The 144,179-nt window shown below is 39.8% G+C and overlaps 5 protein-coding genes across 5 annotated transcripts in view; all 5 read right to left on the reverse strand.

Annotated features, from left to right (window-relative positions):
• Nucleotides 1-5,932: 5,932 nt before the first annotated feature.
• Nucleotides 5,933-45,493, reverse strand: LOC118577694. The gene is made up of 6 exons (XM_036178240.1): nucleotides 45,273-45,493; nucleotides 16,807-16,858; nucleotides 16,391-16,534; nucleotides 14,430-14,483; nucleotides 10,551-10,670; nucleotides 5,933-6,061 (listed from the first exon to the last, which is right to left on the reverse strand). Exons 1-6 carry the CDS (start codon nucleotides 45,491-45,493, stop codon nucleotides 5,933-5,935), a joined length of 720 nt encoding a protein of 239 aa, XP_036034133.1.
• An 8,949-nt stretch (nucleotides 45,494-54,442) lies between these two features.
• On the reverse strand, nucleotides 54,443-68,274 carry LOC118577697 (membrane-spanning 4-domains subfamily A member 13-like). Its single transcript, XM_036178255.1, has 5 exons — nucleotides 68,221-68,274; nucleotides 66,590-66,739; nucleotides 65,826-65,882; nucleotides 58,597-58,713; nucleotides 54,443-54,553 (listed from the first exon to the last, which is right to left on the reverse strand). The coding sequence occupies exons 1-5, from the start codon at nucleotides 68,272-68,274 to the stop codon at nucleotides 54,443-54,445; spliced, it is 489 nt and encodes a 162-aa protein (XP_036034148.1).
• A 6,927-nt stretch (nucleotides 68,275-75,201) lies between these two features.
• Nucleotides 75,202-97,141, reverse strand: Ms4a13 (membrane spanning 4-domains A13). The gene is made up of 6 exons (XM_036178268.1): nucleotides 97,115-97,141; nucleotides 93,911-94,051; nucleotides 89,994-90,050; nucleotides 85,059-85,178; nucleotides 78,679-78,774; nucleotides 75,202-75,264 (listed from the first exon to the last, which is right to left on the reverse strand). The coding sequence occupies exons 2-6, from the start codon at nucleotides 94,037-94,039 to the stop codon at nucleotides 75,202-75,204; spliced, it is 465 nt and encodes a 154-aa protein (XP_036034161.1). The 5' UTR covers nucleotides 94,040-94,051; nucleotides 97,115-97,141.
• An 11,307-nt stretch (nucleotides 97,142-108,448) lies between these two features.
• On the reverse strand, nucleotides 108,449-120,428 carry Ms4a12 (membrane spanning 4-domains A12). The gene is made up of 6 exons (XM_036184122.1): nucleotides 120,156-120,428; nucleotides 112,997-113,128; nucleotides 112,144-112,200; nucleotides 109,541-109,657; nucleotides 108,734-108,844; nucleotides 108,449-108,556 (listed from the first exon to the last, which is right to left on the reverse strand). The coding sequence occupies exons 1-6, from the start codon at nucleotides 120,426-120,428 to the stop codon at nucleotides 108,449-108,451; spliced, it is 798 nt and encodes a 265-aa protein (XP_036040015.1).
• Nucleotides 120,429-141,049: 20,621 nt separating this feature from the next.
• The window catches only part of Ms4a1 (membrane spanning 4-domains A1), a 13,175-nt gene continuing 10,045 nt past the window's right edge, over nucleotides 141,050-144,179 (reverse strand). The window contains exons 5-7 of the mRNA XM_036180500.1: nucleotides 144,012-144,179; nucleotides 142,829-142,930; nucleotides 141,050-141,268 (exon numbers count right to left, since the gene is read on the reverse strand). The exon at nucleotides 144,012-144,179 is cut by the window's right edge and continues 69 nt beyond it. Of these exons, the coding sequence (XP_036036393.1) occupies nucleotides 141,050-141,268; nucleotides 142,829-142,930; nucleotides 144,012-144,179 (489 nt within the window). The remainder of the gene's footprint in view (nucleotides 141,269-142,828; nucleotides 142,931-144,011) is intronic.

The raw sequence follows: 144,179 nt of genomic DNA on the forward strand, positions 1-144,179 counted from the left end.
TGTAGGAGTTCTTTCAGTCTACCATGTGTGTCCCAAGGATCAAACTCAGGTTGTCAGACTTGGTATCAGGCACCTTGATCTGCTGAGCCATCTTGCTGGCCCCAGACTTTATTTCTAAGTAAGGTCATCTTCTGAGATTCCAGGTGCTAAAACTTCAACATTTTTTTTTTTTTTAATTGAGAACACAAACCTATCACAATCTCTTATAGAAAGCTTTCAGAGATGGACTCTGGTCAGCAGTATTGGGAAGAAGGAAACATTCCTTCTGACTTCCTGAATCACCATAGTTACAATAATGAGAGCTAATGAATGATAATGTCAGCCTGTTGATGGAGTGCTATGAGTTAGCCATGAGCTGTTCTAAGCTGTTTTAGTGACATCATGTAACTCCCCCTTCTACTCTATGGGATAGGAACCCCTCTGCTTTATTGGTGAGCTAGAAGTATTATATACAAACTAGAGTCTTACTATCTGCTACAGCAACTTTATGCCTCTTCCAAAACTAGAATTATCTTTTCTGCAATGAAAAGGTCTCTGCCTTCATAATGTTTTTCATCAACTGAGATAAAAATGAGAAATCACTTCCCTTCATGCTCCAATTTTATTATTATTTATTTTATTAAATTTTCTATTCATTTTACATATCAACCACAGATTCCCCTCTCTTCCCTCCTCCCGCCCCCAGCCTTCCCCTCCCCCAACCCATCTCCCATTCCCATCTTATCCAAGTCAAGGTCTCCTATGGGGAGTCAGCATAGCCTGGTACATTCAGTTGAGGCAGGTCAAAGCCTCTCCTCCCTGCACCAAGGCTGTGTAAGGTGTCCCATCATAGGCACTGGGCTCCAAAAAGCTGGCTCATCATGCTACAAATCTTAGGGGGTAGAAGAGGTTGGTAATCTACAGTGGGTGCACTGTTCTGAATAAGAATGGCCTCCATAGGTTCATATATTGAATGCTTAGGGAGTGCCATTATTTGAACAGATCAGAAAGTATAGTCTTGTTGGAGGAAGTGTGAGACTGGGGGTGGGCTTTGGGGTTTCAAAAGCCCAAGCCAGGCCCAGTGGATCTCTCTTCCTGCTGCCTGGGGATCTAGATGTAGAATTCTCAGCTCCTTCTCCAGTACCATGTCAGCCTGCATCCTGCCATGTTTCCCACCATGCTGATAATGGACTAAACCTCTAAAATCATAAGCCAGCCTCAGTTAAATGATTTCTTTTGTAAAAGTTGCTATGGTCATGGTGTCTCTTGACAGCAGTAGAACATTGACTAAGACAGTGAGGGAAAGAGCCAACTTGTGATCAAATTGCATCCTTTATTAGGGAACTAGGAAAAAAAAAACTGGCAAGGACGTCATTGGAGTGCATTTTCTGTGAGGTGTATTGTAAAACCAAATCACAGTGTTCTCACTTATTAATGTGTTATTCCTCCTTCCATTAACGTTGGATTGGAGCTTCCAGAGAGTTTTTCCATTTTATGTTAAGATGGGGATTCCGATATGGATTTTGAAGATGTGGAACCTAGGGAAAGTTAAGTGTCAGCAAATCAGTTTTAATATCATCTTGAAAATAAAAAGTTGTCCTGAGTTATTGAGTTAAAACTAGACTACACAACAACTCAAACATGAAAACCTGAAGCACGGAGAGCTGAAACTCTGGAAAGACAGCATTTACTGTGCCCCGAGGGAGGCGTCAGAGGCATGCCAGGCCCATGAACTTACAGCATATAAGGTACTATTTAATTACTTACTTGAGTAGTTTGCTTTTGGGTAGAATATCACTATGTAGCCCAAGTTGCCCTGGAATATATGCTCCTTCTGCCTTAGCCTCCTGAATGCTGGAGTACATATATATGCATCATGTTCACCTCACAGGTTTCTGTGAGTTGCAGCAACCCCAAAGCAGTACTCTTTTGAAAAGGTCTTTAACTTTCTGTTATATTATGGTGGCTCTATCAGCTTCAGAGGTCTTGGATGCCATATAGAGGGTATCCTACACTGGCTAGTCTTAATTGTTAACTTGACACAACCTAGTCTCACCTGGGAAGAGACTTTCAGCTAAGGAGTTATCTAGATAAGATTGGTTTGTGGGCATATCTGTGAGGATTGTATTGATTATTTATTGTGGTAGGAATACCACAATTAATATGTGGTGGCACCATGTCATGGGTCAGGCCTCGGTCTGGTTGAGATCAGCCAGCATACAAGGCTCCACATTTTATTCTCTCTCTGCCTTTGACTATGAATGTGGTGCTTGAGGTTCCTGTCTTGACTTTTCCACATTAGTGGACCGCATCCTGCAATTATGAACCAAGTAAACCCTTATCTCTCTTAAGTTTCTTTGAAGCAGGGAGTTTTATCAAAGCAACAGAAATTGAGACTAGAACACATCCTAAGGGAGATGGTATTATTATTGTTTTCCCTAACAAACATTTTGTTTTCTTTTTCTGTGTCCTTTAAATGCATTAAAGAATATTATGCTGAGTAAGGACACAAAAAAATCCCCCTAAAATGTGAATATTTAAGAAACCATCTCTTAATCTACTGGAATTAAGGTTAAGTATTCAAAGCTATGCTGAGCAATCTATAGTCCTGATTGTCTGAGAAAACTGATTATAAAGCTAGTATACATAATGTATATAAACCTTCTGTCTGTTAAACTTATATTCCTTTCTGTATTCTGCATTATTTAAGTTTAGATATGCAGCACTTGGCTGGTCTATTGGATCACTCTATTAATTATTTTTGTCTAATGCCTTGTTTTCTCTTTCTCATTTCCTTCTAGAATGACCTGGAAACTGGTGAGTTCCTTCAAAATCATCCTATGTGGAATGTCCTTCTGTACGCTGTGAATATGTATTGCTCTCATTGTTTGATAAGTAAAGCTGCTTTGCAGGTGGGGATCCAAGCAGAAACAGGAAAAGAAGGGTGCAGTCTTAGAAGGGTGGAGTCTGAGAGATGCCATCCAACTGCCCAAGGAGCAACATGCCAGTAGACCGGTAAAGCCACAGTCATGTGGCAATATATAGATTAATAGAAATGGGTTAATTTAAGATGTAAGAGCTAGCTAGTAATAAGCCTGAGCCATCAGCCAAACATTTATAATTAATATAAGCCTCTGAGTGGTTATTTGGGAATAGGCAGGTGGAAGAGATTTGTCTGGTTACATCACCCTACCACCATGATTTATCTAGCCCCTTTATGCCAATACCATTCTCTTTTCTATTATTTAGTTCAGAGATAGGCTGGAGGCAGTTGCATGAGAGAGAGAGAGAGAGAGAGAGAGAGAGAGAGAGAGAGAGAGAAGTTTCCTGTTCCTTCAGATGAAAAAGAGCCAGTCTGTGAGGGATGTGACCAGGAGTTATGTTGCCTGAGCCATCTTGGGATCAGTGAAATAGTCTTAGGATGAGGATGCAGATGGCAGAGTGCAAGAACAGAAGAAAGTCCTGTGCCAAGCGTGCCTAAAGTCTTTCTAACTTCCTTCTGCCCCAGGGTAGGATTTTAGGGTGATATAAGAATGCAGGTATTTTTGAGATTAATGATCTATTTTGAAAAAAATTAGGTAAGCTGAAAAGATATTAAAATTATCACCATTACAATCAGTGTACACAGTCCATCATTTTCAGTGATTTTTGTCTCTATTCTTTATCTAATAATGTAGTATGTTCTATTGATTAACTTTATAAGCTAATTAAATTTGAGTTCTTATGATGATATTTCTTACTTAGTCATGGTGTATAAACTTTTCAAAATGTTACTGGATTTGATTTGGTGACTGACAAATTAAAAAGAAAACCAATTAATCTTGATTTGCATGTATGTGTGTGTGCCTGCTTATCTGTATGTGCACCATGTGCATACACTGCCCACTGAGGCCAGAACAGGACATTGGATCCCTTGGATAGACTTATAGGTGGTTGTGAGCTGCTCTATGTGGTCTATAGGAACTGAACCTAGGTCTTCACAAATAACTGCTGAGCCATTTCTGCAGCCTCTGCTTTGGTAGATTGCTTTGATTTTGGTGGTGAGGGTTCATCAGATTGCTCTGCTGTTTTCTTTCCTTAGCCGATTAATTCATGCATTAAATTTTGTTTGTGCTTTTGATGTTGTATCCACTATACCATTACCTAACCCAGGTTACAAGGAATTATATCTATAGTTTGTTCTAAGAGTTTCACAGTGCTAACTCTTAAGCTGAGGTCTTTGTGCATTTTGAATGAACTCGTGTAGCTTGTGTAAGGTAGTGGTTTAGTTTCAATCCAGTTGTCCCAGGACCATGTGAAAAGATCACTTACTCACCAAATTGGTCAGTTTTTTTTTTTTTTTTTTTTAAATCACAGCAACAGAAGGCAGACTAGAACAAAAATTCTAAAATTGTTGCCATGTCGTTGTTCCCAATAGCCATTCCAGTGTCTTTTATTTCTTTACTATTGTTATCAATGTTCATTCATAATTTAGAACATTAAACTTGGTCTCTTTTTTCCTGTTGTCCATATAGCTAAAGTTTTTTTTATTTTTACTTTTAAACAATAAACAAATACACTTTCGGTTTGTTTTTCTGTTCTCTTTTTCTTACTTACATGTGTTTATTGTGTGGAGTTTTTGCATTCACTTTTACTGTAGGGTATTATTTTCACTATCTCACATTAAACTTAGTTTTTAAAGTCAGTATTTTAGTTTTTTTTTCAATAGTAGAAAGTTATTTTTTTTTAATTTGAGACTTTTAAAAATATATTCTTTACAGATACAAATGTTCTAACATTTCCTTAAAATTTCTTATGCTCCTTCCTCCTTTCCTTCCATCTCTCTTCTCCTTTTGTGACCCCTCATAATCACCTTTTGGCACTCCCAAAGGCGTTTCCCAAGTGTCTGATGCTCTGTTCATTTTTCTGCATTTGTTTTCGTCCTTTGCCACTGGTGATAATTGAAACTGACCTGCCTTCAAGTTGGTATTTTTTTCTTCTAGCTCAAATCTTCTGGTTGCATTAAAATTTTCAACTTTGCTGTTGTAATTTTCTACACTGAGAATCTGATATTTCTTAAAGAGTTTTGGTGTCTTTATTGTAGGTTAGATATTGCTATACTTTTAGATTTTTTTGAAGATTACTTTTGTTCTTTTTTTCAAAAATTGAAAATAGATTCTTCTCTCATACCACAATTTCCCCTCCCTCCACTCCTCCCAGCTCCCCTTCCCCCCAGATCAACTCTCCCCCCATTTCTCTTTAGAAAAGAGCACTTCTCCAAGATGTGATAACCTGTTAGAATGGCTAGCACATGACAACTCATGCTGGTGAGGATGCGGAGCAAGGGGGACACTCCTCCATTGCTGGTGAGAGTGCAAACTTGCACAGCTGCTATGGAAATCAATATGGTTGTTCCTCAGAAAATTGGGGATCAATCTACCTCAAGACCCAGGTATTTTTGTTCTTTTGATTGGTCAAATTTTAAAATAGCTGAGTAAAAAATTTTATGTTTAAGTCTAGGGTTTAGGCTTCCCTAGGAAAATAATCAGTTGACTTACTTATTTTTCTCCATTTGTGAAGAGTGTACTTTGCCATTTATTTACATATCTCAAGTGGCAAAGTTGGGTATAGATTTTCTTAATTACCCTGAGCTAATAAAATTCCTAGCCTTTGTTGAGGGCTTTTCTCTGTTTCTCTTCAGGCTTCTGTTGGGGCCAGAGGCTGATATTGGCATGCTGCTCTCCACCTTATTTGCCTGGTTATTCATCTTACACAGGTCCCTTCTCATGGAATTTGATACTTGATGTGTTTCAGCTTATGGCTAACTGTCTAGATCCCCTCCCTCCCAGGGAGGGTCACAGATGCCTACCACCACACCCACCTTTTCTTTCACATGCAAGTTGGGACTGGAATTCAGGTGGCTATGTTTGTATAATCAGGCACCTTACCCTCTGAGCCATCTCTCTGTTCTCCATTACTCACCTTCACCCCAGAGTTTCTCTTGATCAAACACTTTTCTGAACCAGTAGGCCACTATGATTGCAACGATCATCTCTGACATGGTACATAGGGCAGAGATCTGCAGAAGCATCATGCCAGCCATCTGAGGTAGAAAAGAAACATTCCTTGTGTGAATAAAGCCTCTGAGTACTGTGAGAAAAGCATTGCTGGGTCAGAATTCATAATTCACCCTCCCAGCTCCAAACAGCTATGGCCATTTCAAGTTAGTTGCTTCATTATCTATGCAGTGGCTCTCTTGCTAAGTGCTTTAATTCTGTTAACAGCTTCCCACTTTTTACTTCTGCTTTACACATGATAAGGCTGGAAAGTAGAGAAAGCAGAGTAGTACGTGGTTTGCAGAGTAATTTCCTTTTTCTCAGTCCCATTTGGTAGGGCTGATCATAGGATTTGTGTTTTATACTACTCTATTCAGTATATACTGTTTTCTTTATTACACCCTGCTCTAAATGTTACTGCATGAATTTGATAGAGCTATTCTCTCATGGGAAGAGTGAGAACTTACCCAGGGGAATGGGTCATTATGTTAGAAACAATCAGATTCTTTTGGGTTCCATCTTTTTTTTTTTTTCCAAGAATGAATTGTATTTAGAACATCCTATTCTCTTTACAATAACTGATTCTTGTCTGGCTTCCAATAGGGAAGCATTTGTTCTCTTGTATATTTTAAATAGGCAGATGGATTTAATCCATGAAGATAGGTGTGCTGGCTAGTTTATGTCAACTTGACATAAGCTAGAGTCCTTGGAGAGGAGGCAGCTTCAATTGAGAAAATACTTATACAAGATTGGGCTATAGGCAAGTCTGTTGTGGGAGGCCAGCTTCCATCTTTTACAGGGTTCCTATGAGGGGGAGAGAGGGATAAGAGATATTAGGTAGAAAGAGAGATGCAGTGATGAGAGGAAAGATGGAAACACAGGATAGCTTTGGGAGGACCCAATGGCCATGAACTTTATTCAAAAGGGCTTTTTACAACACTGCCAGGGGATAATGCAAAAGATCTATCCCTTGCTAGATACAGTCAAGTGTAGACCTTTCCAAATACCTGGCAAACATGCTCTTGGTCCAATCATGCCCACATGCAGCCCTGATGGGTAAAGCAAGCTCAGATCTCACTAGGAAACATCTGTGGGCTCCCACAGTCTGTATAACATTTTCTTTATTATTATTGATGTGGGAGGGCCCAGCCCATTGTGGGTGGGGCTATCTCTGGGCAGGTGGTCTTGGGTTCTATAAGAAAGCAGGCTGAATGAGCCATGGGGAGCAAGCCAGTAAGCAACACTCCTCCAGGGGCTCTATATCAGCTCCTGCCTTCAGGTTCCTGGCCTGTTTGAATTCCTGTCCTGACTTCCTTTAATGGTAAACAGTGATGTGGAAATGTAAGCCAAATAAACCCTTTCCTTTCCACGTTTCTTTGGTCTTGGTGTTTCATCACAATCATAGTAACCCTTACTAAAACCGTTAGTGTTAGCAAACTCATTGACAAGAATTTCAAAGGTAATAATCAACAGCTCTGTGTATATTCTTGTGTCTTAGCTCAGTTGTTTTAATGCTGTATTTTGTCTTAGTTGGAATAAAACACTGGAGAAGTAGACAGCAATCTACTGGCCTTCTGTGCTAGTTTCCCAGGTATGTTGTGATAAAGCACCATAACATGAATGGCTTCTACAACAGAAATTAACTGTCTCATAGTTCTGCAGGCTAAACCCTCCAAATCAATGTATTGGTGAGACCATGCTCCTTCTAGACACTCTGAAAGAGGGTACTTTCCTCTTCAGATTCTGCAAGCTCCTGGAGTTACAGTGGCATCACTTCAATGTGTCTTTATATTCACGTGGCCATTTTCCTCATGTACCAGCTTTTCTTTTCACAAGAGCATCAGTGATATGGTCTGCCCTTCTCTAGTGTGACCTCAGCTTAACTAATTATAACTATAATGACTCTAGTCACCAACAATGTCACAGTTGCACATACTTAAAAAAAAACCAATTCAACTTATAACTATTTGCCCCTAGTCCCTTCAAGTTCATGTCCTTTCCACGTGTAAAATGTATTCATCTCATCTCAACATCTCTCCAGATTTTCACTTATTACAGCACCAATTCTAAGTTCAAAATCTCTCTAAATATTTATCAAGTCAAGAAGTCCTAAATCTTTCTTGAAAAAAGTTATATGAAAGACTCATACTGTTGTTTGGTAGGGGATAAAATTTCTCTGTACTCATGAAACCAGAAAATAAGTCATTTGATGCTAAGACATAAGGGTGTGATGATATTTTATTTGTGAATGCCAATAAAGCTTATCTAAAGATCAGAAGAAAAAGCCAGCCACTATATTAAACATAAAAGTTAGGCAATGGTAGCACATGCACTAATCCTAGCATTCAGGAGGCAGAGATCCATTCAGATCTCTGTGAGTTCAAGGCCACACTGGGAACAGAGCCAGGTGTGGTGGCACATGTCTTTAATCCCAGCACTAACCATGGAGGTCTGGAGGTCTGTACAGACAGACAGGAAGTGATGTAGCTGGGCAGAGAGAGGAAGTAAGAGGACAGGGACAGAAAGGCATATATGCATGGATGTACAGGAAGTAGGTCTCCTTTTGGCTGAGGATTTCTATTGGTAAGGATGTGGCTGGTTTCTTTCTGCTTCCCTGATCTTTCAGTTTTTACCCCAATATTTGGCTCTGGGTTTCTTATTAATAAGACTGTTTAGCAATTTGTCTTACATCTGGCTCTGAATATTTTCTTTAATTTTGCCAAATACAAATAGAATAGATATTGTAACTGTAATTCTTGCTTGATAACTGTTCTATTATATTATATAATTTTACTATGTTAAAGTTAAAATCTTCCTTTTTGATTAGACAGAAAAGGAGAAATACTGTGGGATAATGCTCTTGTACACTGGTTTAATAAAACACTGATTGGCCAGTAACTAGGCAGGAAGTATAGGTGGGGTAAGCAGATGAGGAGAATTCTGGGAAGAGGAAGGCTGAGTCAGGAGACACCAGCCAGACACAGGGGAAGCAAAATGACAAGGTAGAACTGAGAAAAGGTACCAAGCCACATGGCTAAACATAGATGAAAAAAAAATAGGTTAATGCAAGTGTAAGAGCTAGTCAGTAATAAGCCTGAGATAATGGCCGAGCAGTTATAATTAATATAAGCTTCTGAGTGATTATTTTATTAGCGGCTGCAGGTTCACAGTGGGAGGGGGGCATGTAGGAAGGACCCAAGAAACCTTCTGACTACACAAGGGTTGAGCAGACAGGACACACTCCTAAAGTGGGAAATTAAAAGGGGGAAAAGCTCACAGGGCCTAGTCAAGTCTACAACCCAATGGGCCTTACACTTTGGTAGATTTAAAGGCCTGAGAATAATTCTCAGTAGACTTGTCCTCTGGTCCTCTGGGGACTGTCTTTGTTCACTGAGATAGTGGCCCCACTCTCTTAGCCCTCTGGAGCAGTGATCTCAATTTCCTAGCCCTCTGGGCAGTGACTTTACTTACTTAGCTATTGTTATCTCAGCCTATATTACATCAAAAATGAAATATTTACAGCTCAAAATGTGTAAGTTTCCTTCCCTCATTTTCTAATTTTCTTTCTTGTTCATATAGTTAACATATAACTTTTAATGGTGATTTTCATAATTTTACGCTTATGCATTTATCTTTGACTTACTTTTCTATATAGCAAGACCTTTGGCTACTTAAATTTTCTTTGAAATAGATATTCCATTGATTTGCTGCTATTTAAGTTTCATTTTTCCATGTTGACTGATATGACTTCATCCCATAAATATATATGCTGTAAAAGCCAAAGGACCAGAACTCTGTTGTGAGACAGTTTCTTCTGGACATGACAGGGAAGCTGTCCGCATGAAATCTCAACAATACAGTTGCCCCCAAAGAGCTGCAAAATGACAACATCAGTTGACATGCCAAGGGGGAGGGTGGAAATTTCACAAGTCCAACTCCAGACAGGCAACCATTGCTGTGGGGGAGGGGGAAATCAGTTTTCTCCAGGGACACACCATTGATAGGTTATCCAATGCCAAGTGGTCAGCTCTAAATACATGTACATATAAATGACACTAAATTGACTCAAAAGTTTATAAACAATAATGACTGCAGGAGAATAGGTCAGGAAGCCAAGAAGAAGGAGAGAAGAGAGAGACTGGAATAAGAGGTGGGGGTAGAAATGATGTAAATACAGTGTACTTATATATGAAATTCTCAAAAACGAATTGCTTTTTGAGATGGAAATCCTGATGTGTAGTTCAGGTTGTGTCCAGTATCAATTCTTTCTCCTGCTATCTGGTAAGTTTTTCTTTGTGTAAAGACTATATAATTTTATTCTAATATCATAATTAACAACTTTAATATCTATTTCAGCAAGTTCTCTGGCCTTTTCCAACTATTATGTGACTTCTAGACTTTCTTGGCAATTTCCAAACCATTGTTCTTCTATCCATATGTATTAGAACAATTAGAACAATTCCATTGTGCCATTTATAATATTTTTTCAGTTATATCTAACACTATTACTGAGTTATCATTAAAATTGGTACTTACATTTGACCAAACGTATTCAGTTCCTAATGATTCAAAAGCTGGAAACTCAATGCCCATTATAATTAAACCAATGATAGACACCAAACTACTTATGATGTTTGTTACAATTGCTAACATAACCTGCAATAGATGTAAAAAGAAAAAAAAAGGTCATGGATAGAAGAAACAGATTTAAAACATGGTTTAGTCTCTCTGTCTCTCTGTACACGTGGGGATTCTCTGTCTTCCATCTCACCCCAGACATAGTAGGATTGCAGGTGTGGTACTGTATCTGGCTTTATATTGGTTCTGGGGATTTGAATTCAGGTTTTCATGCTTGTACAATGAGCATTCAGTCCACACAGCCATCTCCTTATCTCTTTTATACTAAAAACAACTTGTAAATTCTTACTTTTTGCAAGCTTATTAAAAGAGGTTCCTATCAAGACTTCACCCCAAACCTGTCTAGAAGTTAGTAGCATAAAAGGTTTTTTATTTCACAAGAAGCACATGTGTGCTCATCAAGGTATCACTTGCAATGCCTGCAATATATTAAAGCATCAGAAGCTTACAATAGGGACTGGACAGGTGGTTCAGCAGTTAAGAGCATTGGTTGTTTTTCCAGAGGATCCAGGTTCAATTCCCAGCACCCACAGGGCAGCTCACCACTGTCTGTAACTCTAGTGCCAGGGGATCTGATGCCTTCTGAGGGCATTGTACACCCATTGTGCACAGACATGCATGCAGACAAAACACCCATATATGTAAAAAATAAAATGAAGAAAAAAGAGAGGCTTACAATAATGATAATGAGGAGAAAAAGTTATATTCTCTGATTGTTATGTAATGAAATTTAGTAAGTACCATGATATCGACACATTTCAAGTTTGGGATTTGTCAGGCTTATTCTTGACACTTCACTACTTAAATCCTTTCAGTGGTTCCTAACTTCCTTTTAAACAGCCACCAAAGTGCTTTAAGTGGCATTGTGGACACTGCATGAGCTATGAAGGAAGGTGAGCCTTTGAGAAGGAGCTGGAGTTGTATGTGTTTTGTATAAATGTGTGAGAGACATGCATGTTAGAGAGGAGGATGTGCTATGGCAGCAGGAAGAAGGTATGACTTAATGGCAGTCAACCAAAGCAAAGGATGGGACCTAGGAATGTCAAGTTGCTTAGCAGGAAGTCCTCCTTTTATTTTAAGGACTTTCTTCATTGGTTTACCTCTTCTCCCATTTTTGTGCTTGTATACACAAATGTGTGTGTGTGTGTGTGTGTGTGTGTGTGTGTATGTATACATGTGTATGAACATGTGAGTGGTTGCATGTGGAGGCCTGAGGCTGATGCTGGGTATCATTCATCCTCAATCACTCTTCCATCTTATCTTATTAATTGAGGCAGTGTCTCCCAGTCAAACTTGGAATTCACTGATATAGTTGGTGTTATTATCCAGCTTGCTTTGGAGATTCTCTACCATCTGGGGCTGTAATGGCAGGTGAGCCACCATGCCCACTTGGCATTTATATGAGTTCTGGATATCTGAACTCTGTTCTCATATTAGTTTAGCAAAGAGCTTTAACTAACCACTGAGTTATTTCCTTAGTGCCTTCTTCATTAATTTAATTTTAATGAAAGAAACTTTGTAAATTTCTGCTGTGGAAACCAGAAGGAGATCCCTCTCTGTTCAGTCTTTCAGTATCCTGGCCATGGCTTGCTCAATGAAATACTTTTGCTAAGTATTAAAAATCTAAATCCTACCAGGCATGATGGCACACATCTTTAATCTCAGCACTCAAGAGGCAGAGCCAGGCAGATCTCTGAGTTCAAGGCCAGCCTGGTTTACAAAGAGAGTTTCAGGATAGCTAAAGCTACACAGAGAGGCCCTGTCTTGAAAATCCAAACCAAACCAAACCACCCCTAAATTCTAAGAAGAGGCATCTGTTACACCTCCTCCTTCCCTCCACTGAGGAGATCATTTATAAAAAGTGCTAAACTTATCTGAATATAAAAATGTGGTGCTGAGGATGGATGCCAGCTGCTTCTAGAGAAGGAACCAGGCTGGCTTTGCATAGAAAAGAAACTTAAGCCTTTCTCCTTGAGGTAGTATGGAGGGGAAGGAGGCATCCAGAAATGTTTGGGTTTATAAAAGGCTGCAGACTATGGCTTGGAAATTACAGTCAGGCTCTGCATACCCCCATACGTCAGGAGAAAAAGCCAACATGTTTGGTGAGTTTTCTGAAAATCATCCAATAGGCCATATTTGCTTCTACCTGTTACCATGGTTGCTGCACAGCAAATTCAGACTTCATACAAAGGCAGAGACTGAGGATAAGCTGGCATTGAGTCAGGAACTTGCAAAATCTCAAAAGGGCTGCCAGGGCTTTGCGGTCAACTGTGCTATTGCTCTGGAAGAGCAACACCAGATGTTTAGCCCCATGCACACTGGCTTACAGATATTTTTGGGGTCACCAACTTAGAACAAGGACTATAAAGGAAGATGATGTTAACAGTAGCTGTCTAGGTTATGATAAAAGTTACAAAGGTAAGAAACCCAAACCCTGATTCCTCACAATCATAGTTGCCAAGCTCCTTCTCAGCAAACTGGCCTCTCATGCCACTGTTCTTTGGGGGAGGGGGTGGAAGATAGATCTTTAGCTGAAATGGCAAACAAAGTTTTTTTTTTTTTTTTAAGATTTATTTATTTATTTAGAAGAGGGCAACAGATCTCATTACAGATGGTTGTGAACCATCAAATGGGTGCTGGGAATTGAACTCAAGACCTCCGAAAGAGCAGCCAGTGTTCTTAACCTCTGAGCCATCTCTCCAGCCCAGGCAAACAACGTTTTTTAGTTTGCTAGTGTTATCCATGTTTGTTCAGATTAGTTGGGATGCACAGTGAAGCATTTTGTTTAGGGTCACACAGATAACGCTGGGGGCTTCAGAACCAGAATCCATGTGTGTGACCTTCCAGTGCTGTGACTAACCACAAAGGGCTAGCAGAGGTGGGAGGGAGGTTCTAAGTGAGCAGGGGACTGTTCCTTTTTGGAGGTGTCCTGGTGATAGTCCATAAACCTGGGTTTACAGAAGATCTCTCTCTTTCCATGTTATTTTTTTCTCACCCTCTTTCTTAACAGCCCCACCCCTTTATCAACTTGAACACAAGCTAGAGTTATCTGGGGTGGCATGTGGGATGGGGGGAGAACCTCAAGTGAAACAGTGCCTCCTTCAGATTTTTCTCTAGGCAAGTCTGTAGGGCATTTTCTTGATTAACGATTGATGTGGGAGGGACCAGCACATGACAGGATGGCTAGTGCCACCCCTGGGCAGGCAGTACTGAGTTATAGAAGGAAATGGGCTGAGAAAACCACAAGAAACAAGCCATTTAGTGGCGTTTCTCCACGGCCTCTGCTTCAGTTCCTGCCTCGAGGTTCCTGCCTTGAGTTTCTGCCCTGAGTTCTCTCAGTGATGGAGTGTGACCTAAGTGTTGGAAGATGAAATGAACCCTTTCCTACCCACATAGCTTTTGGTCATGGTGTTTTATCACAGCAATATAAACTTAATTAAGGCACTGACTAAATACCTTTAGACTTCCCTAACTTCTCCTTCTCTCCTTTGAGAGTTTTGTTTTATGACTGATACTACCTTTCGATGCCATGTAGGGATCCATTCCATGAAAACTCTCATAACTCTATCCTTTTTTGCTCATTAGGCATCCCCTTTGCCACACTACCATAAAAGACACATTGAGGTGCATTTTTTAAAAAAAAATAAGTGATATTTTTCATCTGAGCATTATAATGGAAGAGGTGCCCCTACCAATATTTCAGAATCATCAAAATCTCTTTCTATTTGTGCTATGTAACCCTTTGTCTTTGGGGTTGTATCCTGGTTTCCCACATACCTGACATGTTGTAGCATTACCATGGATTACACTGCTGGATCCTGAGTTGATGAACTGTGGGTAGAAATAAGTATTGAGACACCCATGCTCAGAATGGTCCCTCCCCTCAACAGATTCTATTCCTAACGCCAGTGTCATTCTGATGCTTAGAGTATCCCTGGATTTTAGGAAGAAAGTAGTATTAAAATGAAAAAGTTATTTTGGTTCTAAGGAATTCCCTAAAAAAAATTCTACTTTTTCTCTGTTAGAGAGATGAAAAGACATTCAAAAGTTGTTTATTGTTCATTAGATCAGCATGTAGGTGATGGCACTCAGGAATTTCTCAATAATTTTATGAGGGGAAAATAGTGGATCCTTGGCTTGCTTTGATAGTCAGTTAGCAAGTTAATGACCTGAAATATTAGAAAATAAGATGGCTAGTATGGCATCTCTCAGTTACAGGAATCCTCCTTTCCCTCATAATATTCTAGGGAAAAAACCCATCCCTGAAAAATGGTTTCAGGAAACACTTGATCAAATGGCTTTATTTTGCTTTATTTATTTATGGCTATTTTCCTCAAGCACTGTGATGTCTGAGACCTACTAGAACTAGATGAAAGTATGATTATTTGTGGATTATTCAGAATTAACTTTTTTCCTGTGGTATGCCTTCCATTTGCCTGCAGCACTTACAAAAGATGACTTAAATTTCTAAGAAAGATATTAAGAATCTTGCAGCCCAGGAGGATGCAACCTGTTAGGAAAGTGGAGGCACCTTACCTTGGTCTAAAGAAAACCCAGTCATTTTATTGTGGTGCACTCTGTCAGAGTTACTTAAACTCTGCAGAACTTGGCTTCCTGGTTTATAGAGTGGGATGTGAAGAGCTACTGCATTTGATCCTTGTGGCAATAGGTAAAATGAGGTTGAAGTGCTATTGGGAAATGCATGATGCAGTGAGAGACACACCATTGAATATTATTTGTGATTAATTTCTTCCATAAGCTTCCTGTTTATGTCTTGGGCTTAGGGTCCCTTCTAGACACTTTGGTATTGGAGACTCATACTATTCCAGCTTAAGTCATTGATCTTTACTGTACACACCTCTTTTTAGAAAGTTGTCAGTTTTGCAATGCCTTTAGAGGTGAGTCCTTGGAGGAAATGTCTGCCAATCAAAGAAGTGAATGTCAGACCCCTGCTGAGTGAAATGACTACTTGTATGTCTCAGAAGCCTTTCCACAAAGCTCAAGGACTGGGCTGCACTCAGACCTCTATTCTTTTAAGGCTCCATTTTGGTAGAGGAGAATAAGAAGGCGGGGAAGGATTTAGGAAATCTGTTCTCTGTGAAGAAGCTCATCCTTAGGTTAAGCTTTCTGCTTCTAGAGACTTGCTGTTACAGGGAAGTCAATTGTGGCACTAGGCCACATGACTTCTGCATAAATGATCCTTGATCAACAGATTTCTTCTGGATTGAGTGCATCTGTGAACTAAGATAGCTGGAGCAATCATAGCTTTGGGCTTTCCTCAGTATAATTACTTTTAATACAATAATCTGGGCATGCTCCAGGTGGACATCAATTTTAGGGATCTCTATTTAACTTCTTTCAACTCCTCTTGGGCCTCCAAGGCTCTTCTTTTCTTTACCCTTACGTAATTTTTCCAAAAATTGCCTCTAGTTCCTTAGACATTAAACTCATGCTTTTGGGTTTTCACCCTGAAAAGAACAACCTTATAGTTGTTATATAAATAGCCATCCCTTTGTGAGTCTTCTGAATAACAATCCTTTGAAATCTTTTTTACCTGTACATCCTAGCTTCTTGAGATACTTACCAAAACAGGAGACAAACACAAAAAACAATTCTTCTAGGCTCAAATGAGCACTGGAAATCAGTGATTGAGTCTAGTACACTGTTGACCACAGCATACTTTAACCGGTCAATTAGGACCAAATAAATAGAAATCAGTAATGCCACAGTTTACTCACAAATGATCCAGATGCCAACATGTAGGAGAAGATAACAATCATACCGACAGTACCAACACTGTAATCCTCTTCCTCTAGATAGTACAAAAAGAACCAGAGCATCCCCAGTGCACTATGAATTAGGCCAAACATTATTTGTGCAACCTGTGAGTAGAGAAAGCCAATGTAATTATTCAAGGTGAATGTACTAAGGATTGTTTCAGTCTGTGTGGCTCTGCATATTAGTATATTCGTCAAGGCTCTCCAGAGAAAAACAATCAATAAGATGCTGGTTCCAGTCTCTGCAGTATATTGAGGTAGTCATGGAGACCACAGACACCATTCCACTGTGATATCAAACCTTCTGCTTCAGGATGGTGAGTGTTCGAGTATCCACTATTTCTGAGTATTGAAAGAATTACATGTCAAGGAGGAACCCAGGTGGAGACTGTTGTGGCAGCCACTGTTGGAAGGTTTGGATCTTCTTCGCTTGAATGAGAAGGATTTTATTTAACAGCAGACTTCAAGGACAATTATTTTGATTTTGTAGGTGGTTCTAGTTAAGTGAGAAGCAGAGACTTATTGATCTGTCTTTCTCAGAAGGATGCCATGGCTAAAGGAGAACTACTGACCCTGGGGATCTGAAAGTCTCTTTCTGAGTACTGCTCTCCCTCCTAGACTGGATCTTTAGGCAGACTTTAGCAAGAAGATCTATCTCTCGTTCTTCACCCACAAAAACCAGCTATGGACATTTGGCCTCTTCTTACTTCTTTTTCTCTATTCTCCTCTTGTCTGGGTCTTGAAATTTGGTTTCCCTTGTCCTACCCATCCCCACATCCAGTGTTGACCTTTGTCACTGGAGACTAAGCCAGTCTAGGCCTTGTTTTAAAAAAATAGTATTCATGAAGTCCAAAAACCAGATAAAGACCCATGGAACAGTGATGAAATGGGGAAAGAAGTGGGTTGGTACTGTGCTAGTTAGTTTTTTTTTTTCTTTTTCCAACTTGAAACTGGAGTCCACTGAGAAGAGGTACCCTCAGGTTTCCCAAGACACTGGCCTGTAGGGTAGCATGTGGGGCATTTTCTTGACTTATGATTGATATGGAGAGACCACTTCTGATCAAGTATTCCTAGAGTAAGAAAGTGGGTTGAGCCAGGTGATGGCAGCACATGCTTTTAATCCTAGCACTCAGGAGACTGAGGCCAGTGGATCTCTGTGAGTACAAGGCCAGCCTGATCTACAAAACCAGTTACGGGGCTGTTACACAGAGAAGTCCTGTCTCAACAAAACAAAATAAAACAAAACAAAACAAAACAGAAAGCAGGTGGAGCAAACCATGAAGAACAAGCCACTAAGCAGCATTCCTCCATGGTCTCTGCTTTAGCTCCTGCCTTTAAGTTCCCTACACTGGCTTCTCCTGTTGATGGACTGTAACCTGCAAGCCAAACAAACCCTTTCCTCCTCAAGTTGCTTTTCATCATGTTGTCTACCGCAACCCGCAGCAACAGAAAGAAAGCAAACTGAGGCAGGTATCCACAGCACAAGTCCTCCTCTCCACTTGATTGCTAAAATCCTTCTCTACTGAGAATGCCCTTTGTGGAGGGCTGACGTGAGATGCAAATATCTTCAATTTTCTTTTGCTTATTTGGAGATTTATTTCAAATAATGCTTTCCTCGTGTCTTAGTTACTTTTTCTGTTGCCATGAAACAAACAAACAAACTCTGACAAAAGCAACTTAAGAGAGAAAATGTTTTTTTGTTTTTGTTTTTTTGTCTAACAGTTCCAAGGTGCAGTCCGTCATGGCAGGCAAGTCAAGGCCACAGGAACCTGAAGCAGCGGGTCATTTTACCCAGGGTCAGGAAGCAAAGAGAGAGGCATGCTTGCTTTGATCAGTCTTCTTTCTCCATTTACACTGTGCAGAATCCTGATCAGGGGATGCCGCCACTTACAGTGGCCGTGTCTTCCCTGCTCAACTGACATAATCTAGCTAGTCCTTGGCAGGCATGCTCAGGGGTCCCGTCCCTGATGCTTCTCTAGTCTGTCAAGTTGACAGCTAACATTATTGCACCTAGAATTGTTACCAGTTTGTCAGACTGGTTTCCTCCAAGTTTCTGACCATCTAGTTAAACCATCAAAGTCGTAGCTGTGGGTTAGTATCTGATCATACATCTTCCCATGTCTCCTATACAAAATAAGCAAGCAGGTGTAATGCTTGAAATGATACACCTTGGAAAGGTTTTCCTTTACATTTCTCCTTTAGGGGTTATCTCAGCCAGGGGCTGTAGTATTGCAGTTACCTACTTTTGGGAGGTTCTTGGATATCAGGCATAATCATTTGTAAACCAGGGCTCAATTACATTTTCCTGTTAAAATTGATTAATAGGGCCATCAGGCCTCAGGTAGAAGCTGGATGAGAAGAGTTAGTAAGAGCATTTGGGCTGTTTCTTCACATCTTGTTTGCTTGGATTTGACCATAAAACTATGTCCATTTGGTTATAAAGTTTTTTGCTGGGAATGCCCAACTTGCGGCTTGGTGGGTTAGGTAACACCTAACTCACAATGAGCAACTCATTGTGGTTACAGGTCAAGGCCAGTTCAGGCACCCTCTCCACTATTGCTAGGAGTCTTAGCTGGGGTCATCCTTGTGGATTCCTGATTTTTTCCATTTGCCTTCAAATTTAATGATTTCATTTTTTTTAAACCACTGAATAATACTCCATTGTGTAAATGTACCACATTTTCTTTATCTATTCTTTGGCTGAGGGTATCTAGTTTGTTTCCAGGTTCTGGCTATAATGCTAATAAATAATGCTGCTATGAACATATTTGAGCAAGTGTCCTTGAGGTATGATTGTGCATCTTTTGGATATATGCCAAAGAGTTTCTGGATTTTGAAGAAGATTGATTCCCAATTTTCTGAGAACCCACCATACTGATTTCCAAAGTGGCTGTACAAGTGTGCACTCCCACCAGTGGCTGTCATTAATGTTTTTGAATTTAGCCATTCTGACAGATGTAAGATGGTATCTCAAAGTTGTTTTGATTTGCATTTCTCTTATGGCTAAGGACATTGAGCAATTCCTGAAATGTTTTTTGGCCATTTGAGATTCTTCCTTTGAAAATTCTCTGTTTAGCACTGTAGCCCATTTTTTAATTGGATTGTCGTTATTTTGATGTCTAGTTTCTTGAGTTCTTTATATATTTTGGAGATCAACCTTCTGTCAGATGTGGGGTTGGTGAAGATCTTTTCTCATTCTGTAGGCTGCCATTTTGTCTAATTGACTGTGCTCTTTGCCTTACAGAAGATTCTCAGTTTCAGGAGGTCCCATTTATTAATTGTTGCTCTCAGTGTGTGTACTACTGGTATTATATTCAGGAAGTTATCTCCTGTGCCAATGTGTTCAAGGATAATTCCCACTTTCTCTTCTATCAGGTTAAGTGTAACTGGATTTATGCTGAGGTATTTGATCCACTTGGACTTGAGTTTTGTGCATGGTGATAGATATGAATCTATTTGCATTCTTCTCCTATATGCAGAGGACCTAGTCTGGTCCCATGCAGGTCCCACAGCTGTCAGTCTAAAGTTTATGAGTTCCTAAGAGCTTGGTTCAGTTGTCTCTGTAGATTTCCCCATCATGATCTTGACCCCCACCACCCTTGCTCATATAATCCCTCTTCTCTTTTTGATTGGACTCCCAGAACTCATCCTGGTGCTTAGCTGTGGATCTCTGCATCTTCTTCTATCAGTTACTGGGTAATGACAATGAGGGTATTCACTAATCTGATTACTGGCTTAGGCCTATCCAGGTACCATCTCTGCTATTGCTAGTAGTCTAATCTGGGGTCATCTTTGTGGATTCTTCGGAATTTCCCTAGTACCAGGTTTCAGCCTGACCCCATAATATTTCCCTCTATCAAGATATTGCTCTCCAACTCTCTTCCTCCCCCAGCTTGACCATCCCATTTCCTTATGTTCTCATCTCCCATCCCCTCCCCTTTATTCACCACCCCCATCTCTGTTTACTCATGAAGATCTCGTCTGTTTCCTTTTCCAAAGGTGATCCATGAGTCCCTCTTAGGGTCCTTCTTGTTCCCTAGCTTCTCTGGAGCTGTGGGTTGTAGTCTGATTATCCTTTGCTTTGCATATAGTATCCACTTAAGAGTGAGTACATACCACATTTGTCTTTGTGAGTCTGGGTTACCTCACTCAGGATGATGTTTTCTAGTTCCATCCATTTGCCTGCAAATTTCAGCATTCTTTTACATGCCAACATCTGGTTATGCCAGCACCATTTGTTGAAGCTTTCTTTTTTCCATTGTACAATTTTGGCTTCCTTGTCAAAAACCAGGTGTGTGGATTAATGTCAGTGTCTTCAATTCAATTCCATTGATCCATATGTCTGTTTTTGTGCCAATACCAAGCTGTTTTCATTACTATGGCTCCATAGTAGAGCTTAAAGTCAGACATGGTGGTGACTTACGCAGTTCCTTTATTTACAGTATTGTTTTGGCTATCTTGGGTTTTTTGTTTTTCCATATGAAATTGAGTATTGTTCTTTTGAGGTCTTTGAAGAATTGTGTTAGGATTTTGATGAGAATTGCATTGAGTCTGTAGAACACTTTTGGCAAGATTGCCTTTTTTACTGTGTTAATCCTACCTATCCAAAAGCATAGGAGATCTTTCCATTTTCTGATATCTTCTTCAATTTCTTTCTTCAAAGACTTGAAGTTCTTGTCATACAGGTCTTTCACTTGCTTGGTTTGAATTACTCCATGATATTTTATGTTATTTGTGACTACTATAAATGGTGATGTTTCTCTAACTTCTTTCTCAGCTGATTTATCATTTGTATATAGAAAGGCTACTGATTTTTTTTCTAAGTTGATCTTGTATCCTGCCACATCACTGAAGGTGTTAATCAGCTATAGGAGTTCCCTGGTAGAAATTTTGGAGTCACTTATATATGCTATTATGTCATCTGCAAATAGTGAAAGTTTGACATCTTCCTTTCCAATTTACATCCTCTTGATCTCCTTTTGTTGTCTTATTGCTCTAGGTAGAACTTCAAGTTGAATAGGTATGGAGAGAGTGGACAGCCTTGCCTTGTTCCTGATTTCAGTGGAATCACTTTGAGTTTCTCTCCATTTAGTTTCATGTTGGCTGTTGGCTTGCTGTATATTGCTTTTATTATGTTTAGATATGTTCCTTGTATTCTCCCCAAGACCTTTATCATGAAGAGGTGTTGGATTTTGTCAAAGGCTTTTCCAGCTTCTAATGAGATGATCATGTGTTTTTTTTTTTTCTTTCAGTTTGTTTATATGGTGGATTACATTGACAGATTTTTGTGAACCTTCCTGTATCTCTGGGATGAAGCCTACTTGATCATGATGAATGATTTTTTTAACATGTTCTTGGATTTGGTCTTGATTTAACTTAGGTATGTGGTACCTATCCAGAAAATTATCCATTTCTTTTAGATTTTCCAGTTTTGTGGAGTAGAGGTTTTTGAAGTATGACCTGATGATTCTCTGGATTTCCTCATTGTCTGTTGTTATGTCCCCCTTTTCATTTCTGATTTTGTTAATTTGGATGCTATCTCTCTGTCTTTTGGTTAGTTTGGATAAGGATTTGTCTATCTTGTTGATCTTCTCAAAGAACCAACTCTTTGTTTCATTAATCCTTTATATTGTTCTCTTTATTTCCATTTTATTGATTTTGGCTCTCAATTTGATAATTTCCTGGCGTCTGGGAGACTTTGCTTCTTCCTGTTCAAGGGCTTTCAGGTGTGCTGTCAAGTCACTAGCGTGAGATTTCTCCAGCTTCTTTATGTGGGCATTCAGTGTTATGAATTTCCCTCTTAGCACTGCTTTCATAGTATCCCATAAGTTTGGGTATGTGGTGTATTCATTTTCATTGATCTCTAGGAAGTCTTTATTTTCTTTCTTTATTTCTTCCTTAACCCATTGGTGATTCAGTTGAACATTATTCAGTTTCCATGAGATTGTAGGATTTCTGTAGTTTTTTTCTGTTGTTGAAATCTAACTTTAAACCATGGTGGTCTGGTAGAACACAGGAGGTTATTCCAATTGTTTTGTATCTGTTGAGATTTGCTTTGTGGCCAAGTATGTGGTCAATTTTAGAGAAGGTTCCATGGAGTGCTGAGAAGAAGGTATATTCTTTTTTGTTTGGGTGGAATGTTCTGTAGATATCGATTAAGTCCATTTGAGCCATAACATCAGTTAAAACCATTATATCTCTGTTAAGTTTCAATTTGACCATCTGTCCAGAGGTGAAATTGGGGTGTTGAAGTCTCCCACTATTAATGTGTGGGGTTTTATATGTGATTTAAGCTTTAGTAATGTTTCTTTTATATATGTGGGTGCCCTTGTGTTTGGGGCATAAATGTTCAGAATTGAGACTTCATCTTGGTGGATCTTTCCTGCGATGAGGATGTAATTAATGTCCTTCATCATCTCTTTTGATTGATTTTAGTTTGAAGTCTATTTTGCTGGATATTAGGATGGCTACACCAGCTTGCTTCTTAAGACCATTTGATTGCAAAGTCTTTTCCCAGCCTTTTATTCTTAGGAGGTGTCTGTCTTTGAGTTTGAGGTGTGTTTCTTGCATACAGCAGAAAGATGGGTCCTGTTTTCATATCCATTCTGTTAGTCTGTGTCTTTTTATAGGTGAATTAAGTCCATTGATATTAAGGGATATTAATGACCAGTGACTGTTCGTTCCTGTTGTTATTTTTATTTTTTGGTGGTAGTGTGTGTGTACTTCTCTTCTTTGGGGTTTACTGCTGTGGTGTTATCTATTGCCTGTGTTTTCATGGGTGTATCTGCCTTCCTTAGGTTGGAATTTTCCTTCTAGTGCTTTCTGTAGGGCTGGGTTTGTGTATAAGTATTGTTTAAATCTGGTTTTGTCTTGGAAGGTCTTGTTCACTCCATCTATGATGATTGAAAGTTTTGCTGGGTATATTAGTCTAGGCTGGCATCCATGGTCTCTTAGTGTCTGCATTATATCTGTCCAGGTCCTTCTGGCTTTCAAAGTCTCCACTGAGAAATCGGGTGTTATTCTGATGGGTTTGCCTTTATAAGTCACTTGGTCTTTTTCCTTTGCTGCCCTTAATATTCTTTCTTTATTCTGTGTGTTTAGTTGTTTAATTATTATGTGGCGAGGGGACTTTTTTTGGGGGTCTAGTCTGTTTGGTGTTCTATAGGCTTCTTGTATCTTCATAGGCATTTCCTTCTTTAAGTTGGGAAAGTTTTCTTCTAAGATCTTGTTAAATATATTTTCTGTGCCTTTGAGTTGGTATTCTTCTCCTTCCTCTATCGCTATTATTCATAGGTTTGGTCTTTTCATGGTGTCCCAAATTTCTTGGACATTTTGGGTCATGACTTTGTTGGTTTTAGTGTTTTCTTTGACTGATGAATCTATCTCTTCTACCGTATCTTCAACACCAGAGATCCTCTCTTCCATCTCTTGCATTCTGTTGGTTATACTTGCCTCTGAAGTTCCTGTTTGTTTACTCAGATTTTCTATTTCCAGCATTCCTTCTGCTAGTGTCTTCTTCATTTTTTTCTATTTCCCTCTTTAGGTCTTAGACTGTCTTCCTTGCTTTTTCATGATTTTCTTTCAGGGACTTATTGTTTTCTTCTGCTTTAATTGTCATTTCCTCTAGTTTTTTTTTTTTTTTAATAGCATTCTCCCCATTTTTTGTTTGTCTGTTCCTCTACTTTATTTTTGATTTCTTCTATTTAAGGCTCTAGCCTCTTCATGATGTTACTTATAAAGTTGTTTTCTTCTTCTTCTTCCATTCTGTGATGTTCAGGTCTAGCTGTTGGAGAAGGGCTAGGTTCTGGTGATGCTGTATTGCTCTTTATTTTTGTTGTATGTACTTCTGCCTTGACGTCTGCCCATCTCCTCTTGTGTTCATTCTTGGTCTTATCAGTGTACTTGGTCCAGAGAGAGTTGACAGATTTAGGGAGCCTCTCTCTGGTTCAGATGGAAGCTCTGGGCCAGATGGGAGCGCTGGTCCAGATGAAAGTGCTGGCTGGATAGGAGCTGGGGGGCTGGACTCTGAGTCTCTGGAAGTCCCTGATGTCTCCTTATTTTGTCCAGATTGGAGCTCCTCTTGTTCAGATGGGAGTTCCTCTGGTCTCTGGTCCAGATAGGAGTTCCAGGGCAGGATGGAAGCTGGAGGCTGGTCTCTGATTCTCAGGAAGTGGCTGGGGTCTCCTGCAAATGGGTGTGGGGGCAGGGTGTGGAGACTGCAGTGTCTGCCTGCAGTGTTGGAAAAGGGGAGCCTTCCTGCAGGGCCCGCAGATTGGCTGGAACCTGGGGCCAAGTTGGTCAGGTCCTCCCGGGATGGCCTGTGTCCAGAGGTGTGACCCAGGGGCAGTTGCCTCTTTGGCTATAACCCCAGGCACTCACCTCTGGTCCAGATGGGAGGTCCAGGGTGGACCCATTAATTTGTTTTATAATGTTCTCTTTGTTTCCATTTCGTTGATTTCAGCCCTGAGTTTTATTATTTTCTGTCTTTTACTCCTCCTGAGTGAGTTTGCTTCCATTTTTTCTAGAGGTTTCAGGTGTGCTGTTAAGTTGCTAGTATGAGATTTCTCCAAATTCTTTATGTGGGCACTTAATGCTATGAACTTTCATTTTAGCACTGTTTTCAAAGTGTCCTATAAATTTGAGTGTGTTGTGCATTCATTTTCATTGAGTTCTAGGAAGTCTTTAACTTCTTTATCTCTTCCTTGACTCAGTGGTAATTCAGTTGAGAGTTGTTTAGTTTCCATGAGTTTGTAAGCTATCTGTAATTTGTGTCATTGTTGAATTCTAACTTTAAGCCACAGTGATCTGATAAGATACAAGGGGTTATTTCAAATTTTTTGTATCTGTTGAGATTTGCTCTGTGACTGAGTATGTGATCAATTTTAGAGAAGGTTCCATGAGATGCTGAGAAGAAGTTACATTCTTTTGTGTCTGGGTGAAATGTTCTATAGATGTCTGTTAAGTCCACTTGAGTCATAACATCTGTTAGTTCCTTTATTTCTCTGTTATGTTTCTGTCTGGCAAACCTGTTCATTGGTGAGAGTGACGTGTTGAAATCTCCCACTATTAGTGTGTGGGGTTTGGTATGTGGTTTAAGCTTTAATAATGTTTCCTTTACAAATGTAGATGCCCTTGTATTGGGCATCTCCATCTCTTTTGATTAATTTTAGCTTGAAGTCTATTTTGTTAGATATTAGGATACCAGCTTGCTTCTTAGATCCTTTTGAATGGAAAATCTCTTCTCTACCCTTTACTCTGAGGTAATGTCTGTCTTTGAAGTTGAGGTGTTCTTCTTGTATGCAGCAGAAGGATGGATCCTGTTTTAATATCCATTTTGTTAACCTGTGTCTTTTTATAGGCAAATTGAGTCCATTGATATTAAGGGGTATTAATGATCAGTGATTTTTAATTGCTGTTATTTTTTGGTTTTGGTGGTAGTGGTGGTAGTGTATGTCAATGTTTCCCTTTTTTGGGTTTTGCTGATGTGAGATTATCTATTGCCTATGTTTTTTTGGGTGCTGCTAACTTCCTTGAGTTGGAATTTTTCTTCTAGTACTTTCTGTAGGATATTTGTGGATAGGTATTGTTTAAATCTGGTTTTGTCATAGAATATCTTGTTTTCTCCATCTATAGTGATTTAAAGTTTTGCTGCGTATAGTAGTCTGAGTGGCATCCATTGTTTCTTAGTGTCTGCAAAATGTCTATTCAGGACCTTCTGGCTTTCAGAGTCTCCATTGAGAAGTTAGGTGTAATTCTGATAGGTCTGTCTTAATATGTTATTTGGCCTTTTTCCTTGGCAGCTCTTAATATTCTTTCTTTATTCTGTATGTTTAGTGTTTTGATAATTATGTGGTGAGGGGGCTTTTTCTCCTTTGGTACAGTCTATTTGGTGTTCTGTAAGATTCTTGTACCTTCACAGGCATGTCCTTCTTTAGGTTGGGAAATTTTTCTTCGATGATTTTGTTGCATTTATTTTTTGTGCCTTTTAGCTGGAATTCTCCTTCTTCTATCCCTATTATTATTAGGTTTGGCCTTTTCATGGTGTTTCAGATTTTGTGGGTGTTTTGTATTAAGAATTTGTTGGATTTAACATTTTCTTTGGCCGATTAATCTATTTTCTCTATTGTATCTTTGATGCTTGAGATTCTCTCTTCCATCTTTTGTATTCTGCTGGAGAGGCTTGCATCTGTAGCTCCTGTTTGTTTACCCAGATTTTCCATTTGCAGGATTTCCTTGGTTTGTGTTTTCTTTATTGCCACTATTTCAGTTTTCAAGTCTTGAACTATTTTTTTCACCTCAGTTTTTTTTTTTTTCCTTCTTCTTGGTTTTCTTTAAGTGATTTATTGATTTCTTCCATTTTTTTGGGGGGGGAGGGGTGTTTCGAGACAGGGTTTCTCTGTGTAGCTTTGCACCTTTCCTGGATCTCACTTTACAGACCAGGCTGGCCTTGAACTCACAGAGCCTGCCTCTGCCTCCCGAGTGCTGGGATTAAAGGTGTGCACCGCCAACCCCTGGCTCCATTTTTTTTTTTTTACTTGCTATTTTCTCGATTTCTTTAAGGGGATTTTTCATTTCCCTCTTAATGGCCTCTATCATCTTCATAAAGTCATTTTTAAGGTCATTTTCTTCTGTTTCATCTGTGTTGGGATGTTCAGGTCTTGCTGTTGTAGAACAAACAGGTTCTGGTGGTGCCATATTGCTCTTTATGTTGTTGAATGTATTCTTACACTGTCATCTACCTATATAGGTTGGGGTAGTTATAGGTATAGGTGTTTCTTCCTCCAGTCAGTGCAGGTGGTGCCTGTGCCTCCAGGGCCTCTAATGTCATGGGGCATGGTTCCAGTCTTATGTTTTGATTGGATAATTGAGCTCATTGATATTTAAAAATTTTATTGAAATGTTTGTATTAATTGCAGTCATCATTTTATTGACTTTTTGTGTTGTGTTTTCAGTAGTACTTGATAATTATGGCTTCATATTTCCTTCCACAGTCTCTATGCTATACTCATTCCCCTTATCAGTCCAAAATATTGCTTCCTATATTTTCTTTAGCCTTGGCTTATTAGATATAATTTTTAGAGGCTATTTATGTTATGGAAAGTTTTTCTTTCTCATTAAATAATGGCTGGTAGTTTTACTGGGAATATTAGTATAGGCTATATGACATGGTCTTTTAGGGCCTGGAAAGCTTTGCTTCAGTCTCTTCTGACTTTCAAAGTTTGCAATGACTTACTCCAGGCTCTTCTGACTTTCAAATTTTCCATTGAGAAATCATCTGTTATTCTGGTAAATTTTTCTTCGTATGTGAGTTGTTTTTCTCTTTAACTTTCATCATACTTTCTTTGTTATTTATACTTATTATTTTAACTATGGTGTGCCATGGGATTTTCTTTTCTGTTCTTGCCTCTTTGGTGTTCTGTACACCTCTTGTATCTGTATTGGCATGTCTTTCTTTAGTTTGAGGAAATTTTCTTCTATAATCTTGTCGAAGACCTGATTTATGCCATCGACTTAAGATTCTCCTCCTTCATCTATGCATATAATTTGAAAGTTTTTTTTCACAGTGTCACACATTTATATAGGTCTGGTAGGTTTTAGAAAGAAGATATAGATTGGTATTCAATATTGTTTATATTTTTGTGGTGAGATCTGGGCATGAGAACTTCTTTTGTTAGTTTTAAGTCAGATATGGGCAGAGAAGATTGGGGTAGAAGACAGGATGTGTGCATGGCTTGGGCCTAGAGGTTTAAAATGGCTTAGGTGGCGGAATGGAGTCAGGGAAACCTAGGAGAATGGGCCGGTGTACAGGATGTGCCTCTTAGTCTAAGCCTCGAGTGTAGGGGTGGATCTGTATGAGTGAAAGTTTTGGATGTGTTGTGGGGGAAACCTGTAGATTGGGGGTTAGGTAGGGTAGGTCCTGGCAGAGTAGTAGAGGTTGGTTATGGCACAGGTAGGGGTGGCCAGACTCATCCAGGGTACTGGATGTGGGACTCAAGCTAGATCTAGTGGGTTAGGGAGGGTAGATAGATGGGGAGTGTCTGGTAGAGTCATTGGGTTGGATTCTAGAGAAGGATGTGGGAGATCTAGCTGGGTAGAGAGGTTGGATAGGGTGTAAGTTTTAATGCTGTTGGTTTAGACCCAAATGTTGTTCAAGATCCCGTAAATATGAATGGGTATTATGGATAGTATAGTGCTCTAAATTTGAAGAGAGCTGAGAGGGACAGCAGTGCTTCACTATTTGATTTCCCTGGGGCTGAGTGTAGGGGGCAGTATCGACAACACAAGACCCCAGAGTCTATACAGCCTCTTTTGGCTTTGTATTTGAGACCACTATCTGACTTTTTGTTTTGTCATCTACAAACATTGTTTTAAACCATTTTCAAACAAGGGTTACCAGCAAAGGCAGAAAAAAAAAAAACCTCTTAAACAACTGTAACCCCAGAATATATTGCCTAATAACCTGGGTAGGCTGGGATAATGTTGAAGTATTTGGGAATGATATGTGAATATTTGCTCTCTGTGTCCAATTATCTCTGGTCTGTCTTCACTTCAAAACACATTTATCCATATTTTGAACCTCAAGGAGCTTATTATAAATGGTATCACTGCTTTTCCATGTTTTTATTAGTAAAAAGTAACACTATTTATTAACTAAAATAATATTTAGTGCTTACCCCCATTGCCCTTGTCTCTTCTTTTAAGACATAAGTTCTTGTTATTTTATTTTCTTGCATTTTGAGTTAGATATGGCATAAAAATTATAGAAGATGAATGGGCTGCTTTCCTATAAAGGGATACAGAGAAAAAAGTAATACTAATTATTTCTGAAGAAAGTATTTAAAATGGAGGTCCCTGTTTGACTACCATAGAATTTATTGAAAATAGCTTTATTTTAAAAAATGTAAATCAAGTGACATTGATTTTTATTATGTGGTTAATTATTTTCTGGAGAAAAACAAGAGCTACCTCTCAGATTGTTCCTTCACCATGGCCTTTAATGAGATAGAGCAGATACTTTGAAAAATTAAAAAAAAGTGCATGTGTGCTTGTGTGTATGTATTTGAGTGTGTGTGTGTGTGTGTGTGTGTGTGTGTGTGTGTGTGTGTTCAGAAGTGAGAATAGGGTGTGTCAGACTTCTTGGAATTGGAGTCACCTGATGTGAGTGCTAAAAACTAAAATTAGGTCCTAGCCAAGAGCAGCAAGTGTTCTTAGCTACTGAGCCATCTTTCAGGCCTAGAGTAGATTTTTTAAAAATATAGTTACTGTACTCTCATTGTCTTCATCTTTTCTAGGCATTGCCTGCCCCTCCTAAGTCCACTGGAGTCTTGGGTTCTTGACTGTTGTTTTTTTCTCTCTTAAGAGCATGCCCTATGTTGCCACTTATTGTATTCACCAATCTGAGTGGACTTTTTGGAGCCCTGTGCCTATGGTGGTACACTTGCACAGCCTTGGTGCAAGGAGGAGGGGCTTGGACCTGCCTCAACTGAATGTACCAGGCTCTGCTGACTCCCCATGGGAGGCTTTGCCTTGGAGGAGGTGAGAGCAGGTGGGTTGGGGGGAGTCTGGGGGTGGGTGGGAGGAGGGAGGAGAGGAGATCTGTGGTTGGTATGTAAAATGAATAGAACATTTCTTAATAATATAATAATAATAATAATAATAATAATAATAATAATAATAATAATAGAACATATCCTCTCCACCATACAACAAGTATACAGCCAATTCTAATTAAGCCAGTGGGTGTCACAGTCAACTATGTTTAGTATGAAGGTGACACAGTCTCATTCTTGACTGGCCTCTTGAGCAAGAAGTAGCAGAGCTTCCATGCTGCCTTATGAAAGAAGAGCAGAAGGAAGGCAATGTATTGCATCTGGCAGTAGTCCCATTGCTAAAGATGAACCGAGTAGCTTTTTACAGAGTTGACTGGTAGATGATGGTTCAGAGAGTTGCTGCAACTAGCTTCATTATTGTCCCCAGCTAGTCCTCCTCATTTCCATACTAGAAGACTTTATACTATGTGGCTTGTAGAATCAATCCTCCTTCACTCCATGGAAGAAGTATATCTCTCTACCTCACTGATAATGTATTAGACAGTGTGACATTGAGAATGACACATTATTCCTGAGCCAAAGCCTTTTTTTTTTTTTTTTTTTTGAGACAGGGTTTCTCTGTGTAGCTTTGCACCTTTCCTGGATCTCACTCTGTAGACCAGGCTGGCCTCGAAGTCACAGAGATCCGCCTGGCTTTGCCTCCTGAGTGCTGGGATCAAAGGTGTGCACCACCACTGCCTGGCCAGAGCCAAAGCCTTTTTACAACACTGGAAGTTTTCATTATCTGTTTTTCTCATTTCCCTCTTCTGTGAGGATATCACTTCTTGGGATTTTTTTCTGTTCTTCTATGTGGGTATCAGAAAGAGGACATGAGTAAGCTCACAGGCTACCACCAGCATTGAGAAAAACTCCAGCAAGTGGGAAAAGAAATGTTTGTTTTTCAGATCCTGAAGCAGCACACTCACTAACACTCTGATAACACTCTGACTCTAACATTGTAGGCTATGTGGAAGGAGGGTGTATGGGAAGATACATTGTCAGAGACGGTGGGAAGGCAGAAGACTAACCCTTAGAAAATAGGGGTTCATTTAAAAAATGCAAAACTAGCAAACCCACTAGCTGGCCAGGGAAGCAGGTAGACAATTAAGCTCCAGATCTTCACTCTCCTTCTCCTCCAAATCCAATCGCCAAGTCTCATGACCTACTCTGCAACAGACCACACCTTCCGTAGCCTCCCTTCCTCTCTGCTCCCTCCTCTGGCAGATCACATAAATCTCCTATAGCCTCCCTCAACACCCCATCCCTTTGTCTCAGCAGCATCTCCCACAGGCATGGAAACAGGTAGCCAATCTTCAGATTTTCACTTTCCCTCCCCACCTCTAAATCCAGTCCCCAGTCTCATCCCCAGTCCCATAGCAGACTACCTGCTGTGGCTTCTCTCTCTCTGTCTCTCTCTGTCTCATTCTGTCTCTGTCTCTCTCTGTCTCTGTCTCTCTGTCTCTCTCTATCTCTGTCTCTGTCTCTGTCTCTCTCTCTCCTCTCATTCCCAGGGAACTAAGAAGATCCTGATGGCACATCCTACTTTCCTCCCTCCTGTTGACCCCTTCAGCTCCCCCAACTCTGTTCCTAAGTGTCAGCTACCAACACCTAAAAACTCATTCTATCTGGAACCCCCAATGGCCACACTTGGCAGGATCTCAGAAGCATTCCCTACCAGGCAACCCACAGCCACCACACTCTCTTAAGAACCAAGAGGACAACAGAAACCAAGGAACAAAATACCCACCCAGAAAAGACAAGACTAGATGTCAACACCTATAATTATAGTCATCCTAAACCCAGATGTCCAGATACCAGCATAAAAACACAATTAATAACAACCAAGACAATATGTCTTCATTAGAGCCCAGCAACCCTACAGTGTGCCCAAGAAATAGAATATAGCTGAAGAAATAGACAAGGACTTCAAAATAGCCTTCATGAATATGTTAGAGGTCCTTAAAGAAGAAATTAATAAATCCATTAAAGGAATCTATGAAAATGCAAACAAGGGCCAGGCAGTGGTGGTGCACGCCTTTAATCCCAGCACTCAAGAGGCAGAGGCAGGTGGATCTCTGTGAGTTCGAGGCCAGCCTGGGCTACAGAGTGAGTTCCAGGAAAGGTGCAAAGCTACACAGAGAAACCCTGTCTCAAAAAAACAAAACAAAACAAAACAAAACAAAACAAACCCCCAAAAAACCAGTGGAATAAAATGAAGAAAATAGTAAATAGTTCAGGACTTGCAAGTGGAAATAGAATAAATAAAGAAAACTCAAACTGAGGGAAAACTGGAAATGAAAACTTTAGGAACTTGAATAGGAACCTCGGAGGAAAGCCTAACCAACAGACTACAAGCAATGAAAGAGAAAATTTCAGGCAGCAAAGACAAGATAGAAGTAATAGTCTGAGCATATGATAAATTTTGGAGAAAGTTCTATGAGCTGCTGAGAAATATAGTCCTTTGTGTTTGGGTGAAATAGTTTGTAAATACCTGTTAGGTATTTAGTTTATAACATCTGATAGCTCCAGCATTTCTCTGTTTAGTTCTTGTCTGAATGACTTATCTATTGGTGAGTGTGGTATTGAAGTTATCCACTACCACTATGTGACAGTGCATGTTATTTAAGCTGGAGCAGTGTTTCTTTTACAAACCTGGGTGTGCTTGTGATTGGTGCATAAATGTTAAGAACTGCAATGTCCCCTTGGTGGATTTTCTCCTCTGATGAGTATGTATTATCCTTCTCTATCTCTTCTGATTAGCTTTGGTTTGAAGTCTATTTTTTTTTTTTTTTCAGATTTTATGGCTACACAAGCTTGCTTCTTGGGTCCATTTTCTTGGAATATATTTTCCCATTCTTTTACACTGAGGTGATGTCTATACTTGATGTTGAGGTGTGTTTCTTGGATTCAGTACAAGAATGGATCCTATTTTCACATCCATTCTGCTATCCTGAGTCCTTTAATTGGGGGAATTTAAACCATTGACGTTGAGAGAGGTATCAAGGAACAGTTTCTGTTGGTTCCTATTATTTTGCTGTTGTTGTTGGTATGTGTGTATGTTTTTCCTCTTTTGATTTGCTGGTGAGGGATTATATGGACCTCATAATCAGATACAAAGCAAGTCTCAACAGATACAAGAAAATAGAAATAACACCCTGCATCCTTTCTGACCACCATGGATTAAAACTGGATATAAAAACAAAACAAAACACAAAACAAAACAAAGCAAAAACAAAAAAAGCAAAACAAAAACCCAAAAAACAAAAACAACCCAAAACAAAACACCACCACCACAACAAAACAGAAGCAACAGAAAGCTTATAAATTCATGTAAACTGAGCAGCTCTCTACTGAATGAAAAATTTGTCAAGACAGAAATAAAAAAAGAAATTAAAGACTTTCTAGAATTCAGTGGAAATGAATACACAAAATACCTAAACCTATGGGACACAATGAAGGTGGTTCTAAGAGGCAAATTTGTAACACTGAAGAGGTCTTCTACTAGCAACGTAACAGCACACCTGAAAGCTTTAGAACAACAACAACAGCAACAAGAAACCATAAAAAGAAAGAGGTCACACCTGAGAGGAGCAGATGTCAGGAAATAATCAAACTCAGACTGAATAAATACAATGGAAACAGTAACAATGACAACAACAATATAAAGAATTAGTGAAACAAAGATTTTATTCTTTGAGAAAAGAAATAAGACTGACAAGTTTTTATCCAAATTAACTGAATGGTGGAGAGAAAATAACCAAATTAACAAAATTAGAAATGAGAAGGGGAACATAAATTTTTTTCAGACACTGAAAAACTCCAGAGAATTACAAGGACATACTTTAAAAAGTCTTTACTTCACTATTCTGGTGCAGACCCCAGCAGCTGGCCAGCAGTTGAAAATCCTTCAGGCCAGCTACACCACCACTGCTGCTACCAACTGGACTCTGTTCCTACAAGACCCCCTCCACTGCCCAACCCCACCTACTCCAGCGTCTTCCCCTCAGACAGACCTCTCCAGCAATATCATCACACCCTATAGGCACAAGCACCACCTACACCAGCTGGAAGCACAGCAGTCCCCATAAGCACAAATACCACCTACATCAGCTGGAAGAACAGATGAGTAAATGCCAGTGTAAGCAACAGCATAAGCAATATGGCACCATCAGAACCTATTTGTTCTACAACAGCAAGACTTGAACATCCCAACACAGATGAAACAGAAGAAAATGACCTTAAAAATAACTTTATGAAGATGATAGAGGCCCTTAAGGAGAAAGTGAAAAATTCCCTTAAAGAAATAGAGGAAAAAGCAAACAAAAAATCAGGAGAAATCAATAAATCCCTTAAAGAAAGCAAAGGAAGTCAAGAAAAAAACTCAGGTGAAGGAAATAATTCAAGACTTGAAAATTGAAATAGTGGCAATAAAAAAAACACAAACCAAGGAAATCCTGCAAATGGAAAATCTGGGTAAACAAACAGGAGCTACATATGCAAGCCTCTCCAGCAGAATACAAAAGATGGAAGAGAGAATCTCAAGCATTGAAGATACAATAAAGAAAATAGATTAATCGGCCAAAGAAAATGTTAAATCCAACAAATTCTTAATACAAAACATCCACAAAATCTGGAACATCATGAAAAGACCAAACCTAGTAATAATAGGGATAGAAGAAGGAGAAGAATTCCAGCTCAAAGGCACAGAAAATAAACTCAACAAAATCATAGAAGAAAACTTTCCGAACCTAAAGAAGGACATGCCTGTGAAGGTAGAAGAAGCTTACAGAACACAAAATAGACTGGACCAGAAAAAAACATACAGAATAAAGAAAGAATATTAAGAGCTGCCAAGGAAAAAGGCCAAGTAACACATAAAGACAGACCTATCAGAATTACACCTAACTTCTCAATGGAGACTCTGAAAGCCAGAAGGTCGTGGACAGACATTTTGCAGACACTAAGAGACCACAGATGACAAGCCAGACTACTATACCCAGGAAAACTTTCTGTAGACGGAAGTTTTCCTGTGTCCTGCAGTGGTTTGGTCCCAAATAAACATACACAGACTTGTATTATTTACAAGCTGTTTGGTCTATGGCTCAGGCTTATTGCTAGCTAGGTATTGCAACTTAAATCAACCAATTTCTGTTTATCCATATTTTGCCATGTGGCCATGGTATTACTGGTGTGCTGGAATCTTGTTCCTTGGGCATCTGGATGGCATCTACCTTGACTCCACTCTCCTCCCTGTGTCTCTCTTGGACTTCCAGCCTGGCTATAACCTGTCTTGCCATAGGTCAGAACAGCTTCTTTATTAACTAATGGTAGCAACACATATTCAGAGCATACAAAAAGACCATCCCACAGCAACTTTCAATTACTGTAGATGGAGAAAACAAGATATTCCACAACAAAACCAGATTTAAACATTACCTATCCACAAATCCAGCACTATAGGAAGTATGAGAAGGAAAATTTGAATGCAAGGAAGTTACATACACCCACAAAACACAAGCAATAGATAATCTCACATCAGCAAAACCTAAAGAATGGACACACACACACACTACCACCAACAACACCAAAATAGACAAACAAATCACAGGAATTAACAATCACTGATCATTAATATCACTTAATATCATTGGACTCAGTTTGCCTATAAAAAGACACAGGCTAACAGAATGGATACAAATACAGGATCCATCCTTCTGCTGCACACAAGAAACACACCTTAGTTTCAAAGACAAACATTACCTCAGTGTAAAGGGTAAAGAAAAGATTTTCCATTCAAACAGATCTAAGAAGCAAGCTGGTATAGCTATCCTAATATCTAACAAAATAGACTTCAAGCTAAAATTAATCAAAAGAGATGGAGAAGGATATTTATCATTTATCACAAGAAAACCCCATAAAGATGAACATTTATGCCCCAATACAAGGACACCCACATTTGTTATTTTATTTTATTATTTTTTTCAGAGCTGAGGACCTAGGACCTTGTGCTTGCTAGGCAAGCGCTCTACCACTGAGCTAAATTCCCAACCCCAAGGACACCCACATTTGTAAAGGAAACATTATTAAAGCTTAAACCACATACCAAACCACACACATTAATAGTGGGAGACTTCAACACCCAACTCTCACCAATGGGCAGGTTTGCCAGACAGAAACATAACAGAGAAATAAAGGAACTAACAGATGTTATGACTCAAGTGGACTTAACAGACATCTATAGAACATTTTACCCAGACACAAAAGAATATAACTTCTTCTCAGCATCTCATGGAACCTTCTCTAAAATTGATCACATACTCAGTCACAGAGCAAATCTCAACAGATACAAAAAATTTGAAATAACCCCTTGTATCTTATCAGATCACTGTGGCTTAAAGTTAGAATTCAACAATGACACAAATTACAGATAGCTTACAAACTCATGGAAACTAAACAACTCTCAACTGAATTACCACTGAGTCAAGGAAGAGATAAAGAAGTTAAAGACTTCCTAGAACTCAATGAAAATGAATGCACAACACACTCAAATTTATGGGACTCTTTGAAAACAGTGCTAAGATGAAAGTTCATAGCATTAAGTGCCCACATAAAGAATTTGGAGAAATCTCATACTAGCAACTTAACAGCACACCTGAAACCTCTAGAACAAATGGAAGCAAACTCACTCAGGAGGAACAAATGACAGAAAATAATCAAACTTGGGGCTGAAATCAACAAAATGGAAACAAAGAGAACAATACAAAAAAAAAAAATCAATGAAACAAAGAGTTAGTTCTTTGAGAAAATTTACAAGATAGACAAACCCTTATCCAAACTAACCAAAAGGCAGAGAGAGAGAGAGAGAGAGAGAGAGAGAGAGAGAGAGAGAGAGAGAGAATATCCAAATTAACAAAATCAGAAATGAAAAGGGGGGATATAACAGCAGACACTGAGAATCCAGAGAATCATTAGGTCATACTTTGAAAACCTGTACTCCACAAAATTGGAAAATCCAAAAGAAATGGACCAATTTTCTTGGTAAGTCTTACATACAAAAATTAAATCAAGACCAGATAAACAATCTAAATAAATCTATAACCTTTAAAGAAATAGAAGTCATTAAAAGTCCCCCCCCCCCCCCAAAAAAAAAAAGCCTAGGGCCAGATGGTTTCAATGCAGGCTTCTACTAGAATTTCAAAGAAGAGCTAATACTAATACTCCTAAAATTATTCCACACAAAAGATACAGAATGGACATTGCCAAAGTCCTTTTATGAGGCTATAGTTACTCTGATACCCAAACCACACAAAGATGCAACAAAGAAAGAGTATTACAGACCAATCTCCCTCATGAACATTGATGCAAAAATACTCAATAAAATACTGGCAAAACAAATCCAAGAACAAGTAAAAAAAACTCACTCATCATGATCAAGTAGGCTTCATTCCAGAGATGCAGGGATGGTTCAACATATGAAAATCTGTCAATGTAATCCACCATATAAATAAACTGAAAGCAAAAAACTCACATGATCATCTCACTAGATGCTGAAAAAGCTTTTGACAAAATTTAACACTCCTTCATGATAAAGGACGTGGAGAGATCAGGTATACAAAGAACATACCTAAACATAATGACAGCAATATACAGCAAGCCGACAGCCAACATGAAACTAAATGGGGTGAAACTCAAAGCAATTCCACTAAAATGAGGAACAAGACAAGGCTGTCTACTCTCTCCATATCTATTCAATGTAGTACTTGAAGTTCTAGCTAGTGCAATAAGACAACAAAAGGAGATCAAGGGGATATACATTGGAAAGGAAGATGTCAAACTTTCACTATTTGCAGATGATATGATAGTATATGTAAGTGACCCAAAAATTCAACCAGGAACTTCACAGCTGAAAAATACCTTCAGTAATGTGGCTGGATACAAGATTAACTAAAAAAAAAAAAAAAAAAAAAATCAGTGGCCCTCCTATATACAATTTTTAAACAGGCCCAGAAAGAAATCAGAGAATCATCACCCTTTATAATAGCCACAAATAATATAAAATATCTTGGGGTAACTCTAATCAAACAAGTGAAAGACCTATATGATAAGAACTTTAAGTCTTTGAAGAAGGAAACTGAAGAAGATATCAGAAAATGGAAAAATCTCCCATGTTCATGGATTGGTAGAATTAACATAGTAAAAATGACAATCTTACCAAAAGCAATCTACAGATTCAATGCAATCCCCATCAAAATTTCAACACTATTCTCCACAGACCTCAAAAGAACAACACCGAACTACATATGGAAAAACAAAAAACCCAGGATAACTAAAACCTGTACAATAAAGGAACTTCTGGTGGTATCAACATTCCTGACTTCAACTCTACTATAGAGCTATAGTGATAAAAATAACTTGGTATTGACATAAAAACAGACACATGGATCAATGTAATCAAATGGAAGAAACTGACATAAGTCCATATACCTAGGAACACCTGATTTTTGACAAAGAAGCCAAAATTATACAATGGAAAAAAGAAAGCATCTTCAACAAGTGGTGCTGGCATAACTGTATGTCAGCATGTAGAAGATTACAAATAGATCCATATCTATCACTGTACACACTCAAGTCCAAGTGGATCAAAGAACTCAACATAAATCCAGTTACATTGAACTCAATAGAAGAGAAAGTGGGAAGTAGCCTTGAACACATTGGCCCTGAGGACCACTTCCTGAATACCAGTAGCACAAGACACTGTGATTGACTATTAAATGGGACCTTCTGAAACTGAGAAGCTTCTGTAAGGCAAAGTACACAGTCAACAAGACAAAATGGCAGCCTATCAAATGGGAAAATACCTTCACCAACCCCACATCTGACAGAGGGCTTATCTCCAAAATATATAAAGAACTCAAGAAACTAGACATCAAAATACCAAATAATCCAACTAGAAAATGAGGTACAGATCTAAACAGAATTCTCAACAGAAGAACCTCCAATGGCCAAAATACACTTACAGAATCGTTCAATATCCTTAGCTGTCAGGGAAACGCACTTCAAAATGACTCTGAAATACCATCTTATACCTGTCAGAATGGCTAAGTTAAAAAAACACCAATGACAGCTTATGTTGGAGAGGATGTAGAGTAAGGAGAACAGTTCTGTGTACAGCCACTTTGGGAATCAATATGGAGGTTTCTCAGATAATTGGGAATCAATCAACCTCAAGAACCAGCTATACCAATCTTGGGCATATACCCAAAAGATGCTCAATCATACCACAAGGACACTTACTCAACTCTGTTTATAGCAATATTATTTGTAATAGCCAGAACCTGGAAACAACCTAGATGCCCCTCAACTGAAGAATGGATAAGGAAAATGTGGTACATTTACACAACAGAGTATTACTCAGCTGTGAAAAAAAACGACATCATGAAATTTGCAGGCAAATGGATGGAACTGAAAAAAAAAACCATTATAAGTGAGGTAACCCAGACTCAGAAAGACAAACATGGTATATACTCACACATTATTGGATATTAGGAGTAAAGTACAGGATAACCAACCTACAATCCACAGTCCTAGCAGGCTAGATAGCAAAGAGAGCCCAAAGAGGGATGCATGGATTTCCCTGGGAAGGCGAAGTAGAAGTGATCTTCTGGGTAAACTGAGGTTGGTGGTGTGGGGATGGGGGAATGGGAACTTGAGGGAGTGGGTTAGGTGGGCTAGGCATGGGAGGCAGGTTGGGGGCTAGACAGAGGGAGAGAATAACAAAAGAGACATCTTTTCAGAGTGGGCCATTTTGATGTTAGGGAGAAGCCTGGTACCAGGGAAACTCCCAGAAATCCACAAGGATGATCCCAGCTAAGACTCATAGCAATAGTGGTAGAGAGGGTTCCTGAACTGGCCATCTATTGTAAGCAGATTGGTAGCTACCCTAATTGTCATCATAGAGCCTTTATTCACTAACTGATGGAAGCAGATGCAGGAAGTCCTCCTGAAGAAAGGATTTTAGGAGGGAGGGGGTGGATCAAGGCCATGATGGAGGAACCCACTGTGACAGCTGACCTGAGATCTTGGGGGCTCATGGACTTTGGACCAACAGTGAGGGAGCCTGCATGGGACCAACCTATGCCCTCTGCATGTGTGTGACATTGTGTAGCTTGGTCTGTTTGTAAGCCTCCTAGTAGTGAGATCAGGACCTGTCTCTGGTGCTTACCTGGCTTTTAGGAATCTGTTTGCCATGCTGGATTTCCTTGCCCAGTCTTGATACAGGGGGAGTAGCTTGGTCCTACCTCAACTTGATGTGCCATGCTTTGTTCAAGTCCATGGGAAACCTGCCCCTTTTTGAATGGAGGCAGAGGTGGAGTGCATTGGAAGGGAGGTAGATGGTAGTTGGGGGCAGGGAATAGGAGGAGAGAAGGGAAGGAAAACTGAGATTGGTATGTAAAATAAATGAAAACAATGTTAATTAGATAAAAAAGAGAAAAACCACTAAAAAAAGTCTTACTCCACCAAATTGGAAAATATAAAAGAAATGAATAATTTTCTCAATTTAAGCCATCAGCCAAAGTTAAATCAGGGTCAAATAAATAATTTAAACAGATCTATAACCCCTAGTGATAAAGAAGTGGTAATTAAAATCTACCAACCAAAAAAGCCTGGGGCCAGATGGATTTAGCCTAGAATTCTATTAGACTTTCAAAGAAGAGTTAATGTCAACATGTCTCAAATTATTCTACAAAATGTAAACAGAAGAAATACTGCCTAATTTGTTTTACAAGGCCACAATTACCCTGATACCCAAGCCATATAAAGACTCAATAAAGAAAAAGAATTACAGATTAATTTCTCTTATGAACATAAGTGCAAAATTTCTCAATAAAATGCTTGCAAACCTAATTCAAGAATACATCAAAAAGAGCATCTTCAATCAAGTAGACATCATCCCTGAAATTTAGGGGTGGTTCACCATACATAAACTGATAAATGTAACCCACCATATAAACAAACTGAAAATAAAACAGCAGCAACACCACCACACGATCAGATCATCTCATTAGATGCAGAAAAAGCCTTTGAAAAAATCCAACACCCCTTCACTATAGAGGGAATGAGGTCCACATGCAATAGAGAAACTAGAACTGTTAAACAAGTATGCTTTTCTCTTCAACAAAAGGTATATGCATATTTGTTTTCCATCTCAATAGATGTGTGAATAACCTGCTAATCTTTGCTGTTGTGAAGCCAGCCTTCACTGGAATCCCCCCAGACTCCTAAGCATTGTTTCTTAGTCAATAGAACCCATTCTTATGAAAGAAGGTCCATGTACTTTGCAAAAAGAGTTTGATATTATGCTTATTACAATCCCTTCCTTCCTCCTCCCTACATCCTTATCTTGAGCATTGTTTCTCAGCCAATTGAACCCATTCTTATGAAAGAGATCATAGGTACTTTGCAAAAGAGATGTAATTTACAAAGGAGTTTTGATATAGTCATGCCCTAAGCTTTATTGTGATAACTGTCATGAGTTGTATTGTGTTTAAATATGTAAAAATAAACTGCTCAGGGTCAGACTCTAGAAGTTTGAACCAGCCCAGCTGACTAAGTTATCCTAAACCAAGTTTCCTTCTTGTCTCTCATGGTTTGTTTCTCTGCTGGCAGTAGAGAAACACTTCATAATAAAAATTCTGGATATATTAGAGATTCAAGGAGATAATAAAATCAGTTTACAGCAAGCCCATAGTCAACATCAACTTTAATGGAGTGAAACTTAAAGCAATTCCACTAAAATCAGGGACAAGACAAGGTTGTCCACTTTTGCCATTCTTATTAATATAGTACTTTAAGATTTAGCTAGGGCAATAAGGCACCTGAAGGAGATCAAAGGGATACAGATTAGAAAGGAAGAAGTCAAAGTATCTTTATTTGCAGATGATATGATAGGATACAAAACTGACCCTAAAAATTTTACCAGGAAATTCCTACAACTGGTAAACACTTAGAGCAAAGTATCTGTATACAAAATTAACTAAAAAAAATCAGTAACCCTCCTTAGACAAGTGAAAAATAGACCAAGAAGAAATCTGGGAAACAACATCTTTCACAATAGCCTCAAATAACATAAAATATCTTGGGTTAACTCTAACCAAGCAAGTGAAAGATTTGTATGATAAAAACTTTAAGACATTGAAGAAAAAACTGAAGAACATATCAGAAAATGGAAGCTATCCCATACTCATGGATTGGTAGGATTAACATAGTAAAAATGGTCATCCCTCCACAAGCTATCTACAGATTCAATTGCAACCCCCATCAAAATTCTAAGACAAGCCAATTCTTCAAAGAACTTGAAAAGACAATTTTCTGCTTCTTATGGAAACACAAAACACCCCAGATAGCTAAAACAATGCTGAATAATAAAAATAGGGCTGGAGCTATCACTATCTCTTATCTCAAATTGTGCTACAGAGCTACAGTAATAAAAACAGCATTTTATTGGCACAAAAATAGATATATTGATCAATGGAATCAGACTGAAGATCCAGAAATAAGTCCATACTCCTATGGACACCTGACTTGTTTGATAAAAAAGCCAGAAATACACAATGGTAAAAAAGACAGCATCTTTAACAAATGGTGCTGGTCATACTGGATGGCTACAAATAGATCCTTACTTATCACCCTGCACAAAACTCAGCTCCAAATGGATACTCAACATAAAACCAGATACACTAACCTGATAGAAAAGTAAAAAGTGGGGGGATCGTCTTGAACTCATTTGCACAAAGAAAGACCTTCTGAGCATAACACTGATAGCATAGACACTAAGATTAACAATTAATAAACGGGACCTCATGGAACTTCTGCATGGCAAAGGACACAGCCATTCAGACTAAGTCACAACCTACAAAATGGGAAAAGACTTTTACCAACTACACATCTGGTAGAAAACTAATACCCAAAATACATAAAAACTAAACTAACCAACCAAACAAACAAAAAACTGAACATGAAGAAAACTAATATCTCACTTAAAAAGTGGGGCACAGATCTAAATAGGAAATTATCAAAAGAGGAAACTCAAATGGCTGAGAAACACAAATGTTCAACATCCTTACTCATCAGGGAAATGCAAATCAAAACTAAGATGGCTAAGAACAATAAAACAAATAACAGTTCATGCTGGTGAGGATGTGGAGAAAGAGCAACACTCATACACTGCTGGTGGGAGTGTTAACTTGCACAGCTACTGTGGAACATCAGTGTGGTGGTTACTCACAAAGACGGAAATAGATCTACCTCAGCTATACTACTCTTGGGCATATTTCCAAAGGAGGTTTCATTCCACTAGAGACACTTGCTTAACCATGTTCATTGGGACTCTCTATTCAGCCAGAAATTAGAAACAACCTATATGTCCTTCAATGGATGAATGGATAAAGGAAATGTGCAACATTTACAAAATGGAATATTACTCAACTGTTGAAAAATGAAATCATGAAATTCATAGATAAATGGATAGAACTAGGAAAAAACAATCATCCTGTGTGAGGTAACCCAGACTCAGAAAGACAAATATTTATCTGTTTATATGTGGATGTTGGCTGTTAAGTCTTTAACAAACAAGCTAGTCCATATAAATCACAAAAGTTTGACATACAGTAAGGGACTAGTGGGGAGCTATGGGTTTTCTTACAAAGGGGGAAATGAATAGATAGTTTTAATGAACATGGAAGGCTGGAATGGGATGATGAAACAGGGAGGGAGAGGGGAAAGGGTTGTGCATGGCATATCAAGCTGCCTTAAGACCAAGCACCTTCTTCTGTATTCAGGCTGGGCAAGGCAATCCAGCATGGGGAATAGGTTCCCAAGAGCCAATCAAAGCACGTAGGACAGCCCCTGGTCCCATTGCTGGGAGTGCCACATATAGACTAAACTACACAACTGTCGCATACATACGGAGGGCCTAGGTCAGTCCATGCAGGCTCCCTGGTTGTTGGTTCAGACTCTGTGAGTTTCCATGAGCCAGGCTAGTGGTTTCTGTGGGTTTTAATACTGAAAAAAATGAGAAATTTAAAAGTAAGTGTGGTGACAAACATTTAAAATACAGTGCAAATGAGAAAAAAATTAAGATGGAAATTATTCTGACATCCTTGTCACCAGTCACTATGGGATGGAACTTGACATCCTCAGTAAAATAGGAAAATTTAAATTCTTATAAATCCATGTAAATATGCTAAATTAATAATAACAATTAAAAGTAAAAAAGATATTTCAAAACAAATGACAGTGGAAATACATTATTTCCATGTATAGTAAAAGTATGTCTCAAGAAGGAAGGTTACATGGAAACAAAAGCTTATATAACTGTTAAATCATACTCTAGCCAATTCTGATCAGTTTCTGGTCCATCAAGATGTCAAATTTTTATGTGTTTATGTCATATTCATCCTCAACACTGAAGATTTTAAGCATCTACCATGTGACATATCCCTGGAGCTCTATAGTGCATGATGCCTATCTAAATTTCTGTGGGCTCCTGATGTTTGTAACAACCCAGCAGGACTGGCTTTTGGTTCAGGGTATCTGAGGTAGCAGAGTCTTATCCTATGGGTTCAAGCCATTTATCAGCTTAATATTAACAAAGAGGAGTAAAGAAGTGTCTGCTCACAGAAGGAGGGTGGAATAGATAGAGTCACTATGGTGTTTGCTATTGTTCCTAAGAACAAGCTGGAGCTCAGTAACTTTCATCAAATTTGGGTGGTATGTGTGGAATGGCAATGTTTAAAATCTAGGTTTTATAAATATTTGTATCTGGGGTGGGAGAAGATCACTTTAAGGACCCTGGCAAAGCAGACTCCCAGGTTCAAAAGGACACTAGAAGGTTGTTGAAAGTGTTAGGTATAAGGATAAACAAGTTTCAACCTAGAACTCAAATCTGGTGGATCACATAACCTGTCTTGATTTGTGATGGTGTGCATCCAGTACGGGCAACCTTTCCACTGGCGTTCACTTACTTAGAAGATTCTCCGCTGTGAAGCCGGGCAAACTGCCTAGACGTCTGAATCTCTCTCAAAGACATGGATGAGCTTGGCTGTCGCAATTTCAGCTACTGTTACCAGAAAAACATTCTAGCAATGGGAGAACTCAGGATGAGAGAGTCCAGGGGCCAGGGCCTCGAAACCCTTGTCCTCGGTGTGACCCCGTCTGAGTCTTAATGGCACCTGGGCCAAGGCTCCCACACTCACATCAGGGCCAGTGGTGTGGTCTGGTGGGCAGTGCCCTCTGTGGGGGGCCTCGCAGCCTCGCAGCCAGGGAAGCCTGGTGGACACTGCTGCCTGGATGGTACCCCTTCATCCCCCACTCGGGAGAATCTAAAGCTGCGGTTGTGGGTAAGAGCTTGGTTACCAAGGGCACTACGCAAGAGGTCCACGTGGACACCGGGGACAGTGGCAGTGGCACGCAGCATCCCTGCTGATTCCACAGTCCATCTGAAGATAAAGGGAGCAGCTGCCAAACACACAGCTTTCCTGGAAGTGTCAGTATCTTATTCTGTCCTTGTCCCATCGCACCACACAGCTCGGGTGGGGTGGGGAGAGCCAGTGTTAGCCTCTACTACTGAGTGCCTGTCTGAGACTGCCTTTTTTGAAGCACACAATGTCACTACGTTGGAGAAAATTGATTTCCCCTTTCAGCAAGTATCATTTGCAAACAGCTTCTTGGTTAGGGGTGGGACTTTGTGTCCCTCTTCCTTGCTGAAATTTTGTCTGGCTTGAATTTGTGCATACTTTTAGTTGATTAACACAAAATGGATTCCATGTTTCCGTGTGTGTGTGTGTGTGTGTGTGTGTGTGTGTGTGTGTGTGTGTGTGTGTGGTTACCGCTTGGTGTTTTTTGGTCTTTGATTTTTCTTTGTTTTGTTTTTTCTTTTGAGAGTGAGAAACAATATGAGGTTGGATGGGTAGGGAGACAGGGAATATCTGGGAAGACTTCCAGGAGGGGAAAAGGATCAAATATATAGCACAACTCCCAGTATGCAGGAGGCGGAGGCAGGCAGATCTCTGTGAGTTCGAGGCCAGCCTGGTCTACAGAGTGAGTTCCAGGACAGGTACCAAAAGCACACAGAGAAACCCTGTCTCGAAAAACCTATATATACATACATACATGCATGCATACATAATACATACATACATACAAATAGCGTATGAAAAGTTAAAAAAAAAGAAATATAGGGATAGAAGAGGGGCAAGCAATTAACAACTGCTGAGAGGAAGAGATCCGTTTTCCTGGGGGATGAGCCCCCTGATTGGTTACCCAATACTAAGTGGTTACCCTAGAAACATTGAAGGAATTCAGCAAGGCTGTTTTTATGTGTTTATTCATTTATATAGGAGGGTTCTGGGACGGGGGAGGGGAGGAGTGGGAAAGACATAGGAGGAATAGGGAATCATGTAATTATATTTTCTTTAAATAAAAAACAATTTCTGAAAGCTTCCAGACCCCAAGAGTCTAGATGAGGTGAACACAACCTTGTAAGCATTCTCTGTTGAACTTTTTGGTTACTCAGTCTCTCCTTTGGCAGAATGGGCACTTCACAAATTTGTGCTACAGCAGTTTGAAGATCAAAATTATTTTATAAACACATTCCCACACTACCGATGTCGCTCATAGGGAGCTTCATATTTAGTACCCAGTCATATATGGTAGGAACAAGTGATTCTTATTTCTAACAGATGATGAATTACAGATAGCAGTTGGCAACAATGTTTTTTTGGTATATTGGAAATTGATAAATTTTTGAATAGTATTTAAATTTATTATTTGAAAATTTCATACATATATACAATGAATCTTGGTTATATCCACTCTTCCTCCCCTCTCTGACTCATTGAAGATCTCCAACATATCTTCCTCCAAACTTTATTACCCCTCCCCTGTGTAATCCACTGAGTTCTGTAAGTATTGCCTAAGCTCGTAAGTATAGGGCTACTCACTAGGGCAAGAACAACCTACCAGTGTCACATTCCCAGAGAAAAATGACTGTCCTTCCCTCAGCTACCACCAGCTACCAATAGTTCCTCACTGAGGGGGAAGGCCCCAGGAAGGCCTCCCAATCCATACTGGGATTTCAACTGGTTTCATTTTACATAGGCCTTATGTAGGTAACCACAGCTGACATGAGTTTGTGTAACAGCCGTATTATGTCCAGAAGAGAGTATTTTGAAATTTTACCCTAATCCTCTGGCTCTTACATTCTTTCTGTCCTCTCTTCTGCTATGTCTGCTGAACCTTGGATCGGGGAGATTGATATGGAGGAGCCACACACAGCTGAACACTCACAGCCCCTTATTCTCAGCACTTTGAGTGGCTATGAATCTCTGCATTAACTTATACTTACTGCCAAAAGAAGCTTCTCTGACCAAGGTTCAGAGCAGTACAGATCTACGGAAATAAATATAAATATTTAGAACACAATTTGACAGCATGGGTGCTTAGCAAAATTACAATAATAGGCTCCCTCTTATGGCCTAACATTCAATGCATTTTCATCCAGGACTTGTATGTGCCAGGCACTGGTCTCAAACAGCAATGGAGAAAAGTGGAACACCTCTTTTGGGGACTTTATTATAGTGAAAACAACAGTAAACAGGACCCACAAGAAAACATTATGTCAGAATTAGTGAACACTAAGGAGAAAAAAATAAATCTTAGTACAGACATACACGGGGTGCATGGTAATGGGAGGAGTACACAAGAGCCTCACTGACAGGGGGCAATGTGATCAAAGGCATAAAGAAGGGGACAGAGAGAAGCTCAGGGATACCTGGGGCAAGCAGAGAGCAGGGATCAGGTTTGGCAAGAAGCCAGTCTGCCAAGATATTCTTGGAGGAGGCTCATGCAGGGAGTGAGGACAGGGAACCAGGGAGATGATGAGGGAAGTTTGAAGTCCTGTTAGGATTCTGGGTTTACTGAGACTTTGTGAACACACAGAAACATATATGATGAATCCCATTTAACCATCTCACTTAACCTCAAAGTTGTAATTTGAAACTTTGTTTCGGCACCTCTCCTTGTCTTCCATTAAGTTTGCTCTGGACCAGACAGTACATCAGTTCCAGTGACATTTGACATGTGTTCTAACAGTAAGAGAAGGGATCACCGAGAACGAGGGGACAGACAGGACATAAAAACCAGGAAAGATGGATGACTTTAAGGAAACATTATCTTTTGGACATGGCAGGGCAGCCACATACATGAACTCACAGCATTTGTCACAGCATGTGCAAAACTTGTGCAAGCCCACACCAGACCAAATTCTACCATGGAGAAGGGCATGCAATCCTACCCCTAGCCATGGAGCTACTGGCAATTGTTAGTTGCTGGCAGAGAGGGGGGGCTAGAGGGGGGGGGGGAGGGAAAGGGGGAGAGGGAGAGGGAGAGTTTTCTCTAAGAGTGTAGCCCTTAATAAGAGGACAACTCTCCAGTGGAAGATCACACATCCAAGAATGTATATTTGGGCAGCACAAACTGGTCTTGAAGGATTAAAAACAAAAAGGACACAAAGTTGAATGTGTAGGAAAGGGGTAAGCTGGGGAAGAGGTAGAAAAGAGGATGGTTATGATTAACACACACACACACATTGAATAAAACTCTCAAATGACTAATAATAAAATAAAATAAAGGAAAACAACAACAAAGAAGTGATAGGGTAGGAAGAGCCCCAGTGTGAGCTCCCCATATGCTGCAGGGCTCTCTGATAGGCAACTCAAGCCTGAGGACCAAGAGTAGACAGCTGGCAGCTGTCAATGTAGCAGCAGCATCTGTAAAAGACACAAATCCCTGGCACATGAAAGCTCCAGCTTAACAGCCAGAGTCCTGAGTATGAACAAGCCAGAAAGAGCAGGCAGAAGCTGGCAAAGATGACTGTAACCACTGGGAACATCCAGAAGTCAGAGGTTGATAGCTCTTCTAGATCCTAAGTCTTATCGTGTGTCCACATTCAATCAACTAGGGCCCAGCTGGTTTCTCAATAAATTCTGGCATGCTCAAGGCTTTAAGAAACATGTTAGTCATGGAACACCTGATAGAGGAGGAAGACACCAGTCTTCAGAGCCCACAAGCTGGCTCTGGATGTGGACTGTTCATGAGTGCTCAAGACTTGAGGAAGATGGGAACAGGAGATGAACTCAATGGTTTCTCATGCCTGAAGCTTCTGCCCTGGGCAGGAAGCTCCTGTAGAACTCTCTTTGGCATACTGCAGACTTGGTCTGTAAGAGATTGCTTAGGCTGGCACCCTAAAGCCCTTGGAGACTGCAGACCTGTAACACATGCAACCTCTCACCCCAAGCTTACTGTGGACTTAGTGCTGGAACACTCTTGCTTAATGTTTCTTGCCACCAAGGGACTTGGAATTTTTTCTTTTAAAACTGCGATTCCCTTCTTGCAAATAAAATTACCTTATTGTTCTCCCCCTTTTTTTTTCTGCCCAATCCATTCTTGGAAGGAGGGCAGACAAGAACTCAGTTGGAAACAGGAGATAGTCTCCACTCACACACTGCTTCAGAAAGGACTACCAAACTAGTCTAGAAGGCTACTCCCTTGATAACGAAGGTGGCAATTCACACCTGTAGTCCCAGAACTTAGGAGGCTGAAGAAGGAAGATTGCTGCAAGTTCCTCCCTGCTACAAATCAAACAAATAGATCACAACGTATTAGAGGCCTTCAAACTATAGGGTAATTTCTTAGATGAGCATAGAGGCAATTTTTATAATAAAACCATACAAACTGACTTCAGTGACACATCAAGGGAGGGTAATTTGGGAATGAATATGGACAAATCACAATGAAATGCATGTATGAACTGTTATAGTAAAACCCATTATTTTATACATAATAAATTAGTAAAAATGTAAAAAAATGATGACTCATATAATGAAAGCAAATATTTGCAAGGATTGGGACTGAAATCTCACAGTGTCCACATACATCTCAGAAGGGATTTCAGTTGAGGATATATAAAGACCCTTTACAACCTGTAATGAGGATAATAATGTGACCTTATTAAACACTGACAAAAGAGTCTATATCTTCAGAGAAGATTTGCAATGGTCAATAAACTCACAAAAGGATGTTGAGCTCTGTTACTGATTAGCTAAATGCAAATCCAAGCCATACTAACACAATGCATCAAGATGCCATTTCCCATCCACTAGGGTGACTATAACAGAGAAAGACAGACAAAAACAAGTGTTGGTGAATATACTGAGAGCTTGGAACCCATAAACTTTGCTGGTAAATTTGTGCAGATACTTTGGAATAAGTAGACTTGAAATAGTGGATGTTCTTCTAAGGGTTGCCTATGTTTTTCCTGTATCATTAGTGATTATTCTCTTTGGTATATATCCCCAAAAATTTTAAAACAGGACTCCATAAAAACTTGTCCATGAATATTTATGATCACATTATTCATAACAGCCTGTTTTAGTTTCATTTTGTTTGCTGTGAGAAAGGTTCTAGATAAAAGGTAACTTGAGGGAAGAAAGGGTTTATTTCGGCTTACAATTCCAAAAGGACAGAATCCTTCATGGTAGAGAAGGCATGGCAGCAGGAGCCTGAGGTTGGTCTGGAAGTCAGGAGGCAAAGAGAGATCAAGAAACGTAGCCAGGCTGTAAAACCTCAAACCCCCCCCCCCCCAGGGACATACTCCCTCTAGCAAGGCACCTGCTCCCAAACAGTGCTACCACTAGGAACCCAGCATTTGAACATATGAGCCTAGGAGGGACATTTCACATTCAAACCACAACACAAACCTCAGATAGAAACAACTGAACACTTAGCAGTGGGGTTCTGGGAATGCCCCTGTCTCTGTCACCCAGTCTCCTCATATGAGGGGGGGGGGTAACAGATGTGTGTGCTACTATGTCTGGCTTTATGTAGGTTCTGGGGACTCAAATAAAGGTACTTATGCCTGTGTGGCAATCTACTGAGCCATTTTCTTCCCTTCCCCCATTTTAGATGGCTTTCTATTTGTCTGAAAGGCAAATTAAAGGCCTCCACATTCTTCCATCATCTCTCCCGAGAATATGTATTCATACATCACTCATTACTTCCTTGCTCACTAAGAATTAAGAGTTCTATTTGCTAGTGTCTGCATTTCTACATAATTAAGCTCATTTCTTTCCATGGGTTATGAACTTTATTTCATCTATTATTCCATTATCCTTCATGTATTCATGTATTCAAATCTTGTTCCTCATTCTGTATTTCTTGCTTCTTCTGTGTATTCCACTATTTCTCAGAACTGTAGTTTCAAGTTCACCAGGAACACAGAGTAGATGACTGCTCACTGCTCATGTGAACTCCAGTTCTAAACCATGGCAAAAAGAACATCTGTGATCCCTTAAGCGACCAAGAGAATACAGAGTACACTGTAGAAAAAAGTATGCAACATCAAGTAGTCTGAAACAGAGGAATGTTCTAAATGGTGGCACTTCTTATTCTCCTTAAGCAAATGTGTGTGTGTGTGTGTGTGTGTGTGTGTGTGTGTGTGTGTGTGTGTGTGTGAGTGTTGGGTATACAAATATATATCAGATACTCTGCTGAAGAATGCGTGTTCCAAAGAAATTATTCAAGGGAAGAAAATGTAACCTACATGTACATTCCTGGAAGAAGGAATGTGTAAATGTGCTGACATAGATGCCACAGACTGTCAGACAGCATTTAAAAATCAACTGATATACAAATAGCAGCATGAATAGATTTTTAAAACATAGTACTAGGAGGGGAAAGGTGCATGTGCATGTGTGTATGATCTATGTGAATTACACATACGAATATAATAAAACGCCACGGACCTTTTCTGGGGGCACTTACATATCAAATATGTATCTTCTGCACCATCTAATAGTTGTTTATGAAGATAGGGAAGTGGGAGCAGGTTATGGGGTTCAAAAAAGTAGGAAGGAGGGATGGGGCTTTGGTTTAGGCTTCAAGTGTCCTCTAGTGGTCCACACGCTAATGGCTTGGTTTCAATCTGTGGTGATTGTGAGGTGGGGACACTCTAGTGGTTGTTCTCTCTCTTCTTCTCCCTTTCTTCCTCCCTCATTCCCCTCTGTCCCCCTCTCTCTCCCTCTCCTCTCTCCTTGGCTTCTATGAAGTAAGCAGATTTTCTCTGCCATATTCTCCTCATTATGGTGCTCTTTCACTCCAACCTCAAAAGAAGTAGATCCAGTCAAATGTGGACTGCAGTCTTTGAAGCCAAAACAAACTTTTCTCTTTTAGAAGTTGTTTTCCTCAGGCATTTTGTCACAGAAACAGAAAGATGACCAACACAAAAGATGTTCACAGACACAGCAGAATATTGCTGGAAAGATAATTTATTTAAAATTCATAAAATTTAAATATAGTGAGTCAAAGAGAAAAGCTGTGGGAAAAAGAATAAAATATTGCAGAAAATGGTCTTTCTAGTAAAAGAGTTCTGTGGACATTCATTTATGTAGTCTCAGTTACATAAAGATATATCTAACAGTACTATACACTCCACACTATAGATAGATTATGCATCATTTAACTATAACTGGTTAGTCAGATGTTTGATGTTTAGAGCTAGTCTGCCTGACTGATGATGAGGTGCATATCTGTTTTTTCATTATGAAACTGATTTGAGTCAGCATTACTTCACCTCATCAGTATTAGGCATAGAGTCCATGCTAGAAAACCTGTGCCCATTCATTTCTTGGGCTTAGAAGAACCCTTTAACTCAGGCTGACCAGATTCAACCCCTGATTAATTTGTGACAATGAAATAAATTCATGCTGAATTTCCCACATGGAAAGACAAACATATTCATTTCTATTACTTTTTAATTAATAAAATGGAGGAGAGGAAATACTGAGGCAGACAATAAAATTCCATTTCTGAGCATTCTCTTGAACAAAATGAAGTTCTTCACTCATCATTGAACTTGACTGAGGCCATGATACTTCTTTTAGCATGTGGGAAAAGGTTTGTTTTCTTCTATGAACCTGAGGTAAGGCAGATGGTAGGAAATTGCTCATTAATGTGATCCCAGATAACGAATTATGCAATTTCAGTAGCACTTTTAAAGAAATCTAAGAGGAAATAGTATTATCATTGAGAGTCTTAAATAAGATCATGAGCTGTTTTTTTTTTCTTCTCTCTTTTGTGTTGGTCCTAGAACCCATAGCCTTATAGATGGTAGCAAGGGCTTCACCGGAGATATACTTCCCAGACAAAACCATGTTTTTTTTTTTAAATTTTATTTTTAAAATATTTTTTTCTCTCCTGCTATTTATTTCCCGTCTTCCCTTTCCCTCTCCTGTATATTCTGCTCTTCTCCATTTAAAATTTATTAGTATGCATAGAAAACCATTTCAATTTTTGTTCTTTCTCTTGTCCCTTTGCTCAGAGAATTGTGTGTTTTGCTTTTAAGTACAGCCACATATACCTTTAAAATAATCTATATATGTGTATGAGTATTTTGCTTGCATGCATACTTATGCACTATGCATGTTTCTGGTACCCACAAGAGTTGGAGGAGAGTTGTTGGATTCCCTGGAACTGGAATTATGGATGGTTGTAAGCCAACATGTGGGTTCTGGGAATCAAACCTTGGTCCTCTGCAAGAGCATCAAGTGCTCTTAACCACTGAGCCATCGCTCTAGTTCCAGCCATATATTTTTTAAAGTTTATGCTTTTAGATGAATTTCAACTCCATATCTCACTACATTAGCTAAGTAAAATTTATTGAAAGGCAAATAGTGATTGAGATATAAATACCCTCTTAAGTACCCTCAGAGATAGCTTCTGAGGCAAGATAAAGTGAAGATCGAAGAAAAAAAATTGCTGATAATGTTTTCTCCCATTTAAATTTTGTCACATTAATTTCAGGCAGAGATTAATTAAGGAATTCTATCTACAAATTTAGATGGTACACTGAACAAGGTTATGGAGTAGGAATCAACTGATGAAGCGGCTGGGGTAGAGAGTTTGTGGAGGTTGGATGGTGGGAACTAAGGTCAGTTAAGCAGTGTTGAAAATAAAAGCCAGCACCAGAGTCTCTATCACTGTGCTTTATCTATTCCAAGTTACCTACCCCGACTTCTTTTCATGTGCTGCTTCTGGTTGTCAAACAGAGAGCCTCACTAATGCTGTATGTCCTCTACTGCTGGGCTACATCCTTAGCCCCACTCACTTCATATAGGGTAATTTATTTAGCTTCAATTATAGAAAGAGCTGTTTATTACCAAACAGTTTTGACAAATATTTTCATCTACCTCTAGCCACAGTTTGGAGATGACACTACTGGTGCTTAATTCTTTCTAAGTTATTTGAACAGGATACATCACAGAAGTTAGTAGCTTCTGTTCACTGAAGGAAAAATGATAGACTCACTGTTTTATTCTTCTGTGTATCTTGCTCTATAGGTCCACTCAGTTACTATGGATGCCACAAACATCTCCAAGATAGTGAACAGGAAGAGATATTCTGTAAGCATCCTACCACTTCTCTGTACCCCAAAAGAAAACATAGTCTTTACTTAATATTTTTCTTTATTCTTGAGAAAGTCATATACATATACAATGAAATATTATCTACTCCCATTTATCCCTTCAACTCCTCTTATCCAACCCCCAATTTCTCTTCCTAATTTCATGTCTTTTTTTGATAGACTCTATATGCATATGTGTGGAACCATCCACTAGACTAGTGGCCATATCCTTACAGAAGTGTGATTCTACTTCCAACAGCAATTATCTGCTTCCAATAGCTCTTTAGAAAGAGTTGGGGCCTGGTGTTCATCTACCCTGTCTATGCCAGAATTTTAGTTGGCTTGATCTTGTGTAGATCTTGTGCAGGTAACCACAGATGCTGTGAATTCTTTATAATGACAGCCATATCATGTCCAGAAGATGTCATTTCACAGCACTTCTTCCCATCCTTCAGCTCTTACATTCTAATTCTTCTGGCAATGTTTCTTGTGCCTCAGTGCTGGTGAGATGTCAAACAGACCTAACATCTATAGAACTTTCATTCAAACACTAAAACAATATGAATTCTTTCTCTAAGCAGCTTAAAGAACTTTCTCCAAAATCTGTCACATATTAAGATACAAAACAAGTTTCAACCAATATAAGAAAATTGAAATAAAATCCTTTGTTCTATCTAACCACAAAGGGATAAAGCTAGATATCAAAAGAAATAAAAACTACAAGAAGTATGTCAACTCATGGAGATTCAACCACATATTGTTGAATAATTGTGTCATTGAAGAAATCAAGAAGGAGGTAAAAACCATCCCTAGTATAGAATGAAAGTAAAAATATGACAGAGTGAAATCAATGGGACATGATGATGACAATCCTAAAATGAAAGTTTACAGCACTTGGTGGCTACATAAAAAAAAAAAAAGTTATCTCAAGTTAACAATTCAGTATTTCACTTTAAAACCTTGGAAGAAACAAGAACAAAGCAAATTCCAAAACAGTAGCTAGGAATAACCAAAATCAGGAAATAAGGCAATAAAATCAAGGAAATAAAAATAAACAAAAATTAATACAAAGAATCAATGAAAGCAAGAGTTGGTTTTTTAAAATAAAAGATTGACAAACAGTCAAATTGAGCAAAGGAAAGATGGAGATTACTTAATAAAACAGAAATGAAAAGAGAGACATTACAACACTTTCCAACAAAATTCAGAAACCATAAAGACATGCCTTAAGAACCTATGTTTCACAAGCTTGGAAGACCTAAAGGAAATGGAGGAATATCTAGAGGCATTCAACATATCAAAATTAAGTAAAAATGAAAGAAATAGTTGAACCATCTCCACAACCAGAAACAAGACTGAAGAGGTAATAAAATGTCTTCTAAGAAACACCCATGGATTAAATACAAAATTCTACCAGAACTTCAGAGAATTAACATCAATACAACTCAAATTAATTTCATGAAATATCAAAGGAAGGAAGGCTCCTGTGCTTGTCAGCTTTTATTGTCAACTAGACACAATCTCCAGATACCTTATAAGCGAGGCCCTCAACTAAGAATTTCTCTCTCAGACTGGCCTGTGTCCATGTCTGTGAGGAAATGTTTTGATTGTTGAGTGCTGTGGCAGGGCCCAAACCATTATGGCTGTCACCATCTTTAGGCAGGTGAGTGTAGGTTGTATAAGAAAGCTAGCATGGAGCAAGACAGAGAATCTGAGAGTGAGTGAGTAAGCAGTGTTCCCCTACAGTTTCTGCATCAGTTCCTGCTTGAATTTCTTTCCTGACTTCCCTAAGTGATGGGCTGTGACCTGGAAGTGTGTGTTGAAATAAACTTTTTGCTCTTATAAGTTGATTTTGGTTAGTGTTTTTTAACAGCAACAAAAGCAAACTAGAGCATTTTCTAAACTCTTACTTTTTAATGCTAAAAATCACAGAGGTATAGCTGTGTTGTAGGAATGAGAAAAAATGAAAAGATAAATAGTTTACTGTATCCTATACCCTCAGCAGCTGAAAATTCATGCATATACTTGATCATATGACAATTAATAGTTATTGAAGATGGTGAATTGATACATTTCTGCCAAAAGTATAATGGGAATCATTGTATTTTCTTCTTTATTGTTGTGGATAGAACCATAATATTTTCTTAAGGAGAGTGAGCCTCTGGAGAAGATGAAATTGAGATACATTCACTTTTGAGGTTTGGTGTAATAGGATTTATTTAATGGGTAAGTATCTATAATGACACTTTCCCCTATTATTTAGTAAATGATACTAAAGGGGAATTATATTTCCTATATCAATAAAATGGCCCTCTTATATGTCATTAAATTGATTTTTGTTAAGGTTCTATTTACTGTGGTGAGGTGACTTGGAATTTAGCCTTGATCAGCATAAATGCTCTTCAGGTGGCTATGACTCTGAGCAAATAGCTAAATATTTTGAATCTTGCTTCTTTATTGAGTTAAGAGATACATAGGCTTTTATCTATATCCATATTTATTTATTATAAAGTTTTTCTCAAAGATACATAGAAATAAGAAAAAGGTAATGATTAACTACAAACCCATATATACTTTGGAACTAGTCTATTAGCCATAACTCTCATATGTTGAAGTAAGGAGAGCTTTCTTAATTAGGTTAGGAAGTTAGATACAAGCAACATCCAATGGCATCAATTTAAAAAAAATGTGCTTTCTAGGTATTAGTTTAAAGCCAAGCTGTTTTGGCATCTGTAAAGCCCTGGGCATGGAATAGAAGGACAATAGTCCATAGACAAGAATTCAATACCGTGGCTTCAAATTCTTACATAATTTGCTCAGCAGCTGTTCCTTCTCTGTCTTCATCATCCTTTCTCTTCACACCAACAAACCTAAGTCACTAAGTGTGCCTATGTTCCTAGTTCCACCTGCACAGGACCACAGATACACAAACACAAACAGCCTTAAATAGTTCTGCATGGACCCTCTAACAGACAAATGCAGAAACATAGGAATGTCCACATGGTATTGTGCAAATGGAACTGAGTATATAAACCTTCCAAATTGCATCTATTGTAGAGATAAGTTTCACTCTGTAAACTACAGCAATTTCTTATTTTTTAATTTAATTAATTTATTTTGTATCCCAACCATGTTTCCTCTCACTCCTATTCTTCCATTCTCTCACCCAACTCCCCTGCCATCCCCTCTACTCTATTTTTGTTCAGAAAGGGTCAGGCTTCCCATGGCATATCAAGATGTGGTAAGGCTAAGCACCTCCCCTTGTATTTAGGCTGTGCAAGGTAATAAGTATGAGAAATAGGTTCCCAAGAGCCAGACAAAGCATTAGGGACAGCCCCTGCTCTCACTATTAGCCCCTACAAATAGACCAATCTGCACAACTGTCACACATGTGTAGAAGGCTTAGGTCTGTCCTATGCAGGCTCCCTAGTTGTTGGTTCAGACTCTGTGAGTTTCTGTAAGCCAGGTTAGTTGTTTCTGTGGGTTTTCTTGTGATATCCTTGACCGCCCCCTCTGGCTTCTAAAATTCCTTTTCCTTCTCTTTAGCAGGATTCTCTGAACTTAGTCTAAGGTTTGGCTGTGGGTGTGCATCTGTTTCCATCAGTTCCTGGATGAAAACTCTTGACTACAGTATTTACATTGACCATGAGTATATTGATAATATGAATCCATATGGGTGCCATTTCATTCTTGGAAGAGGAAAGTCTTACTCTAGCAAGTTTGATCTTTTAAAACTTTGGGAAAACTGGTCTTAGAGGTATGAGTGCCTAGGAAGAATGGGCTGCTGATCATAAATGAATCATAGCAACCAGGAGGAACCAGGATTGACTATACTGCTTCATCAATAAATGATCTGTATTAATATTTGTAAAACTTTAGTTTATCATCTAGGCGTTGAACTATAACATGTAGCTGGTATCACATTAATAGTAGGCACATATGCCTGAGAGGAAACTGATGGTGGTCTCTTGGTAATTTGATTAATACTTGAATATTTTGATCCTCACTGAAGGAATAATTCTAAAATTAGAAAGAAATTCTTTCATAAACCCAGTACTTACATGCTGCCACAAAGGAGATTCTAAATCTGCAGTCATCATCAGTTCGATTGCTATTAAAAACACACCTATTAGTGTTGCGAAGATGCTTAAGATGTTCATTGTCATAGTCCAAATCAGCTAGAACAGATTAAAAAGTATTGTCCGGTCATTGGAAACTATTCCATATTAATTTGTGGCGAGTGTATTCTTGTAGAACTATAAAAATTCTAATCTTGTCATAAAGGTCCTTCACTTGCTTAGTTAAGAGTTACCCCAAGGTATTTTCTATCATTTGTGGCTACTGTAAAGGGTGATGTATCTCTGATTTCCTCCTCAGTCTGTTTGTCTATTGTATATAGGAGGGCTACTGATTTTTTTGAGTTTATCTTGTATCCTGCTATGTTGCTGAAGGTGTTTATAAGCTGTATCAGTTACTTGGTTGAATTTTTGGGGTCATTCATGTATACTATCATGTCATCTGCAAATAGGGAAAGCTTGACTTCTTCCTTTCCAATCTGTATCCCCTTAATCTCCTTATGTTGTCTTATTGCTCCGGCTAGAACTTCAAGCACTATATTGAATAAGTATGGGGAAAGCAGACAGCCTTGCTTATTCCTGATTTTAGTGGAATTGCTTTGAATTTCTCTCCATTTAATTTGATGTTGGCTGTTGGCTTGCTGTAAATTGCCTTTATTATGTTTAGGTATGTTCCCTGTATTCTTGATCTCTCAAAGACCTTTATCATGAAGGGATGTTGGATTTTGTCAAAGGTCTTTTCTGCATCTAGTGAGATGATCATGTGGTTTTTTTCTTTCAGTTTGTTTATATGGTATATTACATCAACAGACTTTTGTATGTTGAACCACCTTGCATCTCTGGGATAAAGCCTACTTGATCATGGTGGATAATAGTTTTGATATGACAAGAACTTTAAGTCCCTGAAAAAGGAAATTGAAGATGTCAGAAAATGGAAAGATCTCCCATGCTCATGGATAGGCAGGATTAACATAGTAAAAATGGCAATCTTACCAAAAGCAATCTACAGATTCAATGCAATCCCCATCAAAATACCAACACAATTCTTCACAGATCTTCAAAGAATCATACTCAACTTCATATGGAAAAACAATAACAACAAAAAAAAAAACCCAGAATAGCCAAAAGAATCCTGTACAATAAAACAACCTCTGGAGGCATCACAATCCCCGACCTTAAGCTCTACTATAGAGCTACAGTAATAAAAACAGGTTGGTACTGCCATAAAAACCAACATGTGGATGAGTGGAATCAAATTGAAGACCCTGATATTAACCCGAACACCTATGAACATATAATTTTTGACAAAGAAGACAAAAATGTACAATGGAAAAAAGAAAGCATCTTCAACAAATGGTGCTAGCATAACTGGATGTCAACATGGCATAACAAAGTTGCAAATAGATCCATATCTGTCACCATGCACAAAACTTAAGTCCAAGTGGGCAAAGACCTCAACATAAATCCAGTTACTCTGAACCTGATAAAAGAGAAAGTAGGAAGTAATCTTGAATGCATTGGCATAGGAGATCACTTCCTAAATATAACACCAGTAGCACAGACACTGAGAGAAACAATCCATCAATGGGACCTATTGAAACTGAAAAGCTATTGTAGAGCAAAGGGCACGATCAACAAGACAAAGTGACAGCCTACAGAATGGGAAAAGGTCTTCACCAACCCCACATCTGACAGAGGGATGATATCCAGAATATATAAAGAACTCAAGAAATTAGACATCAAAATGCCCAACAGTCCAATTAAGAAATGGGCTATAGAACTAAACAGAATTCTCAACAGAGGAAGCTCAAATGGCTGAAAGACATTTAAGGAATTGCTCAACATCCCTAATTATCAGGGAAATGCAAATCAAAATGACTCTGAGACACCACCTTACACCCTTCAGAATGGCTAAGATCAAAAACACAGAAGACAGCTTATGCTGGAGAGGATATGGAGCAAGGGGAACTCTCCTCCACTGCTGGTGGGAATGCAAGCTTGTATAGCCACTTTGGAAATCAATATGGCGCTTTCTTAGAACATTCGAATCCATCTCTCTCAAGACCCAGCTATACCACTCTTGGTCACATACCCAAGGAATGCTCAGTCACACCACAAGAGCATTTGCTCAGCTATGTTCATATCAGCATTGTTTGTAATAGCCAGAACCTGGAAACAACCTAGGTACACTTCAACTGAAGAATGAATAAAAAAAAAAAGTGATACATATACACAATGGAGTACTACTCAGCAGAGAAAAACAATGACATCATGAGGTTTGCAGACAAATGGATGGATCTAGAAAAAATCATCCTGAGTGAGGTAACCCAGACTCAGAAAGCCAAACATGATATCCTCCTCATAGGAGGATACTAAATGTAAAACAAAGATGACTAGACTGCTACACAACTCCAGGGAGGCTACCTAGAAAATGGGACACTAGGAAAGACACAGGGATCACCCAATGACAGAGAAATGGATGAGGTCTACATGAACAACCTGGACGTGAGTGGGGGTAATGAAGGGCATGGTTCAAGGGAAAGAGAGCTTAGGGGAGCTGGAGATCCCAGCTAGATCAAGAACAGAGAGGGAGAACAAGGAATAAGAGACCATGATAAATGAAGACCACATGAGAATAGGAAGAAGCAAAGTGCTGGAGAGGTCCCCAAAAATCCACAAAGATACCTCCCTCCACTGTAGACTACTGGCAATGGTCGAGAGAAAGCCCAAACTGACCTAGTCTGGTGATCGGATGGCCAAACACCCTAAACTGGCATGCTAGAACTCTCATCCAATGACTGATGGGAAGTGGATGCAGAAACCCTTGGCCAGGCTCCATGTGGAGCTCCTGGAGTCTAATTGGCAAGAAAGAGGAGGGATTGTGTGAGTGAGAATTGTTGAGACCAAGATTGGAAAATGCACAGGGACAAATATCCAAACTAATGGAAACACATGAACTATGAACCAATAGCTGAGGAGCTCCCAAATGGATCAGGCCCTGTGGATAAGTAAGACAATTGAATAGCTTGAACTGTTTGGGAGGCACCTAGGCAGTGGGACCTGGACCTGTCCTTAGTGCATGAGCTGGCTGTTTGGAACCTGGGGCTTATGCAGGGACACTTTGCTCAGCCTGGAAGGAGGGGACTGGACCTGCCTGGACTGAATCTACCAGGTTGAATTGAATCCCCAGGGGAGTCTTGGCCCTGATGGTGATGGGAATGGAGGGGTGGGGGCGGGGATGGGACGGGGGAGGACAGGGGAACCAATGGCTGATATGTAAAATTAAATTAAATTATAAAATAAAAATTCTAATCTTTCTAGAATAGTGAGGTCACCAGAAAGGTTGTCAGAACTGCAGGTCATCTGGTTAGGCTCCTAGTAGGACCAAACAATTTGGGGGATAATAAAACTTTTGATGTGATGTGCATGTATTTATTTCTCTACTGGTAACTGATTGAATGCCTATTCTGTGCTGAATTAATAGATAAAGAGACAGAAAAGAAGCCGTCTGTGCATTAGATATTTTTCAGGCTATAGAAGAAAGTCAAGTGCATATTAAATGTAAATAGAATATAAAGAAGATACACACTATATTGGCAATTTTACAATACAACACAGCTTTATATTACCAGATATCTACTATTCTAGGAGATTGCTGTGGTTCTTGGAGAGCAGGAAAGTAAAATTTAGGGAATTTTCTTGGGCATACAGGTGCTATCTAGTTCAATGTGAAGAGAGTTTTCTTCATGATGTAGGGAGTTACACACTGTTGGAGGTTATTCCCCAGGCCACATATGTGTATGTTTGTCAGTCTACATATACTCCAGACAATTCATGCTTTATAATGTTGCTGAATAATTGTCATTTATCCACATATGATGCCAGGGAGGTGATACATCATTTAATATTGCTATTAAGAAGAATAATTTTCATACTTATTTCCTTGTCCATATTCACAATAATTTCTTTCCAGTTAATAAATCTAGATAGCAAGTATGACAATTTGAATCACTAGATTCTGAAACCTATCTCAAAGAACAAAGTATCTTCATGTTTAAAAACATGTTTATATGTTGTTCATTGATGTCAGTTCATTTATTCTTTTGGAAAAATATCCCTTACAGAAATAAAACCAATGAAGGCTATGAAGAATTCTATCTCAAACTGCCCAGGAAACTGTCGCCAAACAGGCTAGCTTTCGTGGTGCCAAATGGTGTTATGCACTGTGCATTAATGGAGCAAAGATACTAACAGTCTTACTCAGCCCTGGACATTGTATGCTATAATACTAACCTGCCAGGCACATTATGCTCACTGATGGGAGTAGCCAACATCTTTCTGATTAGTTTTGAGACCTGTTCCACAGGATGGATTTCATGTCTGGTACTGTAAACTTCATCAAAAGCCTATGGCTGGGAATATCATAGGCTGTAGTGGGGAACCTACTGATTTTGTTTCTATCATTAAATGGTTATGTTGTCAAGCTGCCTTCTAAATATTCATGTTGTTTATACTCATAAATTGGTGCTGACTTCACTCTTGGTCAGAGAAGCTTTTTGTAGTGAGTAATGGTTAATGCAGAGACTCATAACTGGTGAAGATGTTGAGAATCAATGGCTATGAGTTGCTCAGCCATAGATGGCTTACCTCTGCCAACCTATCCTACTAAGGGTACTTAGAGGACATATTGGAAAAGGGAGTGAAAAGAATACAAGAGCTAGAGGATAAGGAAAGCAGAGAAATGCCGTCTTTTAGACATGGTATGGATGCTGAATTTATCAACTTAGAGCACCTGTATAAGAGCCACACAAGAAAAAGCCAGTCAGAATTCTAAAATTGGGAGAAGGGCTCCCAAGGTTTCACACCTAGCTGAGGAGCTATCGACAGTTGGTGGCTGCTGAGGGAGTGAGAGTCGCTTCTTTGGGGTTGTGGCTTCTAGCAGATTGCCCACACCTCAGTGGATGACTTCCTGCCCATGTACACATGGTCAGCACTAATTGGACTCAGGGCTATTGGTAATAATAATAATAATAATAATAATAATAATAATAATAATAGACATGATGTTGGAAGGGAGATGGGTTGAGAGGGATGTCCCAGGAGGAGTCAGAGGGAGGTAGTAGGGGGGGTAGATATGATTAAAATACACTGTATGTGTGTATGAAAATTTCAAAATATAAAAAACTATCACTTGACAGAACATTCATTAGTTTATTTTTATACCCTAAAAGTCCAACAATATTGTTAGGTTATTTGTAACTTAATGTATTTCACTCCTTAAAGTTAAAACACATGCTGAAGTTTTAGTTACATGTAAAAGTGATGGTTCTAGGACCATAATGTTTATTAGAAAAAGAGGTTTAATAAGCAACTGTATTTTAAGGTCCCTTGGAGAAAGTTTTTTTTCTGGCCAAAGCTATCTGAATACAACAAACAAGAACACTTGTTTGACTTCTAGTCTGGTGAGGGGTGCTACAGAAATGCAATAGGCAACAAATACTTTGGGAAACAGTTTGGTAGTTCTTTTAAAAATGATAAATATCCATTACAAGAGGAACAAGAAATATGCCTGAAACAATACTTGTGGGTAAGCATTCATAGTAGCTTTATTTGAAAGGGTTCAGTACTGGGAGCAATGTGATTCCCTTACCAGGTAATTATACCAACAAATTAACTAGACATCCAATTATTTCTTTCTCTATAGCCAATTTATATTCTGCAACACTGATAAATTAGCTTATTAATTTATTCTAGATTTTTTGTAGATTTCTTTGGAAGTTGTAGGATGTTTTAGCATGTTTCTGATGTCTTCAGATGAAGAACATATTCTGACTTTCTAATCTTGAAGGTCTTTGTCTTTTTTTTTTTCTTGACTTACTGCACTATACAACATATAGTATTGTACACATATACACTGTTACTGGCTGGTTTAGTTTGCTTTTAGTTGCTGTGATAAATACCATGACCAAAAGCAATTTATGGGGAAAAGGCTTTATATCATCTCACAGTCCATCACAGAGGAAAGCCAAGATAGGAACTCAAAGCAGAAACATTGAGACAGGAACCATGGAGGAACACTACTGACTGGCTTGCTCCCTCTGGCTTGCTCAGCAAGCTTTCTTTTACAGCCCAGACCAAATTGCCCAGGAACAGCACCACCCACAGTAGGCTAGGTGCTCCTACACCACTTAGCAACCAAGAAAATGCAGCACAGATGTGGCCATGGGCCAATCTGATGGAATTCTTCAACCGATGTTCATCTTCCCAGGTAACTCCAGGCTCTGTCAAATTGACAATAAAATCTAACAAACACACTGACCTCAGAAGAAAGCATTCAGTCTCATGCTGCTATATAGGAAAATATATATATATTCTCTTCCTAGGTTTTTGTGAGAGTTTTGTCCAAAAAATGTGAAATACATCTCTAAAATTATGTTTGTATGTTATATTACACTCTCTTTGAGATTTTTTAAATTGTGAAGGTAAATTCTATGTCATTACAAATAATCTTCTTTGCAACTCTATTAGTTTTTGCACACGTACACATATGGTGTGTGTGCACATATGAATGTTTGTGTATGTATCTGTATATGGGGGTGTGTGTTTGGCATTGTGCAAATATGAAGGTAAGAGGAAAACTTCAGGTGTCTATTCTCATCTACTTTGAGTAGGAGTCTCTTTTTCACTGTTTATAATTGCATATGTCAGGCTAGCCAGCCTGGGGCCTTCTGAGGAGTCTATTGTCTTGGACTCCCATCTTGTTGGGAATCACTGAAATTACAGATGTATATTAGTATGCCCAGCATTAATGTGTATTCTGGGGATCTGGACTCAGGTGCTTTTACTAGCACAGAAAGTGATCCATAACCCTGGTCCTTGCTTCTTATAATTTGAACTTTAGGTTTGTTAAATCTTAAGAAATAGTGCCTTTAACATCGTGAAACTTGTTGGAATATTCATGTATGGCAATAGTACTACTTCTGTACTTTCATTGTCTGAGATGACATAACTACCTTTCTTTGAATTAATGTTATGTTTCTCATACTTTAAATACCACCCTCCCCCTAAGGCTTCTGGGTAGATATCTAGTCACTAGAGGGGCATGCTGATTCCCCACTGACTTTGTTTTTATTTTCAAATTTTTATTTATTCTTTGAAAATTTTACACTTTCACTGACAAGCTTTCCAGAGTTGTTCTGAGTCTTCTGACTTACCATGTAATTCGAAGGCCTCCTTTGTAATGCTATTGAAAAGCTTCCTGATAGGCTAAACTGAAAGCAAAGACCACATTTGTTAATACCCAATCATTACATCTATGTGTAAGCTTCAAGATAATTCTAGAATTCTGTAACATGAGGAATATCATCTTAATTCCTTAGTGGGGACTGCTAAGGAAACAATTCAAAAATAATTCAAGATTTATATTGATAGAGATGAAAGCTATGAAGGTTCTAGCCACTAATGTTACAATTGTAATAAGAATGGGATCCAGGGGCACCTTGAAATGACTTTGGCATCTCACTTGTATTGGTGATGTGAATCAAACAGATTTTGTCTTTCATATATGTTCCTTGTGTTGATTATCATGGATGCAAATGAATCAAATAGCCCCTTTACAATGTAGACTGTTATTATGAAAGAATATTATGGGTAAGAAACTAGGATTTTTTGGTAATGTATCAAATGGCCCTTTAACAGTGCAAACTGTTATTATGAAGTAATATTACAGCTAAGAAACTAGTTTTTTTCATAATGTATCAAATGTTCCTTTAACAATGTACAATATTATGAAAGAACATTGCAGGTAATAAACTAAAGGTTTTAAAAACATTTTACTATTGTCCTTTTTCAGGTAGATGTGGTTATGGTTTTCCTAAAGAACAGGGATTGTGTATCCTCTAGGACACATTGCTTAGATCAGATTCCATGAAATGTAAGGAATACATTAGTAGTTACTATCAGAGATGAAGTTACTCACAAACAAAGAGGCCCAAAGTGAGTATCCTGAAGCTCCTATGAGAGGAAGATATCCACTTGTCAGTCCAAATGCAAAACTTTGAGAAAAGAACAGGTATGTCCAGAAGTATCCCAGGCTCTGTATAATCAGGCTAGTCATTAGCTGTATAGTCTATAAGAAAAAGAGACCATACTTAGTCACAGTTCTATTAAGGCTTATTGTTTCTATTTTCACTTGATCTCTATTTGTTATTCTTCTGTGTAACTGTCCATTGAGTTCTTTTATGAACTCAAAAAAACAAAAACAAAAACAAAAACTAAAAACAGCTGATGGAACCATGGTTGTTCACACCTTGATGGACTGAGGAAGCAGGATTAGTAGTTTGAGGCTCCATGTGCTACATAGACACCTTCCCAAAACACAAATAAACAACTCCTATTCCCCAAGTCAGTTGGCTGTATCTGTGGAACCTAGTTTTGGACTATGTGTTCTGTTCTGTTTGTTTGTGTTTTTCTTATTTAAAACAAAATCACATAATCTGATGGTGGTAGGCAGATATTATCTTAAAAATCAGCTAGTGTGATTTCCCCTACTTTGATTTAGTTGTTTTGGTTTCTTCTTCTTCCCACACAATCTTTGGTAATTTATAGACATCTACAGGACATTGCTAAGATTTAATAGAAATTATGCCAAAACTATATGCCAATTTAGGGAGAATTAACATTTTTACTATGTTGAGCTTTGCAAGCCATAAATGTCTTTTTATTGATGTAACCTAATTTGTATTTTCACCAGCATTTAGTCATTTTCAAAATGCAATTCCTATATGGTTTCTTCAATATATATGTTTTTTCCTTTAGGGATTGATATCTTCCTGTTCATTCTTGTCTTTTTTATTTTTATTTTTTTTTGTTTTTTCAAGACAGGGTTTCTCTGTGTAGCTTTGCACCTTTCCTGGAACTCGCTTTGGAGACCAGGCTGGCCTTGAACTCACAGAGATCTGCCTGGCTCTGCCTCCCAAGTGCTGGGATCAAAGGCGTGTGCCACCACTGCCCGGCTCATTCTTATCTTATAGAAACATAATTCATCTTGTATATTATGATGACTTTGCTTAACTTACTTCTAGGTTCCCTGTGCCCACGTGTGTGTGTGTGTGTGTGTGTGTGTGTGTGTGTGTGTGTGTGTGTGTGTGTTGATTGCTTAGGATTTTTCTCACATAATTTTTAATCCTTTGCATTTAATTTAACTCTTAATCTGGCTCCATCCTTCAGCAGTGAGTGGCACAGTCGAAGTGTGTAGTGCATGGGATTGCCCGGGAAAACAGTAGTGTGTCTGTTAGATAATGTGAACAGCACAGCACCTTTGTAACCAATCACTGTTCATAGAGCTGTGTAGTCTGCAACTTGTTCTGGGTGTACTGACAATTTGCTCATCTCATTTAGGACATTTCATCAGCTTAGGATTGAAATAATTGATAGATGATATAAAAGAATATTTGCCATGTCACCATCAGAAGCCATTGTAGTTGATTTGCCTCCATTTGAAGAGTTCATAATAGATACAGGGGTGGTTCAGGTCTCCTCCCTCATGTGGTAAGGAGTGCCAACCCTCTCACACTTAACTTACTCACTTGAGCAGCATTTTGTTCTTACCCCCAACAATCTCAGTTCCATTTTAATCCACATACGATTCTGTGGCATATTCATCAAGATGTAACAGAGAGATATGAGAGGATATCTCCTGTGAAAAATGTGGACAAAAATAAATATAAATTAAATCAGTTAGTGACTATTATTCTTCTCTTGGGTAAGATTCTTAAGCCTGAGGGGTACTATAATTCTACAACTGCCATTAATTTTATAAAAGATACTTGATTGTTCCCTGACAGATGCTTTTGCAGCAGACTAGAAATATCTTGACAAAACTAATGTTTACCTCTCAAGAAGTTTTGTTCATTTATCAAACTTGAGTTAGACTATGGTAAGTACCAAATGATAGCTGCTCTAATCACATCAGTCCTTCTAGCACCCACTCATTTGCCCATGTTGCAGCATCAGGAAGTTTAGACCCCTAATAACTTTGATTTAGTCTATTACTCATCATTAGTGCCATCTAAGTTCAAGTATGTCTTGGGGTGCCTGACTAGAAGGATCTGTGCCATATGCTTACACTAGGTGCAGAGAAGGCTGGAATCTAGGCAGGCTTTTTAAGTTAGAACTGAGGGGGTGTTCAGTAGGCAAGACAACGATAACCCATCACTTCTAGCATTGACAGGGAGGGCAATGGTTCCTATTCTGTAGTGATCAAAACCCTTCCTCAGCTTCTGTATTTAATACCCATGAAAATTGTTCTTTGATTCTAGCTGGTCTGAACAAACGTGGATATTTAAGTCACTTTGTGGGGGCACAGGGAAAACTCTTTCCCTGATGATTTTGAAGAGTTTGAGTGAGATGTAAAAGCTAGAAGTCATGGCATTATTAGGTTTTACCTATTCTAAAGGATAGAACTGGAGTGGACAAAACTTCTTGTGTGGGAAGAAGGGCATTCAGAGAAAATCAGAGATGGAAAAAGAACAGAATATATCACCTTTTAACCATGTTTAACCTCTTAGTTCCATTATTTTGGAAGTCTGGCTTCTATACATTATATAGATACTCATATATATTAATTTTGCTATAACAAATAAGATATAATTTATGTTTATTCAGCAAAAAGTTAATACATCTTTTGTGTGGCTTTCTAGTTAGACATGGCTTTGATAATCCTCCTCCCAACTCCTACCCCCTTATCCCCCAGCCCCTACCCTATATCCCATACCCCCTACCCCAATCTCTAATGTCTGACCAATCTTTTCCCTTTTCCTTCAAACACTGTGTATAGTTGTATTTAAAATTCAGCATATTGTCTTTAGATCTTTAATGTACAAACTTCTCCTTCTCTTATATAAGCCACCAGTTGCCACAGTAATGGCCCAGTGACATTTGACAAGGAGAAATTACACAAAGTCATAGCAAAAAGAATTTTAAAAGACGCTTGCGTTAAAAACTTACCCATTATGAGGTGACCTTTTAAAAATGTAATAAACTCTGTCAAAGGCTCTTCTCAATGACAAGAATCCCCTGTAGGGTTGTATTGGGGAGGAAAAAGAAGCTAGTACAGAATTGAAACTCACCAGGAAGTAGTATCCAACACCAGTCATTAATGAGGTCTGTTCAAGGCTCATGAATTCCCTACTCTGTCATGATCCTAAGGGTAGAAAGGGTTTCCTTTTGGTCTAGATCTTCCTGCTCTGGGATTCCTGTAGGCAGCACCTGCCTCAGCAGGCCTGCCATCTCCATATGTCCCTCATTACCTCTGGTGAATCCAGTGCTGCTGCGGTTGTGCCCCAGAGCAACCGCAAAGGGTGCCACGTGAGGAGGGCCACGCAGACATTAGTTCTGCCGGCCCGTGGAGGTTCCGCCCAGCCTTCAGGCCCAGAAGATACAGATGGGGTTAGGGGATGGAGCTAGCGAGAGGGGGTCTAGTGCAGAACCCTTTACTGACCCATGGTGGGCACATTCTAGCTATGAAACTGCAGAATGCCTGAGCCCAACTACAGGCTGATGCCCTGCTCCAAAGACTTCCTTGCCAAGCAGATGCCTTACACTGTTTTCCGGTAGACACACAGAAGCAAGTCTTTCTATTGTGAGTCGCTTCAAAGTCTAGACAGATTTAGACTCTAGAAGGAAAAGTGCTGTTGGTACCCCGAATCTAGTGGTGCTTGGGCAAGATGTATCTTTTCTGGTTCTTTGTCTTTCTGCAAAGTAGAGGTCACAGTTGTTCTGTGTACTTCCCAGATCCAGGAACTAGATTGCACAAATCTTTCATCCACCCTGGGATAAGAAACTAACTAAACTCGGGTTGGGGATTTAGCTCAGTGGTGGAGCGCTTGCCTAGCAAGCTCAAGGCTCTGGGTTCGATCCTCAGCTCCAAAAAGAAAAAAAGAAACTAACTAAACTCAATAGGCAACACACAAAAGGATGTGGAGGCTAGAAGGGGGCTGGGTGAGAAGGGATCCAGGGGAGGATGAGAGGAACTGGTTGGGTGTGTGGAAGATGACTAAACTCCGTTATGTGAAAGTGTGTAACTGACCAAACCAAAAAATAAATTAACTATGAAAAAGGCTACTGCTTTAATTTAGTCCTAAATAATCCATATTAAAGAATCCTAACTTGGTAGTCATGTTTATGAGGCCAAGTGTCATTTATGATATGGATCCCCACCCACTGAACATTAAGTGTAAGGGTGCTGTATCTGGCACCCAGTAGGAGGGAATAAATAAATGAAAGGTCATTCATTCCAACTTTCTCAGCTTATATTGAGTTTCAAAAGCAAAGGTGATTTGCTTGCCTGCTAACTAAAGGAATGTTTCTAATGGGCAATTTATTGAGGCTTCCGGTATCAGGTATTTCGTGTATTATATAATTCATGGAACAAAGTTCTGTTGAGGATAAATATGAATGACACTAATTATGTATTGGGAGTAAGAAGTGGAGAAAATACAGAAATAATACAGAAATTTACTTTGTTGGAAGGATGAGATGAGAGATGATTTTTTTTTTTTTTTTTTTTTTTGAGATAGAGTTTCTCTGTGTAGCCCTGGCTGTCCTGGAACTCACTTTGTAGATCAGGCTGGCCTTAAACTCACAGAGTTCCTCCTGCCTCTGCTTCCTGAGTGTTGAGATTAAAAGTGTGTGCCACCATAGCCTGACTGAGAGATGGTCCTTTTTAATGTTAGGAGATCAGACAAATAGAACCCATCTTAGGAGGTAAGGAGCAGGTAGAAAGAGGTCTCTGCAGATGCACAAACCCTAGGAAAAGTGTAAAATGATGTCTAAATCTTCTGAGTGTACATTTGGTTGCTGGATTTTGCAATATGGCAGTGACTGCTTCATTGCAAAAAGTGGCCTCAGAGGACAGATGGAGGCCATACTCAACCTAGAGTACAGTCAAGGGAAAACAAGAGGTGATAATTTGGAGATAATAGCTGACTTCTGGAACTCTGGTTTTAAGGAAGGAAAGATAATCGTGAGTAGAGGGAGTAGAGCAAGGGAACTGTGTTAAGATGAAACTAACAATGAGTATGTACCGGTGGGCTGATTGTGGAGGGATGGAAGCCCAGAGCCAGTTAAGATAACAAGAGTTCCAACTGTGATCTCTGGAATATACATTTTGTCACGCACAGACCCTTGTACAGTCTCAACTTTCTCATCTGACACTTTGTCTTTTTGGACCTATCACTGAGTTTGCCTCTGGGGGAACTCTTTTGCTAAAAGCTTGCTCACTTTCTGGAACCAGGAGCTCTTGGGTATGAGAATGGAGAGAATAGGTTCTGTGAATTCTATGGAAGCTTCTAGACCCACACAACTTAACAAACAAGTAGCTGTATATGGCTATGACTATGGAATATTTGTCACATGGCTGGCTTGGATTGACTTGTATTTTAAGTACAAAATGCACAAACAATTCTGAAGACGCCATATGATTAAAGGACTATAAAACATGTCACTGAGGATTTTTACTCTCACAATTTAGACGTTTTGATTTATTGTTGGACTGTGTTATCAAAATCAACACATATATTTGTGTGGTTACTTGGTAGCTTGTTTGGAGGTTCTAGCATGGGAGCACAGCTACTCGTGTACCCTTGACCGCAGCTTCAGGATGGACACACATGGAGCGGTAAGGGAGGAAGGGGACACTTGCCTAGCCAGGCAGATCAGACAAATCAAGCCTGGTGATCAATGGGGTGACAGATGTTGCAGCCAGATCACCCAAGCTGGGCGGTGGTGGCGTACGCCTTTAATCCCAGTACTCGGGAGGCAGAGCCAGGCGGATCTCTGTGAGTTTGAGGCCAGCCTGGGCTACCAAGTGAGTTCCAGGAACGGTGCAGAGCTACACAGAGAAACCCTGTCTCGGAAAAACAAAACAAAACAAAACAAAACAAAACAAAACAAAACAAAACAAAACAAAACACTAATATATATATATATACACACACACACACACACTTGGATTTTTAAAAAATATATTTTACTTTATTTTTATGTGCATTTGTGTTTTTGCCACAGGTGTGGGGATCCCCTGAAACTGGAGTTATATAGACAGATGTGAGCTGCTATGTGGTGCTTGGGAATTGAACTCGGGTCCTCTGGAAGAAGAGTCAGTGCTCTTAACCACTGAACCATCTCTCCAGCCCTATACTTGGATTTTTAATATTACCAATAGGTAAGGCTGTTCTCTGTCTTTCGTGGTCTTGAAAACCACTCCCTTCTTTTAGGTTTTCCAACCTTTCTATTGTTTTCTTTGTTTTTTGGCCTCAATTTCTTCACTTTATTTTTATTATTATTATTATATTTGTGTTTTAATTTTACACATCAGCCATGGGTTCCCCTGTCCTCCCCCCTCCCGCCCCACCCCCACCTTCCCCCCATTCCCTCCCCTCCATTCCCATTTCTTCTAGGGCCAAGACTCCCCTGGGGATTCATTTTCTTCACTTTATTTTTTAAATTTTCTTTTATTTTTGAGATTATAATTACCTCATTTCTCACTTCCCTTTCCTTTCTCAAAAGCCTCCATGTTCTCTTTCAAATTCATGGCCTCTTTTTCAATTAGTTATTTTTAAATGCATATATGTACACAGATACACGTGCACACACACACACACACACACACACACACACACACACACACACATTCCTACATATAACCTGTTCAGTTTGTGCATTGTTACTTGTATGTATGTTTTCAGGGCTGACCATTTGGTATTGGACAAATACCCTGGGGAAGACTATTCTCCACTCTCAGCTTTCCTTAGTTACCTGTAGTTTTTTGTGTAGGATTGAGGCCTCCTGGGTTTTCCCTTGTCCACACAGGATCAAGAGGATTGCTGTAAAACAGTGGCTTTTAGACATGACAGCAACGTTGCACCCATAACCTCTCAATGTCTATGGTGACCTGACCTGCCAATATTTCAGAATGAATGGCTGAAGGGGTCACAGGGGCTCTACTTCTACTGGAGAAGATGCAGGTAACCAACATCTATCTGGGAAGAGAGAGACAATTTTATTCAGTGATGGGGCCACTGATAGGTAACTCATGCTTTAGTGGTCAGCCCTACACTCATATACAACTGGGAAACACTAATTGAACTCAGTAGGTTATACAGTTTTAAAGATAGAGGATAGGAATTTGAGAGAAGGATGTAAGGTAGAGATCTCTTGGGGGAGTTGGAGTCAGAAAAGAACAAGGGTGTAATATGATCAAAATGTTCTCATTTCTTCAGCCTCTTCCTTCTCCTCTTCTTCCTTCCCTTTTGTCTCTCCTCTTCTTTCCTCCTTTCCTTCCTCCTCTTCACCTTCTTCCTCCTCTTGCTTCTTCTTTTCTATCTTCTTCTTCTTCTCCCTTCCCCCTTTTCTCCCCTCCCCTCTCCATCCTCCTCTTCTGTAGAGGAGTAGCCACCCTAGTTCTCATTTGAAATGTCCTTCCTGCATCTTTCAAGCTCCTCAAATACTAATCTCCTGTTTGGAATTTTCACAGAATATCGTCATCTTTACACCAGAAAGAATGTTCTCTATTCTGTCATCCTCCCACTTTTCAAATGCCTCTTAATACATGAATCACTTACAGTTGTGATTTCTTAGCTGCTGGTTCCTCTCCTAAAATAAGAACTGCTACAATGTGCCTCATCAATCTCTGGCACCCCAGGCTTTAATACTTTCATTGCACATCCTAGACATTCAGAAATGAGCTAAGCACTGAAATTGGTGGAATCAAGAAATCTTAATTGACAGTCATGGAGAACAACCAATGTAATGCCTTGAGAGTCAGGGGAGAAAACAGACAATCCACTGTGGTGTTCCTTAGCACTGCTTGCATTGCTGAGGAAACTTCTCTGATACCATGTTCACATTAGAAGAACAGACAAACTGCATGCAGAATAGCTTTCTGGGAAATGTTCCTCAACATGGAAAAGCAATTTGCTTTGCAATGGATTGAATATAGATTCCAATAACGAGAAGAAGAAAGCAGGGGAATGAGAAGGAAAAAGGCAAAGGAGACACATAGGACAGAAAGGAATTTTAATGAGGACAGGAAAAGCCATGGGACAATAAAGGTATTGAATTGGTGACCTTTTGATCCTTGTTTTGTGGAATTAGAAGCAAGCTTGGGGAGAAGAATGCAGAATGCAAAATGTGGAATGTGGTTTTCACGCATAGGGACAGAATTAAAGTTTTCCTCTGAATTACAGATTGTGCTCTAAATTTCATAGCCTGCACTCTACAGGTTACAAACAGCTTTTACGATCTACTGCAGATGACGTGCTGTGGAGAGTTGACAGCTTTTCAGAGTTGCTAGCTGGCAGATGCTTCCTTTTGATAGTCTCTTGCTTACATAGGAAAAGCTTTCTCCTCTGGAACCTAGAAGATATATGTGTAAACATTCCTTACATACCAAGGGGGTAACTGTTAACCTGTTGTGAATTTCCTTTTGCACAAAAGGCATGCGTTGTGCAGCAGCCTTGTTATACAGAAATATCATGGGCACATACATCAGGTATCAGCTGTCATGGAAGTTGTTCATGTCTCCAGCTTTCAGAATAATGTGCTCCCCATGCCATCAGTAACAGATTCTAAACTTCCCTCTTGTCTTCTTCCCTGGAAAAGAAAAAGCAGCCATTTGCAGATGGCATCCAGTGTTTCAAATCATGTGAGTAACAGAGAATTAAAATAGTAATAGAGAATACAGGCCACATTGGTACTTAAAGAGTACAATCCAGAGTGCCATTGTTCTTTTTCTGTCTCATTCTCAATGCAGTATACCCTCTTTTAATGTTTCTATAGCATAACTTTTGGCATTACTTTCTGATTTTTTTTTTTTATGTGTATGGTTGTTTTGCCTGCATGTGTGTTTGTTTACCGCTTGCATGCTTGATGCCTGAGGAGGCCAGAAGAGGGCATTAGATCTCTATCACAGATAGCTGTGAGCTGCCATGTGGGTGCTGGGAATTGAACACGGGACATCTGGAAAAGCAGCCCGTGCTGTTAATGAAATCACCATTCCTTGTGAATTTAGTGTTATTCAATAAATTCTGACATTGTGGACAGATGCAAGAGTATTTATCTACATTTCTGATACAGCATGTTTACACTTAGATCCCAGGATTCAACTTCCTCTTTTTAAATTCTGTTTTTGTCTGATCATCTTATTTAATGAGTCCTTGTTGTCACCCAATACACATACATCCTTCAGCTTTTTGAAGTCTTTCTGCTTTTCACCTTTATTCCCACCTTCCACCAAGACCACAGGTCCTGAGCATGATTTTCAAGTTATATGTTGTCTTAGGGTTTCTGTTGCTGTGAAGAGATACCATGACCATGACAACTCATAAAGGAAAACATTTAATTGGGGCTGGCTTGGTTTAATCCATTATAATCATGGCGGGAGGCATGGCACACAGGCAGACATGGTACCAGAGAAGGAGCTAAGAGTCTGGATCAGTGGGCAACAGAAAAAGAGAGTACCACTGGGCCTGGCTTAAGCATCCGGAACCTCAAAGACCACCCCCAGTAACACACTCCTTCCAACAAGACCACATCTACTCTATCTAACAAGGCCACACCTACTCCAACAAGGCTACACCTAATAGTGCCACTTCTTATGAGACTACAGGGGCCATTTTCATCCAAGCCATCACACATGTCATTACTTTTGTTCCCTGCATTTCTATTGAGTTTTGAAAATGGACTTCTTTGATAATTGTTAGAAACTTTAGATAAATGTTAGATAATTTAAATCAATGGTTCTCAACTTTTTTAATGCTGTGACCTTTTAACACAGATCCTCATGTTGTGGCGACCCTCAACCATAAAATTATTTGTGTTGCTACTTCATAATTTGTAATTTTGGTACTTCTATGAATCACAATGTAAATATCTGTGTTTTCTGATGGTCTTGATGATATCAGGCAACCCCTGTGAAAGGGTCAAGATCTATAGGTTGAGAACCACTGATTTAAATAGTTTTATCTTTCTTTCCTTGGGAGTGGTGGATGCTGCTTTCTTTCTAGAGACTTGTTTATACTAATTATGTGGAATCTGTTTCCTTTGGAGCATGCCTCTAATAAATCCTCACATTTTCATTATTTTCTGGTTCCTAGTTCTTCTTTTAAGACTAATTTTTCTAGTCTACTCCCCAGGGTTGGCACAATCGCTCAGCTGGTCATCAGACAGAGGTAATATTAAAAACACTTTGTTGCTGGGCGGTGGTGGCAAATGCCTGTAGTCCCAGCACTCGGGAGGCAGAGGCAAGTGGATCTCTGTGAGTTCAAGGTCAGCCTGGTCTACAAAGCGAGTTCCAGGACAGCCTCCAAAACTACAGAAAAACCCTGTCTCAAAAAAAAAAACAAAACAAAAAACCACAAAACACTTTGTTGTCTTCTGAATTACAGTCCCCGAGACTCGTACATCAAAATCCTAACCACTGGCATATTGGAATGTGGAAATATTTGGAGAAGAGGTCTTTAAAGGGGCAACGTAATTATAAAAATGTCCTTTGGCTGGGCTGTTGTCCAGTATGACTGGCATATGTAGAAGAGATCAAGATGCAGACTCATTCAAGGGAAGGCCACACAAGACGCTGAAGATCAGCAAGAGGGAGAGGGGCTACGACACTGATCCCATAGCACTTTGGTCTTGAACTTCTAGACTAGAACTGTGAGAAAATAACTTTTCTTGTATAAGCCACATAATCTATGGTACTTTGCTTTGGTAGAAGTAGAAAAATAAGACATGTCCTTAGTCAATAAAGGCTGTTTAGTGCACTTGAGAAATGTTTGTAAAGTTTGGGTCATTTTATGTATACTCCAGCTTTCCCCTTATTTTTGAAAGCTTTTTTTATGAGCCAAGGTGGGTAGCTCAGTAGGACTCCCTCTAGTTTCCTCTGAATGTCTCTGATGAGTTTCTGTCAGTTTCTTGTCCCAACAGTAATATGGTCTCCTATGATCTTAGCTCTGATGAGTGAGTGTCTTAGTCTTACCTGCCTGTATGCCATGGAATTTTCTGCTGTTTTAGTAACGTAACAACCTCCCTGAGGAAACTTTCTGTGTTATGCCTCAAGAAAAATCATCTCTCAAGCAGTAAAGTAAATCCTCCAAGTCTTGCTCACCAAGGTAAAGTTCTTCTCAATTGAATTTTGGGGATGGAGGAATAGGGCTGCAATGGTTAATCCTAATTTGCAATGCCGGAAATTTAGAATTATCTATGAGACAAACTGTTGGCGATTTTTGTAAGTTGGTGTTTTCAGAGAGGGCTAATGTAGTGGGTAGCCATCCCAGCATTGGCCTGGAAGTTCCAACCCCCATTGATGCTTCCGTAATGGTCACGCCCACAAGGCAGGGTGGAGGAGGAAGCGGAAGACCCAGGATGGAGAGGAGGTCTCCCTTGGTGCTGGGACCCTGGACACTGGAGGTAGACCGAGCAGAGTTCTCCAGAGAACACCGCCGGACTGTGCCATACCTTTGCCAGACCCTAAAACCTATCCCTTCATTTGTAAGTTACCCCACAAAATAAACCTCCCTTCTAACTACGTGGAGTGGCCTTAATAATTTCACCAATAGGCTAGCTGAGGAAAGATCTACCCTCAGAGTGGGTGGTACCATACTGTGGGCTGAGGTTTTGGATCCTCTAAAAGGAAGCAAGCCAACCAGCTGAGCATCGGCATTCACCTCTCTTTGCTTCCCATTGTGGATGCAATGTGTATTCTGTAGCTTTATGTGTATATATGTGTGTATTTAATTTGAATGTGTGGACATGATGAGAACAACGTTAAGGGAAGAATTAACATCATATATATGTCTGTGTGTGTGTGTTTAAATTTTAAATTTGCAGTTTCATATATTACTCTTGTATTTTGTTTTATGCTCATATTTTATGGCAAAAGAAAACAAAAGGTAAAGGAAACATCATATATTACATTGTTATTAGTTCCAGATAGTTGTAGAATGCCACTTATCTCCTTAAGTTTGCTTACTAGAAACCAAAAGCCCATGGGTTGCCAGAGGAAACACTTACCAATTGTGAACAGTTGCAGATTGAGTATGAGAGGGCGACAGCGAATTCCAAGGGGTAGGAGAACAACAGAATACGAGACACTTCCCTCCCCAGCTTCTGTAACCAGGAAACAGGGAGATGATGTATCATTATTTTTAGCATGTGTCCCCTCCCCAAGAGGACCCTGGAGTGCTGCAGGCTGCAAACAATATGGGAAGTAGGGATTCAGCTGGCTATGACAAAGCTGTACCCGGAAGAGTTGAGAACTCTTCCAGAGGATGAGGCCAAGGCTCAAGGAGTCTTGGTCATATTGGCTTTTGATTATTAGCTGTTTCCTGCTATGAGTTTCTTCTGTACTATTGTAGTTTTTCCGTCATTCATTGGGCACCATTTCCCCTATACAATTAAAGTTTTTGTATAACTTTCTCCAACTGTGCTAACAACAGACACAATCAAAATCCCTAATTTCAGGCTTTTCTATAATTACTGTCATTAGCAGGATCCGGCCAGGACTATCCCTGGACAGATGAAAGTATCTTTTTGTTTTGTTTTTATTGAGACAGGGTTCCTCTGTGTAGCTTTGGTGCCATCCAGGACTATCCTTGGACAGATGAAAGTATCTTTTTGTTTTATTTTTATTGAGACAGGGTTTCTCTGTGTAGCTTTGGTGCCAGCCAGGACTATCCCTGGACAGATGAAAGTATCTTTTTGTTTTGTTTTTATTGAGACAGGGTTTCTCTGTATAGCTTTGGTGCCTGTCCTGGATCTCGCTCTGTAGACCAGGCTGGCCTTGAACTCACAGAGTTCCGCCTGGCTCTGCTTCCCAAATGCTGGGATTAAAGGCATGTACCACTGCTGCCTGGCAGATGAAAGTATCTTATCAGAGATACCTCTGTACTCTCTAAGAACAGACTTAAGCATTCAGACTATCTGCTTGAGAAGGTCTGGCAGATGTGCTAATTAAGTTTAACTTTCTCCTTTTCCAAATCTTGTCTCTAGCTTTAGATCTCCTTTTTAACAATTACCAAGTGCATCTGGCTGTGATGAAAGTTGCCTAGCCAAGTTGTCTAGAGACCAAGCACACTTCCCCTGCCTGGCCAGAAAATGGCAGCAGCCTGAGATAGCTTGGACAGATAAGGGGACCAAAGAAAAAAGAAAGCAGTTTTATTTTCACCCATGACCTAGCAACATAGGTTCTACAGGTTCTTAACATTTCAATTAACTACTTCTAAGAATATAGTTTGAGTACGTAAATCCCCTTTGCTCAGATATTAACTAATTTAACCCTCAGTTGACTCTATTCCCCATTAGTCACTTCCCTTTTGGTTGCAGATAATGGCTAGCAATTACTGCTCTCTTGTGTGGATCTTATTGCCCCTACTTTTGACCATGAGGAAATTCAAGCCTGGTGACCTTGCCTTAGCCACAGCACTGCTATTGCATGGGTATATAACTGTAAATCTCAGAGACTTGAGGGAACTAGATTGGAGGACTAAAAGAGAGTACTAGAAGGATGAGATGGAAGATGAGGAAGAGCCAGATGGGGAAGAACTAGGTGGGGAAGAATGAGATGAGAAAGACCAAGATGGGGCAGAACTAAGATGAAGGAATTAAGACAGCACATAAAGGGAACAGCAGAAAAATATAGAGAGAAATCAGACAAGAAAGGAGCTAGTCATGAGAGCAGAATAGAAGCTGCGTAGAAGAGAGAACTGAATCAGAAGAATAAAGTGAATGGACTAAGGAATTTCGTGTACATAGATTCATTTCATATCCTCTAAGATTAAATATCAGCTGGTTGTAGATTCTTCCATGGACCCTGGGAGAGGGCTATCAAGGGGCTGGACCCCAATAGTCCACATTACTAGAGTAAGAGTCAAAGAGAAGGAGAAACATTGGAACAGGTGACCTTCTCCCTGCTTGGTATTCCTAGGCATTTCTAGCTGTTTGCTTTCAGCTTCATTTGTCAGATTTTCACTCTTCCCAACGATGGTCTGTGAGTTCTGCACTCCGTCACCATCACCCAGCTCTTCTGTCCCACTGCTTGCAACATTTTAGTCTCATGAATGTGTTCACTATCTAAACTCTTCAGTTAATCTGGTATTACTACTATTACTACTACTACAGCTGCTGCTACTACTATTATTAATTATTTGTGTGTGTGTGTGTGTGTGTGTGTGTGTGTGTGTGTGTGTGTGTCTATGGGTACATGCATGCCATGGTGCTCATCTGGAGGTAAGAGGACAACTTTCAGGAGTTAGTTTCCCTCCTTCCACTATAGGTTACAGAGGTTACAGGGTTGAACTTAGATCATCAGGTTGTGAGGAAAGCCCAGCTTAAAAAATATTACTAGTTTTTGCTCCATTTACGTGTGTGTGTGTGTGTGTGTGTGTGTGTGTGTGTGTGTGTGTGTGTTGTGTATGTATGTATTATGCAGATGTGCATATGTGTGGGTGCTTGTGGAAGTTCCTTTGAGATTGATGTTAGGAATCATCCTTGATTGTTTTTCCACCTTATTCAATGAGGCAGGACCTTTCAATCAAAATCAGAACTCTGTGATGTGGCCGGTATTGCCAGCCAGTTTTCTCTAGGGATTCCTTGGCTCTGTCTTCCCAGGCTGGAATTGCAGGTAGGTTGTTAGGCACACCTGGCATTTATGTAAGTTCTAGGGATCTGAACTCGTAGACACACACTTGCACAGCAAGCATCTTAACTACCAAGTTCTCTCCACAGCCCCCGGCTCCCAGCCCCTGGTTGCCCCTCAGAGGTTGGAGGTAAGCCTCTGTTGCTGAGGATAGATACAACACACTTAGTACTCATTAGGACACACATTAGGACTCAGGTTATTTAAGTTAGGCTAACCTGAAAGCCTCCTTCTTGTAGTCTAGCTTTCACAGCACCAAAAAGTCCCATGTAAGCTGCCACTATGAATTTTCTTGTCCAGCTGTGATAACTATGAACAACAGTGGTGACCAACATGGCAAGATATCCTTAAAGGGGCAGTAGTGGCACTGACGTATTGGCACCAACAGGTCTCTGATTGGCCTTAACGCCTACTCAACAGGATGGAAATCCTACCTGGTATCTGACACCTAGTCAACCTGGCCAGGGCTAGTGAGATTATGACTCTTACAAGAGAACCTGCTCCCATCACTTTAATAGACTGGCATAATTCCTAACTACGATCTAAAACTTACCCCTTTGCCCACTATTAAGTGTAGCTACCACTCTTCATAAAAAAAGAAGCTTCTCTTTACAGTATATGGAGACCATCACAGAAAACCACAACTAGATACAATGTAGAGATCAATGGATCATGGGAAGTTCAGCCCCAGTGAGTACATCTACAAAGTAGTTTTGATTTGCATTTCCCTGATGGCTAGGGATGTTGATTATTTCTTTAAGTGTTTCTCAGCCATTTGAGATTCTTCTTTTAAGACTTTTCTATTTAGATCTGTACCCCATTTTTAAATCGGATTGTTTGACTTGTTGATGTCTAGTTTCTTGAGTTCTTTATCTATTTTGGATATTAGCTCTCTCTTGGATGTGGAGTTGATGAAAATCTTTTCCTATTCTGTAGGCTGCTGTTTTGTCTGTTGTCTGTATCCTTTGCCTTACAGAAACATTTCAGTTTCATGAGGTCCTACTTATTAATTGATGATCTTAGTGCTTACACTATCAGTGTTCTGTTTAGAAAGTTGTCTCCTGTGCCAGTGTGTTCAAGGCTATCCTCCTCTTTATCATCTACTCGATTCAGTGTATCTGGTTTTCTGCTGAAGTCTTTGATCCACTTGAATTTGAATTATGTGCAGGATGATAAATATGGATCTATTTGCCTTCTTCTACATGTAGACATCTAATTACACCATTTATTAAAGATGCTTTCTTTTCCCCATTGTGTATTTCTGGTTTCTTTATAAAAAAAATCAGATAGATTTACATCTAGGTCTTCAATTCAGTTCCATTGATCAATGTGCCTATTTTTAATGCTAATACCATGTGGTTTTTATTGCTATAGCTCTGTAGTACAACTTGAAATCAGGGATGGTGATACCTCTGGAAGTTCTTTTATTGTTCAGAATTGTTTTATCTATCTTGGTTTTTTTTTTTTTTTTCCAATATGAAGTGAGAATTGTCCTTTCCAAGATCTGTAAAGAATTTTGTAGGGATTTTCATGGGAATTGTGTTGAATCTGTAGATTGCTTTGGGTAGGATGGCTGTTTTTACTATGTTAATCCTACTGATCTATGAGCATGGGAGATCTTTCCATCTTCTGATGATTCTGAATTCCAAGTCAACACAACACAAGCAAATCTTTTATATTACCAATAAAGCTATTCACATTTGCTATAGTATGATGTGTAGCACTTCTATGTAATTATGTCTGGGGTACAAAGAAACAAGGCTGACACTGACTTACATTTAGCAGTGAGGACCTAAAGCAAAATCTACATAAGATGCAAAAGCAGGCTGTTATGAACATCCTTTGTGAGGTCAGAAATGACTAGGTATTCATAGTTTAAACACATTAGAGCAGCAGCAAAGCGCATTTCCTGGTTTGGTGAATGGCTTAGTGGTCCAGGAATGTACTCTTTTTGCATTAAGATGTCATCAATGGAGAGACTGGGGCATGACTCAGTCAGTAAAGTGCTTGCCTTGCAGGCACAAGAAATTGAGATATAAAGCAAAGGATAATCAGACTACAACTCACAGCTCCAGAGAAGCTAGGAAACAAGGAGGACCCTAAGAGGGACATAAGGATCACCTTGGGAAGGGGAAACAGAGGAGATCTCCATGAGTAAACTGGGGATGTGGGGACAGTAGGGGGGAGGGGATGGGGCATGAGAACATGAAAGAATGGGATGGTTGAGCTGGGGGAGGGATGGAGTGGGAGATCAATGAAAAGAGATATCTTGATAGAGGGAGACTTTATGGGGTAAAGGAGAAACCTGGTGCTAGGAAAATTCCCAGGAATCCACAAGGATGACTCCACCCCAGATTAGACTACTAGCAATAGTGGTGAGGGCGCCTGAACTGGCCTAGCCTGGTAATCTGATTGGTGAATACACTAACTGTCATCATAGAGCCTTCATCCAGTAACTGATGGAAGCAGATGCAGAGATCCACAGCCAAGCACCAGGCTGAGCTCCAGGAGTCCAGTTGAAGAGAGGTAAGGGGGATTCTATGAGCAAGGAGTGTCAAGGTCATGATGGGGAAATCACAGGAACTCACGAACTTTAGATCAACAGCTGTAGAACCTGCGTGGGACCAGACTAGACCCTCTGCATATGGGAGACAGTTGTGTAGCTGGGTCTGTTTGAAGGGATCCTGGCAGTGTGATCAGGATCTATCCCTGGTGCATGAGTTGGCTTTCTGGATCCCGTCACCTATGGTTGGACACCTTGCTTACCCTTGATGAAGTGGGGAGGGGCTTGGCCCTGCCTCAACTGAATGCACCAGGCTTAGCTCTCTCCTCATTGGAGAACTTACTGTTTTGGAAGATGGGATGAGGAGTGGGTCGTGGGGGGAAGGCAAGGTGGGTGGGAGCAGGAGGAGAGATGAGAGGGGGATCTGTGTTTGGTATGTAAAATGAATTTAAAAATTAAAAAAAACAATTAAAATAAAAAAGAAATTGAGCTCAATTTCTAGCACCTGAGAGGTGGGAGCATGGGAAGGGGAGAATGAGGGTGCACACTCTGTGCTGGGGCTAGCCTACTTGGGGATTTTAAGCTAATAGTACATCACAAAATCAAAGATGAACAGTGCCTGAGAAATGACACCTGAAGTTATTCTCTGGCCTTCACATATATACAGGTACACACATACATGCACACACACACTCACATAGCTCAGGGACCATCTTGGAAGAGGAGGCAAAGAACTTGTTAAGAGCTATAAACCACAGAGGAGCAGCATGAAATAGTGTCTGTGTCTTCAGGACAAGCCAGGGCTGCTGGCCTCAGAAACTCACAGCTCCTATGTTTTCCTGTACAAGATGCACACAAGATAAAGCCAATCAACATTCTAGCATGGAAGAGGCTGGGGAGAGGCAACTCAGGAGTCTCCATCCCTAACTGAGGGGCTATTGACAGTTGACAGCTTCTGGGCAAGGAGAATCTGTTTTTCTTTAAGAGTATAGCCCTAGGTAAATCAATCACACTCCAGTGGGTGCCCTCATACCTGTGAGTATAAGGAAAACACAAAATAGACTTCTCTGGTTATTGAAATAAATAGATACAGAAATGAAATTGGGATAGGAAAATGGGGGTGGATCCAAAAGGAGTTAGGGGAAAAGTGGGTGGTGAATATGATCAAAATATATTGTATGAAACTCTCAAAGAATAAAATACCATAAAATACAAACACAGAAGAAAGATGTTTCTATAAAATCAGGCACTTACTGCTTGTCCATAATTCCTGTATGATACAGAGCGGAAATGAGCCAACTCCACTATTGTCAGGCTGGCTGCAATGAGCACAACCATGATGCAGAGGATGTTCAGGGACAGAGTACAGACAATCTGAAAAGGAGACATGGAGTAAACTTAACAACGTTCAGAGTTAGTGCTTTTGATTTTTTTGATGTTTTGATTTTGTTGTTGCTTTGTTTTACTAGAAAACAATTGAGTTAAAATTTCCTTATAGTTTGGGGAGCTTTCAAAATGTGTTTCTGCTTGCCATTTCCTGGTTTACATGAAATCTAACTAGTTTAGAGGAAACATGAATCCATTATCAGACACTGTCAAGTTTTGAATTCCATCAATGCTCAAAACTTTTGTATTTTGTAATCTTGTGAGTCAGCTGTAAGAAAGATCATGATGTTTGACTTGAATACTTAAAAAATAAGAAAATTCATCATCCCAGGGATACAAGGGTGGTTCAACATACAAAAGTTTGTCAATGTAATACACCATATAAACAAACTGAAATTAAAAAAAAAAAACCACATGATCATCTCACTAAATGCTGAAAAGGCCTTTGACAAAATCCAACACCCCTTCATGATAAAGGTCTTGGAGAGATCAAGAATACAGGGAACATACCTAAACATAATAAAGGCAATTTACAGCAAGCCAACAGCTGACTTGAAAGTGAATGGAGAGAAACTCAAAGTGATTCCACTAAAATCTCCCCATACTTATTCAATATAGTACTTGAAGTTCTAACCAGAGCAATAAGACAACATAAGGAGATCAAGGGGATACAAATTGGAAAGGAAGAAGTCAAGCTTTCCCTATTTGCAGATAACATGAGAGTATATATAAGTGTCCCCAAAAATTTGACCAAGGAACTCATACAACTTATAAACACCTTCAGGAACATAGCAGGATACAAGATTAACTAAAAAAAAAAATCAGTAGTCCTCCTATATACAATTGACAAACAGGCTTAGAAGGAAATCAGAGATACATCACCCTTTACAATAGCCACAAATGATATAAAATACCTTTGGGTAACTAACTAAGCAAGCAAAGGACCTGTATGACAAGAACTTTAAGTCTTTGAAGAAAGATATTGAAGAAGATGTCAGAAAATGGAAAGATCTCCCATGCTCATGGATAGGCAAGATTAACATAGTAAAAATGGCAATCTTACCAAAAGCAATCTACAGATTCAATGCAATCCCCATCAAAATCCCAATACAATTTTTCATAGACCTGGAAAGAACAATACTCAACTTCATATGAAAAAAACAAAACAAAACAAAACCCCAGGATAGCCAAAAGAATCCTGTACAATAAAACAACTTCTGGAGGCACCACGATCCCTGACTTAAAGCTCTACTATAGAGCCACTGTAATAAAGACAGCTTGGTACTGGAGCAAAAACCAACATGTAGACCAATGGAACCAAACTGAAGACCCTGACATTAATCCGCACACCTATGAACATATGATTTTTGACAAAGAAGACAAAGCTGTACAATAGAAAATAGAAAGCATCTTCAACAAATGGTGCTGGCATAACTGGATGTTGACATGTAGAAGACTGAAAATAGATTCATATCTGTCACAAAGCTTAAGTCCAAGTGGATCAAATACCTCAACATAAATCCAGTTACTCTGAACCTGATAGAAGAGAAAGTAGGAAGTAGTCTGGAATGCATTAGCACTGGAGATCATTTCCTAAATATAACACCATTAGCACAGACACTGAGAGCAACAATTAATAAATGGGACCGCTTGAAACTGAGAAGCTTTTGTAGGGCAAAGGACAAGGTCAACAAGACAAAACGACAGCTTACAGAATGGGAAAAGATCTTCACCAACCCCACATCTGACAGAGGGCTGATATCCAGAATATATAAGAACTTAAGAAATTAGACATCAAAATGCCCAACAGTCCAATTAAAAAATAGGCTAAAGAGCTAAACGGAGAATTCTCAACAGAAGAATCTCAAATGGCCAAAAGATATATAAGGAATTGCATAACATCCTTAGTCATCAGGGAAATGCAAATAAAAAAAGACTCTGAGATACCATCTTACATCCATCAGAATGACTAAGGTAAAAAACACTGAAGACAACTTATGTTGGAGAGGTTGTGAAGCAAGGGGAACACTCTTCCACTGTTGGTGGGAATGAAAACTTGTACAGCCACTGTGGAAATCAATATGGCACTCTCTTAAAAATTTGGAAATAAACCTCCCTCAAGACCCAGCTGTACCATTCTTGGGCATATATCCAAGGAATGCTCAATCATACCACAAGGACACATGCTCAATTATGTTCATAGCAGCATTATTTGTAATAGCCAGAACCTGGAAACAACCTAGATGCCCTTCAACTGAAGAATGGATAAAAAAAAATGTGGTACATATACACAATGGAGTACTATATAGTGGAGAAAAATAATGACATCATGAGGTTTGCAAGCAAATGGGTGAAACTAGAAAATATCCTGAGTGATGTAACCCAGACTCAGAAAGACAAACATAGTATTTACTCACTCATAAGTGGATACTAGATGTAAAACAAAGGATAACCAGATTACAACTCAAAACTCCAGGGAGGCTACCTAGTAAAGAGGACCCTAAGAAAGACACAGGGAACGCCCAGTGACAGAGAAATGGATGAGATCTACATGAGCAAACTGGGGGTGGGGGATAATGGAGGGCAAGGGTTGGGGAAAGAGAGCAGGAGGCCTCAGCTGGATCAGGAACAGAGTGGGAAAACAAGGAAAGAGATACCATGATAAATGAAGACACCCCCACCATGGGAATAGTAAGAAGCAGAGTGCTAGAGAGGTCCCCAGAAATCCACAAAGATACCTCCAGTGTAGACTACTGGCAATGGTCGAGAGAAAGCCTGAACTGACCTACTCTGGTGATTGGATGGCCAAACACCCTAACTGTTATGATAGAACTCTCATCCAGTGACTGATGGAAGCAGATACAGAGATCCATGGCCAAACCCCAGGTGGAGCTCCAGGAGTCCAATTGGCAAGAGAGAGGAGGGATTACATGAGCAAGAGATATTGAGACCATGATAAGAAAAAGCACAGGAACAAATAGCCAAACTAGTGGAAACACATGAACTGTGAACCAATAGCTGAGGAGCCCCAATGGAACTGGACCAGGCCCTCTGGATAGGTGAGACAATTGATTAGCTTGAACTGTTTGGGAGGCACCCAGGCAGTGGGACCAGGACCTGTCCCTGGTACATGAGCTGGCTGTTTGGAGCCTGGGACCTATGCTAAGACACTTTGCTTAGCATTGGTGTAGGGAGGAGGAGACTGAACCTGCCTCAACTGAATCTACCATGCTGGGCTGACTCCCCAGGGGAGACCTTGCCTTGGAGGATGTGGGAATTGAGGGCAGATTGGGGGGGGAATGCTGGAAGGGGGAGGTGGGAGTAGGGAGGACAGGGAATCTGTGGCTGATATGTAAAATTAAATTAATTATAAAATAAAAATATTTAAAAAATAAGAAAATTGATGGGAAATGGTGACTGTTTGCAGAAATAAAGTCAAATAGGAGTTAATATGTTTGAATCATGGTTTTTATTAGCTGGGACCATCTGTCAACATGTTTGTGTATACATCATAATTTGATTTTTTTCAGAGCTGAAGACTGAACCCAGGGCCTTGCACTTGCTAGGCAAGTGCTCTACCACTGAGCTAAATCCACAACCCTATAATTTGATATTTAATTTTGAAAATTTGAAACTTTATTTTATGTTTATGGGTGTTTTGTCTAGATGCATGTAAGCATATCAGATACATGCAGTTCTCATGGTGGACAGAAGAGAATGCCAGATCCTCTTGGACTTGAGTTAAGGATGGCTATGAGTCACTTTGTTAGTGCTGGGAATTGAACCTCAGTCCTCTGTAAGAGTGGCAAGTGCTCTTAACTCCTGAGCCATCTATCATTCCCAGATTTCTTGATGTGTAAACATTCAAAATTAGATTAATCTATTTCTAAGCTGTCTTCCAGATCTAAAATTCTGGTATTTTTATTTCTAGACATTTTCTACCTATACCATGGATAGGTTCCCCCCCCCCCCTTGGAAAATTCCCTACTTTGATACAAGGTACAACCGTATTCCCAAAGTGAGTAGACTAGAAAATGAAGTATTAAACCACAGTAATGATCACATAGAAGAAAGACTTTAGATCCTGTAAATAATTATAATTTTTAATCATAGTATTCATGCAATGTTAAGGGTTGAACATCCAAACAAAAATATTATTTAAATTGAGATGTTTAAGCAGAAGTTAACAATCATGATTGTTAACTAATGTATCTGGTTTACATTAAGTAATCTGATCTCAGGTTTTTATTTCCTTCACTCATTTTATAGGGATGGTAGCTTCCTTTATTGTTTAGAGACTATTTTTCTTTATTTTAAATATAAATATATTTCTTTATTTTATATATAAATATATGTATATATGTATATATATATATGTATATATATATTATATATATATGTATATATATATTATATATATATGTATATATATATTCTATATATATATTCTGTATATATCTATATATATATATATATATATATATATATCTGTATATATATATACTCATATACACACAACATGCACATATGTGTGTGTGTGTGTGTGTGTGTGTGTGTGTGTGTGTGTGTGTGTGTCTTTGAGTGCAGTTGCCTTCAGAGGCCTGCAGAGGGAGCCAGATCTCTTGGAATTGGAGTTACTAGAACTTGTGAGTCAACATGGGTGCTGGGGACTGAACTCTGAAGAGCAGCAAGTGCTCTTACCTGCTGAGCCATCACTCCAGCCCCAACACTATCTTTTCATTCAAACCTCTTTTTTGTCTTGTGAAAGGTCATACTAGACATATCCCAAACATTTCAACTTACCATATTTCTATTTTGTTTTCTTGCTGCTTTTATTGTGAAGGCTCCTGAAATGACAAACTAGACATAAAACATATACTAGTAAATACTCACTGATAATGCTCAGCAATTTAATCATACTTTAAAACAACTATTTTTCAGGACAAGATTTTCAGAGTACTAATAGTAACACAGAGACAAGTTTTAGTAGAAGAGGTTAGGATGAGTTTCCGTCATGAGATAATCATGTTTTCATAAGGTGACATGCATTGAAAGTATCAGGAGGGTCACAACAGTCACAAGCACAGGACAGTGTGTAAGATTTAGGTTGTAGTACATGGCAATGGTCTCTTAAGTCTTCCTGAACCAGGGACCAAGTTTGGTTATGTGATACCTTTTATATAACCCATTTAGGTGTTACTCCAACTTCTTTTGTTTCTAGTAAGATATCATGGACTGTAATGACTGTGTATACATCCAGATTTGCAAAAGTGGCCCTTAAATCCATTAGATACCAGGTCTGTAAAAAAGCACCCTCTTCACTGAGAGGCAATAGATACCATTAAGGCCACAGGATGCCCAGGCTTTCACTTTGTTTATTTATCTATTTATGTGTGCATGCATGTCTGGTGTATGTGTGTAGGAAGCATGTGAGTGTGCAGGTACATAATATAATTATACACATATGTCTTCTTTTATTGTTCCCCTTATTGCCTTGAAAAAGGGTTTCTGAGGGAACTGGAAGTTTGCTGTTCCATTTAGGCTGGCTGACCATGAGTGCTTGGAATTTGGCTGTCTCCACCCTTGACTGCTGCTGTTACTGGTATGTGCAGCCATGCCTGGCTTTTTATGTGGGTGCTGGGGATTTGAACTCAGGTATTCATGATTGCATGCAGAATAAGTACTCTTATTCACTGAGTCATTTTCCAAGCTACCTTGCCTTTTATAAAAGTCATTTTAAAAGGCATTCCACTATTTCCTTTCAGGATTTCTGATTTCCAAGAAGTACAAAGCACTGCTGTGTTATTTGAAAGCAGGTTACACAACTTCCCTGAAATAGTCTTTGTTTGTTTTATTTTTGAGTTTTACTTATTTTTATTTATTTATGTATGTGTGTGTGTGTGTGTGTGTGTGTGTGTGTGTGTGTGTGCTTGCAGTTCCTGCAGAAGGTGGTATCTGATCCCTTGGGAACTGAGGTGGCAAGAAGTTGTGAATCCCCTGGCATGGATGCTGGGTACCAAACCTTAGTCCTCTGCAAGAGTAGCAAGGGCTCTAAATTACTGAACCATCTTTCCAACCTTTGTCTTTTTAGTGATTTTAGCAAAGGTTAATTTTTTTGAAAAATAGCAGTCATGTTCCATTCTTTTAAAAATTATATTCAAATTTTTCATACAGTATATTTTGATCATAGTTTTTCTCCTTCCCCAAGTTCTCTATCCAACTTGATATTTTTTCTCTCAAAACAAACAAGCAAGCAAATAAACAAAAACACTAACCCAAAACAAAAGGACAAACAAAACAAACACCAAAAGCACCACAGTAAAAGCACACAGAAAACATGGCAGAACTCAGGTTTTCATGCTTGCACAGTAAACACTTTGCTGACTGAGCTGCCTCTCTACTTCTTCTGAAGTTATTTTTATAGTACGAAATTAAACACAAAGGAACACAAATCATTTCTCTGAGTTTTGTCTGAAAATTCTAGTTTTTTCCTTATCTTTTTATGTTCTTCTTTCTTCCATGGGCTTTTCATTTATGAGCTAAATATACCTTTTCTTATTGATGAGGCAGTGGGTTTCTTATCAACATGGCTTATTTGGATTTTGTCCTTGAACACCCTAAGTCAGAGTATAGATAAAGGCAGATATCTTCAAGGTCACTGTTTTTTTTTTTTTTCTAGTGACCACCCAACCTCTTCTGTGACAGCTAATGGACCATCTTTGTTCCAGTACAAGGACAGGTTTTTATTTTATTTATTTATTTATTTATTTATTTATTTATTTATTTATTTATTTTTTTGTGGTTTTTTTTCCCCCATGTGTATTCCCACTATGTTTTCTTTTCTATAGATTTGAGACAAGTGTTTCAGGTTCTGTCATCCAGCATCCCCTTGCTTGAGTTCACTGATTAGCTACCTTGTCATTCTTCCCTTTCTAGATGATTTTAAGTTTTGACCCTCTGAAGTCTCCCCTAAATGATTTAATCTTTTGTGATTTATGTGTGTGCATCCTTCTACTTACCCATGGTATATGATTCTTTGAATTTCTCCCTCAAATCCTTTACAAAAATTGCTTGATTTCCATACTCATCCTCTTGTCTTTGTTGGTCCTTTTAAATCTCAGTGTTGTGTATTCATTTTCCCTCTGGCATTAAGCAATACTTCCCCCACCTTATCTATTCTCTCAGACCTTCTGCTCCCTACTGAATTCTTTTCATCACCAGCATCAAGTCTATGGTCATTACAAATACTCCCTGTATCCATTCTTAACTCCAGTGCACTTAAAAAAAATTAAAATTGAATCTTTAACCAAAATCCTGATGAAATATAGTTTTACTCCTGCTGCATTCTTGCATCCATGCAGATGAACATGGCTTGAATAAAGACTTATCTCACTATGCAGTCATGTTCCTAAACCTTGAGTCCTTAATGCTGTATAAAGATCAAATTACTTTTCTGTAAGCCACATACTGTCTCCCTTTTCTCACATGGCCACTTCACACACTCTCCTCTCTTCTAATAGCTGGTTTGCATGTCTGTCCTCACTTTCAGCTCCTATCTTTCTTTCTGATACATTGAGATACTTGAGGCTTTTGTAGGTACTCATCCACAAGCTTCCAAAATCAGATAAGAGTCCAATCTGTTCTTTATTCTTTGTTCCCCTCTTGCTGCCTTGCCTTAGCACTATTTACATAAATGGCTATAATTCTTTGAAAATGATGTTCTGTGCATTATAGGATGCTCAGTAGCATCCTTGGCTTTCTCTCACTAGACGTAAAATTCCGAGCATCTTCAGATACTATGACATGTTCTCTGAGAGGGTAAAATGAACAATAATTGACAACCATCACTGGAGAATGTGACAATAGCTATTTGTTCATTAAAATTCATTATTTCTTACTAACATTACTATATGATTGCAATATTTCCGTTATTAGGTCATAACATTTATTTTTTTTAAATCCTGGTTCCACCCCACATCAGCAAAAGACAATAGAAAGAAGGACATGAAGTTGAAAGGGAAATGTGTTGGGGGCTCCAAGAGGAGTTGGAGGGAGGGAGTCAGGTAGATAAGATCAAAAGGCATTGTACACATGTGTAGAATTATCAAAAATAAATTAAAAATATAAAAAATCTTGTCAGCTCTCATTCCATTTCCCCAAACCAAGTCCAATCAGGATTTCATGTCATCATTTTTACTGAAACTACTTGTCATATGACCAGCTACCATATTAATAAGCCCAGTGGTCAGTTTTCAGCTCCCATCATTCTGACAAACCAACAGAAGATGAGAGCTGAGCTTTCTTTATGTCTTGTGATACGTTCTTCTGTTGACTTCCAGGAATCCCCCACACTGAGCTTTCTTTCTGCCCAATGGCTGTCTAGAAACCACACCAGAGTGCAGGTAATGGCAAACCTGAAAATTAGTCATGATACTGGACATGATGGTTAAAATTCTGCCTTTGACATAGCTGAGGATATAGTCCACATTGTGGTTGTCATTTACTCTTGTATCCACATTTCTTTTATAGCACTTTTAGATTAAAGTTGCTCAATACAGATTTGTTGAAAGGAGGAATTGGATTTTGAATTAGTCAATAGATGGCATTGAGTTATATGATTCTCCTGAAGACCTTGTTTAGAAGCTGGCCCTTACTGTCCACTAATATGAATCAATATTATTTACTGATTAATAAAATCAACACAAATGTATTTTACTCACAGCAATTCCCCATAAAGCAGTTCCCATTTTGTAAGTTAAAGGTTCATAAGTCCCAAATACTCCTTTAATTTGTCCCATATACAATACCAATAGGAAATACCACATGAGTACATGATAGATGCCAATCATAATCTGGATAACCTGTGAGAAGTGTGAGAAGAGAGAGTTGTTAGTACTGAAATGATGTAATGGAAAAAACAGTTTTAATAAACATTTAACATCTTTATGAAAGATGGAAGTAAGCAAATCATGCATTAACTATGGATTTGTCACTGGTTGTACCAGATAGAGGATCTATCCAGGAAAGACAAACCAAGGCTTGTGAAGAACTCTGTTGGTGTATGAGGGACAAGCTAAAATTTTCTTATTGAAAAATCATTCTTAATTAAGAGCTTGTCATTGGGTTCTAGGAGGTCTCACTTACACCACCCTACTCACTAACCAACCAACTAACCAACCAACCAACCAACCAAGCACCCAACCATCCCATTCACCAACCAACCATCCTATTCACCAACTAACCAGCCAGCCACCCACCCACCCAACCAACCAACCAGATTGCAAAGAGTAGCATCATGTACATGAATCAGGGAGAGCAGATTAAGATATTTCACGCTGTTCTCAGAGCAGTGTGTCACCACAGAGCTAAGAACTCCCATGCAAACAGCTTGGACAGCTGGTCTGAATGGTCTAAAAACTCAGAGGAAAAGCTGAAACCTGTGGAACTGTTTTCTCCCATTAGTTATGTATGTGTGATTTTTCTAACTTCATGGTGTTTTTTAATAGGTAAGCTTTAATCTCTTGGGTTTATAACTGAATAGAAGTATGAGTTCTACTGTACAAACATGAGCGCAGTGATGAAAAGAGATCTATGATAGATCTCTTTTAAACTGACACATACATAATTTAAAATTTGATAGTTATTCATATTGCTGGAATTTCTTGGGTGTGGTAATTCAGTTGATGTGCTCATATCTCAGCACACACTTGTTTATGAAGGGCTAGGAGACAAAACAAAAGCTACAGAAGACAATCATGTTTTTCAAAAAGCTTTTTGCCTCTTTTATTCAAATACATCCCTTTCTAGATACAAGGTCACCCTTTAAAAACTGACATTGTTTAAAACATTGAATTTTAGTTAATCAGAATAAAATCTTACTTCTGTGGTTTGAGTGTGAAGTGCTTTCCATAGGATCACATGTTGAATGCTTGACCCTGATGGTGCTGTGTGGGAAGGTTATTGAATCTTTAAGAGGTTGAAAGACAAAGCGACAGCCTACAGAATGGGAAAAGGTCTTCACCAACCCCACATCCGACAGAGGGCTGATATCCAGAATATATAAAGAACTCAAGAAATTAGACATCAAAATACCCAAAAGTCCAATTAAGAAATGGGCTATAGAACTTAGAGAATTCTCAACAGAGGAAGCTCAAATGGCTGAAAGACATTTAAGGAATTGCTCAACATCCCTAATTATCAGGGAAATGCAAATCAAAACGACTCTGAGATACCACCTTACACCTGTCAGAATGACTAAGATCAAAAACACTGAAGACAACTTATGCTGGAGAGGATGTGGAGCAAGGGGAACTCTCCTCCACTGCTGATGGGAATGCAAGCTTGTATAGCCACTTTGGAAATCAATATGGTGCTTTCTTAGAAAATTGGGAATCCATCTTCCTCAAGACCCAGCTGTACCACTCTTGGTCATATATCCAAGGAATGCTCAATCATACCACAAGAGCATTTGCTCAGCTGTGCTCATATCAGCATCGTTTATGATAACCAGAACCTGGAAACAACCTAGATGCCCTTCAACTGAAGAATGGATAAATAAAATGTGGTACATATACACAATGGAGTACTACTTAGCAGAGAAAAACAATGACATCATGTGGTTTGCAGGCAAATGGATGGTTCTAGAAAAAAATCATCCTTAGTGAGGTAACCCAGACTCAGAAGGACAAACATGGTATGTATTCACTCATGGGAGGATACTAGATGTAAAACAAAGATGACTAGACTGCTACTCACAACTCCAGGGAGGCTACCTAGAAAACAGGACCCTAAGAAAGACACAACTTAGACGTGAGCGGGAGTACTGAAGGACATGGTTCAAGGGAAAGAGAGCTTAGGGGAACAGGGGATACCAGCTGGATCAAGAACAGAGAGGGAGAACAAGGAATAAGAGACCATGATAAATGAAGACCACACAAGAATAGGAAGAAGCAAAGTGCTAGAGAGGTCCCCAGAAATCCACAAAGATACCTCCACTGTAGACTACTGGCAATGGTTGAGAGAAAGCCCAAACTGACCTAGTCTGGTGATCAGATGGCCAAACACCCTAAACTAGTGTGCTAGAACTCTCATCCAATGACTGATGGAAATGGATGCAGAGATCCTTGGCCAGGCCCCATGGGGGTGGAGTTCCAGGAGTCCAGTTAGTGAGAAAGAGGAGGGACTGTATGAGCGAGAATTGTTGAGACCAAGATTGGAAAAAGCATAGGGACAAATAGCCAAAGTAATGGAAACCCATGAACTATGAACCAAAAGCTGAGGAGCCCCCAACTGGATCATGTCTTCTGGATAAGTGAAATAGTTGAATAGCTAGAACTGTTTGGGAGGCACCCAGACAGTGGGACCTGGACCTGTTCTTAGTGCATGAGCTAGCTGTTTGGAACCTGGGGCTTATGCAGGGACACTTTGCTCAGCCTGGAAGGAGGATACTGGACCTGCCTGGACTGAATCTACCAGGTTGAGCTGAATCCCCAGGGGAGTCTTGGCCCTGGAGGAGATGGGAATGGGGGGTGGCCTGGGGGGGAAGGTGGGGGAACACGGGAGGGGGGAGGACAGGGGAACCCATGGCTGATATGTAAAATTAAATTAAATTATAAAAAAATTAAATAAACCCTTTCCACTGGGGGAAAAAAAAAGAGGTTGAGTCTTGCTGGAGAAAGTTATTAGAGGTAGGCATCGGGCTTTGTAGCCCAGCCCCACTTGCTGTTCACTCTCTGATTGTTGAATGCATATGCAACATGACCACCAAGTCCTTCTCTTCCCACCACCATGCTTCCCCTGCCTTCTGCCATTTTCTCCCCACCATGATGGACTACACCCCTCAGGAATGATCTGCTGAAACAAAGCTCCTTGCATTTAGTTACTTTGAGGGAACTTTATATCAGTAATGAGAAAGTATTACTCACCCCTAAGACAATAGTATTTGCTGCAGATATTTTTGATTCTCCACATCCCATACTTCCAGAATTTCCTCTGGTTGATTTTGTTTCTAACCTTCAGTGATATCTTTATTGTCAGATTTCTACAAAAGAATATGAAACACATACACATGCTTTTTCTCAGCGAATACTCATACATCTGATTCTTGGTGTTTGACAACAATCTTCCCAAACTCAGAAGCCACAGTTTTTTCTTCCTATACTTTTACTTCTCACATCCCTTAGTGCACATCTACCTCTTCTGAATAACAACCTCAGAATGAAAAGGTCTCTTTCTGTGACTAGGAAATGCTGATATTCTGCACATGTTGTCTTTTACTACTTAACAGAATTTCTAGATGATAAAGAATAAAGATCAACTAGAGAATAGTATTAAAATATTTCAGTAAAGCTTCAATAATTAATTTATATTCACATTCAACTTAGTGCTAGACATACTTTGCATTTTCTTCTTTCAAAATTTATTTGAGAATTTTATGTATGAGTATACTGTATTTTGTAATTTCTATTTCTCCTCCCTCCAACTCCTCTTGTGTCCCCTGATGCCCTCTTGAATTCATGACCTTTTCTTCTGTAATTACTGGTGATATGTATATGTGCACATATACATACACATATGCAAAAGTCAGTGACACAGGTCATGACACATGACTGGCCATATAAATATTTGTCCTAGATCTTTTCTGAAAGAAGTTAGTTTTGACAGACTGGCAAAATGATGCTGCAAGTTCACATCTAATGACTTGGTTGTTTTCATGAATCCTTAGTTTCTAAAATTTATTTTCTCAATGCCTGTTAATGCAACAGGAGGGAAAGCATGTGATTGAAATAAGCTGTATACTTTCAGAGGAGCAATCGAGTTGAGACTTAAAGGCAGCCAAGTTTAATTTCTCTACCATGCCTAGATAGATATCCAAAGAACTACAAAACTTGGGTAGGGAAATAATGAAATGTCATGTCAAGAATGATGTTAATATCCGTTTTCAGAAAATAGAAACGTAAGTCATTTTGTGAGTATAGATAAGTTGATTCACATTTGTACCATGTTGGTAAAAACAGAATGCGTAAAGCTGGGGAGTAAAATATTAACGTATCTGTAATCTCAGTGGGTCCACAGTAAAGTCATACAAGTGAAGAGCTCATAAAAATGCTAATCAGAAAAAGTATATGGCATGTCCTTTTAAAATGCTCAGTTGTTGGAAGAAAAAAAGCGTATTCATGGAATTCTTTCTTTAAAAGAAAAACATTTGGGTGCTCTGCAACCCAATTAAGGATTCCAATTCTGTAAAATTAAACAAATAATCATTCATTTGTTTTTGTTTTCTGGTAATCCCATCACTAATCTAGAAGTAGGTAAAGGACAGGCTCCTTAGTTGCTCCTCCTCGCCCGACTATCACGCTAAAACTAGCACAGACATTCGGTAACAATTAGAGAGAGATCATGTCTGTCATTTATCATTAGCATCTTTAGCAGAGATAAAACCCATTATTGTCTTCACACAAAGCTAAAGCAATTGAAAGATGATTTTTAAGAAGTAATTAATTTTTAATTTTGGGCAGTTTCATCAGTATGTAATGAATTTTAGTCTTTCTCACCTCTATTTGTCTGTCTTATCTCCCCACCTTCTTCTACCAAAGCTCCCTTCCTCCCTGACCAGTCTCCTTATTGCTTTCTTGTCTTTTCATGTGTCTGAACTGCTGAGTTAAATAAGGCTGCCTCCATGAACATGGATGGGAGGTGATTTCCTGGATTCTGGCTTACACCAATGAAAAAAGTGATACTCTTTCCCTCAGCCACCATCAACTATCAATAGTCCCTCGGGGTGGGGTAAAGCCTCCTGAGCCCTTCCCCCTCTCATGATGGAAAGGTTGACAGCTCCAATCTTGTGTAGGTGACCACATCTGTAGTGAGTTCATGGTGTATCAACCATCTTATGTCTGTAGAATGATGTTTCATAACCCCTCCCCCAATTTCTGGTTTTAAATATCCCTACCTCCTCTCCCATGATGTTCCTTGAGCCTTGGAGGTGTGTGTAAGAAAAACGATGTAAAACATTTAAAAAATTTTACTTTAAAATATTGTGTGTCAGCACATGTGTTTGGATGCCCATGAAAGGGGACATTACATTCCCTGGAGCTTCAGTTAAAGATAGTTGTGGGCTTCCTAATATGGGTACGAGGAATTGAATTCTGGTCTTCTGCAAGAACACATGAAGAACAAGAATCTCCAGAGGACACATGAATTCCTCATGAACAGCTTCCCTGCTCACCTTCCTCATCTCACATGTCCTTTCCAATTTTGGAGCCTAACAATTCTGGCAGTAACCTTTTCTGGAAAGTCTGCTGATATAGAAATTAGCTAATACCCAGTTTGTTGTCTTAACACTTTCCCCACAATTCCTGTCATGGTGTGTTCTAACTTTTGATTTTCAAGACCAGTTCAAATCACTTTGAGTCCCCAGAAATAAAGAAATTCATTTCCATATGTTCATGACCAGTCCTGCTTAATGCCACATGCATCCCTCCTTTGCCCCCCTTTCCTGACTGATATTTTTAATGAGCATTTTACTTAAGGTGATTGGTGGATAATCTCGGTGTTATAATGACGTTAAATATTTTACTTTCCATCTCACTTCATGGTACATCTATATACCAGGACTCAGTGCTAGATAAAATCTAGGATGAGTCGGTGAGAATGAATAGTTCCCAGGAACTAATTGTGAGGCTGAGGCAGGTGAATTGCTCAGACCAGGAATTCAAGAGCAATTTGGGCAATATCTCAGAATCTAAACAAAATTAAAGTGTTTTTTTTTTTAAAGGTCAAAATGAGAGGGCATAAAAGATGGAGATGTGCTCACCCTCGTCTTTCCCCTTCACTCTCTTTTCTCCAGACTCCATGTCCATTTTGACACTTAGCAAAAGTAAAGCGGGACACCATTACCTCACATTTCACTTGTTCCAAGTCCCAAGGATCCAGTTCACGCTATCAGGCCCAGAGTCAGGCTGAAGAGACAGATCACGGTGGATGGTGCTCTAGGCACTAGACCTGGCTGCATAGTCATCAGAGGCAGCAGCGCAGTCTAGCGCTCAGCTGGTTGTCAAGCTCCTCAGGCCGCCTGGGTTGTCAAGGGCAACAGCCCTTCCGCAGGGCAAAGGGATGAGAACTAGTGCGCAGACTCACTGGGGCCAGCAGGCCATGCGGTGAGCCAACCCCTCAACCACCTTCTGGAATCTCTTGTAATGGCTTTCCTGGACATAGATCCAAGACTGTCTCGTTAGCGGTATTGCTCCCAATATAGAACGGTTGCAGAGACTTGGTCGTTTACCACACACTTCAGAAGGCCTCAACTTGTAAAAAGGCAAGTATCTGAGTTAATAGTTCACACCCTTTCCTCCTTCCTCCAAATGTAAATTACTAAAGAAATTAATGAAGAGACTGTTTAGGAAATGGCCAAAAGGACTTTTATTGACCTACCCGCTGGAGAGGTTTTAATTTGCATGCGGTAGTTCAATGTTTGTGAAGAGAAATGTATGTAGATCACTGTGAAAAGGTAAAAAAGAGTCAGATCCGGGAGGCAGATGAGGAGACTGGAAGAGAAAGCAGTGTTCTCTGGTGAGCACAGGCCGACACTGAGGAGCACTGAGGACTTCCTAAGGGGTTAAAGATCCTGGGCAGTAGAAGTAGAAGCTCCTTCAACCACAGCATGCAGTGAGCTTTCATTTATTCCTGGAATATTTAACTAGGTGTATTGGAATAGTTAGAATTCTGGCTTAAGTTGCAAATACTTAGTGGATGATAGTTAAATTCTTTTATTTATAAAGAACCTTTTTTTTTTTTCTAAATATTTTTAACACTCCTAAAGTGTAATTACTCAAAAGAGTCAATGCACAGGGTTTAAAATTACTGAGACTCTTACCATACTTTCTATAGCATGAAAGACTGGACTAGAAATTGAGTGACTGTGTTTTAACCTCATAGCTAACTTCCTAACATTGAGACTCCAAAGACCCTTCAAATAAGAGAAAATAAAACACCAAGGTTCTTTTACTCCTTTAATTATGTACTGGTTGGTGGGTCATTATTAAGAGCTACTAGTTTTATTGTTTTTATTTCTCTCTCTCTCTCTCTCTCTCTCTCTCTCTCTCTCTCTCACTCTCTCTCTCTCCACATGCGTGCATGTGTGTGTATGCATGTGTGCATGCCATAGGTGTGTGTTGAGTTCAGAGGACAACTTTCTAGTTGGTTTTCCCCTTTCACCATCGGGGAGCCAACTTAGGCTTGGTGGTAAGTGCCTTTACTTGCTGAGCCATCTCATGAGCTCTGACTTGCTGTTATCCTCGAGTAGTATAATACATTAGTGTTCTCACAGGGACATTAGTGTTCCTTTATGTTTTGTGTATGAGAATGAACAATATTAGGCACACTTTGCGCCCTAGAAAGAGCAACAAAGTTGAGTGTTCTTCAACTTCAAAGTTATGGATTTAGTAGAACCCACAAGCAGAGTCAGTTCTGAATTGATGAGCCCTTCTTGTCATGTACCGCCAAGATTGGTGTCTCTTTTTATTAATCTAAACTGTTTGGAAATGAACTTAGATTTGATCATTTTGTTACACAAGCCAGTAAAACAACAGTGGTTTGTCTCCACCTATCATCTAGATTTGGGAATTTATAACTCATGTCTTTTTAATTTTTATCATTTGGTTTAGTAAAGTTTTATATCTTTTAATGATGAAAAGCCAAACAGTCACAGTCTAACTAGCAGGAGGACTTATTTTTAGTCTTTGTCATCTTGACTATTTCTTCCTGTGGGTTATATTTTTAACTTATCTTGAATTGGTTCCCAGGATACAAAAGACATTAAGAGAGAATGTACTGGAACCACATGCCTCTGTAGTTTTCTTTATATCACTGTTTAAGGGGTCACTGTCAGGATCCTGTTGAGTGTCAGCCTTGATAAAAATAAAACCTTGTCCAAGCTGGTAGGAGGAATTTCATTTTACAGACATGCAAGAGAAAACAGACATTTTTTTCTGAGGGTTTCTCATTAAGAAAACAAAAATAAATCTATCTAGATCAGAGATTTTGCCACATGTGTGCCATCCTCATTGATGCCAGAAGAGGATGGAACCACTTATGGATGGCTGTGAGTCACCATGTGGGTGCTGGGAATCCAACCCAGGTCCTCTGTAAGAGCAACCAGTGCTCTTAACCTCTCCAGACCCACTTGGCTTCACTTTATTTTAAATTTTTTATTCATTTTACATACCAACCACAGATTTCCCTCTAATCCCTTCTCCTGCTCCCCCCGCCAACCACCTTCCCCTGACCCCCTCCCATTTTCTCCTCCAAAAGGCCTCCCATAGGGAGTTAGCAAAGCCTGGTACATCCAGTTGAGGCAGGACCAAGCCCCTACTCACCGCATCAAGGGTGAGCAAGGTGTCCAACCATAGATAATGGGATCCAGAAAGCCACCAGGGATAGATCCTGATCCCACTGCCGGGGGCCCCTCAAACAGACCAAGCTACACAATTGTCTTCTGTATTCAGAGGGCCTAATCCAGTCCCATGCAGTTTCCACAGCTGTTGGCCTAAAGTTCATGAGTTCCTGTGAGCTTGCTTCACTTGCTCTGTAGATTTTCTCATCATGATCTTGACCCCCCTTGCTCATATAATCCCCTTCCTTCTCTTCAACTCGGACTCCTGGAGCTCGGCCTGATGCTTGGTTGTAGATCTCTGCATCTGCTTTCATCAGTTACTGGATGAAGGCTCTATGATGACAGGGTATTCACCAATCTGATTACCATGGTAGGCCAGTTCAGGCGCCCTCACCACTATTGCTAGTAGTCTAATCTGGGGTGGGGTTATCCTTGTGGATTCCCGGGAATTTCCCTAGCACCAGGTTTCTCCCTTATCCCATGTCTCCCTCTATCAAGATATCTCTTTTCATTGATCTCCCACTCCATCCCTCCCCTAGCTCAACCATCCCATTCTTTCATGTTCTCATCCCCCATCCCCTCCCCCCTACTGTCCCCACATCCCCAGTTTACTCATGGAGATCTCCTCTGTTTCCCCTTCCCAAGGTGATCCTTATGTCCCTCTTAGGGTCCTCCTTGTTTCCTAGCTTCTCTGGAGCTGTGGGTTGCAGTCTGGTTATCCTTTGCTTTACATCTAGTATCCACTTATGAGTGGGTACATACCATGTTTGTCTTTCTGAGTCTGGGTTACCTCACTCAGGATGATATTTTCTAGTTCTATCCATTTGCCTGCAAATTTTATGATGTCATTGTTTTTTAGAGCTGAGTAATACTCCATTGTGTAAATGTACCACATTTTCTTTATCCATTGTTCAGTTGAGGGCCATCTAGGTTGTTTCCAGGTTCTGGCTATTACAAATAAAGCTGCTATGAACATGGTTGAGCAAGTATCCCTGTGAGATGATTGAGCATTCTGTGGGTATATGCCCAAGAGTGGTATCATTGGGTCTTGAGGTAGATTGATTTCCAGTTTTTTGGGAAGTCACCATACTGATTTCCAAAGTGGCTGTACAAGTTTGCACTCTCACCAACAGTGGAGGAGTGTTCCCCTTGCTCCACATTCTTTCTAACATAAGCTCCATCAATGTTTTTAATCTTACCTGGATTCATTTTTAAAAACTAATAGTTTATTGAATTTTACCAGCTCTGCCATGCTCCAGGCAAACACTTTTCCATACCATCCGTTTGCAGGTAATCACTGTACCTACAATTTAACGTCATATTTCACCACTCTGGCTCTTCCAGCATGTGTGCTCCTCAACAGCACTTTAGCATGTGATATGGACTTTTAAGCTGAGTGTCATTTCCTACTCCCATTCAGTACTCACTCCTAGCTTATAATCCTGATTTCACAGATGAAAAAGCCAAGTTGGAGAGTAAAACAGTGGAGTACACACAGCCAGAACTGATGTGGAGAACCATTCCTGGACCTTGTGATTTCTCAACAGTGTTATTTACACAATCCCATGGCTGTCACAAGCCAAAGCCTCTCCTAGGGATGGCTTGGAGGAAATAAGGGGCGAGGGGGTGAACTCCAGAGCTCCATTTAGATTGCTGGAGTAAGGTTCTCAACTCAAGTATCTGTAAACTAGATGATTGTGGAGAAGACCCTTAATGTTCTCAAATCTCTCGTCTTCAAACATGGAAAAAATTGATGATGTATGTGTCACAGGAATGATACAACACTGAAATAAAATAAACAACATACAAGACTTAACATATTGCCCTAATAGTGTAAATGCCAAAAAGGAGGAGAAAAACAATTTGTAAAACAGTAGTATTTCATTACAGAATGGCATTTAAGTGATGTAGAAACTCCAAGAAAACTCATTACTATTTGCATATGCATAGGTGCCTATGTGTATTTACATATATATATTTGTAGTAATTTAACACATACCTATGTGTATTTTCATATATATATATATATATATATATATTTATAGTATATTTAACACATATCTACATGTAAATTTTATATAGTGGCATTTGGACAGAAAGCAGTAGTACAATGTATTTTGAAGCAATTAGTGAACAAATTAAGGCTTATTTATATTCAAACTGTTTCCATCTACTTGCTTTCCATCTACTTCTATCTAACTTGCTCTTCAACTTTTGTTTGCTGCATGCCAGAGTTCTGTCATTTTAAAGCCATATTAATCATAGAACACAACCTGCTGGGTTGCTGTACCAAGCATACTGACATAAGATCCATGTTCAGAATGAGACCAATGCACACAGAGAGCGAAATACTTGCTATTGTCATTGTTATCACTTTTAAAGAAAAGTGAAATATAAAATATATTGCACATTTATTTTAAATGTCAACCTTGCTGAAAGCACTCCTTTTATAGTTATTTTATATTTCTAGACAGGTCCTTCCTGTAAACAGCTGCTAACACACAGTGTTTCTTTAAGTGAGTTAAGTCACTGGGTTCCAGCTGGTCCAAGTTTTTAACTGACAAGAAGTCTGATCTTGGTCAGATCCTTCCCAGGTGTTGAGCTGCCTCTGGCAGAGAGCTGTCAACCCAACAGCCCCTCTTCTGATGGCCTGTGTGTTAGGGACTCCTATTGCACTTGAATGCTCTAATGACACCTTGAGGACACACTATTCCACCTGCAGGTAGCACAGCATTGAAGCCATGACCCCTGTTTCCCTGGCTCCATTCATGAAAAAGACATCACTAAAGAAAAGCCAGAGTACCTGCTAGGTAATCCTGATTTCCCTGCACTCCTTGCAACTGTTTTCTTTAGGCATGATCGGAGGACTTCACTGATGCTTCCACATGAAGCTTGTGATCGGTTCTCACCCTGTGCCTAGTGGGACTGGAAGCTAGGCGGTGATTAGTGGCAATGACATTGCTTCATTTGCATGTTGCTCCACTCTTCTGGGCATACAACTAGGATATTTGGTTCACTTTTCAAGTCTGCCAGGGGTAGCCTCTTGTGCTGTACCCTTGTTTTGTAACAGTAGAGCCCATCAAACCGTTTCTCTTGGAATGATCTTTTCTTGTCTACTTGTGATCTTTATCATGAGCAGAGCATGCTAAGTTGATAACCGAAAAGAGGAGGGGACAGAGTTCCAGGGAAGGATCAGAGGCAGAAACTGTAGGGAACTGAGACAGTTGAGATGACATGGGATGGTGGAGTAAAGCAAAATGAACTACCTGTCCTTAGCGCATGGGCTGGCTGTTTGGAACCTGGGGCTTACACAGGGACACTTTGCTCAGCCTGGAAGGAGGGGACTGGACCTGCCTGAACTGAATCCACCAGGTTGAGCTGAATCCCCAGGGGAGTCTTGGCCCTGGAGGAGATGGAAATGGAGGGGAGGGGCTGGGGGGAAGGTGGGAGCAGGGGCAGAAGGGGGAGGACAGGGGAACCCATGGCTGATATGTAAAATTAAGACATAAATATAATTTAAAAAAATAACTAGAAAGCCAAGACCATGGAAGGTTGTCAAAGTTAAAGCCTGTGTGAGACTGTGGGCTCTACTTGGCTGGAAGAGGTCCCAGGGCCAAGGTTCTGATCTTTAAGGACCAAGAGCTATAATGATAGCTGCTATTAGGAGCCTCAGGATCTGAAAGCCAAAACACTGGCTTTTGCCTGTTAGTGCTAACACTAGTGGCTGCTGAGAGCCATTGATTGCTGGTCACTGAGTGTAGAGCTGCTGACAGTAGAGATCCAGAGCTATAAACCCCCAACCTAGACCTGTAAGTCTATTCCCTTGGATCCATGATCCTCTGTCTTTCAGGACTAAGAGCTATAAGTCCTTGGATCAATTAATCCAGTCCATGGCTCCTTGGCACTCAAAGACCTTAATTGCCTGTGCTGAAGAAGCCACCCTTTGTTTTTCCATGGCTTCCATCTGCATAAAGTAAAGGAAGCTTGAGATTTGGGTAGATCAATATTAAGTGAGATTACCAAACTCATAAAGACAGAGGCTGCCACACATTCTCTCTCATATGCAGACCTGGCTTGTGATGTGCAAATGCATACCCTCACAATACAAATGTAATTTGTGACTAAAGCTTTCAAAACTTGGAAGGAGATCAAGAAAGAAGAGAAATTCGTGACAAGGATGGATGGGCTCAGACAAAAGGACACATGGGACATGAAGGAGGCAAAGAGACTGGAGGACTTGAAAGGAGGAGTCAAGGGTAGTGGGAGGGGTAAGTGAGGGGAAGGAGACTATTAAAATACACTTCATCCAAAATTGCCATGGTGACAGACTGTCTCACAGCACTCTGGTTCTCACAATCTTTCTACCTCCTCTTTTACCACGTGCCCTGGGCCATAGATGTATGATCTGTGGTGCAGATGTGTCCACTGGGGTTGGTGACACCCAGGACCCACTGATCTCGGCATTGTGTCCAAGTGTGGTTTTCTGTGATGCTCTTCATTTGCTATATGTATTTGATGAGGGGTGGCAGCTGCACTTATTGGTGGGTGTAAGCATAAGATTTAGACTGTGGTTAGGAATTATGCTGGCCTAGTAAAATAATGGTAGTAGATTCTCTTCTAAGATCCATGACCTCATGAGTCCTGAGAAGTTGGCTAGGTTTCTAGGAGCAGGCACAATTTCCCTCCTGTTGAATGGCCTAAGTCCAGTTAGACAGCTGTTGGTTACCACAGACGGTCAGTGCCACTCTCCTCACCTTTATGGGTATCTTGCCATGCTGGTCATTGTTGTGGTTCATGATTGTCCCAGTTGGGTAGGACTGTTAAATGCTTTCTTCTCTTAGCAGCTTGTGCAGTGTTTTCTGGTACTATGGCTACATAAACAAGACTGGAACAGTGGCAGTATCAATTGACATGCTAGTGTGGGAGGCGGGGAGAGCTCATGGGGTCCTACTTGTAGACACAGAATTACAGGGAACCAATGACTACCTTAAGAGGGAGAATTAGTTTTTTTCATAGATGAACCCCCTAATTGGTTATCCAGACAAAGTGGTGAGCCCTGAAACCATTTGCACAAAACAGACTAAGCAGGTTATATTTATGTGTTTGTGCTTACATATATGTATATATACATATATGTCATATATGTAATAGCACAGCAATAATAAAAAAAGAGGCTATCAATTTGGGAGTGTGGGGACATGGGAAAAGTCAGAGGGAGGGGACTTGAAAGGGGCTGTAGGGGGGAAAGGGAAAGGAAAAGTAATGTAATTTTATTTTAATTAAAGATGTATCAAAACAACCCCCCCCAAATCCACAGTGATATCGAATACCGTGTATGGTAATTTATAAAATTAAAAAATTAATAAAAATATACAAATACCAGTCAGCTGGTTGGAGATTGTGTCGCTGTATAAAATAATGAGGCTCCCAATAAATGCCACTGGACCTGTGGTTTCTGAACATAACATGGGGAAGATGACTGAGGAACTCAAGTGACTGGACACTATGTAAACCTCCATTCAAGAAACATCAGGCTTGCCAGCGTCTGTCAGAAAGATATCAAAAGAGGCTTATGTTCCCCATGACATTTTATTGTGGAAGAATGAACATGAATAGGTTTCCAATGTTAACAGCACTGCAGAGTCAGTTTTCAGCCCCTTGTCCTTCCCCTTTTACAGGTTTAGTAATGGTAAGCAGAAAGAGGCCCTGACTGAAGACCCAGTGACTGTTAGCCTTGGAACGAATTCCAAATACAGGCACTAAATAGATTTGTAGGCACCGTGGGCAGTAAAAACCAGCTTCATAAGATTTTTTTTTTCCAGAGAATTTTACTATATCAAATTGTACCAGTGATTCTTTATGCCTGTTATTGTCTAGGAGCATAAGGTGGGATGCTATCATAGCTTGGAGGATCTGGGAAAGACTCTTGCATCAAGGGGTTGGTCGCATACACAGTTGGAACAGCCAGGACAGACTAGAAAGGACAAAAAACAAGCAGTGTTGTTAACAGTCCATTTATTCTCCTCTGTCCCAGCAGAGTGGAGTACAGAGAGCTCTGTAGTCAGCCCACAGTGGAGTTTGGCAGACATGAGAGCCTGTGTTTCTGCAATGTGTATTCAGGTTATTTTTATAAAGAAGAGACTCAACTTACCCTGTTGCCATGGAGCATGGTTTGGTTAGCAAAGTAGGCCATGGTACTTGCTATGCTGAACTCCAACAAGGAAAACATTGCCAGCACACCTGTAACTCCTTTCCCAGAAAGCTGAAATCAGAAATACATAGAATGTGAGGCTGAATGTGAGGGTCTCATGTAGATTTCAGATATGTCCTGACTCATCAAAAGTGCTATCTCACTCATGTTCAACTCACTCTGTGAGTGATATATTTTTTTTAATAACAGCAAGGAGACTGTTGCAAAGAAAAAAAACCACACACACACACACACACACACACACACACACACACACTTATTTTCTAATATTCCTAAATAGTCTACTTGCTGAAAAGAAAATTCTTCTGGTATTTTAAAGAAACGTCAAAATTAATTTTTATTTCTCCAAAATAAGCATTTGATGACAATAAAGAAATAATCAGAGGGACTTGATTGCACATGAGCAGACAACTTTCATCTCTGTTTTCATTCTAAAAAAGCCACTCAAAACTTTGATATCTTATTTATGCATAATTTTAAAGTGCTGAAAAAGAAATTCTGAGTATATTTTGGAGCTGCCAAGCTCTATCCATTGCTTCTGCCATGGCAACAGGGTGGTCTCTGACTTCATCTATCTGCAAATGTAATTTTCTCACTTTGTTTTTTAGCAATCACATTCCTAGGAGTAGAGTTAGAAACAGAGAGACTTTTCTCAATGGAGCTGCTGTGTAATAAATAGGAGACAACAACAGATATACTCTGGCAGTGAGGAGAGAGCAGTCATATGGTCCATGGCAGGGTACTCACCACTATCACATAGTTTTGATGATTGTAGCCATTGATGTTCAGATCCCACAGCAACAGAATCACTCCAACAAAGGCACAGATAGCGCTAATGATGTTCATTACCAGGGTGCTTTTCACCTGTTGGAGGCAATAAGAACAGTACATCATGTAGAAGACAAATGAATTTAAAGGGAGTGGGAGTTTATTCAGGTTAATGGTTCTTAATCATTGACATCTTATTTTAGTTTTGATCATAATGAGGGTTGAACTCAAGGTCTGATGCATCCTAGGCAAGTGCTCTACCACTGAGCTATGTCCCTAGCATGAAACAATATTTGAAGTTGATAGAATGTTTTTCTTCTGTCCTTCTGAGTAGTTGTGAAAATTACTCTGTATCCTAAATGTCAGTCTTCTCTAAAAATCTGTGAATATTGCAAATAATAGAAATATAATAAAACAAATAAGTATAATTTGAAGCAGAAGTTCATTTACTACATTTACATATGAGTTTTGTTCACAATAACAGCTCTGCCTTGTGAGACCCACAAATGGACAGTGTGCAGAGAGTGAGAGACTGGAGCACTCAAGCCTACATGAGATGCCTTCATCAAACCCCTCCTCTCAGGGGTCAGGGATCTATGGGGAAGAGTTTGCTATTTCTTTCTTTCTTTCTTTCTTTCTTTCTTTCTTTCTTTCTTTCTTTCTTTCTTTCTTTCTTTCTTTCTTTCTTTCCTCCCTCCCTCTCTCCCTTTCCCCTCCCTCTCTTCCCCTTTTCTCTCTTCTTCTTTCTTTCTTTTCCGTCCTTCTTCCCTCCCTTCTTCCTTCCTTCCTTTCTTTCCTGTTTTTTGTGAAAGAGAAAGAACATGAAGTTGGATGAGTAGTGAGGTCAGGAAGATCCCAGAGGAGCTGGGGGAGGGGAGAGAATATACTTAAATATATTGTGTGAAAAAATTTAAAGTAAAAATTTCAAAAGCAGCTGAGAGTGGTGGTGCACACCTTTATTCCCAGCACTTGGAGGCAGAGGCAGGTGGATCTCTGTGAGTTCAAGGCCAGCATGGTTTACAGAGTGAATTCTAGGACAGCTAGGGTTGTTACACAGAGAAACCCTGTCTCAAAATAAAAAAATAAAATATAAAATAAAATAAAATACAATTCTACTTTCTAAAAACAATAAAAGTACAAACCTAAGATTTTTATTTTTTGAGATTTATTTAATTTTTAAAAAATTTGTAGGTGTTTTGCCTGCATGTATATCTATGTACCATGAGCATGGAGTGCCCAAGGATGCCAGGAGAGACCATCAGATCCCTTGGACCTGGAGTTACAGAGATCATGAGTCACTGGGTGAATACTGGGAATGAAACTCAGGTCCTCTAGAGGAGTGGCCAAGTCAGTCTTAACTGCTGGGCCATCTCTCCACCTACAAGAACAAACTAATGGGCATTATTCTCTGGTAGGTATTTTGTTTTATATTTAAAATGATATCACTTTTAACTCTTACAGCCATCACACATGAGATGGTCTGACTTTATACATTCCTATCTAGTTGTATCAACCCCAAAGACAGTCTCTTTCTATACAACCTCTGGCAGGCAGGACCTGTACAGAAAAGGATGCTCTGGGTTTTTTTAATTTTAATTTTTTTTGTTTTTGTTTTTGATTACAGTAGATGTGACTAATCAGAGCTATGCTGATTCTAACTTTAGCTTGATCCATTGTTTTATCTGGAGCGCATAGACAACATGATTCCATGTTCCCATTTCTCCCCGCTTTTTTTGGTTCTTGTGCATAGCTTCACATAGTCTTGAAACAACTTCTCTAGGTTTAGGGGAAAACGTCTTTTTCCTGGTTTACCATTAAGCCAGGAAATTGGACATGCTGTGGCTTGGAAGCATTGAACCCCCATCTCTGTGGACATTTCCATGTGCTCTTCTTGTCCTCTGAACTAGATGCTTTTAAAGAAGCATCTTAAAGAACTAACAATAGAGCCGGGCAGTGGTGGTGCACACCTTTAATCCCAGCACTTGGGAGGCAGAGGCAGGTGGATCTCTGTGAGTTCGAGGCCAGCCTGGGCTACTGAGTGAGTTCCAGGAAAGGTGCAAAGCTACACAGAGAAATCCTGTCTCGAAAAACAAAAACAAAAACAAACAAACAAACAAACAAGAACTGACAACAGAGACAACCTGAATAAGAATAGGAATTACACACGAGTGAAAAGTGAAGATCTGAGATAGAGCTGAGAAACAGCAGTGAACACCCCAGACTTTGTTATTGAAGTGGCATGTAGATGGGGTTTGGCTCCTAGATTCTTCCTTGGTTTTACCCTGAATGGTGTGTGACCCAACAGAACCTGGGAGCCATTGGGTTAAAGCTTAAACAACACTTATCTGTACTAATTCCCATTCTTGTGATTTCAAGAGCCTGGATGTGGTGCTCTGCCTTTCTCGGTGGCAAACTGCTCCCCTCCCCTGTGCCAGCACAGTCATTACCCAGCAGCTGGCAGATATTTTGAGAGAGTTCCCATCTGCACTCTTTGAATCTACTATCTCAAGTTTCCCTTGCTAGTAAATCAAACCAGTCTTTAAAGGAATTTAAAGTAGAAATAATTTTTTTTTTTAACTTACCAGACAGGGAGAGGATTTCTTGAATGCTGATATGGAGAGTGAGCCAGACACAATGAACTATAGAAACAGACAAATTCATGAATGGTAGGTTCTCTGCTGTGCCTGGGACTTTCTCCTTATATAAGAAGTTGCTCTAGCTATGTATGTTTGGTTTTCCTTACCTACAGCTCAGTTTTTTAAGATTAACTCTTAGGGGATACATCTCTGATTCCCCACCCTCATTTTTTTTTGCATGTGAAGAAAGAAACACCTCTTACAGATGACTCTGAGTTTGTTTGGATGATTGTGCCTCCCGCTCAACTTCATCTTGTTCTCAGCCTCACCTTGTCCTCAACCTCACCTTGTCCTCAACCTCACCTTGTCATCAGCCTCATCTTGTCCTCAACCTCATCTTGTCTTCAACATCATCTTGTCCTCAGCCTCATCTTGTCCTTAGCCTCATTTTGTCCTCAGCCTCATCTTGTCCTCAATCTTATCTTGTCCTCAGCCTCATCTTGTCCTCAATCTTATCTTGTCCTCAGCCTCATCTTGTCCTCAGTCTCATCTTGTCCTCAACCTCATCTTGTCCTCAATCTCATCTTGTCAATGACCTATTTTTGTCATATTTCCAATCATCCCCTTTCATGATTCTCCATCCAACACATTGGTTCTTGATCTGCACATGCATTTGGAGTGAGTTTAAACTGCCAGTTTGAAGTGGGGAGTGATAGACCCTCCTTTCTTCTACTCAAACAGAGAAATTATTTCTCAAAGCTCTCTAGCCCTCAGACATGTCATTCATCAAGAATTGAGCTGTGAACAGGCTGGAGACACCCATACTGCATAGGAAGAGGTATCCCAGGAATCTACTCACAGAGACTCCACCCCAGAATGGATATCCACCAACAAAAGCAGTAGAGGAAAATGTCCAAGACACATAGGTGCTCATTAACCCAAGAATAACTCCAAAGCCAAAGTGCATCAATCCAGTTATGATATGGACTGCCTGAAAAAGAAAACAAAGAGGCATCTAAAAATGACTTCTTTATTTCTAGCCTGTGAGGCTTTGCGACTGCAGTTACTCCTGTTTATTTACCATCTGTCTTTCCAGGATCCTTGAGAATTCACCCAAACAGTGAATACTTTGATATATACTGAAACAACTCGGGAGAAAGGGCCTCAAGTAAAAGAGTTGTTTGACATCTTAGACATCAAGGAAATGCAAATCAAAATGACTCTGAGATTCCATCTTACACTTGTCAAAATGGCTAAGATAAACAAAACAAAACAAAACAAAAAAACACCACAAGACCAACAAGTTGCTGGTGGGAGTGCAAACTTCAACAGCCACTTTGGAAATCAGTATAGTGGTTTCTCAAAAAACTGCGAATTGACCTACCTTAAGACCCAGTTCGGGGCATATACTACGACTGGGCATATACTAAAGGGTGCTGTACCATACTACAAGGACACCTGCTCAACTATGTTCATAGCAGCTTTATTTGTAATAGCCAGAAATTGGAAATAACCTAGATGTCCATCAACCAAAGAGAAGATAAAGAAAATGTGGTTCATCTAAACAATGGAGTTATTACTCAGTTGTTAAAACAATGACATCATGAAATTTGCTGATAAATGGATAGAAATAGAAAAGATTGTAGGAGCCTGGCTGGGAGACTGGCTCCCACATTTTACTTCAGGGTACTCTTGAGGAGTGAGGGATAAAAGAAGGATAGAGGGGAGAGAAACAGATAGAAACACAGGATAGCCTTGGGAGGGCCTGGATCCTTATCCACTAGCCCTCCTGTCTCTTCTAAAGGGCTGTTGATAGGAATGCCAGGGGGTGGAGCAAAAGACTTCCCCATAGCTCAGCCAAGTGTAGACCTTTCCAATCCCCTAGAAACCATGCACATAGTCAAGCAATCCTCTAATGCAGCTCTGCTGGGTAAAGCAAGTGCTGTGGGATGTCTTTCTGTATGCTGTGAATATGTGTTGCTCTGATTGGTTAAGAGATAAAACCATTTGGCCTATGGCAAGGCAGCTTAGAGTCAGATGGGAAAATCCAAACAGAAAGACAGGAAGAGAAAGGAGAGGCAAGGCAGACACTGCTAGCTGCTGCCAGGAGAAGCAAGATGTAAAGTACCAGTAAGCCACAAGCCACATGGTAAGTTATTGATTCATAGAAACGGTTTGCCATAGCCATACTTTAAAAATAATATACACTTTTGTGTATTTATTTGGGTTTGAGCAGCTGCAGGACTGGGCAGGACATGGGAAAACTTCTAACTACAAGCAAGCTCAGCTCTCACTAGGAAACCTTTGTGGGCCTCCACAAAAGATTATCCTGAGTGAGGTAACCAAGACCAAGAAAGATAAACATGGAATGTACTCACTTATAGCAAGATATTAGCTGTAAAGGATTACCATGCTACAATCCATAGACCAAAAGAAGCTAAGTAATAAGGAGGGATCAAGAGAGGACACATGAATCTCACTATGAAGGTGGAATAGAATTTACATCATAGGTGGATGTGTGTGTGTGTGTGTGTGTGTGTGTGTGTGTGTGTGTGTGTGTGTGTCTGAATGGGGAAGGGTGGGCATGGGAACAGGAGGTATCAGGTGGGGAGAGGATAAAGGGAGAGAGTACTGGGAAAGACAACTGGAACCAGGGGCCTCTCTAGGATGAGCTAGAAACAGGGTGCTATGGAAACTCCCAGGAATCTATGAGGGTGACCCTAGCTAAGACTCCTAGCAATGGGGGATACAGAGCCTGAATGGCCATCTCCCACAATCAGGCAAGACTTCCAATGGAGAGATTGGGATCCAAACTGACCCATATAACCATTGACCTACAATTTGCCCTGCTTACAAGATAATATGGGGTAAAGGTAGTATAGAAATTATGGGAATGGCCAACCAATGATTAGCTTAAGACCCATACCATGAGAGGGAGCCCACCACTGACACCACCTGGAGGGCTAGGACCCAGAGTCTGGACAGCCCAGAGATGCAGGATAGAACCAAACATGCCTGATCAAAAAAAAAAAATAGTCAATGAAATGATTCCTAATGATATTTTGCTATACTCATAGGTTGTTGGCTAGCCCAATTGTCTTCAGAGAAGCTCCACCAAGCAACTGATGCAAACATATGCAGAAACTCACAGCCAAACAGTAAGCAGACCTCAGGGAATCACATAGAAGAGAGGGAGGAAGTATTGTGAGAGTCAGAGGAGCCAAGACAAGAAAACCACAGACTCAAACAACCTGGGCTCATAGGGGCTTACAGAGACAGAACTGCTAACGAGGGAGCTTGCATGGGACTGACCGAGGCCCTCTGCATATATGTTACAGTTGTAACTGTAACAGCTTGGTCCTCTTGTGGGACTCTTAACAGTGAGAGCAGGGGCTGTCTCTGACTCTGTTACCTGCTTTTGGGAACTTTCCTCCTACTGGGTTGCCTTTTCCAGTCTCAGTAGGAAAGGAGGTGCAATTTGATATACTGGCTGATACACATGGGAGGCCTGCCGTTTTCTGAAGAGAAAGGAGGAGGAATTAATGGGGGTGAAGGTTGAGGAGAGGGACTGGGAAGAGAGGAGGGAGGGGAAACGGTAATTGGACTGGAAATTAATTAATTAATTAGTAATTAATTAATAAAAACCCTTGTTTGAGGGGTCAGTGAGATGACTCAGTGGGTAAGGACATTTCTTGTCTAGTTTGATGAGCAGAGTGTGATACTTAGACCCCATATGGTAGGAGCTGAGTCTTGCAAATTGCCCTCTGACGTCCATGTATGTGCTTGAGTGTGTGAGCACACACACACACGCATGCACACACACACACACACACACACACACACACACACACACACACACACAAACTACAAACATTTTTAAGAGGCCTTGTTTGTTTTCTGAATGGTCTACAGAGAAGCCTATTAAAAGTGTGATTACTTAATGTCTTAGTGTCCCCCGTGAGTTTGCAAAGAATGATGTGTTGAGGTGACAGCGACTGTCTTGCAGAAGTAGCACAGCTCCCTGCCCAGGCAATGCTAGTCATGAAAAAAAGGAGTCAACGAAGATGAAGTCACCTAGAGTATTAATCATACTGGCAATGCTTTAAACATCTGGCAATGCTTTAAACATCTTGCATGTCACTCTATCAACCACTAGGTGGCAACACAAAGCCATAAGAAATCAAGTGCCCAAGGGTACACAGTTATGAAGGGACAGATGCCCAGAATGCAGGGCAGTGGACTGACTCCAAAACTCATTTGCCATCTGTCCTTTCAGGCTTAGCTTGGTTCCACCCATTCTGAGTTGTCTTGGTTATTATACTAGTCATATAGACTTTTTACTTCTTTAATTCCACTTGCATTTTAAGACATAAAGCATGTGATATTACTTGCTTTTATATTCTCTCATGTTCTTTAATTTTAAAATTTATTATTATTTTATTTTCTGTGTATGGATGTTTTGCTTGTATGCATGTCTATGCATTACCCATGTGCCTGGTGATGCTCAAGGATGCCTGAAGAGGGTAGTCAGATCCCTTGGAACTAGAGCTACAAACAGCTATGAGCCAGCAAGTGGGTGCTAGGAGTGGAACTGAGGTCCTCTGCAAGAGCATCCAGTGCTCTTAACCCCGGCACCATCTTTCTAGTCCTTGTATTGTTTGTTTTTCAAATGCTCATATGCAACTGTTATCATACCAGGTAAGAGGTATTTTACCAATGATAAGGGATAAATATTTTACTTCTTTGTAACTCTTTTCACCACTTTCTTTGTAGAGTAAACATGGATTTCTGTAGTTAAAGGTGGATATCGCTCTGTATAAATAAAATGCCAGGCAGGAAGTATAGGCGGGACAAAGAGAGAGGAGAATTCTGGGAAGTGGAAGGCTGAGTCAGGAGACGCTTCCAGCCACCATGTTGAGAAGCAAGATGTGAAGGTAGAACTGGGAAAAGGTACCAAGCCATGTGGCTAAACATAAATAAGAATTATTTAAGTGTGAGATCTAGCTAGCAAGAAGCCTGAGCCATTAGGCCAAACAGTTTTAACTAATATAAGCATCTATGTGTTTATTTGCGTCTGAGCGGCTGTGAGCCAGGTGTGACCAGAAAAACTTCCAGCTACAGATTTCTGAGAAGCAACAGTTGCTATATTGGTCCAAAGCTCAGTAACATACCCATAGTCCATTTCTTCTCACATTTATGCTTGTATTTTATCTATCCAGGAAGACCATTGCCACAGAAACTTCTGTGTTTATTTATTTCCTCAAGAAATAGGTACTGAATATAATTAAATTGAATTAAAAGAAAAATAACAATTTCATAAATGTGCTAAAATAATAATATATTGTTGAAATGCATTGAAACTTGTGAAAGCCATGAACATTCCCTCTGAGTAATTACTCTTGCACACCCACATATATACATCATCCTTTAGATACAGCTTCTGAGAGCTAATGGACCTGTTTTAGCCAATGCTACATCTCAGACTGGAAACTCCTGCATATTACTTCAGATTTGTTTCCACAAGTTGTTCCCCAAGAGCACAATCTGAGTACAAATTTCCCATCCTTGCTGTCATCTTGATGAGGGCCAGTTACAGCTTTAATCCCTATTGGTCCCTCTTTTCTACCTGTATAGCCCTGGCTTTACATTTCATTGATTAAAATTGCCCATAGCCTTAATCATTTTGACATTCAGCATGTTCTATGCTGATTTCTTCCCAAGTTTCCTTTGTGTTGCTGTGAAAAATATCATAGACACAAAGTAATTTAGGGTGAAGGGTTTATTTTCAGCTCATAATCCCAGGTTATAGTCTATCACCATACAGAAACCAAGGCAGAGACTTCAAAGAGCTAATCATATCACTTAAGATGGTAATGCATGCACACCTGCTTGCTTGCTTATGCTCAGATTTATTTCTCCACTCTTATATTGCCTAGGACTCCCTTGTTAGGGAATAGTGTCACCCATGGTGGGCTGGGTTCCCTCATATCAATTAATTTAATTAAGACAAACCCTCAAAGACATACTCACAAGGCAACACAATGCAGACAATCCTTCATTGAGTCTCTCTTCTCAGGTGATTTTAGGTTGTGCCAAGTTGACAATTAAAGCTAACCCTCACAATGGTTTTGAGTGGAGGATGACAGATATTCTACCCCCATCTGTGGTCCCTGAGGTACTGTGATAACTTGGGGTGTAGCTTCACAGTCCTCATGGAGAGGACTCCGCTTCTGCCAACTGTGTGTTGTTGTTTTTAAGCAGAACTTCACCTTTTCTTTAAATATATTTGGATTGCATATGTTTTTTTTTTTTTCTACCAGGAAGAATGCTCCAAATGAATCCTTGTTCCACACAGGAAAAGCCAAAGCTGTCTGCTCCAGATGTTCCATCAGTTATGCCCCCATCTCCCCCCAGCCTCCTTCCAGCTGCTCCTTCCTTTGTGCATTCTGATCTCTTTATTGGCCTCCCTCTTGTTCATCAATTACATCCATGCATTTTTCATCTGAAGACTTTACACTAGTCATCTTTTCTTGTCCTGATATCTATGTGGCTCACTCTGAACTTCATGCGTTTGGAATTCCTATCTTGATGAACTTCAACTTTCTACCCATTCACTGCCTGCTTTTTTTCTCCCTCTTACACTCTGTATATTACTTACTTAATTTTTAAGTTAGCATATAAAGTACTAGGATTCATTATGGCATTTTCAAATGAAATTGTTGAAATTATTGATATTTTCTTTCTCCTCTCATCTTATCTATTTCCCTGCACCTCTTTATACCCTTCCATTCCCAGAAGCCTCCCTTCTGGTTACATGTTACATGTATTCCTTTCTGCAACACCTCTTTTTCTCTTCTTGTGATCTCCTTTCTAGTTTCGTAGCCCATACTCACACTCACGCTCCCCCAACAGTAAAAGATAGGATGTGCATATGAGAGAGAACACAGATTTTTGTCTTCCTTAGTCTGGGTTACCTCATTCAGTATCTATATATAATTTTTTTCACCTCCCAACACACTCTCTAGATTGCATCCTTGTTATATGTACAGCCTGATTTCTCCAGATAGGCCATAGGCCCCCTGACAGAAGAGACTGAGCCTGCCTTGTACTCCCAGATATTTTCAACAACTGTGTGGATTGGCTTTGTGAACTGAGTTTGCAGAGAATGTACTCCACTTGGCAGGGGAGTATTCTTCCCAGTGTAGATTGGCTGCTGGAGTGAGGGTGGGGTATTGTTTACTTTTACTTGCCTGAAACACTGTGACTTGACTAGACTACCAAAATCTGCTAGCTAGTGAACGGCTAGAAGAATTCTAATACATAGTGGGCACCTATTGTCTACCAACTCCTGTAGCCAAGATTTTGGAGCTGTACACAGGAAAAGACGTGACACATTGGTAGAAGTGTGTGAAGAAGCATGGGAAAAGCTTAGCAAATGATGGTCACTTCTGTCTAAGCATGGAGTCTTTATGACAAGTCAGGCTGGCTTTATGATGCTTATAAGAACAAGATTGTGGGTGTCCAGTTCAAATCAACTTTTGTGAAGTAAAGCAATGAAGACATAACATTTCCAAGGTTTTTTCACATTCTACCTTCCCCAGACTGTTTGCTAGCAGCTCCATTCCCTTTAAAACAGTTATCAATGATCTCTTTAAAGTTAATTCATCTTTATAGGATATACATTTAAAACCAGTCCAAAGACAGAAGTGAGGTTGTCTAAAAAGACTTTCACAACAATGAGATCAAGTGAGAAATAGCTAGGCTCCTGTCATGTCACCATTACTGGATCTTCCTGCTAGGGAGAGCCTTCTGTCAACTGTTAGACTCATGACTGAATCTAAATAAATTAACCAGGGTGACTCATACACAGTCTGATCATTTTTTTTTTCTGGGAAAGACACAATTATTAGAATAATCCTCAAATGTTTTTGCTCATTGGACAATATACTATTACAACTGACAGATGCATGGAAATCTTGCAAATGCAACATGGAAATTCTAGTGGCAAATATACTCACTCCAAGAGCTATTGCTGCATCTTTAATGTTGGTGTTGGTTGTTGTTATTCCTGGAGCTGGATGTACTGTTGACATGTTTTCTAGACCCAGCTGACTGGTAGTGAAGATTCCTGGAGATGTAATGAAGGAATGTTGCCCAGTCTGTACTTGGTTTCCTATATTTAAAAACCCCAGAGGTTGTTGAGGATGAAGAGCCATGGAACTTGTTGGTGGGTAAGGATTAGGAATGGTGACATGCATTCCAGGGTAGGTAGTTGTCTGGGAAGACGTCATTATGTCCTAAGCAGTACAAAAACATACAAAAGTAACACATTTACCAAGATAAGAAATTAAAGGACATCTTGTCAAGTGTCAATTTTCTATGCAAATGGAGAGAGCAAGTGAGAAAATATTGGCTAGTGACAAACAACATAAATATGATTCTCATTTGATCTTAGAATCCCACATATCCTGGGACTCAAAAGAAGTAAAAGAGGGGATGATGGAAATCAGTTAGTTTTCAGTTCTTCATATTTAGTTTTGTAGTATGTTCATGCATGCGTGTGTGTGTGTGTGTGTGTGTGTGTGTGTGTGTGTGTGTGTTTTCCTGAGTTCATTGCTTATGAAGGGTAACAGAAAGGCAGGGGGACTGAAATGTCAGGACCCTGAACACATGGTCTGAATAAGTGCTCCTATAAAAATGCCAGGGCTGTTTGACGTCTGTGAATACAAGACGTTGGTTTACAGAGAAAATCTCAAAAAACGAATCCCAGGATACTGAACACAATGTTCTTGGTGTGTAGTTTCTCCTCTTCCTTCTTTAAGGATTACTAGTAATTTTTGTCCACATTTAATCATGGAGAGTTACTTCCAACAAAATCTCCTTGTTCACATTGGGTCTGAGATGCTGAATGAATAAGAATTCTCAAGAGTAGTTCATTGGGGAGACTAACATCATGGGAGACTAACATCAATGGCCACATGTGGGCTAGTGACTTTCCCTAACAAATGATTTTAATCTTGGACCACTTTCCTTACCATCAAGTTGCATTATTAACATCAATATAGTTTTCTATCTGTTGCTATAAGAGATTAGCAGTAAGATAGTGAGGTCTCTCCTAAGCAGGCTAAGGGTAACATTCATTAAATACCACAGGGTGTGTGTGTGTGTAGTGTTCAGTTATAAGCATCAATCTGGGGTTAGAATTCTGGCTCTGACACAAGATATGTGTTTAGAAAGTTTGTTGAACTTTCTTTGTTGTTATTTCTCTGCAATATAGTACTAAAACAATAAAAGAATACCTTTCTTCTAGGGCTACAAGGAATGATTCCTCATGACATGCAAATAACTATTGAAATAGGAACCATGCATTTTGTTGATCCATTTTCTGAGACTAAATAGTATTTCAGATCTTTTTAGCCTCCAACCTGATACGTCACTAATACCTTGAGCAGCCTTCTCAATTAAATCACTGTTAGTTCCTGCATCTAAGTTGTAAAAAAAAAAAAAAAAAAAGGATGTTGGCGTTTAAGTGGTTGGTACAAAGTTTGAATGATGACAATTTTCATAAAGCTGTTGTAAGAGTTCCCAGCATAAAACAAGAGTTTGATAAAAAACAGCAACTATTGTTATTAGAACCCAAAGTCTATTTCAAGTAGAGGATATGAGTCTATTTGGTAAATAGGGTTGAACTTCAAAAAGTCAATTCCAAGAGCAAGGAGACAGGAGATGGGGGTACAGTAATGAGTCAGGACAAGAATTTTCCTGGGCTTAAAAAAAGTACACACAATGAAATGATTGTACTATATGTGTGTGTGTGTGTGTGTGTGTGTGTGTGTGTGTGTGTGTGTGTGTGTGTGTATGAGAGAGAGAGAGAGAGAGAGAGAGAGAGAGAGAGAGATACAGAGACAGAGATAGACACATACACACAGAGAATATTAATATCTTTTTATTTACCATCAATTTCTGATTTCAATATGTTACCTAGTTGCTCCATATGGGAGTTTAACAGAGCACACAAACTACTAATATCTGACTCTATAAAACACACACTAGCCACAGAATGTATTTGTTCCAGATCAGGCTGTACTTTTAGAAAATGATTAGGAAATAACCCTGTTCTGTATTTTTTTGATTCATACCAAATGACTTAGTATGTATGTATGAAAGTGATGCCTGAATTGTAGCAGACCAACCCCTGCAATTATTTACCCTAGGAACTCTTGAGTATTGAGGGATAAGAGACTTAGTTAGAAATAGAGAGTAAAGAAACAGAAAGAAAACACAGGATAGACTCAGGTGAGCCTGGATCCTTGTCCACCAGCCCAGAACTTTATTCCAAAGGTCTATTTATAATAATGCCAAGGGGTGGAGCAAAAGACCTCCCCCTTGCTAGTTAGACCCTTACAAACAAGGGGTACCCAAGCCGTGGTCCAATCAACCTCCCATGAAATCCTGCTGGGTACAGCCACTAGAAAACCTAGTAGGCTCCAACACTGGATGACAGATTAATTGATTATCCAATCAAAATGAGGATCCATATAAAGGGAAGCCACTGAGTTCAATCATGAGTCAGGTTTTTTTTTTTTTTTTCAGAGTTAGTTCATTTTTTTTTCACTTAGCAATTGATAAGCTATTTATCATCAGTTGTCTTTTTTTTCTAAAAAAATGAGAACTAGCACAACTAATTTTTAAGCACATGAATACATAAAAACACCCAAGTTTTAATGAAATCTAAAGCATAGGGACCACAACAATAAGAGAAAAACTAGCCAATAAGCTAATTTCAAATAAAGATGGGAAAAATACGATTGTAATTTCTTTCTGCCTTTCTTTGAACAGAATGATGCTGTCATTTAGAATGTATTGTAGCATATAATGAAACACCAGAGTGACTCATAAGCATTTTCACAGACTTATGCAGCATATATATCTAAAGACATCATCTTTCAGCAACTATAGAAAAATGCTGACCCAGTGAAGGATGAACCCCCCTGCTCTTTTCCAAAGAAGCATCTTTAATGACTGATATTCAGAAACCAAGTGCTTCAGTATCTGTTGTTCTGTGTGGTACCACAGTTGCCACATCATCACCAAGGAGTCCTGTTTGTTTGTTACTGTTCACAGGATTTTGTACATCTACACTCACTGTTCTTAGCATTAGATTTATATATATGCAAGTGTATAAAATAGACTTGAAGGACCTTTAGCCTACTCTATAGTAATTGTTTCATTTCTGGGTTTCTCTTTCCCTCATTTATCACCTATCTCAATACAGATTCAAGAACTGGCTTCCTCTCTACAACCCAGAGAATGCGGCAGTGAACCCACTCAAACAGACCAGCCCCATTTCATACCCACTAAGAAAGAAAGGCAGCACGGTCTCAGTGGACTTATGCAGCTTCCCCGGTACCTCTGGCTTTTCTCTTTCTCATCTCCAAGATCTGTTCTGGTCTCAGAAATTTGTCTGGAGTTTATAAGTACCTTTACTTCCTTGTGTCAAACCAGCCCATCCCATCTTTATATGACTCCAAAGTCCTTTTATTGCTCAGTTTCACTCTATTTGTAAATTTGGGAAGGCGCTGTAGTTTGCACTTTGCTCTCATTTATGCTGGGAAGTGTGTCTGAGTTTTTTTTTAATATTACTTTTTTATTTATTAATTATTTTTTGCATTTATTTTACATCCCAGCTGCAGTTTCCCCTCCCTACTCTCCTCCTATTCTATCCCCTCCCCTATACACTCCCCCTCCATTCAGAAATGGGCAGGCCTCCCATGGGCGTCAACAAAGCATGGCACACCAAGCTCCTTCCTCTGCATCAAGGCTGGGTGAAAAAAATCCGACAAGGACGATTGGTTCCCAAAAGCAAGCTTCAGTGCCAGGGACAGGTCCCACTGCTAGGAGCCCCACCAACAGACCAAGCTTACACAACTGTCACACATATGTACAGAGCCTATGTTGGTCCCATTCAGGCTCTCTAGCTGTCAGTCCAGAGTCCCTGAGCGTCCACGAATTCAGGTTAGCTGTCTCTGTGGGTTCCCTCTTTATGACCTTGAACCCCCTGGCTTGTACAATTCCTTCTCCCTCTTCAACAGGACTCCCAGGGCTTGGCTGTGAATCTCTGCATCTGCTTCTATCAGTTACTGAATGAAGATTCTCTGATGACAGTTAGAGTAGTCAACAATCTGATCACAGGAGATGTCCAGTTCAGGTACCCTCTCCACTATTGCTAGGAGTCTTAGCTGGGGTCATCTTTGTGGATTCCTGGGAGTTTTCCTGGCACCAAGTTTCTCCCTAACCCCAAAATGCCCCCTCCATCAAGACACCTTTTTCACTACTCTTCCCCTCCGTCCAGCCCCTAACCTGCCCAACCCAATCCCTCATGTTCCCATCCCCCAACCCTACTCCCAGTTTACCCAGGAGATCTCTTCTATTTCCCCTTCTGTGCGGACCCACAGAGGCTCCCTAGTAAGGCCTTACTTAAGGTCAGAGAATCTGAGCTTGCTTTACCCAGCAGGGCTGCATAATAGGAGGATTTGGCCAAGGGTGTGGTTGCCAGATGTTTTGAAGGGTCTATGCTTGGCTGTACATTGTGCTTTTGCCTCTCCCCTTGATAGTATATAAAAAGCTCATTAGCATAAAACTCGAGGTGGCTGGGTATTGACCCAGGGCTCTCCCAAAGCTATTCTGTGTCTCTGTTTTTCTTGTCATCTCTGCCTATATTTCTACCAAATACTTCTTCATTTCTCTCTCCCCCCCTCAAGAGCCCTTTGTTGAAGCTGGACTCCAGCAGTCTTCCCAGGGAAATCCATGCATTCCTCTTTAGGCCCTCCTTGTTACCTAGCTTCTCTGGGGTTGTGAATTGTAGCCGGCCTGGTTATCCTTTACAGCTAATACTCACTTATGAGTGACTACATACCATGTTTGTCTTTCTAGGTCTGGTTTATCTCACTCAGGATGATTCTTTTTCTAGTTCCATCCCTTTGCCTTCAAATTTCATGATGTCATTGTTTTTTTACAGCTGAGTAATATTCCATTGTGTAAATGTACCACATTTTCCGTATCCATTTTTTGGTTGAGGGGCATCTAGGTTGTTTTCAGGTTCTGGCTATTATGAATAATACTGCTATGAACATAGTTGAGCAAGTGTCCTTGTGGTATGATTGAGCATCCTTTGGTTATATGCCTAACATTGACATAGCTGGGTCTTTGAGGTAAATTGATTCCCAATTTTCTGAGAAACTGCCATATCAATTTCCAAAGTGGATGTACAAGTTTGCACTCCCATAACAGTGGAGGAGTGTTCCCCTCACTCCATATCCTCTCCAATATAAGCTGTCATTAGTGGTTTTTTTAAAACTTAACATTCTGACAGCTGACAGGTGTAAGATGGTATCTCAGAGTCATTTTGATTTGCATTTCTCTGATGGCTAAGGATGTTGAACAATTATTTAAGTGTATTTCAGCCCCTTGAGATTCTTCTGTTGAGAATTCTCTATTAAGCTTTGTAGCCCATTTTTTAAAATTGGATTGTTCAGGATTTTGAAGTCTAGCTTTTTGAGTTTATTATATGTTTTGGAGATCAGCCCTCTGTCAGATGTGGGGTTGGTGAAGATCTTTTCCCATTCTGTAGGCTGTTGTTTTGTCTTATTGATCATGTCCTTTGCCTTACAAAAGCTTCTCAGTTTCAGGAAGGTCCCATTTATTATTTGTTTCTCTCAGTGTCTGTGCTACTGGTGTTATATTTGGGAAGTAGTCTCCTGTGCCAATGCATTCTAGACCACTTTCTACTTTCTCTTCTATCAAGTTCAGTGTAACTGGATTTATGTTGACATCTTTGATCCACTTGGACTTGAGTTTTGTGCATGGTGACAGATAATGGATCTATTTGCAATCTTCTGCATGTTGACATCCAGTTATGCCAGCACCATTTGTTGAAGATGCTTTCTTTTTTTCCATGGTATAATTTCAGCTGCTTTGTCAAAAATCAGGTGTTCATGGTGTGTGGATTTACATCAGGGTTTTTGATTTGATTCCATTGATCCACCTGACAGTTTTTAATAATATAGCTCTATAATAGAGCTTGAGGTCAGAGATGGTGATTCCTCCAGAAGTTCCTTTATTATAATGGATTTTTTAGCTATTCTGGTTTTTTGGTTTTTTTTTTTTTCATATGAAGTTAAGTATTGTTCTTTCAAGGTCTGTGAAGAATTGTATCATGGTTTTGATGGGGATTGCATTGAATCTGTAGATTGCATTTCATAAGATTGCCATTTTTTGTTTGTTTGTTTTTGCTTTTGTTTTTTTGTTTCTTTCCCAAGACAGGGTTTCTCTGTGTAGCTCTGCACCTTTCCTGGAACTCATTTTGGAAATCAGGCTGGCCTCGAACTCACAGATATCTGCCTGCCTCAGCCTCTCGAGAGCTAGGATTAAAGGCATGCACCACCACCGCCCGGCTAAGATTGCCATTTTTACTCTGTTAATCCTACTGATCCATGAGCATGAGAGATCTTTCCATTTTCTGATATCTTCTCCAATTTCTTTCTTCAAGGACTTAAAGTTCTTGTCATATACGTCTTTTACTTGTTTGGTTAGACTTACACCAAGGTATTTTATATTATTTGTGGCTATTATAAAGGGAATTATTTCCCTGATTTCTTTCTTAGCCCATTTATCATTTGTATATAGGAGGGCAAATAGATCCATATCTGTCCCCCCAAACCTCCCCTCTTCTCCTGCCATCCACTCCTCTTTCTCTTCAGAAAAGGGCAGGTCTCCCATGTATATTATCAGCTATGGTATATCAAGTTGCAGTGAGACTAGGCAACTCCTCTCTTATTAAGGCTGACTGAGGCAATCCAGTAGGAGGAAAGGGTCCCAAAAGCAGTAAGAGAGTCGGAGACAGTCCCTGCCTCCACTGTTAGGAGTTTTAATTCAGGAGAAATTGCCCAACTGCAGAGGTAGATTTCTTTATTCCCCTTTTTTTATTAAAATTTTTTCATTCATTTTACACACCAATCAAAGATTCCCCTCTTCCCTCCCTCCAGCCTCCCCCTCCCAACCCACCTCCCTCTCCTACCCACAAGAAGGCAGGATCTCCAATGGGGAGGCACATCCAGTAGAGGAAAGTCCAAGCCCTTCCACCTGCCTCAAGACTGCACAAGGTGTCCCATCATAGCCCGCTCATGCACTAGAGATGAATTCTAATCCTATTGCCAGGGGTCCCCCCAAGCAGATTAAGCTACACAACTGTCTCACCATACAGAAGGCCTAGGCCAGTCCCATGCAGGCTCCACAGCCACTGATCCAACTTTCATGAGTTCCCTCTAGTTTGGTTTGGTCATCTCTGTATGTTTTCCCATCATGGTCCTGATGCACTTGCTCATAGAATGCCTCTTCTCTCTCTTTGACTGGACTCCTGGAGCTCTGTCTGGTGATTGGCTATAGATCTCTGCATCTGCTTCCATCATTCATTGGAGAAAATCTCTGTGACAACAGTTAGGGTATTCACTGGTCTAATCTCTGGGGCAAGCCAGTTCAGTTCAGGTACCCTCTCCACTATTGCTAGTAGTCCAGACTGGGGTCATCCTTGGGGATTCCTGGCAACTTCCCTAGCACCAGAGTTCTCTCTATCCCCATGATATCTCTCTCTATCATGGTATCAAATGAGTTAGCTGTCCAAATTTTGAACAAGATTCAAGAAGTTTTGATTCAGGGCCTAGCTCAAGGCAGTCATAGTTCAGACCTTGGTAACTGAGCATGGAGGATATGCCTGCCACGCTCCTAGGCTGTTTCCTTTAGGTCTTCCTCCCTACCTTGTCTGTCTGAACGGTTTAACTGTACAGAGAACCTACTTGTTCTGGCTTAGGCTGGCACCATCAGTCCTCCCAGTGCTGCTGAGCATGATCTGGCATGGAAGGGTGACAGCTACAGGTACTGTTCTGTATGTTGTGTTCATGTTAGGATGGGAAATATTTCTAACAGAGTAGAGTAGTACCTTTCATTTTGCTTGTCATATGGTTGAGTTTCAAAAAAAAAATCTGACATTAATTATTCTAAGTACAAAGGAGTCTGATATTACTCAGTACCAGTTGCCTCTGGAGAATGTTTTTCATGAGCAGAAGGCTGTTCAACCATCTCCATCTCTGGTTGACTGGCAGCTAGTCAGAAAGGGATTAATATCAGCACTGTGTACATTTAAGTACTTCAACTGCAGATATTCTAACACCAGTCTTCATGCACATATTCAAATTAAGTAGATTAAAAATGAGATCCTGAAGCATCTTCAGAATCACTAGATTATTCTGACAGATGAAGCATAGGAGAGTAGAAGTCTGTGAGTGCCATCAAGGCAAATCCCACACCTATTCAATAGAGCTACTAAAATGACAGAGTGATGGACTTTATTTATTTACTTCTGCATGTTCATTGTACATAGTACCAGGCTTCATAAAGATAATTCCTTTTAAGCAAATCACCTACTTAGACTGTGTTGACCCTTACTTCCTCCCTAATTGTTCCCTCTTCTACCACTTCCTGCAAATCAGTCTGTCTGTCTGTCTCTCTATATGGTTTTGTGTATCTATATAAAATTTAGGGCTTACAAATGAGAAAAATACAGTATTTATCTTTCTGAATCTGGTTTATCTCACTCACCCATTTATCTGCTGATGGACACTAGGCTGACCTCTAACTTGGCTCTTAGGAATACTGCATCCCTGAACATGAGGGAAGCAGAATAGTGTTCAGGAGCTTCTTGTATTAATTGAAGACTGCAATATATGGATCTAAATTTATTTCCACAAAACAAAAGCAAAAACAATGGAAGATCTAGTATGTAAAGTCATACATGGGAGGATTACAAATAGTGTTTGGAAAGAGAAGAAGGAAATGCCCATGGAATGAAGAGCATTATGGAACCTATTGCAGACACTGTCTTTCTGATTCCTGTTTCCCTTCTGCTTCCTTGTAACCCAGGGCAGACTGGCTAACCTCCAGGCAACAGAGAAACATCAATATCTTCCTCAAAAGGTAGTCACGAGGGTGAAATGGGGTGAGTATATAATCCACTCAGTATGCTTGCTACCTGGAGAGGTTACCAAGATGCCCCATTATTGCCTTCGAGACAGGAGAAAAGAACCTTCAAGGCTTGAGTTGAAATGGATGTGGGGAGCAAAGGCAGTGGGGGTCCTAGGGGAGGAATGACAGACTTGTCATGGGGGACAGGAGAGAGATTAGGAGAACAGCTTGCTTGGAGGAGGGTACCGAGGAGACCTGCTTGTTTGCTTCAGGTCGCAGGGCTTTATGAAGAATCAGGTAGGGGGATGACGTAAACATGCTTCGAAATACTCTCCCTCTCAAATGCTTGATCCAGGAGAATTAAAACCCAATGTGCTTAGAATTGATCTCTGAATTAATTTATTGATTATCTTAATTGGTAAATGAAAATTGCATATGCTATTGGTGTACACTTCAGTGTTTTTATATGTGCTTACCTTGTGGATTGATTAAGTCAAGTTCATTAACACATCTGTTCACCCACATAACTCTCCTTGTGGGGAAGTTAGTGTTGCTGAAGGAAATTGTAATGAGGTGATTTCCCTGGGTTCTTGAAGAACAGCATCTGATAAAGTTATTTAAAGATTATTGGCTGAGTAGGTGCTCAGGAGGCTGTGGTTAGTTAGTAATAAATGGTTTTGTTCTTAAGAAGCTTTCTTCCTAATGAGGGAGGCTGACCCAAGTATGAGGTTTTAAATAAGAATGGCTCCCATAGGCTCATGTATTTGAATGCTTAGTCACCAGTGAGGCACAAGGTCATAGAGTCTCTGAGGCATGGGAACAACCCTTGGTTTAAAAGCAGAATGGAAAGATCTCCCATGCTCATGGATAGGCAGGATTAACATAGTAAAAATGGCGATCTTACCAAAAGCAATCTACAGATTCAACACAATCCCCATCAAATTACCAACACAATTCTTCACAGATCTGGAAAGAATAATACTCAACTTCATATGGAAAAACAAAAAACCCAGGATAGCCAAAAGAATCCTGTACAATAAAACAACCTCTGCAGGCATCACAATCCCCGACCTCAAGCTCTACTATAGAGCTACTGTAATAAAAACAGGTTGGTACTGCCATAAAAACCAACATGTGGACCAATGGAATTGAATTGAAGACCCTGACATTAACCCGCACACCTATGAACATATAATTTTTGACAAAGAAGCCAAAAATGTACAATGGAAAAAAGAAAGCATCTTCAACAAATGGTGCTGGCATAACTGGATGTCAATGTGTAGAAGGCTGCAAATAGATCCATATCTGTCACCATGCACAAAACTTAAGTCCAAGTGGATCAAAGACCTCAACATAAATCCAGTTACTCTGAACCTGATAGAAGAGAAAGTAGGAAGTACTCTTGAATGCATTGGCACCAGAGATCACTTTCTAAATATAACACCAGTAGCACAGACACTGAGAGAAATAATCAATCAATGGGACCTGTTGAAACTGAGAAGCTTTTGTAGAGTAAAGGACATGGTCAACAAGACAAAGCGACAGCCTACAGAATGGGAAAAGGTCTTCACCAACCCCACATTTGACAGAGGGCTGATATCCAGAACATATAAAGAACTTAAGAAATTAGACATCAAAATGCTCAACAGTCCAATTAAGAAATGGGCTACAGAACTAAACAGAGAATTCTCCACAGAGGAAGTTCAAATGGCTGAAAGACATTTAAGGAATTGCTCAACATCCCCAATTATCCAGGAAATGCAAATAAAAACAACTCTGAGATACCACCTTACACCTGTCAGAGTGGCTAAGATCAAAAACACAGAAGACAGCTTATGCTGGAGAGGATGTGGAGCAAGGGTAACTCTCCTCCACTGCTGGTGGGAATGCAAGCTTGTACAGCCACTTTGGAAATCAATATGGCTTTTCCTTAGAAAATTGGGAATCCATCTCCCCCAAGACCCAGCTATAGCACTCTTGGGCATATACCCAAGGAATGCTCAATCATACCACAAGGACATTTGCTCAGCTATGTTCATATCAGCATTGTTTGTAATAGCCAGAACCTGGAAACAACCTAGGTATCCTTCAACTGAAGAATGGATAAAGAAAATATGGTAAATATACACAATGGAGTACTACTCTGCAGAGAAAAACAATGACATCATGAGGTTTGCAGGCAAATGGATGGATCTAGAAAAAATCATCCTGAGTGAGGTAACCCAGACTCAGAAGGATAAACATGGTATGTACTCACTCATAGGAGGATACTAGATGTAAAACAAAGATGACTAGACTGCTACACAACTCCAGGGAGGCTACCTAGAAAACGGGACCCTAGGAAAGACCCAGGGATCACCCAATGACAGAGAAATGGATGAGATCTACCTGAACCACCTGGACGACAGTTGGAGTAATGAAGGGCAAGATTTGAGGGAAAGAAAGCTTAGGGGAGTAGGAGATCCCAGCTGGATCAAGCACAAAAAGGGAGAATGAGGAATAACAGACCATGATAAATGAAGACCACATGAGAACAGGAATAGGCAGAGTGCTGGAGAGGTCCCCAGAAATCCACAATAATATATCCTCTGTAGACTGCTGGCAAAAGCCTGATCTGACCTAGTCTGGTGATCAGATGACTAAACACACCCTAACAGTCGTCTTGGAACTCTCATCCAATAACTGATGGAAGTGGATGCCGAGATCCTCAGACAGGCCCTAGGTGGAGCTCCAGGTGTCCAACTGTTGAGAAAGAGGAGGGTCTGCAAGAGTGTGAATTGTTGAATCCAAGATTGCAAAAAGCACAGGGACAAATAGCCAAAGAATGGAAGCACATGAATTATGAACCAAAGGCTGTGGAGCCCCCAGCTGGATCAGGCCCTCTGGATAAGTGAGACAATTGAATAGCTTGATATGTTTGGGAGGCATCTAGGTTGTGGGACTGGGACCTGTCCTTAGTGCATGAGCTGGCTGTTTGGAACCTTGGGCTTACACAGGGACACTTTGCTCAGCCTGGAAGGAGGGCACTGGACCTGCCTGTACTGAATCCACCAGGTTGAACTGAATCCCCAGGGGAGTCTTGGTCCTGGAGGAGATGGGAATGGAGGGGAGGGGCTGTGGGAAAGGTGGGGGTAGGGGTGGGAGGGGGCGACAGGGGAACCCATGGCTGATGTATAAAATTAAAACACATTAATAATAATAATAAGTTTAAAAAAAGAAAAAAAGCAGAATTTATTTTGTTTCACACACTCTTGGCCATGAGTGTCCTGTTTGTACTCTTTCACTGTCTCAGTTACTTCTCTATTGCTGTGATAAAACACCATGATAAACACAACTTACAGAAGAGAGAGTTTATTGGGGCTTACAGTTTCAGAGGGTAAGTCCATAGACATCATGGCAGGGAGTGTGGTGACAGGCAGGCAGGTAGGCATGGCACTGAAGCAGTAGCTGAGAGCTCACATCTTGAGACACAACCACAAGCCAGAGCCCTAACTGGGAATGGTGTGGCCTTTTGAAACTTCAAAGCCTGCTCCCAGTGACATGTCTCCTGCAACAAGCCTGAACCTCCTAATCTTTTCCAAACAGTTCTACCAACTGTGGACCAAGCATCCAAACATGTAAGCCTTTGGGAGTCATTCTCATTCAAACTACCCCACTCATTGATTCTTTTTCAGTTCTGAGTTATTGAAAGGAACAAGAGTCCAGGTTCCTGTTTTGTGGTCACTTTTCATATTCTTTGGGACTGGGAGGGAAGGAATGAATACAGCCCCATTCTATCCTTCTGTCAGAGAACAGAAGTGAGGGCTTGGACACAGGACCATCCCTAACCTGCATCATCACACACCCTTTCCACTCCCCCTGTCATGCTTGTTCACTGGGAAAGAGATGAAGAAGTACAATGAGGCTGCAGTATCTGAAGGGTCATCTTTTCTTGCTCTTGATCCTCTGATTTTACAGGACGCCCACCTGCATCTTAGCTTTTGCATTGTTAACAACAGTTTCTTTTTGTAGGTACAGTCTATATTAAAAAAAAATCAAAATAAGCAAAGCAAAAGAACTTAGTGGAATATCCTAGTTAGTTGCCTATTGCTGTGTTAAACACCATGACCAAAAGCACCTTGGGTAGGGTTTATTTCATCTTATAGGTTATAGTTTGTTGTGAAGGGAGTCAGGGCAGGAACTCAAGGCAGGAACCTGGAGAGAGAAACTGAAGCAAGCTAAGGCTGTGAAAGAGTGGTGCTTACTGGCTTGTTCTCTATGGCATGCTCACTCTGCTTTCTATATAACTCAGAGCCACCTGCCTGGGAGTGGCACTGCCCACTGTGTTCTAAGCCCTCCCACATTAATCATTAATTAAGAAAATATTCTACAGATTTGCCTACAGGAAATCTGATCAAGGCATTTTTCTCAATTGATGTTCCTCTTCCCAGAAAACTCTAGCTTGTGTCAAATTGACAAAAACTAACCAGGACAATGAATGATGGCATTTATTTTGTGTTGGATAGCAGGCTATTTTAGAATGAAATATTATTGAAGTAAGTGTGGGAAACTTAGAGTCAAACCAAGTCACCTCTTAGAGACTTTTTCTGTTATGGCCTCTGACTTTCATCAAAGTGAATATCTGACTCTAAATTATTATTATTATCATCATCATCAACAACAACAACCATCATCATCCTCATTATTTAAATATCTCTTCCAGCACCTTTCTTAAGAGTTAGTTATATACTTAAATATTTAATTGAATCTTTTATATCAGCTTTGGTAAGACATATTATTATTTTGATTTTCCCTATGAAAGAACAACTCTGCTATTCACCTATGATACTGTAAAATTCCAAACATGCCACAGTGAGAGAAAAAGTAAGGAATTAACTCAATACAGTGCGTCTAGGAAAAAGATGTTCAAATGACTGTCTTGTAGTTCTACGTGGGTGAAAGGTCTATAAATACATCCTAAAATGAACTTTACTTACTATTTTTGACAAGTACCTGAATCAAATTTATTTAAAAGAAAAAACTGTGTTGTCTGATTTAAGAAGTTTTAGTAATATTTTATAATATATTGCAACACACACACTTTTCCTGTCATATGCTAAGATTCATCACAGCTGTTTCCTGTAACATGCAAAAGCCAATTTTTAACCAGTTTCATTTCCTATAAAGATGAAAGCAGAGCTGTGGGTAGCTGGCTGTGGGTGGCCCCTTACTGTGAGAGCTAATGAAAAATTGTGTCTGAGCTGTTACATGGCAAGAGCTTTTGGACATTTTAGAGTCATACACTTCTCAGCTGGTCCAGGTTGCTGTGTCCTTGTCCTTGAGGCTGTAGCCTGCAAATTTGACTGTATTGGCCATAGTGGTTATTCCTGTCAAAACTAAGGATCAAAAACATGGTGCATACCATACACTACTGTCAACACATCATTAGGATATCAATTAACTAGAAGTGACATGACTGGTCTTTAGTGCCAGGGATGCATTACATCCTTTGCCTTACATTGTTGATGAAACACAGACTAACACATCAGAATTCTGTAAACCCAATGGAGACAGAATCTGCCTATGCTGTTCACAGCTAGCTTCTGTCTTCAGAATAACACCACATGATAGCAGGCAATACATTTTGTTCATTTTGCTAAAAGATGTGGCCTTGTACCTATCTATTATGAACAATTTCTTGCCATGATTTTTATGCAAAGCACTGCTATCTCTCTCCTTTACAGCAAAGACATCTCAAAAGCAGAGTCAGCTCTGTGTGAATTCTTTGAAATTTGATTACTTTCCAGTGAACTGTACTCTGCCCCTTCTTACTAATGATGTCCTCCACATGCTTTCTTTAACCTGGACCCAGTGGTTTTTGCTCAGCTGTCATTCTTGAGAATGTCTCCACAGCAGTGTTCTGCTTCTTTTCCTTACCCCTTGAGGCCCCTTCTCTTTAGCTTCCTGTGCTGGTTTGAATAGAACAGCTACTACAGGCTCATATATTTGAATACTTGTTCTCCAGTTAATGGAACTATCTGGGGAGGGTGAGGAGGCATGGCCTTGTTGGAGGACAAGGGTCACTGGGAGCAGGCTTTGATGTTTCAGAAGACCCAAGCCATTTCCAATGTGCTTTCCACCCCCTGCCTGTAGATGAGATGAGAGCTCTCAGCTGCTGCTCCAGCTGCCTGAGGCTATGCCTCCACTCCACAATCATAAACTCTCTCTGGAGTCATAAGCCCAATTAAACTCTTTCTTTTATAAAGTAGCTTTGTCATGAATGTTTTATCATAGCAGCAGAAGAGTAACTAAGATGTAGGGGACCAGCCCCCACACTTATTTACCCCAGGAACTCTTGAGGATTGAGGGATAAGAGACTTAGTTAGAAATAGAGAGGATTCCAAAATGCCAGCATATACACTAGGAACTTAGTGCCTATGGTGGGACACTGAGTAGCCTTGGTGTATGAAGGAGGGGCTTGGACCTGCCTCAACTGAATGTACCAGGCTCTGCTGACTCCCCATGGGAGGGAGACCTTGTCTTGGAGGAAGTGAGAATGGGGGGGTGTTTTGGGAGGGAAGGCTGGGGGATGAGAGGAGGGAGGACAGAGGAATCTGTGGTTGGTATGTAAATTGAATATAAAATCTAGTTAAATAAAATTAATAAAAAAATCACTCAAAAAGAAAAAAAAGATAGAGGAGAGAGAAAACACAGTATAGACTCTGGTAGGCCTGGATCCTTATCCACCAGCCCAGAAATTTATTCCAAAGGTCTATTTGTAACAATGCCAAGGGGTGGAGCAAAAGACTTCCCCTTGCTAGTTAGACCCTTACAAACACTGGATACCCAGGCCCGTGGTCCAATCAACCTCCCATGCAGTTCTGCTGGATACAGGAACCCAGTGAGCTCCAAAACTAAGACACTTCCAAAACAGGCCCGTAAAGCCCCTGCCTTACTTTATTGGGTGTCCTCAATCTCACTTTCATGTGTTGCCTTTTCTCTGACAGGTAAATGCAAGTATTCCTAATGAAGTGTCGTTGTCCTCTGGGGACTTTGGTCCACCTCATGATTTCCAGTCTGTCAGTTTTAAGTGACTAATTCATGTACTTTCGTTTTCCTTTTATGGACAGTCTTTCCTCTTTTTCTCTTTCCATATATTTTCACCTATTTGCTAAGATTCAATTCAAATATTTTCTGTTTTAAAGTGTTTTTACTTTTTTATTATAGACACCTGAGTTCCCTCTTATGCTACATTATTTAGCAATTATTTGATGCTAAGCAATAGGGCTTATATTATGATATTCATTAAAAACACTTTTTATCAATGTAAGGCTCAAATAACATACAATTCACCCTTTTAGGTGTTTTTTTTTTTAATTAATTCACAGGGTTGAGGAAACATTAATTAGCATCCACTCATGATTTTTCTCTACCTCTAGTTTCAGGAAACTTTTCTGGGCATGTCATGTAAATGGAATCAAACAGCATATAACTGATTCCTTGCTCCTTAACATGTTGTCTTTTAAGTTTCTGAAGAGTGCATTCTTTTAACAGATGAGTTAATTTTCATGTGGACATGACATAATTTTTCCTGTCCATTCATTAGTCGATAGATGTTTGAGTTGTTTCCAATTTTTTAGCTATTTTCTCTGTGGATAATTGTGCTCAAGTTTGTGTGTTCATGTTTCTATTGTCCTTGGGCATCTATCTGCCCGGGAGTGATCTTCCTGGGTCATATGGAACAAATCATAGATTTAACATTTTTAATAAATGGAAAATAATTTTCAAAGAGACTACATTCATTTGTTTTTAGTGAGTATTTTTTGAGCGATTTAATTCCCCCAGCTCCTCACCAGCACTTGCTGCTTTCTTGCTGCTGGTAGCCAACCTCACAACTGTGAAGCTATGTCTGTCATTGAGATTTTTTGTTCACATTTTCATAGTGTGCAGTGAACAGTTTATTTGCTTACTGATTTTTTGTACAATTTGTTTGGAGAAATATATGCTCAGATATTTTATTCATTTAAAAAAATTAGGCTATTTTCCCTTTTTTTATTTAACTTAAGCTTCCTCTGTGAATTCTGGAGACAGTACTGAGGAAAAAAAATTAGAGATACATTTTACAATTGCAAATTGCTGACTTTACTTCTGTAAACTTGCTTGCGTTAGACACTGACCCATCCTCTCCCTGGAAATAAGTAAAAAGTTTCAGAGCCCAGCCGTCGGCCTTGGGACAAGGTCTGCAATTATAGGTTAAAATAATAATAAGTCCCTGTTTAAAAATTCCTCAAAGGGGACCCAAGATAAGGACCATCTGGCAAGTCCAGCAAACTAGGTCAAATGTCAGCCAATCATAAGCCTGTAACTATGCGAACTCTCCTCCAGAATAACCGCTCCCCCTAGACCTCCCCGAGCCAACCAGTTTACGATGAATGTTACAAAATTTCCTGTGTAACAAAATGATTGCTGAAATATATGATGATTTTTAAATTGGGCCAAACCCGGGGCACCTGGTATCTTATGCTAATTTTGTAGTTTCTGCCTTTAAAAATGCTTGTAATCACTGCTCAGGGCTCTCTGACTGACCAGGACAGAGAGCCCACTTGCGCCAGTGCTAAATACATTCCTCATGTGTGTTGCATTTGCTGGTTTGGAATCTTGGTTTCTGGGGGAGCCCTCTCGCAGATGAAAGTATCCCAGGGGTCTGGGGTCTTTCAAATACCTTCATCAGATTCAGGATTTTTAAGTGTGTTCCCCTTCTGTGGGTTGTATTTACACTTCTAAAAATTGTCCTTTAAGTCATAAGATGTTTAGGGCCTAGAGAGATGGCTCAACTGCAAAGAGTGTTTAGCTGTTCTTGCAGAGGCAGCTAGCTCAGTCGGTAGAGCAGGAGACTCCTAATCTCAGGGTCCTGGGTTTGTGCCCCATGTTGGGTGCCATTTGTTGCTGGAGACCTTCTCTCCAGCTGCCACCAAGCCCTGCTAGTCCAACAACCCACTTATAAAATAATCAAGTGAGCAGGTTTGTGATACCATGTGCCTCCTTTCTTGATATTCCGCCTCATTGCTGGTCCCCAAACAGTGGGACCAAGCAACCTCTCCACTGACCAGTGTTTAGTCAGTGGGTGTAACTGGTCCCTGTAGCACGAATCTTAAAAGTTCTTATTAATAGAATCAAACTTGGAGCTGGGTATTGGGGTGAATGCTGGAAGATCAGAGAGACAGAACATGCCACACCTTCCACACCTCACCAATTCCACAGCTGATCCTGTTTCCTCAGACTAGAAGCTTCTGTGTCCTTATCCAAATGGATCTCAGCTGAACTGCTTCTCAACTTAACCAGGATCTAGTTCCTCATCCTCACACCTTAAATGCCTTTCTGCTTCCCGCCATCACTTCCTGGGATTAAAGGCTCTTGTTACCACGCCTAGCTGTTTCCAGTGTGGCTTTGAACTCACAGAGATCCAGAGGGATCTCTGCCTCTGGAATGCCATTTACTGACTTCTATATCTAGTGGCTGTTCTGTTCTCTGACCCTAGATAAGTTTATTAGGGTGCACAATATTTTGGGGAACACAATATCACCACAGGTCCCCAAACAGTGGAGCCAAGCAACCTCTCCACTGACGGGTGTTTAGCCAGTGGGCGTAACTGGCCTTTTTCTGTTTATTTTTTTACATCTCAGTCAAAGGTTCCCCTTTTTTCTTCCCCCCAATGCCCATCCACTCTTCCTCCACTGTTTCAAATACAGGCAGGGATCCCATTGATATTACTCAGCCATGGTATATCAAGCAACTGACTTAAAAAAAAAAAAGATTATGTTATTTATGGTTACAAAATTGTTTTTTACCAAAATAAAAATTGAGAGGAAAATTAACTTAAAGTTAGAGAAATATCTTCTGCTTTGATAAACATGTCTGCCATTGGGGACTGTTATCGGATTCTACATTGACAGAAGATTCTTGAGGGGAGATCAAGAATTTTCATTCTTTTAAAAATAGGCATTAGATTTATCCCATTAAGAGAAATGAGAATTTTGTGAAAGTATTTGAGAACCTAACAATGGATAAAGTAAATTCCTTAAGGAAATGATGAGTTTCAGAGAGGAAAACATTGAGAAATAAAGTACTACTTTTTAAAGATTTTTCAGCTTGTTACTCACCCTCTCATCTCCCCACTTTACTCCAGCCACTGCCATGATATTATTTAATTTAGGTAGGGGCACCTTCCATGTGTTGGATGTGGAGAATCATGCTGTTGCTTGGAAGAATGAGCAGTAATTAGTAATGACCTACTGGCTGAATCATTTCCTCGGGAGCATGTGTGAGGTGTGTAGGTATAGCCCAATATGCCTGATGTGTCTTTATCCAAACACAGGTTGGTGTTATATAAATATGAACTGAGGCTGCAGGAGCATCCTGTTGCTTGATGTAATGAAGAATAAGGAAACACCCCAGGTGGAGTTAACCATTGCAGTCATGAACACACAGTTTTATTCATCTAGAGCTTGTTTTGAAGACTTCATGAGGGGAAAAGTTCTACTTCCATTTTCTTTGTAATTGCAGGAAATACCTCCTACCAATAAATTCTAATAAAATGGAAAAATTCCAGGGAGTGTAACTTAAGTTGTCCATATCCCCATCCTGCCTCAAAGTAGAAATCAGACCGATCATGGTATCTGGCTAATAGGTTATGGCAAGATCTTCTTAGGCTAACAGTGTTTCTAGGTCAGGTGCTACCTCCCCGCACATGAACGGGAGTAGAAAAGTAGGGTGGCCTGAGATTTGGCATCTTAACTATACTGTTTCTAAGCTTGATCTTTCTAAGAGATCATTTATACTGCTTAGTAGCTGCATCTTATAGCTAATTACACATTAATGTCTTGACTAGTTTTCTGAATGTTTTAAGTTTCTAGGTGTTTTTATTCACATGATATCAAATCCAATTCTGACTCTTCTGTGACTCAACACATTGCTCTTGATCCAGCTTATGCAGACATTGGGTATATATAATTTGGTCATTTCAAACATCACCAGGATTTGAAGAGCTGGGTCTGAGTCAAGTCCCCACAACTATTAGGTATGATAGTTGCAGGATACTTTGGCTTGCTGCCTACTTTCAATTTAATTGAAAATAGTGATATGGATTCTTTCATGGTCATGAAAGAGCAAATGAAACCATTTCATAAACTACTCTGCTCTCTGGAAAGCATCCTGTAAGCACAGGTGTTGCTTATGATTTGAGATTTGGGTACCCATTGTGTCCCACCATCCTTCTTTTGACTAAAGAATACAGGAAGGTAAACAATGTGACCAGAAGCCCAGAAATAGGAATTGGGCAAAGTTAAGACAAAGAGACTTGCTTATGTGTAAGCTCTGCTGTTTGTACAGAGGTAGGGTTAGTTATTGCCTTTCACAGCTTTCCAAATGGGATATAAAAGCTGGAAGAACATGATACAGGCTCTGTTACCCTGAAAAAATAGCTGTCTCATTCCCTTTCATTATTATTTCTATTTTCCTTAAAACAATAGTGCAAAAAGGACTCCACTAAAAGTGTAGGTAGGGAAGGAGTCAGAGTTCAGAGACAGATGGAGTAGTCAAGTGTCTTTTCCCTCAGCACCAGTTGCTGATGGAAGAAATGAGGAAAAGCACTAAAACTACTAAAATGCCCACCCAAGAAAAAGGTGAATGAGAACTGGGTTCTGCAGCATTTCTGCCAATGTAAGATTCCTAAGCAAAGGACAACACAATCTGCTACAATTGCTTCATTCTCCAAATGTGAAGGAGAGCTAGATGTGGCTTCTCTATGCAAAGATAAGCTGTGGAAACATGGAGAATAGATGTGGAAGACCACAAGAAATGGGGGTAACTGTGTGTTTTGGGAGCTCTCTAAATAATGATGCTTATAAAAGAAAAGAATTTAAGGAGAGATCTCATTTTCCACTGGCAAGGATTCCTGTTCCTGAGGAGGTTCCGGAAAGTTTATTTCTGTTTCTTCTTCTTCTTCTTCTTGCACTGGAATAATTTCAATTTCTTCTCCATTCTTTGGTTGGGAAGATACTCCACTTAGCTCAATGATTTCTTCTTTCATTTTAATCGTCTGTTCTTTCTTTTCTCCAGCTGACAGTAGAACCACATTCTAGAATATAAACAAATGCCTCTTGACCTTTACCCTTGACATGCCTCCCAACAATGTACATCTATGCAAATGCCAACTTTTTCTCATGTTCTTTATTTAATTAATCAAATACTATAGATACCAGGATTGGCTACTTGGATGTGCAAATTCTCATCAAATCACCTACTTATTAATCTCAAGTCTGAGTTAATTGTTCAGGACTTCAGGCATTTGCCATTTTGCCTGGAATAATCATACCACATGGAAAAATAACACACCAAAAATAGAGGAGTTGGGTTCTAGAATTAATTTGTCTTTACTGATCGTAACCTTGGGAAGACTCTCTCATTCTACTCTCTCCCCATCTGTATAGTCAAGGAATCAGTAATGGTTTCTAAGCTATAGCTAAATCTTAAAGTCTGTAGTTTTGATGGAGTTTATAAGAGAGCTACTATTTGAGCATTCATATTTCCTAGCTTTGGAGTGTAGTGGGTAGCCATTCTAGCTTTGATCTGGGAGTTCCAACCCCCATTAAGGCTTCGGTAACTGTCACACCTACAAGGCAGGGCCGAGAGAGGATGCTGAAGACCTGCGATCCAGATGGGTCAGCTCTCTTGGTTCCTGGACCCTGGACGCTGGAGTTAGACCCAGCAGAGTTCCCCATAGAACACCACCAGACTGTGCCACACCTTTCACAGACCCTGTTCCCTATCCTTTCACTTGTAAGTTACCTCACAAAATAAACCTCCCTTTTAACTATGTGTATTGGCCTTAATAATTTCACCAATATCGGAGACTCTTGAAAATACTATTGTTTTGGAAGTGGAAAGAAGTGAAGAGAGTGGGAGGAGAGAGGAAACACTGAAAAGTCCAAGAGTCAGTGACTTTATCTGCTTCCAGCCTTCAACATCCTGGGTTGCATTAAGATGGGAGGGGGCATGTGTGAGTAAGAATGGCCCTCATAGGCTCAAAAATTTGAATACTTGTTCTGCAGTAGGTAGAACTGTGGGGGTGATTAGGAAACGTGGCCCTGTGGGAGGAGATGCGTCACTGGGGTAGGGCTTTTAGTTTTCACAAGCCAGAGTCGTACCAATTAGCTCTGTCTGCCTCATGCTTATGGATCAAATGTAAGCCCTCAGTTACTGCTCCAGAGCCTGCCTGCCAGCTGCCATGCTCCACCCCATGAGGGTCATGGACTCTAACCAATATTCAGGAACTGTAAGCCCCCAAATAAACACTTTCTTTCATAAGTTGCCTTGCCATGCTGTCTTATCACTGCTATAGAACAGTAACTAAGACAGGGAGGGTGGGAGTCTGAAGTCAAGTAGAAAGAGAAGCTGATTGACAGGCATACTTGTACACATGTGGAACTGTAGCTTCTGTCTAACCGTAGACTCATTTTACACTTCAAAACATTTACTGTCACTACTGGTATTTTCTGATTTCCAAAATACAGCAGAGCCAGTTTATTCCAATGAAGCCCCTAGTTTCAGTGTTTTGTCAGATTACATTCTATGTAAATAATTCTTTGTAGATATTAATTTTCTAGAAGGATGTTATGGACAAGTAGCTACAACTTACAGCTTTGGGTCTGGAGCACATTCTTTTCCACTCATTTTCCACAATGCCAGCTGTCACAAGTTTCTGGAAGAAGGCAAAGATCAGCATCACTGACAAAATGCCCTGGAAACCAACAGAATGGAGGAAAAGATGAGATGATGGCAGATGGATATGTTTAGTGCACAGTGATGACTAATGACTGAAACTCATTGAGCAAAAAATCAGCTCAGTTCTTTAGGTAAGTAAACTGAACAGCTGGGGTGAGTGGGGGGGATGGCCGCTATAAAAGGCAGCATCTTTACAACCCAAATGCTGAACATAGAATTAGGTGCAAGAAAGTAAGGTAGGAAAAGTAAACTGAAGTATCAATTCTTTGTAAGAAAGAGTCCCACATTAAATTCTGTCAGTTTGGTCTGGTACTCGCCCAGCATACTTGACACCTTGGGTTCTAGTCCCACTGTGTAAACTAAGTATGGTAGTATGTGCCTGTAATCCCAGCACTAGGGAAGGTACAGACAAGGTGATCAGAAGTTCAAGGTTGTTTTTTACTACATAGCAAAGTGAAGACCAGCCTGGATTATGAAATTGTATCAGCTTTAGAGGATGTGATATCACACCAAGGAAACTCCACAACACTTGGGAGAAGTATTACCTTTCCCCTTTAAACTCTGTATTTAAAATCCTACGAGGAAAAACATGTTAATAACAGTGTAGGAATTTCTTCCATTTTCTTAATAATAATTATTAATGTCATCAATGATATTAACAATGATCAATGATGAACACATAAAGCTTGATGTGGTGGCACATACCAGTAATCCCAGCATTCAGGAGGTAGAAGCAGGGTTGTTGTGAATTTGAAGCTAGTCTGGGCTAAATAGTTAGTAGCAGACCAGCCAGAGCTACACAGCAAGACCATTTCTCAGAAGAAATAATAAGGTCACAGGTAGAATCTTCCATACCAATGATTCTAAATGCCTTGCTTATGTTAACCAATTTGTTCCTCAAATCAATCCAAGGAGATACACAGTTTTACTCTCCTTGCTTTACAGCTGAGGAAATACAAGCAATATATGAGGAAGGTTCCTGCCCAAAGCCACATACAGAAAAAAGTAGCAGACACAGACTACCTGGACTCAGAGTTGATATTTGTAATAAAACATAGCACCTTTCTTCTCTGGAGGAGCACTGCTTTCATACTTACCAAAAACACAGACTGCATGCTGTAACAGTACCGTGTAGATGGAGAGTTTTTCTCCGAGGAATTAGACGGTTCACAGTTGTAGATATCAACATACAGGTTGGGAGTTTTACTAAGATCCAGACGCTCCATTTTTAAAAAATGAGAAACTGTAATGTTCAGTAGGTCCAT

The sequence above is a fragment of the Onychomys torridus genome, chromosome 1 (assembly GCF_903995425.1).
Source record: "Onychomys torridus chromosome 1, mOncTor1.1, whole genome shotgun sequence".
In the NCBI taxonomy this organism is placed as follows: Eukaryota; Metazoa; Chordata; class Mammalia; order Rodentia; family Cricetidae; genus Onychomys; species Onychomys torridus.

Bases quoted from the DNA above. Each gene is read 5' to 3' on its own strand.
- Ms4a13 (XM_036178268.1), bottom strand. From the start codon at position 94,039: ATGATTGGCATCTATCATGTACTCATGTGGTATTTCCTATTGGTATTG. The intron at 85,179-89,993 runs GTAAGTTGAAAT...TCTCCTTTTCAG, and splicing joins GAAAACAAAATAGAAATATG to ATTGTCTGTACTCTGTCCCT. The intron at 75,265-78,678 runs GTAAGTGTTTCC...TTTCTTTTCCAG, and splicing joins TCTGCAACTGTTCACAATTG to GGAAGAAGACAAGAGGGAAG.
- LOC118577697 (XM_036178255.1), bottom strand. From the start codon at position 68,274: ATGAATATGCCACAGAATCGTATGTGGATTAAAATGGAACTGAGATTG. The intron at 58,714-65,825 runs GTAAGTCAGAAG...AATCTGTTCTAG, and splicing joins GGAGGCCTTCGAATTACATG to CTGATTTGGACTATGACAAT. The intron at 54,554-58,596 runs GTAAGTACTGGG...TTTGGGGTACAG, and splicing joins AATCTCCTTTGTGGCAGCAT to AGAAGTGGTAGGATGCTTAC.
- LOC118577694 (XM_036178240.1), bottom strand. From the start codon at position 45,493: ATGCTGCGTGCCACTGCCACTGTCCCCGGTGTCCACGTGGACCTCTTG. The intron at 16,535-16,806 runs GTTCCTCCTTGA...CTCTACTCACAG, and splicing joins CCACAACAGTCTCCACCTGG to GTTGCACAAATAATGTTTGG. The intron at 14,484-16,390 runs GTGAGTAAACTG...TTCTACCCACAG, and splicing joins TGTTGGCATCTGGATCATTT to TTCATCAACTCAGGATCCAG.
- Ms4a12 (XM_036184122.1), bottom strand. From the start codon at position 120,428: ATGACGTCTTCCCAGACAACTACCTACCCTGGAATGCATGTCACCATT. The intron at 112,201-112,996 runs GTGAGTAGATTC...CTGTTTCTATAG, and splicing joins CATTCTGGGGTGGAGTCTCT to TTCATTGTGTCTGGCTCACT. The intron at 109,658-112,143 runs GTAAGTTAAAAA...TGCCTCCAACAG, and splicing joins AGAAATCCTCTCCCTGTCTG to GTGAAAAGCACCCTGGTAAT.